The sequence below is a fragment of the Pristis pectinata genome, chromosome 14, assembly GCF_009764475.1.
Source record: "Pristis pectinata isolate sPriPec2 chromosome 14, sPriPec2.1.pri, whole genome shotgun sequence".
Taxonomy (NCBI): Eukaryota; Metazoa; Chordata; class Chondrichthyes; order Rhinopristiformes; family Pristidae; genus Pristis; species Pristis pectinata.
This window is the reverse complement of record NC_067418.1, coordinates 9,274,381-9,399,310: the sequence shown is the minus strand read 5'-3', so window position 1 is coordinate 9,399,310 and position 124,930 is coordinate 9,274,381. Positions and strand designations below refer to the sequence as shown.

The following is a 124,930-nucleotide window of genomic DNA, read 5'->3' as shown; positions in this document are numbered from 1 at the left end:
AGTTCCAGCACAGCCTCTTTCCTCACGTCGATATGCCCTAGTGTATGCCTGCTGTATGCCATCCTCACAAACGTCAAGGTCTCTCTGGTGAATCTCTCTGGTGAATACTGAAGCAAAGTATTCATTAAGGACCTCCCCTACCTCTTCCAACTCCAGGCACATGTTTCCTCTTTTATCCCTGATTGGTCCTACCCTCACTCTAGTCATCCTCCTATTCTTCACATACATGTAGAATGACTTGGGGTTTTCCATTATCCTACTCACCAAGGCCTTCTCATGTCCCCTTCTAGCTCATGTCCCCTAAGTCCATTCTTAAGCTCCCTCCTGGCTGCCTTGTAACTCCCCAGAGCTGTGTCCGATCCATGCTTTCTAAACCTTAGGTAAGCTTCTTTCTTCCTCTTGATAAAATATTCTACATCTCTCACCACAGTTCCTTCACTCTACCATCCACACCCTGCCTCAATGGGACAAACCTATCCAGAACCCCATGCAAATACTCCCTAGACAACCTCCAAATTTCCGCTGTGCACTTCCCCAAGAATATCTGTCCCCAATTTACACTCCCAAGTTCCTGCCTCATAGCATCATAATTCCCCCTCCCCCAATTATCTGCTCCTATCCCTCTCCAAGTCTACGGTAAAGGTCAAGGAGTTATAGTCACTATCTCCAAAATGCCTTCCAATCTGCTCCTCAGTGTCTCTGCTGCTATTGGGGGAACTGTGGAACACTCCCAAGAGTGATTGCTCCCTTCTTGTTTCTGACTTCCACCCACACTGACTCAGTAGATGATCCCTCCAGGACAACCTCCCTTTCTACAGCTGTGATACATTCCCTGATCAGCAAAGCCAGTCCCCCATCTCTTTTACCTCCGTTTCTGTCCCTTTTGAAACATGTAAACCCCAGAATATCCAGCAGCCATTCTTGCCCTTGTGACAGCCAAGTCTCTGTAATGGCCACCACGCTGTAGTTCCATGTACCTTTGTTCCTGATACTTCTCACATTAGACACACTTCAGCCCATCCAACTGACTGCAGTGTTGCCCTTTCAACTGCCTATCCTTCCTCACAGTCTTTCTATAAGCTGCATCTATTTGTACACTAAATGCACTAACCTCTGACCTATCACTCGGGTTCCCATCCCCCTTAAAAACTAGTTTAATCTATGCCCACAAGAATATTGGTCCACCTCCAGTTCAGGTGTAACCTATCCCTTTTTTGCAGGTCGTACCTTCCCCAGAAGAGATCCCAATGATCCACAAATCTGAAACCCTGCCCCCTGCACCAACTCTTCAGTCACACATTCATCTGCCAAGTCAACCTATTCTTACCCTCACTGGCATGTGGCACAAGCAGCAATCCAGAGATTATTACCCTTGAGGTCCTACTTTTCAGCTTCCTACCTAGCTCCCTATATTCCCTCTTCAGGACCTCATTTCTTTTCCTACCTATGTCATTAGTACCAATATATGCCATGACTTCTGGCTGTTCACCCTCTCCCTTCAGAATGCTGTGGACCTGATCTGAGATGTCCCTGACTCTGGCACCAGAGAGGCAACATACAGTGGCATGCAAAGGTTTGGGCACCCCTGGTCAAAATTTCTGTTACTGTACATAGCTAAGCGAGTAAAAGATGACCTGATTTCCAAAAGGCATAAAGTTAAAGATGACATATTTCTTTCATATTTTAAGCAAGATTACTTTTTTATTTCCGTCTCTTATGGTTTCAAAATAACAAAAAAAGGAAAAGGGCCCGAAGCAAAAGTTTGGGCACCCTGCATGGTCAGTACTTAGTAACACCCCCTTTGGCAAGTATCACAGCTTGTAAACACTTTCTGTAGCTAGCTAAGAGTCTTTCAATTCTTGTTTGGGCAATTTTCGCCCATTGTTCCTTGCAAAAGGCTTATAGTTCTGTGAGATTATTGGACCGTCTTGCATGCACTGCTCTTTTGAGGTCTATCCACAGATTTTCGATGATGTTTAGGTCATGGGACTGTGAGGGCCATGGCAAAACCTTCAGCTTGTGCCTCTTGAGGTAGTCCATTGTGGATTTTGAAGTGTGTTTAGGATCGTTATCCTATTGTAGAAGCCATCCCCTTTTCATCTTCAGCTTTTTTTTCAGACGGTGTGATGTCTGCTTCCAGAATTTGCTGGTATTTAATTGAATTCATTCTTCCCTCTACCAGTGAAATGTTCCCCGTGCCACTGGCTGCAACACAGGCCCAAAACATGATCGATCCACCCCTGTGCTTAACAGTTGGAGAAGTGTTCTTTTCATGAAATTCTGCACCCTTTTTTCTCCAAACTTTCCTGCGTCCTCACCACAAAATTCAGCATCAGAAGATTGCAAAGGAACATCTAAACAAGCCTGATGCATTTTGGAATCAAGTCCTGTGGACTGATGAAGTTAAAATAGAACTTTTTGGCCGCAATGAGCAAAGGTATGTCTGTGGAGAGACCTTAAAAGTGCAGTGCATGCAAGACGGCCCAAGAATCTCACAGAACTAGAAGCCTTTTGCAAGGGACAATGGGCGAAGATCCCTCAAACGAGAATTGAAAGACTCTTAGCTGGCTACAGAAAGTGTTTACAAGCTGTGTTACTAAGTACTGACCATGCAGGGTGCCCAAACTTTTGCCTCGGGCCCTTTTCCTTTTTTGTTATTTTGAAACTGTAAAAGATAGAAATAAAAAAGTAATCTTGCTTAAAATATTAAAGAAACATTTCATCTTTAACTTTATGCCTTTTGGAAATCAGGTCATCTTTTACTCGCTTAGCTATTCACAGTAACAGAAATTTTGATCAGGGGTGCCCAAACTTTTGCATGCCACTGTACCATCCGGGAGTCTCTTTCACGTCCACAGAATCTCCTGTCTGCCCCCATTACTATTAAATCCCCTATCACTACCGCTCTCCTCTTCTCCCCCCTTCCCTTCTGTGCCACACAACCAGGCTCAGTGCCAGAGACCTGGTCACTGTGGCTTTCCCCTGGTAGGTCCTTCCCCCCCCACCACCCCCCCCCCCAACAGTATCCAGGGGAATGGCCGCAGGGGTACCCTGCACTAACCTCCTATTCTGCATCCTTCTCCTGACAGTCACGCAGCTACCTGCCTCCTGCAGCTTAGGAGTGACTGCCTCCCTGTAGCTCTTGTCTACGAACTCCTCATTCTCCCGTAGGAGCTGAAGGTCATCCAACTGCAGCTCAAACTGACACAGTCTGTAAGGAGCTGCAGCCTGATGCACCTCGTGCTGATGTAGCTATCAGGGAGACTGGAGGTGTCCCAGAACTCCCACATCTCACAAGATGAATACACCACTGACCCTGGAGCCATTCTAACTACTCTAGCCTGGCACTAAAGGAAAAATCAGAGAGAGAAAGAAAGAAAGAAACACCAGCAACTTACCTTAGCCTCCGTCTCCTCTCGCTGAAGGCTCTTGAGCCAAAGCCTCAAGTACTCCACTCACACAATGGCCGCTCCCACAATGGCCACTCCGCTTATACCTACCTTCCTTTTATTCGCTGCTGTTAATTCACCAATCAACTATTAACAATTTGCAAATGTGCCTTAGACTCTTGCAAGGTGAAACTCACAAGCACACGCACACTCACCTCTTTTCAAAGCTCTTTTTAAATCCTTCACTCCAGGTGTCCATACCAACCAAATGGACCCAGTCACTTTTGGTCAAAGCTATTGAAAATATCCGTTATGTTTTTAAATGGGAGTTGCCTCTTCTAATCTTACTCAATTCACTACACTTTCCTAAAGTTAAAAGTTGCAGCAGTTCCAAAATAAAAACCTCAGCTGTTAGCTCCAACATAAAATTTGACCAGGAAATGGGGTATAATTGGAGGGAAATTTCAATGGAAATAAAGAGGTGGTTTCAGTCTGGATATTGAGCCTGAGAGCATTTTCTTTCAGTAGTGACTTGGTAGTATATTCTTCATGCTCTGTCAAATTTCTTCCCATCTCCATGCAGATTTTTGTGCCCTATCATTGCAAGACACATGCGCAAGATTTAATTATATCAATAGACATTCCTGAGTGCTAATTATATTATTGAGAAAGTAAATTGATCATGACATGTAATGTTGGTTCAGTAAGTATTAAAAACAATTGATTCATTGATTCTGCGTAGACATTGTTGGAGACGTCATAAAATGTCATCAGACAAAATGATCCACTAAAACACAGCATTAAGTAGTAAGTAGAAGGAGCTCAAGGTTCTTACTGACTTTGAAGACATAGAAAAAGGTGGCTTTTGTTGTATTGGAACAGTTAGGACAGATAAAACTAAAGGCTGGTGGCCAAAATGAGGTGGTGCTGTAGGAGGCTGAAGTGGTTAGCCATGGAAAGTTATAGAGATATTAATGAAGATTAGAAAGGACAGCTCCCCAGTTAGACAGAGGAAATATCCTTAAAGACTTTGATAAGAGCAATTGGGTCCTTTGGTTGGGTTGGAAATCAGACCAATCTAATTAAATGGAATGACAAGCACAAACATGTGTGATGGTGGAATGTTCAGAAATGATTGAGGCAGGGGAGGTGAGAGATTGCCCTGAACTCACTGGTGTTTAGAAAAATGAGAGGTGATCTTATTGGAACATTCAAGATTCTCATGGTGTTGAGAGGAATGGTGCTAAGAGGCTATTTCCAGTAGCTACGGATCATTGTCAGTGGATCACAGGATGGTAGGACAGAGATGAAGAGAGATCCCTTTATGCAGAGTGTACCAAATCTTTGGAATTCCCTACCTCAATTTGTTCGCTCCGTGACTGAATTTATTGAAAGCTGTATTTTTGTTCACTCGGAGAATCCAATTTTATGTTTATTGGGCAGGAAAATGGACTTGAAGCACAAGAACAACCATGATCTTACTGAATAGTGGAGCAACTTTGATAAGCAGTGTGGCCTGCTCCTATTTCTTACAGTCTTATGAGATAGGAGCACAAAGAAAGACAGAGACATTAGTAAAACATTATCTCTCACTATAAACATTATCTTGACAGATCTGCTGGTCTATAAAGCATTGAATACTGCTGGATATAACACTTCTGTATACAGAAAAACAGCTATTATAGCTTTGTTCATGACGCTTCGAGTATTTAACCGTCAGTGAAGTACCTTTTGAAGGATTGTATTATGGAAGTAAATCCTGCAGCTAATTCAGTGCATAGCAAATTCTCAGAAGAAAATAAATGAGTTAAACAATATTAAACTGATTTTTACAGCTCTTGGTTCGAGCATATATTTATTGCATGCTGAACAGAACAGTGTTCTTGTCTTTAACCATGTACTTGGTGGTACTGTGAACCGTATCAATGACGTAACCTGTACATGCTGTAACCTGGAAAATAACAGGCTAGCTTTGCTGTCCACTTTGCATTGTCTGATGATAACACTTCATAGCTCACACTTACTCCAAATGCTCTTCTGTTCCTGGTTTCAATCAGCTGACTGGATCTGAAAAAAATTTCCAGGGTAGTTTCTCCCCTCTGGATTTCATGGGCGAGGTAGCAGTTTGATTTGTACATGCCAAACACTGATGTACAACAGCTGCAGGCCGAACTCCACTTCTGAAGTGTGATTTGATTAAAAATTAATGGAACTGAAGTTCAGAAGCAATGTGCGATGTGTGGTCGTATCATAGAGCACAAGTGACTGAGGACGAATATCTAAATAGTCATGATACTCTAGTGCTCATTGTGTGAGGCAGGTTTAATAGGCTAACCTGTTCTGATGAAAGGCCACCGACCGAACCATTAACTCTGCTTCTGTCTCCACAGATGCTACCTCACCTACTATCTCCAGCATTTTCTGTTGTTATTTTTGATAAGCTGTCTGGCTGTTTCTCACCTGTCATTTTTGTATGATCATTTTTGATTGGCCACATCTTTGTTATAAATATATGCCTTTTATATTACAATCAAAGAACACACTGATTAATTGAATGATAATCAGAATATTTACAGTCAGCTAAATTGGATCTAGCAAGAAAATCTCTATGTCTGCAGAAAATGCTTGGTCTGTATGGGATAAACTGCACAGCTATATTATAGATCAGAACATCATCTGACAACTATGACAGGAAAAGTACTACAAGTTGAGGGAACGTCTGGATGACAGAAGTATGTTGATCAGAAAGTCTGATAACATTCTGCACATTGCTGCAGCTCTGTGGTTAGTGCACTCACCTTTGAATTCAGAAGGTTACAGGTTCAAGTACCAATTCAGATACGTGAGCACAACAGCCTTTACTGGCACTCCAATGCAATATCTTCAGTTAAATTCTTATAGATGAACTGTTGAATTGCAGTTTGCCTGGTCTCTCAGGTTTATATAAAAGAAATCTCATGGCACTATTTTGAAGAAGCCAAAACCTACTCCTGACATTTTAAGGCACCTTAAGATTGTTTAAAAAATGCTACCCAATTCTCTGTCACACATTCTCATCTTACCTTGCCCAGACGAGTTGTGCTCCCTTTCTTGAAGGGACTTATCATATTCAACTGAAGGAGTATGAAGACCTGACTTGGTTATCCAAAAGGTAATACCTCCAAAAGTATTGCATTCCAGAATCAACCTGGTCTGCTGCTCAGGTCTATCTGAATTCAGAGGTGAAAGTGTTACCCATAGAGTGCAAGGATGTGCAGAATGACTACCCTATAAAGCTAACATCAGAGTGTTTCCCACCCGAGAAAGGCTCAAACCCACTGCACTCAAACTAAAATTCTCTCCAGTTGTAGAACAAGTGACTACAAGCTAATGCCATGATATTTATTAGATAATGAGACAAAATGAAACCACAACTGTTGGAGTATTGTATATTTGCAAAGCAAATCTGTTGTTTTCCTTTGCAGGTTTTGTATCTTAGCCAAAAGTGACAGTGTAACCAGAGTCTGGAGTGAACGACATCCCCTTCGGAGGTGATATCACACCGTGTCAGAGACAGCAAGAAATATAATTGCATTGCACTGTCATGCCTGGTGAAAATCTGCACCGAGATCTGTTTGACTTCATTGGCTTGTGCAGAATTGATTAAAATGTTTTGAGAAATCTGCAGCTCCTACATGTTATAAAAAAAAATTCCACGCTTACCAGCCAGGAGCAAATTTTCTTAGTCTGCATGTGCCCAGACTCCATCTTGTCAGAACAGCCGGTTTTGCAGCCAAGCAGTACAGTTTCATGCCAACTGCAAATCCATATTGCAGTCAACAGTCTGAGGAGCAGCTACAGCAAACTGCAGCCTATAGATATTAGATTTATTTTTAAACTCACTCTTTTATGGCTGATACTAGAAACCACTAAAGTTCACTGCCAACCTCTGTTTAGCATAAATTATTTTTATTTTCCCATCTAGAATGAATAGTGTCATTAATTCATTGACTAAACCTGGCAATAACGACACTGACAGAACTCAATAAGCAGTTTGCTAAATGAAAGAAAAAAAATCAATGTACCAATCAGGTTATAAATTTCCCAATAACGATAAACTTTAAGTTCCTTTTATCAAGCAACAGATCTGGTCTATGAACAACATGGAAGATAAAATACTTAGTATTTAAAAGCATGCCAAGTGAATTGCCATTTCAAGAGGATATTTGGTCAGTGAGAAGAACTATTGCATTCTCAACTCATAAACCTAAGTATTCTGAAGCACTCAGTAGACTTTCCACCACAAGCATAATATGTTTTCATTACACCTACCGAGCAGGAGATGATCTGTTCCACTTGCTGATCATAGCTGCCTGTTGATTCCTTCCAGCTTATTTTCAATCCTTTTTATTCTAACCTTTTGCTTGTTTTGAAACTGGTGCAATTTAATGCTCATTTGTACTGCACTCTAATTTCAGTCTTAAATTTAACCAATGGCACACTAATCATGATACTTAATGATCCATGGTTTCAATGTCCGTATTATTTCAGTAAATCTGCACTGATTTTCATTGTATTTTATTCACTTCCATGTTACTTCACATATTTTCTCTTTATTATATTTGGAATTGTAAATATAGCCTGCAGAGAAAAGCAGCTTTTTAAAATCACAAATCTTACTGAATTTGGTGATTTATTACTAAGATAAAACACTGCAGATACCGGAAAGCTGAACTATAAGCAGAAAATGCTGGATGTACTCAGTAAGTCTGGCAATAGCCTGTGGGGAAAGAAGTCAACGTTTCAAGTCAATGACTTTTCAATCAGTTCTGAAAGTTCATCGACATGAAATGTCAACTCTGCTTCCCTCTCCTCTGCTGCTACCTGAACTGCTGAGTATTTCTGATATTTTCTACTTTTAGGAAAGATTTATCTTATTTTGGGTTGTGATTGGAATAGCTTCTGTGAATATTTCCTGAAAACAAACATTGCAAAGCAGTAAAGCTCACATGCATATATTCATATCAAAGTATTATAAATACCAGCGTTAACTTTATTTCTGGAACATACCTGTAAGCCTAAACCACTAATAAGGAAAATAGTGCAAATAGTGGAGAGAAAAAGAGAGATAACATTAAGGTCCTTGATCCGTCCAAAAAGCACAAACAAAAGATCAAAATGCTTCCAGGACTATCTGTGTATATTTTATTATTTTCAACAGCTTTAAAAGAAGCTCGAAACAATCTTCTATGTGTCATTGAGAAAAGATTTTGTTATGTGAATTGAATACAAAAAAGGACTTTCCACTTTTCCCTTTCACTTGGCTTCTGATTTAAGGCAAGAACTATTTATTCTTTGAAGTTTAAGTGCATTCCTCCCACAAAGATTATAATCAGTAAGTTTGTGAGAGTGATCCATTTTCCACAGAAAAACAAGGGCGAGACCAATTCAAATCTCATCTTCCTTTCTTTTCCAAAGTCCAGGGAGAACTTCAAAAATTAATTGTCACTTGCTGTACTCATACAGGCCCAGTTCACTATTGATTCAGTAGTTATTATTTATTATGAAATACAAAAGGAGTTCTGCATAGGCATGTTCCAATGAGACAGGGGAGTCACGAGAGGATACAGGAACCGTGGTGTACAAAGGCTATAATAAATCTAGTCAAAAGGAAAAGAAAAGCATACAAAAGGTACAGAGAGCTAGGTAACGTAGAGATCTGGAAGAGTATAAGGCTAATAGGAAGGAGCGTAAGAAGCAGATTAGGAGAGCTAGAAGGGGACATGAGAAGGCCTTGGTGGGCAGGATTAAGGAAAACCCCAATGCATTCTACAAGTATGTGAAGAGCAAGAGGATAATATGAGAAAGAATAGGGCCTATCAAGTGCAGCAGTGGGAAAGTGTGTATGGATCCGGAAGAAATGGCGGAGGTACTTAATGAATACTTTACATCAGTATTCACTACGGAAAAAGATCTGGGGGATTGTAGAGGGGACTTGCAGTGGGCTGAAAAGCTTGAGAATGTAGATATTAGGAAAGAGGAGGTGCTGAAACTTTTGGAAAGCATCAAGTTAGATAAGGCACCGGGACCGGATGAGATCTACCCCAGACTGCTGTGGGAGGCGAGGGAGGAGATTGTGGAGCCTCTGACGATGACCTTTGCATCATCAATGGAGACGGGAGAGGTTCTGGAAGATTGGAGGGTTGCGGATGTTGTTCCCTTATTCAAGAAAGGGAGTAGGGATAGCCCAGGGAATTATAGACCGGTGAGTCTCACCTCAGTGGTTGGTAAGCTAATGGAGAAGATCCTGAGCGGCAGGATTTATGAACATTTGGAAAGGTATAATATGATTAGGAATAGTCAGCATGGCTTTGTCAAGGGCAGGTCCTGCCTTACGAGCCTGATTGAATTTTTTGAGGATGTGACTAAACACATCTATGAAGGGAGAGCAGTAGATGTAGTGTATATGGATTTCAGCAAAGCATTTGATAAAGTACCCCATGCAAGGCTTATTGAGAAAGTAAGGAGGCATGGGATCCAAGGGGGCATTGCAGTGTGGATTCAGAACTGGCTGGCCCACAGAAGGCAAAGAGTGGTTGTTGAAGGGTCATATTCTGCGTGGAGGTCGGTGACCAGTAGTGTATCTCAGGGATCTGTACTGGGACCCTTGCTCTTTGTGATTTTTATAAACGACCTGGATGAGGAAGTGGAAGGGTGGGTTAGTAAGTTTGTGGATGACACAAAGGTTGGGGGTGTTGTGGATAGTTTGGAGGGCTGTCAGAGGTTACAGAGGGACATAGATAGGGTGCAAAGTTGGGCTGAGAAGTGGCAGATGCAGTTCAACCCAGATAAGTGTGAAGTGGTTCATTTTGGTAGGTCAAATATGATGGCAGAATATAGTATTAATGGTAGGACTCTTGGCAGTGTGGAGGATCAGAGGGATCTTGGGGTCCGAGTCCATAGGACGCTCAAAGCGGCTGCACAGGTTGACTCTGTGGTTAAGAAGGCATATGGTGTATTGTACTTCATCAATCGGGGAATTGAATTTAGGAGCCGAGAGGTATTGTTGCAGCTATATAGGTCCCTGGTCAGACCCCACTTGGAGTACTGTGCTCAGTTCTGGTCACCTCACCACAGGAAGGATGTGGAAGCCATAGAAAGGGTGCAGAGGAGATTTACTCGGATGCTTCCTGGAATGCAGAGCATGCCTTATGAAAGTAGGTTGAGGGAACTTGGCGACGGAGGATGAGGGGGGACCTGATAGAGGTATATAAGATGATGAGAGGTATTGATCGGGTATATAGTCAGAGGCTTTTCCCCAGGGCTGAAATGGTGGCCACAAGAGGACATAGGTTTAACGTGCTGGGGAGTAGGTATAGAGGAGATGTCAGGGGTAAGTTTTTTACTCAGAGAGTGGTGAGTGCGTGGAATGGGCTGCCGGCAACGGTGGTGGAGGCGGATACGATAGGGTCTTTTAAGAGAGTGTTCGATAGGTACATGGAGCTGAGAAAAATAGAGGGCTATGGGTAAGCCTAGTAATTTCTAGGGTAGGGACATGTTTGGCACAGCTTTGTGGGCCAAAGGGCCTGAATTGTGCTGTAGGTCTTCTATGTTCTTTCTATGAAGCAGATGCTAGAAATCAGAAATAAAAGCAGAAAATGCTGGGAATACTCAGGAGATCAGGCAGTATCTGTGGAGATTGAAGCAGTTAAAGATTTTGGTCAAGTGATGTCCTGATGCAGGGTCTTGACCCGAAACGTCGACTATCCATCTGGCTCCACAGATGCTGCTTAACCCACTGAGTTCCTCCAACTGTTTGTTTTTTTTTGCTAAAGATTTAGGTCTATGAATTTCCAGCAGGATAGCCACAGGCAAAGGGACTTTTTATATGCATTTTATTAATTTTGAGAGTTTGGTAATCAGTAATTCTAAATCAAGATTTATTTTTGTCTCTTTTTTGGAATATGGAAGGTAATCATTCTTAGATGTCATTCTCTGCACATTGTGAATCGGGATGGCATTGAACTCTGGAGCAGGTAGAGATGAACACAGGGAAGAGAATAAGTGAAGGGGGCAAGAAAGGAATTACAAGACCATCCACAGGAGGTGATGTACGCAGAGTGACTGCAGAAGCACTGGCACTGAAATAAAAGCCCATACCAGCTCCACAGAGGAATGGTTTATGTTTGTTCCGGTTAAGTATATGGATGACTTCCAGAAGGTAAATAGACTGATGAGAAATGTACACTTAAGGAATGTGTAAAATACAGAGTACACAAGACTTTATTGAGGAATTGATGCTCCATTCACAACAACCTGTTTTGCAATCCAAAGCAATATACGTAGGCCAATGGACGTTCAAGATGAGTTTCTCAGCTTTCCTCAGCCGGATAGATTTTAACCCTTTCAGTGCTAAGGAACATCGTCAAACTCCAAAGCATACAGATGATGCAATAAGATTTAAATTATATTTCTGGAGGTGAAGGCTAAGAAACATAGACTAATTTTCTTTACTGCCCTAGTTTCCAAACATCCTTGCTATCAAACTCCAGCTGCTAACACAAGAGACACAAATTATTGAAACTTTCATTAATATAGCACCTGTTGCATCTACACAGTATCACAAAGTACACTGTAGTCAATGAACTACTTCAAAAATGTAGTCATTGTTAATAACATAGGAAACATAGGAAGATCACTGAAGTTGCATGATAATAGTTGAATAATTGAGATAATTGAAGAATAATTATTGGCCAGTGTTGCAGGAAGGACTCCTTTTCCGTTTGAAATATCTTGACAGATCCTCTGTTTAATTTTGCATTGGGAAGACAGCACCTCAGATCATGCAACACTCCCTCAGTGCTGCATTGGATTATCCCCAGATTTTGTGCTCTGCACTCTGGATTGGAATGTGAACACACAACTTTCTGATACAAAGGTGAGAGTACTACATTTTGGAAGTAGAGTACATTCAATTCAAAGCAGATATTCACAAGTTAATTTCTTCAGGCAACTGCTATTAAATAAATATCTAATACTTTACACGCAGGTTTTCAAGCTTAGAAACCACAGGGTATTCTCGGCCATCCAGATATTTCTCCCAGTCATCCATTTTCAGTATAAACATCAGTAGGTGTTCAGTTATTGGCACATTATTTCTGTGGTTATACACCAATTAAAAACACATGCTGTCTCATTCCTTTGTACAGATGACACCATCTTTCAAAGGTTCAGGGTAAGTTCTCCTGGGGTGTGTGGAGAGGTGCAGCAAAGTTTGAATAGTGCTCTGAAAACTTTCAAACTAGAATTAACTGGAACAAATGTCAATTTTGACAAGAGATCACGAAGACTTCTGCTTGCTTTTCAATGGGAGCAGGCTTGTCCAGTGTTGTCAAGTAGAAATTTGTGATGGCCACAAGGACAATACCTATGCTAGCAACAAACAAAATGCTGGAGGAACTCAGCAGGTCAGGCAGCATCTGTGGAGGGAAATGGACAGTCGACGTTTTGGGCCAAGACCCTTCATCTGAACTGGTTCCAACACCTGCAGTCGGTCTTTTGTGTCTCCAGCACATGCACTAATTGTCTTTGGGGTCTAATATACACACACACACACACACACACACACACACACACACACACACACAGACATACACGCACACACATGCATGCACAAAGGTCTATGCATCTCACAGCTATTTATTTGACAAATCCCCAGCATCTGTCACTGATAATGAATGTGAAGCATTCACAATGATCAAGTAACACTTGCATACTTCGATTTTTAACTTACCATTTTACCAACAAGGCACAGAAAAGTTATTAAAATATGCATGCATACCCCATGCAAAGGAACAGTGAGGTCACACACAGTAATGGTGTCAATGACTCATCTGTTATTTACTAATCTGAAACAACATTACCCACATCTGGACAGCCAGCCACATGTGGCAAGTGGTTAACATACTTGACAACACTGGCCAAATCTGAGCTTTTCCCTCTCTTAAGATTATTTCAAATGACTGGCTGGTTCTTCAGCAGAGTCCTCCAGGCACAAACAATTACTTGTTTTGGCACGAATTCTAATACAATATACAAAATTCCCGACCAAAACCTAGAGAGCCTTGCGGGGGGAAAATGGAAAATTGAGAAATTTCCTAGAGTATTAAAAATACTTCAATACAGAAATGTTGGTTTCTTTAAGATCATCTGACATTTTAGAAAGATACAATGCATTTAAAAATATTCAAATATTTCACATTTTTAATAAACACTTTCACCCACATTAAAAAGGGATACTTTGTAAAATTTTTGGAACTTCCACCATGTCCAAGAAACTCTCCGGAGACCTTGTGCGACTCCACAACTTACTTTTTACCAGCAGGAATTATTTGAAAATTTGTGTGTGTGGTAGGGTTGCCAACCTTCCAGATTGATCTGGAGTCAGAGATTAACTCCAGGATATAGCTGCAAGCAAATCCTGGAGAAATCATAGAGAGACTGAAATATTTTTTATCCCCAATTCTTTTCAAACATTGCCGTTTACTTGTTTATTGGTTTACACAATGTCGTTATCACTGACAAGGACATTTAATGCCTGTTCCTAATTAATGGAATGAACACCAGTCCTGCTGTGCTGTTGGGGAGTAAGTTTTCGGATTGAGACGCAGTGACAATGAAGGAACAATGATATATTTCCAAGTCAGGATAATGTGCATCACAGATGGTATCTTGGAGGGAAACTTGCAGCTGGTGGCATCTTCTGCCCTTCTCCTCTGGGACCCTCTAGACTGTGGCTTTGAGAGATGCTGTGGAAATAGGCATGGAGTGATACAGAATAGGAAACAGGCCCTCCAATGGTAACTGCACTTAGTAGGTTGTCCACACTGCACCCATATCCACCAGTGATGGAAGGAGTAACTACTGAGAGTGGAAACTAGTTATTAATAATAAACATATTGCAAATGGGAAAAGAAAGGCTGTGTGATTACAATCAAGAGCTATTGGACTGTGTAGATGAATAATCTGGCAGTGTGATAATACATTCAACAGAAGTTAGAGAGTAATACAGCATGGAAACAGTCCCTCAGGCCCTTTCGCCCAACTCATCCATGCTAAGCACAGAGCTACTCCCATTTGCCCGCATCCCTTTAAACTCTACCTATCCATATATTTATCCAAATAGAGCCATAAAGCATAGAAACAGGTGCTTCACACCAACTGGTCCATGCTGGCCAAGATGCCTGTCTAAGCTAGTCCCATTTGCTTGCATTTGGCCCATATCCCTCTAAACATTTCCTATCCATATATCTGTCCAAGTGCTTCATGTACCTGCCTCAACCACTTCCTCTGGCAGCTCATTCCATATACGGACCACCCTGTGGGTGAAAATGTTGCCCCTCAGGTTCCTATTAAATCTTTCCCCTCTTGCCTTAAACCTTTGCCCTCTAGTTCCTGATTCCCCAACCCTGGGAAGATATCTTTTAAATGCCACTACTGTACCTGCCTCAACTCCCTTCCTCTGGGCAGCTGTTCCATATATGCAGCAACCTGTATACCTGTAGCTGTGACACTTCACTCTGTACTGTTATTGTTTTTACCTGTACTACCTCAATGCACTCTGTACTAACTCAATGTAACTGCGCTGTGTAATGAATTGCCCTGTACGATCGGTATGCAAGACAAGTTTTTCACTGTACCTCGGTACAAGTGACAATAATAAACCAATACCAACCTCTGTGTAGCAACCCTAGTTGGCAACCCCATTTGTGTTGTGTGTGTGTAAGGGAAAACTTACCCAACAACGTAAGAACACTTCATAGATATATATATATATCATAGATATCAAAAATATATCACCAAATGGCACCAACTATTCATGATTACAAAAAAGGTAGAAAGGTCCTGTCTTCAGCCAGACTTACAGACACGTTGCGAAGCTCCTCGGCCGAGCTGACCATCTTGTAGCCCAGCTGCGCCAGGGTCAGGTTGCAGATGTCCTGCACCAGCTCCACCATGTCGAAGGTGAGCTTGAGCCGCCAGCCCTCGGCGGTGGCGGCCGAGTCCCTCACCGTGGCGTACTTGTGGTTGCCCGAGGCCCCGGCGCCCCTCGTGTTGTTGAGGATCCACCTCCTCACGTTGGCGTCGAGCGAGACGCCGAGGAAGCGGTAGATCTCCCGCGTCTTCTTCTCGGGCTCCCGGGCCAGGTCCTCGTAGCGGACCAGCATGTAGCGGCCCTTCAGCCAGCCGGGCCGGGCCAGGCCGGTGGCGGCCGACCGGAGGAAGTCGCCGCAGGTCGCGCTGAGGTGCGAGGCGTCCAGGTTGTAGGGCTTGCGGCCGCTGTTGCGCCAGATCTTCCAGGCGCGGAAGCTGTCGGGGAAGGTGTCGATGCGCGACGCCAGGATGCCGCGGGGGTCGCGCACCAGCTGGATCACCTTCAGGTTGAGGCGCGGGTCCTCCAGCAGCGCGCGCACGTCGCCCACCTCGGGCACGCGCACCGTCTTGATGGCGACGTGGTGGCGGCGGCGGCAGACGCCCGAGGCCAGCGTCAGGTTGAGGGCGCCGCAGCGGCGGACGCACTCGCCCTCCTCCCAGCGCTCGGCCGCCGTTCCCGCCCTTCCCGCCTCGGGTTGGAGCCCGGGCCGCCCGCCCGGCGGCGACCCTCCAGCCCAGGCGGCGCAGGCGGGCGGCGTGCACAGCGCCTGGCTGGCCCCGCGGCGGAACAGTCGCTGGGTGCGGTGCTGCTCGGGCGCCGGGCGGATGTAGGCCTCCAGGTCGTGCAGGCGGCAGCCGAAGAGGCCGCGCAGCAGGTCGCGGTAGGCGCCGAGCAGCAGGCGGCGGCCGTCGGCGGGCGGCCGCACCCGCAGGCTGGTGTTGATCAGGCTCGTCTGGACGTGGTAGAGCGGCTCGAACAGGTAGAAGATGTCCGAGTGCTGGTTCAGCAGCTGCCCGACGAAGGAGGAGCCGCTGCGGGTGGTGGCCAGCACCAGGATGTGGCTGGCCGGTGGCCGGACCCCGCCGCCCTCCCCCGGCCCCGACCTCGGCTGGCAGGAGGCGCCCGGCCCCGCCTCGCAGCCGCCCCGCGGCTTGGCCACCCGGCAGATGGCGAAGGGCTTGGCGATGAAGGTGCGGATGGCCGTGTACTGCACGGCCAGCGAGGCGGCCACCAGCAGCAGCACCGCCTTCCAGGAGCACTGCATGGCCGCGGGGTTGGGTCCGGTCATTCGGTGTCCAGCGCCGCTCCCTGCAACAACACAAAAAAAACCCAGAGCAAGTCAGCACACGGGCCCAGGACTGCTTCCATCCAACAGTTTACCGGGGGGTTAGGGTTAGAGAGGAGACCACTCATCCCCTTGAGCCTGTTCTACCATCTATTGACATCCTGGCTTATAAGGTGTCTTTATTAGTCACACGTATATCGAAACACACAGTGAAATACATCTTTTGCATAGAGTGTTCTGGGGGCAGCCCGCAAGTGTCGCCACACTTCCGGCACCAACATAGCATGCCCACAACTTCCTAACCCTCACGTCTTTGGAATGTGAGAGGAAACCGGAGCACCCGGAGGAAACCCACGCACACACGGGAAGAACGTACAAACTCCTTACAGACAGCAGTCGGAATTGAACCTGGGTCGCTGGTGCTGTAATAGTGCTGCGCTAACTGCTACATTACCGTCTAGATCACTCGATGGCTACCATTCTTTGACACCTTGACTCATCTGATCTTGGCCTCAGCTCCAAACTAACTCTTAAACCCATGAAAAATAGGAGCAAGAGGAGGCCACTTGGCTCCTTCAGCCTGCCCTACCATGATGGTTTCCATTCATTGACACCCAGACGAATGTGAAGACACAAGAGACTCTGCCTGCTGGAAACTGGAGCAACAAACAATCTGCTGGAGGAAGTCAGCGGGTCAAGCAGCAGCTTTGGAGGGAAAGGAAGTGTCGACATTTCAGGTCAAAACCCTGTATCAGTGCAGATGCTGCAAGACCTGCTGACTTTCTCCAGCAGATTGTTTGACTAATCTGATCTAGCTCCACAGTTTCCCATAACCCCTGAACCCATAAGAAATAGGAGCAAGAGGAAGTCAGTCAGCCCCTTAAGCCTGTTCTACCATTCTTTGACATTGTGGTTCCTCTGATCTTAGCCTCAGTTCCACAGTTTCCTGCAACCCTTGAGTCATTGAGTCATACAGCAAGGAAACAGACCCCTTGGCCCAACTCGCCTGTGCTGATCAAGTTGTCTGCTTGAGCTAGTCCCATTTCCATATACCCACCATCCTCTCTGTGAAAAAGTTGCCCCTCAGATCCCTTTTAAATCGTTCTGCTCTCACCTTAAGCATATGCCCTGTAGTTTTAGACTCCCTGCCCTTGACTCCCCCATAGTTCAAAAGTCTGTGCAACCCAGACTTGAAATATATTCATGTCACAGCTAACTGGGACAGAGAATTCCAAACTTTCACAAGCCTCTGGGAGATGAAATTCCTTCTTGGCTTATTCACTAGGAACTGATTCCTTATCTTAAGACCTTTCTCCCTGGTTCTGTACTCTCCCACCAGAGGAAACATTTATCCTCTCAAGAAACCCTCAACTTCACACATTTCAATAAGGTCATCTCTATTCCTGTGGACCCGTGAGTATAGGACAAAGTAAAGGCATTAAATGTCTTCATATTAACTTTCATTTTTTGGCAAACACAGAGATGGCATGGTCAAGTATGCCATCCAATCAGATCACAGCTCCTGTACCTCAACCGTATTCTTTATTCCTCTGATTCCCTTAGTTTAATGTAATTAGCTAACTTGTGAAAATTTTGACTTAAACAGAGTCATAGAGCATTACAGCACGGATACAGGCCCTTTGGCCCAACGAGTCCATGCCCATCATGGTGCCCAATCAGTTAGTCCCAATTTCCTGCAATCAGCCCATATCCCTCTAAGCCCTGCCCCTTTATGTACCAATCCAAATGCTTCTTAAATGATATTGTTGTACCTGCCTCAACCACTTCCTCTGGCAGTTCATTCCATATACTCACTACCCTCTGCGAGAAAAAGTTGCCCCTCAGGTCCCTTTTAAATCTTTCCCCTCTCACCCTAAATCTATGCCCCCTACTTTTGGAATTCATCCACAGAAAAAGTAAAAAACTTTAGTATGTTGGTCAACTGAAGAAGGAGTTTACCCAGGAAAATTTACTCTCACCCTAAATCTATGCCCCCTACTTTTGGAATTCATCCACAGAAAAAGTAAAAAACTTTAGTATGTTGGTCAACTGAAGAAGGAGTTTACCCAGGAAAATTTACTCTACAAAGGCTGGATATGTCCAGCATTTTCTACTTTTATTTTAGAATTCCAGCATATTCAGCTTGGCGGAACAAAACTGGTTTATATTGGACTGATTACAAGGGATCAGTCTGCTTCAGTCAACTGTTCAAAGTTGTTAACCTGGATTTGGCAGCAGTAATGACAGTCAAAACTACAGGTGTTTACTTATTACTTCGTGAAACTGACATCAACTTCAGAATTTTCATGCAAGTGTGGTTTACCACAGAATTCCTTAAGTTGCTGTCAGCAGTTCAATGCACCTCTAATAATGTTGAAATCAACACAGGGATCAACAAGCGAGCGTACAATTGAGCTAATCGCTTACAAAGACTGAAGCCCGCACCAGCTATGAGGAGGCGTAAGCATGTTTTCCCATGGTGAAAGAAGTTTTAGTGGAAGAGAACGACTGTGAGAGACCCATGCAGCAGATTTTAAACAGATTGATAATTTATAAAGACTTCTTAAAATCCTTCCAATGACTTGATGAGTTTTCAAAATGTTTCCAAGACTTGGTTCAAAACATTCTCTCCAATGGCATGTAATTCAGAATTTTATTTCAAGTTTCTAAGATTCTAAAAGTTTCTGAGGATGAGTCATCTCTCAGCTTTTCAGGTTAAATCCATGGGTGTGCCTTGTACTAGCAGTTTACCTGATTTTATGGGCTAATCTATTCTTGACTGTCCCATCTAAAGTCACTTGTCATTGTTGAAGGCTTTGCCATAGAAAACTCTCCCAGTGTTTTGTACAAGTTCTTGCTGGGAGCATCACTGTGGGTAAGTGGACAACCTTTACTGAGGCTAGTGGTAAGCAATGTAGGCTCGCTGCTGACTTCAACATTTGGGCTGTAATTTTCCGCCAAATCTAGCTGGAGAAGTAACTGCGAGTTCAGTGCACGGCATTATTTCTGCACATATTGGCCAATAGTTTTATGGGATTAAACGATGTCCCTGAGTTACAAATCTCCAGACGTGCTGCTCAGTTTATGTACCAGTTATGATGAGTCTTGGGAACACTATTATTTTGCCATACAAAATTGACCCTTTAACTTCACATGGGTGGCCACAAGTGGCTAATTTTGCAAATCTGGGAAATTTCCTTGACCTCAGAGGATGCAGTAAAAAGTTGAAGCAACTGACCCTGCCCAGTTCTGGCTCATTGTACAGCTGAGTGTCTAAAGAATGATTTGGTCTTTAACCCAGCTGTTCTCAGTAGATATACAGGTTGCCCTCCTTCACGTTTTCCGATTGAATGATAAAAAGTAATTCTTAGGATATTTTCATTGAGGGATGGGCCAGTGCTTATTGGCCACTCCTGGTTCCCCTTGAGAAAGTGTTTTTTAAGTGGCAACAGTGCAGTTGAGTTATTTCTGCAGCGCCACTGGGTAAGAAACTGCCGGATTTAGGCCTGGTGACAAAGAAAGACCATCGATGTGCATCCAGATTGTGGTTGTGTCTGGTTGGATGAGCTGGGACTCAGTTGCTGGCACTCTTCCCTTTAAAAACTTAGGGGTTCAAATCACGTTCTAGGGACTTCTGCACAGAAGTTCAGTCTAATAATGAGGGAGTGCTGCACCTACTTATCCTTAAGAGTTTTTGCTTTAAACAATGAACAGCTCTCAAATTGACTAAAAAACTCGTTTGTAGATTCTAAAAAGAGATATGAAATTAGTACCTTCTTTCTTCTGCAGGTGAACTTGTGATGGCATTCTTACGCACGTACTTCCCTTGCCCTGACAGGTGTTGGATTTCGAACATTTACGATTGTTAGACGTGTTTGTGTAAACTGTGTGTGCTAATCACATCTTGCCCGTTAAACTCACCATGGAATTATGCTTTTAACAAGCTACAAGAAGCTCACAATACAACAGTGGCCTTGAATGAAGACAGGTGGGAGGAGCTCATCAATTAGATCAAATGGGCTGTCTCTGTACTGTGGATTGTCTGTAATTCTACATAATAAGAGTCTCTGTGGATGATTTTATGGACTTGCCTGTACAATCGCGCTTCAACTCGAGCCAGCAGGGGAGGTCACTGCGCCGTTGTGGGCTGTATAAAAATACTGGCAAACAAACTGCCTTGATTGCAGATAGAAAGAAACAGGCAGAGACACAGCAGTTGGGGTGTGTAAAATCCTCTTGCAGTAAAGCCTGCTGCCTGTCAGGGTTTCAGCAACTTAGAGGAGTTTGCACAAATCATAATATATCTCAGGAGAGTTTGTCATCAGTTAGAGAGATTATAGGTGGGAGGCAATTTATTTGACTTGTTTGTCAGGGAGTAACTCACAATCATAATGTCATAATGGAAAAATAGTAAATTGATCAATTTGGGAACAGTTCAAAGAGAGGAGACTGAAATATCGAGGCAAAGAAGGGCTGTTTCATACATTGGGGTAGTAATTGGGATTACACATCACATACTAAATGTATATATCACGTACTGGGACCGTACATAGCAAACTTGGACAGTAGTGAAATTGTATGTTTAAGACAGGAACAATAACTGGAATTATGCACCACATGCTCGGACAGTAACTAGGGTCATACATCATGCATTAGAACATTACCTGGTATTATACATAACACACCTGGGCCATACCTAAAAATGTCCTTCACACACCAGGACAGTAATTGGGATTATGTGTCATGCACTGGTTAGAAAGTGAGATTACACATCACACATTGGGTTAGAAATTGAAATGATGCACTCAAACATTTGATGGAATCATACATCACCCACTGAGACATTGACTGGGATTGTAAATCACACAGTAGGAGAATGACTGGAACTATACACCAGGACGGAGAGTAATTGAGATTTCACATCACAGGTTGGGATATTAACTAGGATTATATATCATACATTGGTAGAGGAACTGGATTAACTTGGATTATATGTCAATGACAAGGCTTGTAACAGAGGTTATACATCATGCTCTGGATGAGCAGCAGATATTGTACATCTCACCTCAGGGAAATTAATTGGGATTGTACATTTTATGGAGGAACATTAACTGGGATTTAATATCATGTATTGAGCAATAAGAAGAACTATATGTCATCATTGAAAAAGTATCTGTGGCTGTTTCTTCTGCTGCCTGAGTCAACAACTAGACTATTATGCACAACTGGCAGTATGCATCATATGCTGAAACAATAACTGGGATTTAACACACACTGTGGGGCAGCAATTGATCTACACTGACATCATCACAATAATGTATGTCGAGACTAATGGTACAATGGTTTATCACACAAACAGGTTTGTATATTACACACTCTATCCCACACTCAGGAAGAGTAATTTAGATTGTAGGTTACATTATTTGGGATTGAGTAACCTTGCCTAACTCCAACAGCACCTCCCAAACCTATATGGCCTCTAAAATTAAGAAGAACAAAGGTTTCAAGCACTTGGGACCTCCACCATCTACAGGTTTCCCTCCAACTTGCATATCCTCCTGACTTGGAAATATATCACCGTTCCTTCTTGTCACTGGCTCTAAATCCCAGAACTCTCTCCCCACCAGAGCTGGCTTTCAGGTAAGACTTTAAACAGAGATGCTGGCTTTCAAGAGGCGTATAAGATCTCATATCTCATGGCATTCTTTCTTCCCGGAGGTCTGATCAATATTTATCCCTCACTTGATACCTATCCAACAGATTATCTGGTTGGTATAACGCTGCTCATTGAGGGCATTTAGTCTAACCGAACTGACTGTAACATTAACTTTACCAGCAGCAAATATTTGCCTGTGTAACTTGGTTAGATGCCTCGTGGTTGCAAACGACGCCACATACAGAAACGTTTTTCTTTCTAAGCTGATTCTCATTAGCACAGAGGGCAAGTTGTAATTATTATTGAACCCTTAGAGAGCTGGGAGTACTGAAACGGCAGCCAATTTTGACTGTGAACCTTTGCAAACACACATGACAAATACGACAAGTCCAGCGTCTAGTTGCTTGGACCATAATGGTCCAGATGATGGAACTGAGACTGAAAAGCATGGCTTGCCCCGGGTCAAGTGAACTATGTTGTTTGGGTGACTACTGCTCGAATCACTAGCGGAATAACTTGTCACAAGGGAAGCTAAACTATGAAATTTTACTTGACAAGAAATTCTGACCTCTGGCTGCACCACACGGTTTTGCTAACTGCGGAGCTGGAAGCAAATTGGAAGCGTGGCTTTGGTCAACCACACTACGGAACTTCAACACATGGTCACCCAACAATCGACTGTGACTCACATGAATAACAATGCTCATGAATAGTAAAATGCAGCTGACAAAACTGTGCCGAGGCTATGCACAACGAAGCTCTATCAAAACTCGTGCTTAAGGAACTGGCAACTGAGAAGAAGCTTCTTCAGTGATGAGAATGTGGAACTCACTCCCATACGGCGTGGTTAAAAGGAACAGGATAGCTGCATTTAGGAGGAAAGCGGACAAGCATGTGCAGGATAGGGGGTTACACAACAGGATAAAAAGAACTTTAAATCTCCTTTGGTCAGCAAGATGACTGCACGTCACTCATTTTGGAGTGTGTATCACACAAGCAGGAAAAATAACAAGTATCGAGGGATGTGCAGCAAACATAAAAACATTTATCCAGGAATGTGTCACATGGAACAAGTGATTCTACAGCTCACATAGGTGTTACAGTGAGACTACCTTGCACAAGTGGATGATGAGACTGTATCTTAGACTGGTAGGGCAGTAAAGCCACACCTAATATGGTGGGACGGTGAAACTACCTCACTCTGGAGGGACTAGCTATACAGCCTATGTGTGTGGAACAGTGAGACTGTAGCACGTATTGTATGGGTCAATAAGGCTGTACCTCACAGTTGGTAGAATGAGACTGTACTCTATGGGCTGAGACATTGAGATCATACCAGACGCTATGATATTGTACCACACACGAGTGGGTCAATGAGACTGTTCCCCACAATGCTGGGACAGTAAGACTGTACCTCACACGTGGATGGGACAGTGAGACTGTTCCCCACAACAGTGGGACAGTAAGGCTGTACCTCACACGTGGATGGGACAGTGAGACTGTACCTCACACGTGGATGGGACAGTGAGACTGTTGCTCAGAACAGTGGGACAGTAAGGCTGTACCTCACACGTGGATGGGTCAGTGAGACTGTACCTCACAACAGGGGGACAGTAAGGCTGTACCTCACATGTGGATGGGTCAGTCAGACTGTTCCCCACAACAGTGGGACAGTAAGGCTGTACCTCACACGTGGATGGGTCAGTGAGACTGTACCTCACAACAGGGGGACAGTAAGGCTGTACCTCACACGTGGATGGGTCAGTCAGACTGTTCCCCACAACAGTGGGACAGTAAGGCTGTACCTCACACGTGGATGGGTCAGTGAGACTGTACCTCACAACAGGGGGACAATAAGGCTGTACCTCACACGTGGATGGGTCAGTGAGACTGTACCTCACAACAGGGGGACAGTAAGGCTGTACCTCACACGTGGATGGGTCAGTGAGACTGTACCTCACAACAGGGGGACAGTAAGGCTGTACCTCACACGTGGATGGGTCAGTGAGACTGTACCTCACAACAGGGGGACAGTAAGGCTGTACCTCACACGTGGATGGGTCAGTGAGACTGTACCTCACAACAGGGGGACAGTAAGGCTGTACCTCACACGTGGATGGGTCAGTGAGACTGTTCCCCACAACAGTGGGACAGTATGGCTGTATCCCACACATGGATGGGATAGTGAGACTGTACCTCACTCTGGTAGAACAATGAGGCCGTACCTCACATGGGGCAATGCGACTGTACCTCACACGGGAGGTACGGCGTGACTGTACCCCACACGCCTGAGGCTGAGGTTGTAGACAGACGGTGCACCTTAAGGGCTACAGGTTGAAAGCGCCGGGGTCTGAGAGGTGTCTTTCTTTGCAGCGATGAAGCCAAGCCTTTCCTATCGCGCTGCGGAGGGACTCCGGGCATTGCTGAGTACTGGATCTTTCTCGTAAAGCCGGGTTTGTGTACAGCGTTGTACAATTCCAAATACAGATTCCTTGCCATAAAGAATATTCGCCATTCCGCATTGAAATGACAGCTCATTACAGCAATTCAACAATTTGTATCAATGCCGCAAAGTGGAACTGGTGATATCTCGCAATCACTAAAGGCCAGTTTCTCGCGAGTGGGAACCTCGATCGGCGCAGCGGCTGCGAGAGGCACAGAGGACCCGGGCGCTGGGCGGGGAGTGACCACCTGTTCCTGGGGCTCCAGAGAAAGCCCTCTGCCCGCCGACCGAGGGCCGTCTTCTGTTGACCGAATAAATGCACGTTAATGTCTTGCATTGCAAGCGGGGCCGGGCTCCAGACACCGTTCGTTGCAATTGCTTAAATAACCACTCAGGTAAAACCATTTACCGTAATACAACTCTCTTAGAAGAGAAGTTCGGAGGTTTCAATGCAGTTCAAGCCGTGGGTCTCTGACTTCTTATACTTTTTAAATGAAAACAAAAATGCTCCCATAAAAAGCCACGCTTGCTTGCCTGGTCTATTCGGTGAAATATTCCGCCCGGTGACCCGGAGCCCCGACGGGTAGCTGAATATTATGGGTGTGATGAACCGTCCGGATTTGGTGAGGGAACAGGGGGCTTCAGTCAATGAAACCTACAGCAGGCGTTTCACCGCGGCGTCAGACGGTGCGGCGGCTGCTGAGGGTTCGCTCCCGGTTTGAAGGAATTTTTAGGATTGGATGTGGCTGGGATATGAACCAGCCTCGGGCGAGCTGGGCGCTCACACCCCGAGTGACAAGTGCAACACACGCCGACCGTGTTTACCCCTGAGCGCCTCAACACGGCCACACACACACACACACACACACACACACACACACACACACACACACACACACACACACACACACAGAGCACAATAACGTAAACCCTACCTTAATGCAACAATTAACCTGGCACGGCTCCGTTTGCAACTCCCTCTCTGCGTCTGGACAGTTTAACGATGTTTACAAAATGTGGGGTTACTCATTTTCATTCGGGTTCTAGCGATGCTCATTCGGCTCTCTGGTCGCAGAATCACTGGGACTGAGCCTTCATCCAGAGGAATCCTAATATGGAATAGACCACCTCCAACAACCCCATCCCTGATCCCTGCCTGCGCTGGTGATCTGTCTGTCTGCCGGTGTCTCCCTTATCCAGATCTCCCCATCACACATGGTCACAAGCATCCCACTAAGTTACACACCATCTTTAAATCTATTTCTCCATCTCCAGAGTCTATTTACCTCCCTCCATCTATCTCATCCTCTATCTCTGTCACCTCTAAATCCTCTAATAACTTTCAGCAATATTTTTATCTCTCTCTGTTGCTCTTTCTCTCTCTCTGTTTTCTCTCTTTCTCTCTCTATTGCTCTCTCTCTGCTGCTTTCTCTCTTTCTCCATTACTGCCTCGCTCCATCGCTCTTTCTCTTTTGCTGTCCACTTCTCTCTTTCCCTTGCTCTCTTTATTGTTTGCTCTCGCTCTGTTTCTCTCTCTCTCGCTCTCTTTTCTCTCTATTATTTCTCTCTCACTCTCTGTTGCTCTCTGTTGTTGCCCTCTCTCTATTTCTTTCTCTCCCACCTGCCCTCTCTCTCTTGCTCTCCCTCTATTGCCCCATTTCCCTCTCTCCTGCCCCCTCTCTATTTCTCTCTCCCCCCCTCTCTCCCCTCTATTTCTCTCCCTTCCCTCTCTATTTCTCTCTCTCCTGCCACCCTCTCTATCTCTCTTTCTCCCCTCTATTTCTCTCTCTCCTGCCCCCTCTATTTCTCTCCCCCCCTCTATTCCTCTCTCTCCCGCCCCCTATTTCTCTCCCCTATCTCTCTCTTCCCTCTCTCTATTTCATTCTCTCCTGCCCCCTCCCTCTATTTCTCTCTCTCTCCTGCCCCTCTCTATTTTTCTCTCTCTTCCCTCTCTCTATTTCTCTCTCCCTTTCCTGCCCTCCCCCCCCCCCCCCCCCCCCCACCTTCTCTCTCCCTCTCTCTCTCTGACTCCAACTGTTCTCTCCCACTCTTTCCGTCAGCCGCCGAGGGACGGACGAACTTTCTGAGCTCCCGCTGATCGGTGCCGCCGCTGACTTTCGCAGGCTCTGAATTCACTGTGAGCCGCCTCGGCCCCGGATCCACTCCGGCCCGCGTCCCGCCCCCCCCCCCCCCCCGCCCACCTCCACCCCCCCCCCCCCCCCCCCCGCCGAGCCCGGCTCCCCGTGGCCCTCACCTGGCCGCTCCCCGCGCATACAGCGGGGTCCACTCGGCCGCCTCCCTCCCGCCGCATCGCTCGCAGCCCCGGGAGCTGCTCGTCCGTCTGCCCGGCGAGATCCCTCAGCCGCAGCCGGAGCCGCAGCTCCGCTCCCTCTGCGTTTGACAGAGGCAGTGGAAGCGCTGACAGCGTGGGCTTTACAAACATCACCCCCGCCCCCAACACACAGCCCGCTCAAATAAACACAGCCCACTCACATACAGTACTCACACACAGACCTGCCGCCACACACACTCATACGCGCACACAGACCGACCACACACTTACATATTTAGACCCTCATATAGAAGCAGACACACACAGACCTCCCCCACATACAAACACATGTCTATGTATGCACACACACTTTTTATACACACACAGACCACACTTTTTTATATATACACATCCTTCATATACATGCAAACACACACACTTATCTTTGAATGCAGACACACTTTTTATACAGACACACAGATCACAGACTTGTATGTATGCAGACACACACAGACCACATACATCTATGTATACACAGGCACACAATTTTTATACATGTATGCACAGATCACACACATACACTTATCTATGTATGTACAGGCACACAATTTTTATACACATACACAGCCCACACAAATGCTCTCTCTCTCTATATATATATACAGTCACATTTCCATACCCACACTCTCCTCTACCATCTACATATAAACACACACATGTACACACAAAATGCACTCATTGATGTACATAGACACATCTCTGCGTCTGCATTTGTCTGTGCATATATGTGGAAATATATTGTGTGTTTGTATATATAAATACGAATGTCTGAGAAAATATAAATGTGTATGTGTATCTGTGCATATATAAGCAGATATATTATACCACACATATTCTGTGAGATATGCACATATGTACATACACTCACGTATATTTACACAGACATTCATATTGTATATATACAAATACACATGATATATTTCCACATATATATGCACAGGTATACACACACTGATGTAAATTTTACATACATGCACACACAGACACACACACACACACACACACACACACACAAAGGCAAACAGATATTGAGATGCTATCAGACACTGACACATTGTGAACAAAGACCAGTCGCTCACAGAACCAGAGAAGCACTTGGGTACACACACACTCATTTACAAAATCTCATTCTCACAATAGTTGCTGCTGCTCTGTGGAAAACACAACAGGCAATTTGGGCCCACAAACTCCTACAAACCCCAGTGTGACAATAATGAGATAATCTGTTTGCAGAGTAATTATGGGTCAGCATACACTGTTCTCTAGAATAGCACTAGGTGATACTTTCCACCTGAAACTGCTGACACACCCTAAATGCTTCATCTGAAGAATGGCACCCACAGTAATGGGGCACCCCTACTGGGAGATTCTGCCTACATTTGTATATTCAGGTCCCCATGTGCTAATGTCACTGGAGTAAGGTTTGAACCCACCAAGCCTCAGCTGATAGTCATGAGACCTGTTGGCATTCAGAGTAAGGCAGCTCTATGGAACAGTCCTTTATGTGAACCCATCTATCTTCCTACAACATACAATGGCTCTTTGTAATAGTTTGAGGCAAAGTTATTATCTTTATTTTATTTTTCCCCCACATAAGCACGTTTATTTTACTTAACTCTACCTGTCCTGGCCAACTGCATCAGTAACTTCTTTGCCAGTTGTAATTCTGTCAGTTTGGCCTCTTGATTCCAAACGATATTCCCCTCGCCTACCACCAGTCTGGGCACCTTGCTGTCACCTACTTTACTCATATGTCTGTTCAGTATTGACAGTTATTAACATTATTAAATCTAAACATCCCCCACCTCCCCATCCAAGATTCCTCGGGAGTGTCCATTTCTGAGAACAGGGATACAACGCCTGGATCAGCAGTCTAATCAAGCTCTTGATACAAAGTCACTTAGACGTCCCCATACATAGATCATTAAAACAGTCCACAAAAAGTAATGGAATGCTGGGGTTTATAATTAGACTTCTAAAACACAAACTTAGTTTAAGGTCAAATTTCTGGGTTTCCCAACCTTGAGAGGAGGAGGAAAAAGATGTTATTTATTTTTGCTACTTATTTTACTTCATTTTTTTATTTTAATTATTAACTGGTGTTTTTATGTGGTTGTAGTACTTTTAAAAAAATTATTTAAGCCAAGGTTAACTGTTGTTAAACAATCATTACAGTGGAATCTTTGACTGAAGCCAAGACTCCACCCAAAGCTTAGCCTCCTGTCAAAGGCTGTCAGGGTGCTCTGGAACTGAGCCCTTGTAAGTCAGATGAGGCCCCGTCTCTTGTGAGACCTAGACAGCACTGAGGTAGGGAGGCCCAGCCTGACTGGATGCAGGCTTTGATGGTGGGGAAGCTGTGGATAAGTCCAGGCAGTAGGTGAATGATGTCAAGGCCGTAAGAAATAAGAACAGGAGCTGGTTATTTGACCCCTTTCAATAAGATCATGGCTGATTCAACTTTCCTCTCCCATAACCTTTGATTCCCTTGTTGATTACAAATCAACCTATCTCAACTAACTCAAGGATTTAGCCAGTACAACTTTCTGGGACGAGGATTTCCAAAAACTCACAACCCTTCAAAAGAAGAAATTCTTTCTTATCTCAGTCTTAAATGAACACCTCGTTATTTTAAGACTATACCCTCTGATCTGAAATTCTCACACAGGGGCAAACGTATTCCCAGCATTTACCCTGTCAGACGCTGTTAAGAACATTCTACATTTCAATAAGATTGCCTTATTCTTCTAAACTTGAGTGAGTATAGACCCAACCTATTCAACTTTTCCTTACAACACAACCCCTCCATACCCAGGATCATTTGAACAAGTCTCTGAATTGTCTCCAATGATAATATTCCATTCTTTAAATAAGGGGACTAAAACAGTTCACACTACGCTAGATGTGGCTGACTGATCTGGCCCATTGAACCTGGTGTTTTGAGAATGGAATATGGAAGCACTTTTACAAGCAGAGGTTGGAATTCTCTTCTGCAAATGCTAAAAGTTCATTTTAAACCTGAAAGTGATAGTTTTTTGTTAACCATTTGTGTTAAGGGGCATTGACCAAAGGGGGATGTGCCATAATTCATTGAATAGTGGAGAAGGCCTAAACTCTTTCTATGCTCCACAGTGAGGTGAAATCTGCCACCACATTATAAATCCAGCCCAATTTTCCTTCTGTTGCAACCACTACAGTGTTGTAACAATGTAATGGCTATGGTCTCTGCCTAATACCTCAGAGACCTAGACTAATGATCAAATCTCACCAATGGTAGTTAGTAAATTTAAATTGTTAACTAAGTGAATCCAGAATAAAAATCTCGTATCAGTAATGGTGACCTTGAAGGTACAGGATTGTCATAAAAGCCCAGTTGGTTCACTGATGCCCTTGAGGGAAGGAAATCCAATTTGATCCATTTTGGACTACAGTAGAGCAGTACATTATGTTACTGGATGGCTCAATCATTAGGGAAGGAAATCTGCTCTCGGTCAGATCAATGTGGCTTTCTCTGAATCCCCCCCAAGAACACCGATAGCACAGAAAGATAATCAGTCTGAGGCTCATCAGGGATAGTGAACAACTGTTGGTTTTGTCAACAACACCCGAACACCACTGCAAACCAAGCAATGTGATTGATTGCCCCTTAAAATGGTCTAGCAAACCCTCATATCCTCCTCAAAGGAAATTTAGCAAGAATGATAGCTTTATCTAGAAAATGACTGATTAAAAGATTGGGAGGCTTTGGTCTATCATGGTAATTTAAAATTACTTCATTTTGCCACATACTTCCTGTCATATTTCCTTGTCAAACTTATCCCACATTTTATCTAATGGTACCTGGATCAATGGGAATTATTTCTACTTTTAATATTTAATTGATTCCTCTCTCCCATTCACTTGATGACCAAATACCAGAAGATGTCTAGACAAGATCCCTACCATTCTTTGTGTTTTTGCTACAGTGTTCTCAGTATCCTTCATCTAAGAGGCTTAAATTTAGTTCCTTCAAATTGCCTGAATCTTTTTAAATTATTTACTTCTCATCGTACTCTCAGATTCTCCTGTTACTGATAACTCTCGCTGCTCTGATCTCAAGTACGGTTTTAATTATTCATTCCAAATCACTACTTCCTCACACTGATCCAACCCTTCTCTCCCATTTTGGGACAATCATCCAGATTTTTCTGAAATTCAACATCCCACCCTCACCCTCACTTCTGTCCCACATTATGCCCCAATTACCATCTGCTATAAGAATGAAGAAAGAGGAGTCAGCAGAACAAATCACCTCAAACTTCTCCTCCAAGTCCCACCACTTCCTGACCATATCACCATTGGTACTGGGTTGGAATCCCAAAACTGTGACTCCACTTCAAAAAGTTATTCAATGGTTGTAAAGTGCTTCAGGATGTGAAAGGTGCTATAAAAATGTTGGCGAAATACAGTAAGCAGTTCCTAGCTTGTTGGTCAACGGTTCACAGTGAGCTCAAAGGGTATCTGACCACCTTTATAAGATTTCTTTATTAGTCACATGTACATCAAAACACACAGTGAAATGCATCTTTTGCGTAGAGTGTTCTGGGGGCAGCCCGCAAGTGTCGCAACGCTTCTGGCACCAACGTAGCATGCCCACAACTTCCTAACCTGTACGTCTTTGGAATGTGGGAGGAAACTAGAGCACCTGGAAGAAACCCACGCAAACACGGGGAGAATGTACAAACTCCTTACAGACAGCTGCCAGAATTGAACCCGTGTCGCTGGCGCTGTAATAGCGTTACACTAACCGCTACACTACCATGCCTGCCTGAAAACTCACAGAAGGTGGGAATACAGACAAGTGTTGGGTGAGTTGGGTAGAAATGAGATATCTATGGGTGGGGGAGAGTCAGGAAGTTGAATTGGGGATCTGCTTGGGTGTAAAATTAAAACCCACCACAAAGGGGCCAGAACTATGGCAAGAAGTAACAGGAGCAGATGTTCTATGACTCTACGATCATTGTATTACTTGCCTGTTGGAAATGGAATCACACAAAAGCTCCAGGAGCAATTGAGCATTAAACCTCTGGATTCATGGACAGTTCGGCACAACAGTGTAAAGAGAGCTTTGCAAAGCACAGTTAAGATCCAATGGAAGGATGGGAAGTTGAATCAAGGCCATTGTGGAAATTGCAAAATAAAACCTTCATTTATATAGAGACTTTCTCTTTCCTGGGCATATGCCAAATTGCTTCAGAGCCAATGAGTTTGGTTCCTATAGTAACAAAGACAGATGCAACTGGCACTGCACAGAACAGGAACTCACAAGGAGATAACAGATACATGACTGGTTTAACATACAAAAAGCTGGAGGAACTCAGCAGATCAGGCAGCATCTATGGAGGGAAATAGACAGTCGACATTTCAGGTCGAGACCCTTCATCTGGACTGAAAGATAGAGGGGAGTTAGGCCGTATAAAGAGGTGGAGGGAAGAGGTGAAGCAAGAGCTGGCAGGCAATAGGTGGATGCAGGTGAGAGCGGTGATAGGCAGCTGGGGGAGGGGGGAGAGTGGGAACGGCATCAGAAGCTGGGAGGTGACGGATGGAAGTGACACCAGTGTGTGGATCATGGGCAGATGGACAGGGTGGGGGAGGGGAAGCGGTATGGTGATGGGGACCGCGTGGATCAGGAGGAGACAGAAAAGCGAAGGGTATTTGCTGACTTGGCCATCTGGACAAGTCTCCTTTTCTTTAATGAGTTCCATGAGATCTTCTGCATCCACTTTCTCAGGTTGTTTTAATATGCCCTTCCCGGCAGGACAAGCAGGTAGTTCTGATTCCTCACTCCCGCTGAAGTAGTGATTTTCAGAGGAGAGTTAAAACTTCTGAGGAAGGGTTGCTGACCCGGAACATTAACAGATGCTGCTTGACTGGCTGAGCTGTTCCAGCATTAATGTTTTTGTTAGAAGTCTACCTGATTACTGAGGTAGGCCAGACCATGGAAGGGTGGCAGATTTTCTTCTCTGACCCAGAAGAATTTTTATTACAATCCAATGCTATGAGGTCATCATTACTAATACTCACAGGTTTTAATTTCAGGTTAATTTAATTAACTGCTTATAAACACCCCACCTGATGTGATGGAAATGAACTGGTAAATTGGCTTATTATTGTCACATGTACCGAGGTACAGTGAAAAACTTTGTTTTGCATGCCATCCATACAGATCATTTCATCACATCAGTACATTGAGGTGGTACAAGGGAAAAGCAATAACAGAATGCAGAATATAGTGTTACAGTTACAGAGAAAGTGCAATGCAGGCAGACAATAAGGTGCAAGGCCATAGCGAGGTAGATTGCGAGGTCAAGAATCCATCTTATCGTTCTAGAGGACCATTCAATAGCAGGATAGAAGCTGTCCTTGATCCTGGTGGTATGTGTTTTCAGACTTCTGTATCTTCTGCCCAATGGGAGGGGGGAGAAGAGAGATTGTCCAGGGTGGGTGGGGTCTTTGATTATGTTGGCTGCTTTACCGAGGCAGTGAGAAGTGTAGACAGAGTCCATGGAGGGGAGGCTGGTTTTTGTGATGTGTCTCCAGACCATCATACGAGGCCAGCAATATAACTAAGACAAAAGAGTTTGTGTGTGTTGCAGCAGTATAACTGCTTCCACAGACACAGATTAACCTCTTTTTCAAGAGGGAGAGCTACCTAGGATCATCAGCCTGTGTTATATGTTCATGACCCAGGACAAGACTCAAACTCCCATTGTCTGACGCAGCGGTGTGAATGTGACACTTGGTACCAGGAATAGATTCTTCATTGATTCTTCAGGGCTTCCTCTGATCCCTTTTTTAAGGCAGGAATCAATCCCCCCACAGAATTAGCAAACAAAGGAACATTATACGAGCACCCTAGCTTCAGTCATTAATATTGCCAAGAAAGTGTGTAGCTTGTAGTTGTTAAAGAAAGAAAAACCTTTAATTTTTGTCTTGTTTTATTATTTAGACAAAAGACCGATTAATATTTAACATCTTCCTGAATAATGTAATGATCAATAAGTATTGCGGGCTAAATCCTCAGACCAGTTTTTTAATTCATTCTCAATTTATTCACGAAATATTCACCCAATGACCAGTGCTCTGATGCTGCCAATTACAGAGATTCAGACTTCAAGCCTGTCTCCAATCCTCTCAGTCTAATTGCTTTAAACCACAAGGAAAAAAATCTGGTTGTGACAGATAGTGACAACTATGCAAAAAATTGCAAGCCGTGAAAGATTTAAATTGGAGATCTGGTTTATACCACTCTCACATCTCTCTCTGAAGCATCCGCTCCACCTCAACCAAGTCCTACCACATAGAAATTCATCCCCTCATAACCTCCTTCACTCTCCGATAAGATCATGCCGATCTGATACCTCAGCACCATTTTTCTGCAATAACCCCCATCTCTTGATTCCCTAAATATCTTTAATATCCGAAAATCTATTGATCCCTGTCTTATACTCAGCCTCCACAGCTTGCTTTGGTGGAGAATACCAAAGACTCACTAGCCTCTGGCTGAACAGATTTCTTTTCATCTCTGTCCTGTACAGCTGCTTCCTTATTTTGAGACCATTAACTTTGGTTCTAAACAACCCAACTTGGGAAAATATTAGAGACACAAGAGACTGCCGATGCTGCAAAATGGAGCAACAGGCAAACTGCTGGAGGAACTCAGCAGGTCGAGCAGCATCTGTGGGAGGAAAGGAATTATCAACATTTTGGATCAAACCTAGCATCAGGACTGAAACATCGACAACTTCTCCCCCCCCCGCAATAGATGCTGTTTGATCCGTTGAGTTCCCCCAGCAGATTGCTTGTTGCTGGGAAAATATTATCCATGTATTAAGCCCCAAAAGAATTTTACATGTTTCGATGAGATTATCTCTCCTTCTCCTAATGCCCCAGGCTCCTTAATCTCTTCTTATGGGACAAATCTGGTGAACCCCCACTGCACCCCCTCCATCACAAATATATTCTTTCCTTGGGTAGGGAGACCAGACTACACACAATATTCTCGGTTTGGTGTTACTAAGGTCCTGCGTAATTGCAGTAAGATATCTGTCCTCAAATCCTTCAGAAATAAAGGCCAACATCCCATTATCCTCCCCCGATTTCTTGCTGAACCTGTGTGTGTACAGGGACACCCAGGTCATACAGAGCACCAATATGATTCATCCTTCTACTAATTAACAAATACTCCCCCTTTCTATTCTCTCTACTGCGTGGATGACCTCACATTTTCCACTTTACATTTCATCTGCCCATTCCCTTAACTCACCCGTATCCCCTCGAGACCTCTCTGCGTCCTCCTCACCACCCACACAAGCACTTGCACCCTTCCATTCTCCTCCCCAGAGGAGTGTGCAGAATTGGCAGTGATTGTTCAGATCAAATTTGTTAGATCTTGCAAGTGTCTATTTCCTACGGGAAGTGCCTTTGGTTGCCTTAATCGCAACCAAAGGCACTTTGGTCAGTGGTGAAGCAGGGAAGTGACTGGGTGTGCAGAGTGACTTCTTTATAATCAAGTTACATTCAAAGCAGCCAATTAAGTAAATGGATTTTCGTCATAATAATGGGTTACACAGACAATGAAGGCAGATGTGAAGCAGAGGGCTGCGTGATGAGGATGACTGGTGGAAGTATTTGCCTCTTGCTTTGGGCTCTTTGACATGTATTGGAAAAATATCCCTGAAGATTCTCCTGCATTTGACTGAGCAGCTGTTCTCGGAACCAGGCATGGAAAAGTAAAGAGATGAGACCACCAGCACTGCCTCTGACTAATCATACTTAACCTTTGTTGAATTTATGGGTGTCCTTTAGGAAATGTGTAATTGCAATGAAGGGGGGTTGATCCGTCTGCTGTTTTCTCCATGTGAGGGTGGGTCTGCTCTTCACTAAAGACATTCACCACACTGGAGATGAGGCAAGCTTCAGCCACAGTGTGCTGCTCTGACAGGAAGCTGTTAAAGGAGTTTCCTCAGAAGGCAAAGGAAATCAGATCAGATCAAATATCTTTAGATCAGATACGGTGGCATGCAAAGGTTTGGGCACCCCTGGTCAAAATTTCTGTTACTGTGAATAGCTAAGCGAGTAAAAGATGACCTGATTTCCAAAAGGTATAAAGTTAAAGATGAAACATTTCTTTAATATTTTAAACAAGATTACTTTTTTATTTCCATCTTTTACAGCTTCAAAATAACAAAAAAGGAAAAGGGCCCGATGCAAAAGTTTGGGCACCCTGCATGGTCAGTACTTAGTAACACCCCCTTTGGCAAGTATTACAGCATGTAAACGCTTTCTGTAGCCAGCTAAGAGTCTTTCAGTTCTTGTTTGGAGGATTTCCGCCCATTCTTCCTTGCAAAAGGCTTCTAGTTCTGTGAGATTCTTGGGCCTTCTTGCATGCACTGCTCTTTTGAGGTCTATCCACAGATTTTTGATGATGTTTAGGTCGGGGGGCTGTGAGGGCCACGGCAAAACCTTCAGCTTGTGCCTCTTGAGGTAGTCAATTATGGATTTTGAGGTGTGTTTAGGATTGTTATCCTATTGTAGAAGCCATCCTCTTTTCATCTTCAGCTTTTTTACAGACGGTGTGATGTTTGCTTCCAGATTTTGCTGGTATTTAATTGAATTCATTCTTCCCTCTACCAGTGAAATGTTCCCCGTGCCACTGGCTGCAACACAAGCTCAAAGCATGATCGATCCACCCCCATGCTTAACAGTTGGAGAAGTGTTCTTTTCATGAAATTCTGCACCCTTTTTTCTCCAAACATATCTTTGCTCATTGTGGCCAGAAGGTTCTATTTTAACTTCATCAGTCCACAGGACTTGTTTCCAAAATGCATCATGCTTGTTTAAATGTTCCTTTGCAAGCTTCTGTCGCTGAATTTTGTGGTGAGGACGCAGGAAAGTTTGGAGAAAAAAGGGTGCAGAATTTCATGATTTCATGACCACTTCAAGGCACAAGCTAAAGGTTTTGCCATGGCCCTCACAGTCCCCTGACCTAAACATCATCGAAAATCTGTGGATAGACCTCAAAAAAGCAGTGCATGCAAGACGGCCTAACAATCTCACAGAACTAAAAGCCTTTTGCAAGGACGAATGGGTGAAAATCCCCCAAACAAGAATTGAAAGACTCATAGCTGGCTACAGAAAGCGTTTACAAGCTGTGATACTTGCCAAAGGGGGTGTTACTAAGTACTGACCATGCAGAGTACCCAAACTTTTGTATCGGGCCTTTTTCCTTTTTTCGTTATTTTGAAACTGTAAAAGATGGAAATAAAAAAGTAATCTTGCTTAAAATATTAAAGAAAAGTGTCATCTTTAACTTTATGCCTTTTGGAAATCAGGTCATCTTTTACTCGCTTAGCTATTCACAGTAACAGAAATTTTGACTGGGGTGCCCAAACTTTTGCATGCCACTGTATCTTTATTAGTCACATGTACATCGAAACACACAGTGAAATGCATCTTTTGCGTAGAGTGTTCTGGGGGCAACCCACAAGTGTCGCCACGTTTCTGACGCCAACATAGCACGCCCACAACTTCCTAACCCAAATGTCTTTGGAATGTGGGAGGAAACCGGAGCACCCGGAGGAAACCCACACAGACACGGGGAGAATGTACAAACTCCTTACAGACGGTGGCCGGAATTGAACCCAGGTCACTGGCACTGGAATAGCGTTATGCTAACTGTTACACTACCATGCCTGCCCTCAAATTTGGTATGCCCTGATGACCCTCACCAATCTTTATAGATGCACCATAGAAGGCATCCTATCCAGATGCATCAGAGCTTGGTATGGCAACTGCTCTGCCCAAGACTGCAAGAAATTGCAGAGAGTTCTGAACGTAGCCCGGTCTATCACGTAAACCAGCCTCCCCTCCATCGACTCTGTCTATACGTCCCACTGCCTCAGGAAAGCAGCCAACATAATCAAGGGCCCCTCCCACCCCGGTCATTCTCTCTTCTCCCCCCTCCCATTGGGTAGAAGATACAAAAGCTTGAGAACACGTACCACCAGGCTCAAGGACGGCTTCTTCCTTGCTGTTATAAGACTCTTGAACAGACTTCTTGTACGATAAAGATGCACTCCTGATCTCTCAATCTACCTCAGCATGGCTCTTGCATTTTATTTGCCTACCTGCACTGCACTTTCCCCGTAACAGTAACATTATATTCTGCATTGTATTTTTTTTTCCTTTTTGTAACACCTCCATGTACTTATGCGTGGAATGACCTAGCTGGGTGGCATGTAAACAAAAGCTTTTGACTGTACCTTGATACATGTGGCATTAATAAACCAAGTACCAATTACATGTAGTGCATCACAATGTTTGGAGCTGAACTTCCCAACCATAACTACCCATCCCCACTCAGTAGCATCTCCCGTCTCCAATCCCATTCAGCTCCTCAGTTGCCAAAATCCTCATGGAGTCATGGAGTCCACAGAACCTTCAGCCCAATTGGTTTGTGCTGACCAAGATGCTCATCTAAGCTAGTCTCATTTGCCAGTGTTTGGCTCATAACCTTTCCTATCCATGTACCTATCCAACTGATTCAAGCTCATTCACACTCTTTTCACATTGAGATCCAGCTTAGCTTATTCACTCCTGGTCTTTCTCCCTCACTGCACGCTTCGTAAACTTGAGCTCACTCAAAACTATCCAGCATAACCTCAGTTACACCGACTGCCCTCCCATCACCCCAGTGCCCACTGACCGAACTTGGCTCCCAGTCCAACAAAGTTCTGACTCTGTAACCTTGTCACATCTCTCTCTCTCTGCCCTCACCTTTCCCTGTGATTTTGAATAGCCCCGCAACCCTTGGAGAGCTCTGCACTCCTCCTTTCTCGAGCAATTCTCATTTTAGTGTGACCCTCAGGGTACAGGGCAACGCTTCTCAAAACTGGTCACTTACGGTTCTACCTTCTGTCAGAAACCAGGAGCAATGATGATCCATTTTCTAGCCTTGGAAGTCTTTAGGTTGAATGAGTCTTTGTTGGAAAGAAAAGAAACTCAAAGCCCTTTCCTCAACCTCTCTGCTTCTTGCCGGCTTTCCTTTCTTTTGTGGCTCTCCTTCAAAACTACCTCATCGACTTCTCGTATATCTTTGTTAGTGGCTTGGTGTCAAATTTTATTTGTAATCAAATGTCTGTATAAATCTAACTTGTTAGTTACATAAGCCAAAGCCATGTGTGGAAGAAAATTTAATCATATAAAATACACATAAGTAAGATAGGTCCCTGTATGAAGAGCAACTGGCTTTAAACGAGCATGTCAGATTCAAAGAACAAGCCTGTGTTGGTGAGCAGTGTGTCAGAGAGATATCACATAGCTTGTTATTGAGATAAGGAGCTCTCTTGGCTGCAGCTTGGAGAATTGGTCCCAACAATATATGCTTCATGCTTCCAGTTGACTGGACAAAGCAGCACGGATCAAAAAGGTAAGAGTGATAGCAGTGATAAACAAGGAAACTTTATCCTAGCGGATGAGAACTAGCAGCGCCATATTTGTGACTCTTGTTCCCAGGGCAAACTATCATGCTGCCCTCCCCCCCCTTTCCATACCACCATAACTATTCCTCTGTTTCTGCTGATAAAGTATATGTGGGCAGCACTAAAATACAGATTAGATTCTCACTTATTAATCAGGCAGAAGTTCAGTAATTCCCTAAGCCTCTGAAAAGCCCTGGGCCTCCTTTGAAGTATTAATTAGTTCCTGTATCATCTTCAGAGGGGAACTGCCAAAACTAACAATGCAATGGTTTGTACAGGAGATCAGTGGGATGGACTTTCAAAGAACCCACAGACATTTCAGTACAAAAGCAAAATACTGCATGTACTGGAAACCTGAAATAAAACCAGAATACCTGGAACCTCTGTGGAGGGAGAAACAGGCTTAATTTTTCTAGTCACTGAACTTTCTTCAGAACGGGGAAAAGTTAGAGATAAAACAAGTCTTAAGATGCAGGAAAACTGGGGGAGGGGAGGAGAGAACAAAAGGGAAGGCAGGAATGATTAAATGGAAGAAGATTCGAGTACACTGAAACAAATCTTCTAAAAATATATTGTTGAAAAGCCAGAACTCCAGGTGCAGCCTAGATTTAATTATTAATAATTCTAACTGTTGGTTTCTCTAACTCTGTAAAGTGCTTTGGGATGTCCAGATGTTCTGAAAGGCTTTTTATGGATTCAACCTTTCTTTCTAATGGAGGCTCATTCAGCTCAAGGGCACCATTAAAGACTTCCAGGGATAAAAAATGGGTCATCATTGCTCCCAAATTCTCTTAGAAGGTTGAACCATAAGGGATTCATTTTACAAGGTGCCCTCTGCCTTGGGTAGCCTGAGTGTCACATAAGCCTTAAAGACCTTCTGGAGGGTGACCTAAAACAGACAAGATGAAAACCTCATTAAAGAGGGACTTAGAATAGACCCCACAGGGAATGTGGGCAGCCTTTGGCAAAGCATCCTGATCTTGGGTCTTCCAGCCACGGATGAGGCCAAGCAAGAGATGGTAAATTGGGTACTGACATCTCGTGTACAGGAGTTGGGGTTAAATTTCTATTGAAGTTGGTGGAGACAAGACTAGTGGGACCATCCAGTCCTGCTCCACCATTGCTGACACCTCGGTGCACACCTCACTCCCACCCCACTCCTCACCTAGTGCTGACTTTACGGATTTATGGAGTAGGATCCTAGGTCTCCCACAAAGGCTGGAAAATTGGTCCTTGTGGCCCCCAGGTTTTCCTCCGTCATCCATGTAACAGGTCTCCATGGGTTTGATCCCCACCTCTGCTGCTGTCTGCGCAGAGTTCATACGCTCTCCCTATGACCGTGTGTTTTTCCCCTGGGTGTTCCAGTTTCCTCCCACATCTCAAAGAAGTGCTGTCTGGTAGGTTAATTGTCTACTGAGTGACAAGGAGTGAGAGGGGAATCAGGGGGAAATTGATGGGCATGAGAAAATAGGCTACAGGGAAAGAAGAGGTAAAATGGGATTGGAGACACAAGGCAGGCAGATGCCAGAATCTGGAGCAACACACAAAGTGCTGGAGGAACTCAGCGGGTCAGGCAGCGTCTATGGAGGGAAATGGACAGTCAATGTTTCGGGCTGAGACCCTTCATCTGGACTCCTGGACTCTGGATCTGAAAGAGGGGAAATGGGATTGATGGGATTACTCCGAGTGTTAGCATCGACTTGATGGGCCAAATGGCCTCCTTTGTTGTAAGAAATAATGAGAGTATGAGATAATTGAGGTATAACAAATATAGCCTCAAACCTTTTGTACATAACTAGCAGGTGCCACCCCCATCTCCTACCCTCCCTGTACCCTTCTGTACCTCACACACACAGTTCTGCTGCCAGTGTGTTGGTTCCATTAAAGCAGAAACTGGCCACACTTGTGGTTCTTGTGATCTCCTGGACTGAGTTAAATCAATGGCGGGATTTGGAGAGAAATTTTCACAATATTCTTGGTCTGTTTTTTGTGTGTGTCCCTGGAGGTTGCATAACAGTGCGGGTGAGTGTTGAGCTGAGAGAGGTGGGGTATGGTTAGTATTTATTTTTAATGCTCCAATTTTTGTGTTATGAGGAGCAAACTCAATGAACCCGCTGTACTGTCCCTGCCTGTCCGTTATGTAAGTTTGTATGGGGTTTTGTTACTTTAAAGTGGATCGGTCTATGATTAATGCTGACTCACTGTAGTCTCCTGTTCTGAATGTAACAAACTTAAAACCAATAACTTTAATGGATAGCTGATCTTGTTTTTCTCTCGTGGTTTAGATTTTCAGACCATGATGAGTTCCAACAACATATTCATAAGCTGCTCCCAACAATATACTGATTCATAAGGTGCTGCTCGAAAAAGCACAACATGAATCATCAAGGGTGTATCCTCTCCATTAAGTTAAAGTATGTGGGTTAATAGTTTTCCTTTACATCTGTAATTAAACAAGGACATTGTTTAGTAAGACTTAATGCTGGAATGATTTAACTCCCGATTTCCTTCCATGTCACTGTTCCTTGGTCCTTCGCAAATGCCTGTGATTCCGTGTGTTTTATACAAGATTGGACCGTGAGGTGGGGACAGAGAACTGAACAGCCCTGGGAGTATTGGCCTTTGATTGTGTCCACCTCCCTACATTTGGTTCTGTCGACCTCGCTGTTACTGACAAGGCTGGTGACACAATGTTAATTCAGAGTTAGACAGTGGAGAAATGAGCAACTGATATCGCTCACTGATTGCGACAGAGCTGCTTCAGAATTTACTTGGGACAAAAATGACGCCCCTGTAGTGTGGGACATGCCACATGTCTCCATTACCCAATCCACCCAAACAAAGTGAATCTGCAATGCCTGTCTCAAGGAATTGAGTGAGAGCAAAGCCTCAGACAACTACTGGAGGAGTAGCAGCAGACTGGCCATAAAATTACTCTGGAAACTTTTATGCAAAATCTTGTTCCTAAATTTCCTTTCTTTCAGAAGCACTTAACTAAAATTAGCAGTGAAATAAGCAACAATAATAAGATTATTACTGGAGACACAAGATACTGCAGATGCTGGAATCTTATGCAACAAACAATCTGCTGGAGGAGCTCAGCCAGCTGAGCAGCATCTGTGGGGGGGAAAGGAGCTGGAAAAGTGTGAAGTGATACACTTCGGGAGATCGAATTCGAAGGCAGAATACAGGGTTAATGGCAGGACTCTTAGCAGTGTGGAGGAACAGAGGGATCTTGGGGTCAACGTCCATAGATCCCTCAAGGTTGCCCCGCAGATCGATAGGGTTGTTAAGAAGGCATATGGAGTGTTGGCCTTCATTAGTCGGGGTATTGAGTTCAAGAGCTGCGAGGTGATGTTGCAGCTCCATAGAACTCTGGTCAGACCACACTTGGGAGTATTGTGTTCAGTTCTGGTCACCTCATTATAGGAAGGATGTGGAAGCTTTAGAACCATAGAACTATACAGCAGAAGACAGGCCCTTTGGCCCACCATGTTGCGCCGTCCATCAGACCACCCTCACACTACCTAACCCCTTCCTCCCGCATATCCCTCTATCTCACATTCCTCCATATGCCTATCCAACAAGCTCTTGAACCTGTTCAATGTATCTGCCTCCACCACCACCCCAGGCAGTGCATTCCATGCACCAACCACTCTCTGGATGAAAAACCTCCCTCTGACATCTCCCCTGAACCTCCCACCCATAACCTTAAAGCCATGACCTCTCGTCTTGAGCATTGGTGCCCTGGGAAGGAGGCGCTGACTGTCTACTCTATCTATTCCTCTCAATATTTTATATACCTCTATCATGTCTCCTCTCATCCTCCTCCTTTCCAGTGAATAAAGCCCTAGCACCTTAAGCCTCTCCTCATATTCAATACTCTCCAATCCAGGCAGCATCCTGGTAAATCTTCTCTGCACCCTCTCCAACGCCTCCATATCCTTCCTATAATGAGGCGACCAGAACTGAACACAGTACTCTAAGTGTGGCCTAACTAGAGCTTTGTAAAGCTGCATCATCACCTCGTGGCTCTTAAATTCAATCCCGCGACTTATGAAAGCCAACATCCCATTGGCTTTCTTAACTGATCTTTCCACCTGTGAGGCAACTTTCAATGAACTGTGAATATGAACCCCCAGATCCCTCTGCTCCTCCACACTGCCAAGTACCTTGCCATTCACCCAGTACTCTGCCCTGGAGTTTGTCCTTCCAAAGTGTACCACCTCACACTTCTCCGGATTGAACTCCATCTGCCACTTGTCAGCCCAGCTCTGCATCCTATCAATATCCCTCTGTAAACTCCGACAGCCCTCCACACTATCCACAACACCGCCTATCTTAGTGTCGTCTGCAAACTTACTAACCCAGCCCTCCACCCCCTCATCTAAGTCATCTATAAATATCACAAAAAGTAGAGGTCCCAGACCGATCCCTGCGGGACACCACTAGTCACTGCCTTCCAATCCCAGGGCACTCCTTCCACCACAACCCTCTGCTTTCTACATGCAAGCCAATTCCTAATCCACACGGCCAAGCTTCCTTGGATCCCTTGGCCTCTGACCTTCTGAAGAAGCCTACCATGAGGAACCTTATCAAATGCCTTACTAAAATCCATGTAAACCACATCCACCGCACTGCCCTCATCAATCTTCCTGGTCACTTCCTCAAAGAACTCTACCAGGCTTGTGAGGCAAGATCTTCCCTTCACAAAGCCATGCTGGCTGTCCCTAATCAGTCCATGATTCTCAAGGTGTTCATAAATCCTATCCCTTAGAATCCTTTCTAACAGCTTACCCACCACAGACGTGAGACTCACCGGTCTATAATTCCCTGGCCTATCCCTATTACCTTTTTTGAACAAGGGGACAACATTCGCAACCCTCCAATCCTCCAGCACCACCCCCGTAGACAACGAGGACTCAAAGATCCTTACCAGCGGTTCAGCAATCTCCTCCCTAGCCTCTTGAAGCAGCCTGCGGAAAATCCCGTCAGGCCCCGGAGATTTATCTGTCTTAATATTATTTAACAACTTCAACACATCCTCCCTCTTGATACCAACAACCTCGAGAACATTACCCCTACCAGCACTCCCTTCTGCATCATCAAGACCCCTCTCCCTGGTGAATACCGAAGAGAAGTACTCATTCAGAACTTCTCCCACTTCCGCCGCCTCCAGGCAAATTCTCCCACCTTTGTCCTTAATCGGACCTACCTTCACCCTAGCCATCCTCCTACCCTTCACGTACTTGAAAAAGGCCTTGGGATTTTCCTTAACCCTACTAGCCAAAGCCTTTTCATGTCCCCTTCTAGCTCTCCTCAGCCCTTTCTTAAGTTCCTTCCTTGCTACCCTATATTCCTCACGGGCCCTGTCTGAACCTTGCTGCTTATACCTCACGTATGCCACCTTCTTCTCCCTAACAAGTCGTTCCACCTCTCTCGTCACCCACGGTTCCTTCACCCTGCCATTCCTTCTCTGCCTCACCGGGACATATTTATCCCTAACATCCTGCATAAGATCCCTGAACATCGACCACATCCCCATGGTACATTTTCCTTCAAAAAGGACATCCCAATTTACACTCCCAAGTTCTCTCCTTATAGCCTCGTAGTTAGCCCTTCCCCAATTGAAAATCTCTTGTCCTCTCTGCACCTGTCCCTGTCCATGACAATTTTAAAGGTTATGGAGCAATGGTCACTGTCCCCCAAATGCTCACCCACCAATAGATCCTTCACCTGTCCCGGTTCATTTCCTAAAACTAGATCTAACATGGCATTCCCTCTAGTCGGCCTGTCAACATACTGCGTCAGGAATCCCTCCTGGACACACTTAACAAACTCCGTCCCATCTAAACCTTTGGCACTAAGCAGGTTCCAGTCTATATTTGGGAAGTTGAAGTCTCCCATTATAACAACCCTGTTATTTTAGAGGGGGTGCAGAGGAGATTTACCAGGATGTTGCCTGGATTGGAGAGCATGTCTTATGAGGATAGGTTGAGCGAGCTAGGGCTTTTCTCTTTGGAGAGAAGGAGGATGAGAGGTGACTTGATAGAGGTGTACAAGATGATAAGAGGAATAGATCGAGTGGACAGTCAGAGACTTTTTTCCAGGGCGACAATGGCTAACAGGAAGGAACATAATTTTAAGGTGATTGGAGGAAGGTATGAGGGGGATGTCAGGGGTAAGTTCTTTTACACAGAGAGCGGTGGGTGTGTGGAACGCAAGCCTGCAGAGGTTGTGGGGGCAGCCACATTAGGGATATTTAAGAGACCCTTAGATAGACACATGAATGATAGAAAAATAGGGGGCTATGTGGGAGGGAAGGGTTAGATAGATCTCAGAGCAGGATAAAATGTTGACACGACATTGTGGGCTGAAGGGCCTGTACTGTGTTGTATTGTTCTCTGTTCTATGTTCTGTGAAAGGGAAAGCACATCCCCATGGAGAGCTTCGACCAAAATGTCGACAGTTCCTTTCCCCCCACAGATGCTGCATGACCTGCTGAGCTCCTCCAGCAGATTGTTTGTTGCATAAGATTATTACTTTTTTTTAATAAGTGACAAAACAAAATCAAGGCACAAATAATTTAAGAAGTATGGCTTATCTTACTTGTCCCGTCCTTCCCAGGAGTTCTGCATTCTGGACCTAAATAAATACTAGAGTTGGCACAGGATTGGTGACTGGATTCCCCAGTGTAAGTCCAACAGCAGAGCGTAGCTGGGAAACAGCCAGTGTAAATTGGCCAGTGAGTTTGGCACTTATGAAACCTCCTAACACAGATGCTGAGAGATGCCAGTCATTCACAGGGAAGTGCTGGAAAGAAACATTAAAATCCAGGCTGCTGTCTCTATTAATGCTTGATCATTAAATTCATCTAATAACATTGCTTAATGTGGAAAGACATTTATTATAATATTTAGAATTGGAGTATACAGGTTTGAAAGTCTTGTTGTAGTTGTACTAGGGGCTTGGTGGGACTTCACCAGATGTGTCACGGCTTGGTATGGCATGGCCAAGACCACAAGAAGTTGCAGGGAGTTGTGAACACAGCTCAGTCGATCATGCAAACTAGGCTCCCCTCCGCTGACTCCGTCTACCCTTCCCACTGCCTCGGGAAAGCAGCCGACATAATCGAGGAGACACAAGGGATTCTGCAGATGCTGAAGGAAAAGTGCTGGAGGAACTCAGCAGGTCAGGCAGCACCCATGGAGGGAAGTAAACTGTCGACATTTGGGGCTGAGACCCTTCATCAGGACTGGAAAGGAAGAGGGCAGAAGCCAGAATAAGAAGGTGGGGGGAAGGGGAGGGGGAGGAGCACAGGCTGGCAGGTGACAGGTGAGTCCGGGTGGGGGGGGGAAGGTAGGTCTGTGGGGGAGGGGGGGATGAAAGGGATTGATGTAAGAAGCTGAGAGGTGACAGGCAGGAGAGGCAAAAGGCTGAAGAAGGAGGAATCCGGTGGGAGAGGACAGTAGACCATGGAATAAAGGGAAGGAGGTGGGGAATAGACGGGCAGGTCATGAGGGTGGGGAGGGGAAAGAGAAAGGGTGAGGGGGCCACAGGAATGAGGGAAAACAAAAGAGGGGGAATCAAGGACCCCTCCCGCCCTAGTTATTCTCTCCTCCTCTCTCTTGTGTCAGGCAGAAGATAAAAAAGCTTGAGAACACTTCCCATCAAGCTCAAGGACAGCTTCTATCTCACCGTTACAAGACTCTTGAATGGACCTCTTATATGATAAAGATGAACTCTTGATGTCTCAATCTACCTTATTATGGCCTTTGCACTTTACTTGTCCACCTGCACTGCACTTTCTCTGTAACGGCAACACGATATGCTGCATTCTGTTTTTTAACCTTTTGTACTACCTCAATCTACTTATGTATAGAATGATCTGTCTGGATGGCATGCAAACAAAAGCTTTTCACTCTTTCTCTACACATGTGATAATAATAAACTAATTCACTTCTAATTCCATTGTGTCTTGTGCACAGTTTTGATTTTTATACCCAAGGAGGACTTCCCTCAGAATAGATTCATTGCACTGATTCCCACAATGGGAGGTTTATTTGGGAATCAGGATTGAGTAGGTTTGACTTACAAGTTAGAAGAAAGGAAAGTAATCTCATTGAGGACGTAATTGTGACTCTGAGAGGGTTGTGAGTGAGAAAGGCAATGGCAAGGCCATTTAGAACTGAGATGTGGATAACAGATGAGACAAGATATCTTTATTAGTCACATGTACATTGAAACACACAGTGAAATGCATCTTTTGCATAGAGTGTTCTGGGGCAGCCCACAAGTGTCGCCACACTTCCGGTGCCAACATAGCAGGCCCACAACTTCCTAACCTGTACGTCTTTGGAATGTGGGAGGAAACCGGAGCACCCAGAGGAAACCCACGCAGACACGGGGAGAACGTACAAACTCCTTACAGGCAGTGACTGGTGTCTTATTATGTAGTTATAATAAAGAACTACAGTTCCCAGCAGGCAATGCAAGGGGTCACATGGGGGAACAGGAAGTGGCTGGTAAGAGCAGGAAAAAGCAGCCAGCCTGTCTGTTGCAAGTCTGTTGCAGCCTGTTGTTGTTTTGCTGTTTTAATAAATGTTCAGATGTTAAACCCACGCCAAGTTAGTCTCGTGATGAAGAGCAAACATACATGGTGTCAGAAGTTGGTGTGAGGTCTGAACAAGGAAAGTAAATGAATACTGTGTGCAATTGAGAAAGAGACTCAGTCAGTATGAAAAAAAAGCTGTAAAAAGACGGAGAAAAAGCTGCCCAGCGTGGCGAGGGAGCACATTGTTCCTGAAGTTCAGAAGTCACCGGATTTGCCAAGAGAGATTCAGGTGAGAGGACGAGAGTTCCTGTTATGGATAAGCTAAGTCCTGCCAAGCCTATGCAGTTTACTGGCAATCTAGCTGATAATTGGAAACGCTTCAAACAGCGATTCAACATATATTTAGATGCTAGTGGATTGGGAAGGAATGATGAAAAACTGAAAGCATCTATTTTTCTGCACGTGATTGGTGAAGACGCTTTGGACATCTATAACAGCTTTCAAATTGATGAGACAGCTTTTGAGTTGGGCACCTTGATGGAAAAATTTGAGGAGTATTTTATCCCAAGTAAAAACATCACATTTGAGAGATATAAATTCTTTTCCTGTGACCAGAAACATGGTGTTAGCTTTGACCAATACTTAGCTGAGCTTCACACACTGAGCAAGTCTTGTGAATTTGGAGATTTGAGAAACTCACTAGTTAAAGACAGAATAGTTTGTGGAATTCCAGATAATGGACTCAGAGAAAGAATGTTGCGTGAAAAAGATTTGACGCTGGAAAAGGCAGTGAATATGTGTAGGTCAGCAGAAACCACACGAGCACAAGCTAAGGAGCTGTACAGAGCAGACACAACAGTACATGCTGTGAAAACAGAGAAGTAGCTCCCAAGGCATTTCCGAAAGCAACAGCAAATCAAAGAGGAAGGTTCAAACAGCAAATGCAGCAGATGTGGAGGTAAACATATTCCAAATATGTGCCCTGCTTATGGGAAGTCCTGCAATAGCTGTGGGAAGAAGAATCACTTTACAAGGTGCTGCAAAGCTGGGGCTAACAAGAGAAAGGTGCACACAGTTGATGAGAAAATTGAGGAATTCTTTGTGAATTCTGTACAGACTGTGGCTGATGGTAAAACAGAATGGATTGTTCCAGTAACTGTGAATGAGACAGTAATTCCATTCAAACTTGACACCGGAGCTCAGGTGAATCTGTTATCCATGGATGATTATAAGACTCTCACAGTAAAGAGTAAGATTTACCCTGTGAAGTTAAAAGTGACAGGCTACACTGGAGAGAAAGTTCCAGTAAAATGGGGCTGTACGGTGACCTTTAAGCACAAGGGCTAGCACTTAAAATCACAGCTACTGATTGTAGAAAAGAGAGTACAGCCAATATTAGGTCTGAGTGCATGTGAAAAGCTCAACCTAGTGAAAAGAGTTTTCATAGTAGCTTTACATACCAAAGATGACCACACAACACTCATGGAAGAGTATGCAGATGTCTTTGAGGGGCACGGATGCTTACCTGGTGTACACAAAATTCACATAGATGAGGCAGTGTCTCCTGTTGTCCATGCATGCAGGAAAGTTCCTTTTCAACTTAGAGATAAGCTTAAACAAGAACTAGCATGCATGGAATGGATGAATGTCATACAGAAAATTGAAGAACCAACAGATTGGGTGAGGTCGCTGGTCATTGTGTAAAAGAAAAATGTAGCATTGCGGGTATGACTAGACCCAAGAGATCTCAATAAAGCCATCAAGAGAGAGCATTTTAAATTGCCTACACGGGAGGAGATCATGTCCTGGTTTTCAGGTGCCTAATGGTTTAGCAAGCTCGATGCATCATCTGGATTTTGGCAGATGAAGCTTGATGAGGCAAGTTCGAGACTGTGCACTTGTAACACACCACATGGAAGATATCGCTATCTTCAGCTGCCATATGGGATCCTGTCTGCACCAGAAGTCTACCATAAAACCATCCACATGATTTTTGAGGGCATACCTGGTGTTGAGAGCATGATGGATGACATCATTTTCTGGGGGTCCACCAAGGAGGAACACGATACTTGACTGAGACAAATGCTTGACATGACAAGGAATGTCAATTTGAAATTAAATAAAGAGAAATGTGAGTTTGGTGTGAAGACACTGACCTTCATAAGAGATGTCATATCTGAAGAGGGAGTGAAGCCTGACCCAAGAAAGACGGCAGCCATTAAAAACATGGAGAGGCCTCAAAACAAAGAGGAGGTGAGACGATTCTTAGGGATGGTGACTTACCTGGCTAAGTTCATTCCTCGACTGTCAACAGTGTCAGCACCACTTAGGTCACTCCTTGAGCAACAAAATGAATGGATTTGGTCTTATGAGCAAGAAGAGTGTTTCCAGACGTTGAAAAGGGTCCTAACTGAAGAGCACATGCTGAAGTTTTATGATCCGGAAAGATGTATCAGGATATCAGCTGAAGCGTCCCAGCATGGCCTTGGATCAGTACTACTGCAGCAGCATGATGGCAAATGGCAACCTGTGGCCTATGCATCAAGGGCTTTAACAAGTGCAGAAGCCAACTATGCACAAATAGAGAAAGAGCTTCTCACCACTACATATGCATGTGAAAGGTTCCATCAGTACATCTATGGGCAAACTATTGAAGTGGAGACATACCATAAACCATTGGTCTCAATTATGTCCAAACCACTGAATGACTGTCCCATGAGGATACAGCACATGTTGATAAGGCTGCAGAAATATGATGTGAAGATTATCTATACACTGGGAAAATATAAGTTTGCTGCTGATACTCTGTCTCGAGCAGTCGACAAGACAGAAAAAGGTGACCAACAGGTTAATGCAGATATACAGGCCTATGTTGACATGATAGTCACCTCTCTTCCAGTATCTCCGGATAGAACAGAACAGATTAGGAAAGCAGCAGAGGCAGATGAAACAATGAAAGTACTCAATGATACAATATGGAAAGGATGGTCAGCAGCAAAGGATGACTGTCCAATGTGTATTCAGGATTATTGGGCATACAGAGCTGAACTGTCAGTAGTGAAAGATATGGTTTTCAAAGGGAACAGGTTTGTAATTCCAGTGTCACTATGCAAGGAGATGCTCCAGAAGATACACAAAGGGCATCTTGGGGAGGAAGAATGTAAACGTAGAGCACAGGAAGTGATGTACTGGCCAAGAATGAACTAAGACATCAGCTGGACTACTGCTTCATGTGAAATATGCCTTACCTACAGACCAAAGCAGCAAGCAGAATCACTTACACCACACACTGTACCAGACAGGCCGTATTTCAAAATTCAGAGTGGATTTGTTTGACTGTAATGGGAAGAGCCATATTGTTGCAACAGACTACTTTTCCAATTACCCAGAGGTTGCGACACTGCAATCAACATCCAGCAAATCAGTTATCACGTACCTGAAAGCTATGTTTGCGAGGAATGGAGTTCCATGTGAAGTAGTATCAGACAATGGTCCACAATTTTCGAGCAGTGAATTTGAATCCTTTGCCAATGTTTGGGGGTTTCGACATATAACCTCAAGACCACATCACCCAAAATCTAATGGCCTAGCAGAGAGTTCAGTTAAGGTGGTGAAGGGTCTCATGAAGAAAGCGCAAGATGGATGAGAGGATCTCCATAGAAGTCTAATGATTTACAGAAGTGCGCCACTGCAGAACGGCCTTTCACCAGCCCAAATGCTGATGGGTCGACGTATACACACTAACTTTCCAATACATGAAAACCTGTTGACACCTGAAGGAGCACACAAGGTCAAACAGGCTAAAGAGGAAGGGAAAGAAAAACAGAAACGGAATCACGACAAGACAGCAAAAAGCCTACCAGTCCTGAAGCCTGAGGATCAAGTGCGAGTCCGAGATCATGATTCTGGCACGTGGTCCATGCAAGGAATTGTGCAAGAGGAAGTAAATCCACATTCATACCAGATCCAGATGGAGCGAGGGACACCTCTGAGGAGGAACTGCGTGGATCTACGACCACAAGCTCCAACCTATGGCTGTGACCCATCTCCTGTCAGTACACCAAAGGGGCCAGCATATGGAGAAAATGAACATGTGGTCCAGAGTTCCCAGGAGAACACCAATGCAGCAAATGAAAGCAACACCCCTGCGGAAACAAGTACCAGACCAAAAAGGACCATAAAACCACCTCAGAGACTGATTGAAAGCTGCTGAGTGGACAAGGGTTCTTGGCAGGTTTATAAGGACAAAGTATTGTGTTTGTTTTTTCTTTAAAGGGGGAAGACGTGTTATTATGTAGTTATAATAAAGAACTACAGTTCCCAGCAGGCAATGCAAGGGGGTCACATGGGGGAACAGGAAGTGGCTGGAAAGAGCAGGAAAAAGCAGCCAGCCTGTCTGTTGCAAGTCTGTTGCAGCCTGTTGTTGTTTTGTTGTTTTAATAAATGTTCAGATGTTGAAACCACGCCAAATTTGTCTCGTGATGAAGAACAAACATAACAGCTGGAATTGAACCCGGGTTGCTGGCGCTGTAAAGCATTACGCTGACTGCTACACTACCGTGCTTGTGTGTTGCCCCATAGTCTAGCATCTGCAATCTCTTGTGTCAGTACATCTTTAGGATGTGGGAGGATGTGGGGAAACCCACATGGTCACAGAGAGATGCATCAGATTATAAATTTGACTTAGTTTATTAATTGGTGTCCCATATCAAGCTAACCGTTTCAATAAACAGCCCTCGAATGTTGTCAAACCCTTTCTGCCCTTTGATAAGATAAGTACACTACGCAAAAGATGCATTTCACTGTGTGTTTTGATGTACATGTGACTAATAAAGGTCTGATCTGATCTGATCTGATCTTATCTTATCTTATCTTATCTTACCCGAGGTCAGGATTGAAGCCAAGACACAGTAGCACTAACTGCTCCTCTGCCATGCTGTACCATTTACTTGTGAAATGCCCAACAAAGGTGAGTTGCAAAAGCAAAGATGGATTTTGAACCAGAAATGGATAAACGTTGATGAGGAAAATGGGCAAATGTTGACGGTCCTTTCACTGAAACCTCTTGCAAGTTCCACATGTTGTTGATTGCATTTGAAAGTATGCTAAATTTGATTGTGCATTTAATATCAAATATTAAATTCCAAGCTCCTCTTATTCAGACCAAGCGTTTATTACTCCCCCACTGATGGTGATGCCTTCAGCTGTCTAGTCCCCAAGCTCTGGAATTCATTGCCTAATCCCCTCTCTCTATCCCCCTTTACCCCAGCCTCTGCTCATCTATCTTAATATCCGCCTACAAGGCTCAGCACTGAATTTTGTTTGGTTTTGCTCTTGTGAAGTGCCTCGGGATGTTTGATAACATATTGTAAAACTTTGCAAAAGCAAAATTACATCTTGATAATTTCCAAAAATAACTTGAAATTATCCAATTTGTGGTTGGAACTGTGCAGAGGCTTAAGCTTGCAACCATCGGAGAAGATAAATTTTCTGTTTGACTTGTTAGGAGCCTGAACTGTCCATCTGGAAGTAAAACACATCAGTTGTGTTCACTGAGGTGGAAAATAGGTAAGGTATCATCTATATGGGCTACTGGGTTACAGTGAAGACTTAATTTAAAAATTAAAAATGACAGAAAGGCATTGAGAATATGAGGCAAAGAACAACCACATGTTTGAGACCTGATTCTCTGTGCCTTCCTATACATTGGAAATTGTGATGTCTTTTTCTCAGGCATCAGCCTTGGTCCCATCCACTGTGGTTAGGTCTGAACTTGCTACTTCTCAGTGACTACCGGCTCTGTTTTTAAATAACTTAATCAATCCTCACAAATTTTTCTCCCAGGAATGATAACATTGCTGAAACGAGGAATAATGGCTACCGTATAGGATTGAAACCTTCCCACCCCACTCCCTCCCTCTCCACGGCCACCTTCCCTCATCTGCATTTTGCCTCAGCACAAAGAGTATAATGGTGAAACCTAACCAGTGCCTTTCTGTTTGGCCTCCATCAATACGTAAAGACCTGTATTATGTTTCTCCAATCATGCTTCCCACCAAGGATGAAATTCCTTCATTTTAACCTCATTACATGCAGCGTCTCAAGGCTTCTCTGTATTCCTTGTGACGGACTCAATGTCATTTTAAGAGGATTCAGTAACTAGAACTGGCTGCATGTTCAATATTGTGCATTGTCCAATAGTTCCTGGAAGCAATGAATATCACCACAGCAATTTTATCCCCTGCACCTGATTATAAATTTGACTTAGTCTGTTAATTGGCACGCTATATCAAGCCAACCGTTTTAATAAACAGCCCTCGAAGGCTGTCAAACCCTTCCTGCCCTTTGATTGCTGCAGTGTTACATGGTTAGAGTTAATATTTTGGGGGATTTATATCAAACACTGTTTGTCCATCAGCTGTCCAAGTGCTAAGCCTCTCTAAATCCCTTTGGATAACCTTCACCTTTCCCATGTGGAAAATCATTCCAAAGATTTTTGTATTGTCAGTGAAGCTGCTCGTAATCCTTCCATCAAGGTCACTGCTGAAATTTATATGAACTGTAATGTGTTTCTGAGAACACACCTTGAACCAAAAGAAATGCTCATTTGCAACTCTTTATTACTTTGCTTTTTTTGTTTGCCTGACCAATTTAATGTAAGAAATCAACAAATATCTTAACCTTATCTCATACATCAGAGCCATTCCACTCATTGGCTCTTTGCCAGCTCCCTGGGGAGTAATCCCATTTGTCCCATCCCTCTCTCCTATATTTCCCCGGACCCCTGCAACTCATTCTCTCTCCCCTCAATTCCCCCTCGATTTCTTTTGTCATTAAGCTACACCTAAGTGTTTACAGCCAATTAACTTACCAGCAGGTTTCTGGGATGTGGGAGGAAACCAGAGCACCCAGTGGAAATCCATGCAGTCACACAGAGAGCATTGAGATCAGGATCAAACCCAAATCCCTGGAACTGTAATGCATAGGTATAAAATAATTGGCAAAAATATAAGAAAGGCTGAAGAGAAATTATTTTATGTCAGCAACAAATATTCTTGCATTTATTTAGCAACGTCAGTGTAATGAAACATCACAAAAGTGTCTTAATAGAAACATTACTTTGACAATATTCCAGAGAAAGTGAGAGAGAGAGAGAGAGAGAGAGAGAGAGAGAGAGAGAGAAACCAGATAACCTTGTTCACTGCTCATCCCCATGGTTACCCCGGTTTAACCCTATCAGAGACATCCACCCTCTCTCCCACTCTCCCTGCAGGTTCTTTTGTCTCTTTCTGATGACAGGTCTTCAACCTGAAACATTGGCTCTATTTCTCTTCCCAGATGCAACCTGACCTGCTGAGTATTTCCAGCATTTTCTGTTTTTATTTTAGATTTCCAGCATCTGCAGTATTTTAGAGTTTTGCAGCGAAGGATCATACCAGCGCATCACCTCAAGTAGTCTTGAAGTTACCTGTCAGAAAACATTGGCTCAAGTCTCTACAAGCTGGTTGTGAGAAACTTCACAGTTTCTTGGATGGAATAAGCTAACACAACTGCTCCTTGTATTAGGATAACTGCATCACCCAGCATGGGAGGAGGCCATTTGTCCCATCATATCTGTGCTGACTCACAGGAAGACCAAGGTACTTAGCCCCATTCCCCTTATTTCCCCCCTAATGTTCTGTGATTTCCTCCCTTTTCAAGTATTTGGAAACCTCTGTTGAATCTGCTTCCACTGATCTTTCAGGCTGAGTATTCTGGATTACAACTTGGTGATGTTTGGGAATTCTGGAATGCTCTCTAACACTTCACCTCCTCTTTTAGAAGCTGGTTTGATCATTTGTGTTGATCTCATACTCTCTCACTATTTCCATGAATAGGAGCTGATCGGGAGTGAGAACATCTCACTATAGGAAGGACGTCAAGGCTTTAGAGAGGGTGCAGAGGAGGTTTACCAGGATGCTGCCAGGATTAGAGGGCATGTGCTATCAGGAGAGGCTGGACAATCTTGGTTTCTTCTCTCTGGAGCGGCAGAGGCTGAGGGGTGATCTGTTGGATGTGTATAAAATTATGAGGGGCATAGATGAGGTGGACAAGCAATATCTTTTTCCCGTTATTGACCGATCCAGTACCAGAGGGCATGCATTTAAAGTGAGAGGGGGTAGGTTCAGAACAGATGTGAGGGGTACGTTTTTTACTGAGGATGCCTGGAATGTGTTGCCTGATAGGGTGGTGGAGGCAAATTCATTGGGAGCTTTTAAGAGGGGCTTGGATGTGAACATGAATGAGAGGAAAATAAAGGGATATGCGCATTCTGTAGGTAGGAGGGAACAGATATGTCGGCACAACATTGTGGGCCGAAGGGCCTGTTCTGTGCTGTACTGTTCCATGTTCTATGTTCTAACATGGACAAAAGAATGCAAGAGTTGCAAAATGCAGAGCAGGAAGATGTTCCCGGCAGGTCAGGCTGGGCTTATTCCCCACTCCCAGAAAGAGAAAAAGAGAAAGAGGGGGTAAAAATCAAACAAGCTGAGCTGATATCACAGATGGATGACTGAGACAGACTGAGAAATCAAGTGAAGAGAAACAAAGGACTGCGGATGCTGGAATCTAGATAAAAAACACTGTGATGCCGGAGGAACTCAGCAGGCCAGGCAGTATCAGCCTGCTGAGTTCCTCCAGCATCATCATGAGAAATCAAGTGACCTGAAGTTGTAGAATTCAGCGTTAAGTGCAGTAGACTGTGAGGTGCCCAGACAAAAAGTGAGGTGCTGTCCCTCAAGCTTGCATTGGGTCCCATTGTAACTGTATAGGAGGTCACAGACTAATAGATCAGAGTGGGATGGACAATTAAAGTGGCAGGAAACTGGAAGCTGAGGGTCACCCCTACGGACTGAACCCTATGCTCCACAAAGCAGTCACCCAATCTGAGTTTTGTTTCTCCAGTGTAGAGGAGACCACATTGTGAACTCCAGATGCAGGATACCAGATTGGAGGAAATGCAAGTGAATCGCTACTTCATCTGGAAAACCTTAGCTGCTGGTCACATCCATAGCCCTGCAGACACTGGCAAGAGGTGGCCACTCGATGCTCTCACCATGTCGCCACTCTAGGTGTCCAGCACTACAGGAGTGTCCTGGATCTTCATGGAATTTATCTCGGGATGCTGATGCGAGCTGACAAAGAGGAAAAGATACTGTAGAGCCATCAAAAGAAATCTCCTCCTTAATTTCCTTTTGACAGCTTTGCTTCTGAGTTCTAAAGAAATATTGCAAATGTTGGTGGGGGAGAAGTTTGCTGTTTGCCTGGAAGAGGTGCCTTTAGGTTGATGTAAGGAATTCTCCGGGAATACATCCAAATACTGTTGACAATCCTACCCTATCCTCCCCTCTAGAGCAGGCGTGGGAGAGGGATTCCCACTATAGGAATGTCATGGGTGCAGGAGACCATTCAGCTCATTGAGTTTGTGCACTCTTGGGGCACAGTAGTGCAATGGTTAGTGTAATGCTATTACAGCACCAGCGACCTGGGTTCAATTCCGGACACTGTAAGGATTTTGTACGTTCTCCCCGTGTGTCTGCGTGGGTTTCCTCCAGGTGCTCCGGTTTCCTCCCACATTCCAAAGATGTACAGGTTAGGAAGTTGTGGGCATGCTATGTTGGCGTCGGGAGCGTGGCGACACTTGCAGGCTGCCCCCAGAACACTCTAAGCAAAAAGATGCATTTCACTGTGTGTTTTGATGTACATTAATGAAGATATCTTATCTTATCAATTTCCTGTAGTCCAGAGACCATGGTTTAGCTATCAGATGATTCACTCACAGCGGTGAAATCGTGGGTTTATGTGACAGACCTGTAGTCCTGTTGTCATATTTACTGACAATAACTTTTCTTTTAAAAGTTCTGGATGATTTAAGTGATCAATCCTAAATCCCACAGGTGCAGTGACTGGGTTTGAATTTATATCTGCAGTTGTTTAATCTTGGCTTCCTGATAACTGAACCAATAACATTGCCTCCGTGCTACCATTTCCCCCACGTTCTCACCAGTGAAGTGGCTGACAGCAGCGAACGACTAGTCTGAACGTTACCTGTCCAGCTGCTCATCTGATTGAATTTCCAGCCTGGCCTTTACGCGACTGTTTGAGGAGGGAGGTTTTGCATTACTGCACTCGATGTGGGGCCCTGATAAGCAACTTCCAAAGCTTGGATGTCACATCTGGCTTCTCCTGATGCTGGGATTCCTACTTGCCCTTTATTAAATGTAGATGGAAAGAATACCCACCCCCACAGTCCCTTTGGTGGCTTTGGGTTGTCCCAACCTGCTTTACAGTTAATCACACTCTCCTTGAGGTCCTGTCAGCAGATGCCAACCTCTCCTCTGGACCCTCTCTTCAGTACGTCAGGGCTCTGTTGTTGGCCTCAATGGTGAGTGCACTGGTGGAGTGGACTGTCAGATGTGCCAGCATTTGACCACCAACTCATCTCAGTCCTTCAGCTGACGCCTAACATACGTTGTGGTCTGAGATGTACCCTGAGCCATGTGACTGATAGCTGGCAGTTCCCTTCGGACTCCATAATCTATCCAGCTTCACATTTGGGCCAATATGTCAGTGAAGCACAAACTGAAAGGGATATCCTGACAATCACTTCACCGATCGATGAGAGCACTGGGGCTGCATCATCAGCATGGCGCCCAAGTATTGGTATTGGTTTATTATTGTCACTTGTACCGAGGTACAGTGAAAAATTTGTCTTGCATACCAATCGTACAGGTCAATTCATTACACAGTGCAGTTACATTGAGTTAAAGGTGCTCAAAGCCTAGTGTCCCTACCAACAGTCTCGACCAAACGCCAGTGGATTCTCCAGCATAGCCCATCACCCTTCTAGCATTCATACCAACATCAGTTCATTTTATCAAGAGTCTAGTTCTGGTGTAAAGATTTGAGAAGTATGTTATCAAAGTAAATTAAAAAGGTAAGTGTTTGTAACTGTGCAAAATAAAACAAATAGTCAAACCAAACAAATTTTAGTGTAGCGGTTGGCATAATGCTATTACAGCACCAGTGACCTGGGTTCAATTCCCACCGCTGTCTGTAAGGAGTTTGTACGTTCTCCCCATGTCTGTGTGGGTTTCCTCCGGGTGCTCCAGTTTCCTCCTTTGAATAAACTCAATGACAGTCTCTAGAGTAGGGAGTTCCAAAGATTCACCGTCCTCTGAGTGAAGACATTTCTCCTCATCTCCAGATGACCTGCCCCTGACACTGAGACTGACCACTTGTTCCAGGATCCAGGGAAAACTCCCTTCCCACATCTACCTTGTTGAGCCCTGTAAGTATTTGAGGTAACTAAGTGTAGCAGTTCGCGTAACACTATTACAGTGACAGCGACCCAGTTTCAATTCCAGCCACTGTCTGTAAGGAGTTTGTACGTTCTCCCCGTGTCTGCGTGGGTTTCCTCTGGGTGCTCCGGTTTCCTCCCACATTTGAAATACGTACGGGTTAGGAAGTTGTGGGCATGCTATGTTGGTGCCGGAAGCGTGACGACACTTGCGGGCTGCCCCCAGAACACTCTATGCAAAAAATGCATTTCACTGTGTGTTTCGATGTACATGTGACTAACAAAGGTATTTTATCTTATACATTGAGTATAGGAGTTGGGACATTATGTTGCAGTTCTTTGAATCGTTGGTGAGGCTGCACTTGTACAGTTTTGGTCACCCTGTTATGAGAAAGAAATGGTTAAACTGGACAGAGTGCAGAAAAGATTTACAAGGATGTTGCCAGGACTAGAGGGCCTGAGTTTTTGGGAGAGGTTGGCCAGGCTAGGTCTTTATTCCTTAGAACGTAGGAGAATGAGGGGTGACGTTATAGAAGTGTTTAAAATTATGAGAGGCAGAGATAAGGTGGATAGTAACAGTCTTTTCCCCAGGGTAGGGGAGTCCAAAACTAGGAGGCATAGGTTTAGGGTGAGAGGGGAAAGATTTAAAAGGGATCTGAGGGGCAACTTTTTCACGCAGGGGGTAACTGAGCATATGGAATGAGCTGCCAGAGGAAGTGGTTGAGGCAATTGTACAATAGTATCATTTAAGAAGCACTTGGATAGGTGCATGGAGGGGCAGGGCTTAGAGGGATATGGGCCGAATGCAGGAAATTGGGACTAGGTGGGTGGGCGCCGTGGTCAGCATGGACCGGTTGAGGCGAAGGACCTGTATCCATGCCGTATTGCTCTACATAAGTTTTTGGTTTTGTAATAATACACGTGGTCACTGGACTATCCTATAAGTGCCTAATACTGACCCTTTGTCCACAGTTGAGTAAGAGATGAGCCTTTTCTCACCTCACCAACTTCACGCTTTAATTTACAATTTCCAACAAATAGATTTCTTGAGAAGAGTCAGCAGCGGTGCTTAACTTGTCTTCACTTGCTCCCTTTAATCACTTCAGATACATGCAATCAGGATTCGATGCTCTCTCCAACTTCATTCTTTTAATAACCCCCTACGTGCTGATCTCTATTTTCATTATATACTCTGTTGACGCCTTCACAATAGTGGATGCTGGTCCGATTGTTTTGCCGGAGATTTCTCCAGGGACGTAGTAGTTGGTGGAAATCATTCTCCAGCTTCATCATTCCCTGTTCTTTTTGACCCACAGTACCCTATTTCTCTATTAGTGCATTTCTTTTATACCTTTCTGTCACAAATATGACAGTGTACAAAGGGTAACTCTAATGCTATTGACAGTACGATGGCTTTAGCCACATATTGTAGGCTGTGACTTTAGTACTGTGATGAGGGAGTGGGATATTGACAGAGGCCGCCCTCCTGATGAAATACAAAGCTGTCTTTTTTTGCTTCTTCATTTGTGAGATGTGGGCATCAATGGAAGTCCATCCATTGCTGCTTTTGAATGTCTGCTGTACCCAAGGTGAATGTATTGGTATTGGTATTCGTTTATTATTGTCACTTGTACCGAGGTACAGTGAAAAACTTGTCTTGCATACCGTTCGTACAGGTCAATTCATTACACAGTGCAGTTACATTGAGTTAGTACAGAGTGCATTGATGTAGTACAGGTAAAATCAATAACAGAATACAGAGTAAAGTGTCACAGCTACTGGGAAAGTGCAATGCAATAAGGTGCAAGATCACAACAAGGTAGATTGTGGGTTCAAGAGCCCATCTCATCATATAAGGGAACTGTTCAATAGTCTTATCACAGTGGGATAGAAGCTGTCCTTAAGTCTGGTAGTGCTCCTGTATCTTCTGCCTGATGGGAGAAGAGAGAAGAGCCACTGTGTTGCCTCCCAGGAAGTTTCAGAATTTTGGACCAGCAAATATAAAGGAACGCTGATATGTTTCCATCTTGGGATTGTGCGTGGCCAGGAAGGGAACTTGTAGGTGGTGTTGTTCTAGGTGGCTAGGGGACCCGGGTTAGAGGGGTGCTGTCAAAGAGAAAGTGGTGGGGCTAGGAAAGCCGCTGTCTCACAGTGCCAGGGACCTGGGTTCTAACCTGACCTCCAGTGCTGTCTGTGTGGAGTTTGCACATTCTCCCTGTGACTGAGTGGATTTCCTCTGGGTGCTCTGGTTTCCTCCCACATCCCAAAGACATGCACGTTGGTTGGTTAACAGGCCACTGTAGATTGCCCCTGGTGTGTAGGTGGGTGGTAGAATCTGGGGAAGAGTTGATGTGAATGGGATCAATGTAGGGTCTGTGCAAATGGGTGGTTGATGGTCAGTGTGGACTCGATGGGCCAAAGGGCCTAGCTGTATCTCTCTGTAACTCTATGAAACCTTGACAAGTTGCTCAAGTGACCAGCTATGGCAGAGAGGGTGGATCTTGTAGCTATGTTGTGTCGGTGTTTGAGTAAGTTTAAGGTGATAGATGGGTTTATTTAAGTGGATCTGATGAAACCTGCAAGAAAGATTGGAAGGACTTGTATCCCACTTGTATCTAAAACAAGTGGGCATGGGTCTAAGGTAAGTGGTAGAAGGTTCAGAGGAAGAGCATTTTCACCCAGAGTATGGTTGGAAGATCATACTACCTGAGGGAATTGCAGAGACAAAGACTCTAACAACATTTAAGAAGTATCTGGACAAGCATATATATATATATATATATATATATATATATATATATGTGTGTGTGTGTGTGTGTGTGTGTGTATATATATATATAATTTTGGCCTGTCAAGTCTATGCCAGCTCACAGAGTAATCAGCTTCACTTACTAATTTCCCAGTAACCTGTTCTCCTCATATTCCCAACCACACACTCCAGATCCTAACACCCGCTGACACACCAGGGGCAATTTTCAGCAATCAATCTACCTACCAATGTCTCTGGGTTGATGGGGGAAACTGGAGCACCTGGAGGAAACCCACGTGGTCATAGGGAGAGCATGCAAACTCTGCACAGACTGTCCCGATGTCAGGATTGAACCGGGGTCACTGGAGCTGTGAGGCAGCGGCTCCACCAGCTATGTCACTATGCTGCTCCTGAAGGCTATAGAGCAAGTGCAGGAAGATGGGACTCATACAAGAGGGATGGGTACAAGATGGTTGGAAAGGACATGGTGAGCCATTTCCTCTGCTCTTTGACGCTGTGTCTCCAGTGAGACCAAGTACCAAGATTCCGGGCTTCAAAAATTACCTTGATCTTTCTGCTCCCCATGTAATCCTTCTCCCAGCACAAATTTGGAATGAAGCTGTACCGAAGTAATGTTTCTCTCCAAGCAGTGTTGTTTTTTGTTGGCTTCATCTGTCTCATATTTGGACTCAATGCAACGTATGCAGCAGGTTGCACAATATAAAAGATAGAGTGGTTTCGCAGCCCCAGGGCAGTATGGATAAAATTTATGACATTACTACTAAATGACCTGAAGAATAAGGAGCTGACTCCAATGGTTTGGGCAGAAAGCCTGAGCCAACTGTTCTCTTTAAGTTATATAGTTGTAAAAATATGTATGGTATTTAGTTTGGCTGCTGTCCAGTTGCCAATGGTGCTAATTCTGACAGTGGCAGTCTGGCTGATGGTGCAGTAGTGGGTATAGTGAGCTTGCCTGGGGTCTCATGAGGGTAAATTAGTGGATGGTTGTGGGAGAGACATTTCATTGGTTGGCTGCTGTCTCTTGTCCTGCTGTCAGTTATTGTGGCTCCCCTTTACTATCTCCTGTGCCATCTCATTCTTCAGAAGCAAGTTCACATTTGTCATTCAAAGGCTGTTCTCCAAACTTGCAGTTTCTAAAACTTGAAAATTGCTACTATTTCAGCTTTTTAATAAGTCGTAAATATACAGTGAATGTCTGGGAACGTGTTAAGATTGCATTCCCTGGCTGCATAGTGGCAGGGCAAGTAGAATTGCTGCCTCACAGCACTGGTGTTCCACTTCAATCCTGACCTCCAGGTCTGTGTGTGTGTGTGTGTGTGTGTGTGTGTGTGTGTGTGTGTGTGTGTGTGTGTGTGTGTGTGTGTGTGTGTGTGTGTGTGTGTGTGTGTGTGTGTGTGTGTGTGTGTGTGTGTGTGTGTGTTCGGTTTGCATGTTCTTCCTGTGACCGTGTGGGTTTCCTCCGGGTGCTCCAGTTTCCTCCAATGTCACAAAGACGTGCGGGTTGGTAGATCAATTGTCCACTGTAAGTTGCCCAACTGTAGGTGAGTGTTAGAACCTGGGACCAGTTGTTAGGAATGTGGAGAGGATAGGTTCCAGGGGAAATAGTGGGGGAATAGGATTGGTCCGTGAGATGGAAATATATGGAAAAAGGTTTTAGATCCCATAGGTTTCTAAGGCCCCTGAATATAATCAATTCCTTATTATTCCCTTGTTGGACACAGAAATTGCCTCTCTCAATGTTGCATATTTCCTAACTTACCATAGCCAAAGTGGATTTGAACAGTGTATGAAAAAGGGAGGAACTTGGGAAGGTCGGGGGGTGGGGGGGGGTGGAATTACACAGTCCAGGTTTCGATGCAGTCATCAGTTGGGGAGAAAGTCATAGAATGATGTAACATTGAAGGAGCTTTCCAACCAAAGGAAGCAAGGGATGCCACCATGGCTATCGATTTATTTCTTTGTTTCACACCCCCTTTCTGGTGGTGCTCTCATGTTCTCAGACTTTTAATTCTACCTCAGTTATTCGGTATTGTCACTTTAGCATTTCCTTTTGCACTGCCTCAGGTTTGCACTGCCATACTTTACACCATTCTGTAGTTTTGCACTTGGCACTGTATTTATTGTATTATTATCAAGTATGCTGTTTACTCTGTGAGCTTCATGCGAGCAAGGAATTTCATCGCGTTCTGGTGTATATGACAATAAGCTAATTTGAATCTGAATCTATAGGGTCACTGGCAAGTTTGCTATGTGTAGCCCATCTCTAATTGCCCTTGAGAAGGTGGTGCTGAGCTGTCTTATTAAACTGCTGCTGACCACATTGTGAAGATGCTTCTACAGTGCTGATGGGGAGGGAGCGTTGAGATTTAGACCCAGTGACAATAAGGAAAGGTAACACATTTCCAAATCAGCATGGTGTTTGACTTAGAGGGGAACTGCAGGGGGAGGTATTCCCATGCACCCACTGCTTGTGGTTTGGAATAACCTACATGTCCCTTTGGTTTGATTTTCATAGCAAAGAGAGAAAGGAAGTGTTAGGATGCACATCAAATTAGCAAAGAAAGTTTTCTCAACAGTTCATTGAATTACTGAGTAAAGTTTTCATTTGACTGACTGCAAATGAAGTAGCCCATAGATATTTAGTATAGGAGCACTAATACACTTACGTTATTGTATTTATCAGATCATAAAATATTTCTTAGTAGTTGAGGTCTGTGTGGAAAGTCAATATATTTGTTGATCTCCAGTGTCCTTCAAATGTTTGAATTGGCAGGAACAGTCGGCTATTGGGCTGATTTGATTGTAATCTTAACTCCACAATCCTCCCATCCCCATTAATCTTTAACCCCCTTTTTCTTATCTACAGAATATACACCGGCCTTAAAGAAATTCAAAGACTCTATTCAACCTCCCTTGGAAGAAGAAAGTTCCAAAGATTCACCACCATTTGAGGGAAAAAAATTTCGCCTCATCTCTGTCTTAAGTGAGCAAATCTTGGTTGTAAATTCCTCCACGTGAGGACTCATCCTCTCTACAATCTACCCTATGAAGATCCACCAAGATTGTAAGTGCTCGAATTAAGTCTCCTCTCAATCTTCTACACTAATCGACTTGAGTAGGTCTTTGCTAACCAACCCCTCACTTGTACTTTTGCCAGTTTGCTAGACTTCTATGAAGCCTGGTTTAGTGTCTGTGAGGATCTTAATGCAGACAGAGGGGGATTGATGTTCAACACATTACTGACCTAAAATTACTGAATAAAGTTTTCATTTGACTGACTGAAGATGAAGTAGCCCATAGATATTTAGTATAGGAGCACCAATACACTTACATTATTGTATCTATTAGATCATAAAATATTTCTTAGTAGTTGAGGTCTGTGTGGAAAGTCAAGTATTAAATTATTTATACAATTTCATATTAAACCCTCACTTTGCAACAGAAATAAGTATATTCTGTGGCCAGTAGGAGATCTGAATCCAATATCTCAGTCTCAGACATGATGAGACATGATTTTTATTGGTTTGGCTTATAAAGCAGTGGGGAGATGTCCAAGTTTCTAGATATGCCATCTGCTGGAAATTGATGGTCTTTATCTCTTTCTGCCATGTATTTGCTCCAGTGATTTTATTTAATGTGTGAATATGCCAGGCTGGTTTAATAATAAAACAAAACAGTTTTATTTAACTCATGTGCTGGCACGACCTTCAATTATGGTCCATCCGCAATTGCTCTTAAGGAGGTGGTGGTTGAGACAGCTGCTGGAACCACTTCAGGCCCTCTGGTGAAGATACTCCCATGTTGCTTTAGAGTGGAGAGTTTCAGGATTTGGACCAAGTGATAATGAAGGAACAGTGATACATTTCCAAGTCAGGATGGTGTGTAAGATGGAGAGAAACCTGCAGGGGGTGATCCCGTGCTCCTAATGCTCTGGTATGTCTTGGCGGTAGAGCTCTTGAGTTTGGAAAAGGCATGGAGCGATACAGCACGGAAACAGGCCCTTCAGCCCAACTGGTCCATGCCGACAAAAGTGCCCATCTGAGCTCGTCCCATCTGCCTGTGTTTGGCCCAACCTTTGCTATCCATGTACCTGTCCAAGTGTCCTTTAAATGTTGTTATTGTAGCTGCCTCAACCACTTCCTCTGGCAGCTTGTTCCATATACACACCACCCTCTGCGTGCAGAAGTTGCCCCTCAGGGCCCTTTTAAATCTTTCCCCTCTCATTTTAAATCTATGCCCCCTAGCTTTTGATTCCCTTTCCCTGGGAAAAAGACTGCGCATTGGCATGCCCCTCATGATTTTATACACCTCTTTAATGTCAAGTTCCAAGGAATGAAGTCTTAGCCTGCTCAACCCCTCCCTGTAACTTGGGCCCTGGCAACACTCTCGTAAATCTTCTTTGCGCTCCTTCCAGCTGAATGATGTTTTCCTATAACAGAGTGACCAAAACTCTACACAATACTCCAGGTGTGGCCTCACCTACTTCTTGTATAACTGCAGCATAACCTCCCAACGTCTATACTCAATGCCCTGACTGATAAAGGCCAGAGTGCTAAACACCTTCTTCACCGCCCTGTCTACCTGTGATGCCACTTTCAGGGAACAAAGTACCTGCCCTCCTAGCATCCCTATGTTCTACAACATTCCCCTAGGCCCTACCGTTCACTGTGGAAGTCCTACTCTGGTTTGAATTCTCAAAATGCAACACCTTGAACTTATCTGGATTGAATGCCATTTGCCATTCTTTTTCCCAGTTACCCGACTGATCAAGATCCCCTTGCAATTGTGCTACCAGAGTGCTGTAGGTAAGTGACCTCAGTATAACTTGTTGATGGCACACACAGCTAGTGTTGGTGAAAAGCTAAATGCAATGTGTTTGCCAGGGTGCCGATGAAGGGAACTGCTCTGCCTTGATGGTGTCAAGGTCTGAGTGTTGTAGGAGCTGCACTCATCCAGGCAAATTAGTGGGCATTTGGTCATAGTCCTGAAATGCTCCTTGGAATAATGGAAAGGGTTTGGGATGTTGGGAGGTGAGGTGGGACACCCAGCTTCTAACCTGCTCCTGTGGCCACACCCTTATGTTTTGTTTGGAGCACAAGTGAGTAGAAAAGTTATAGAACCATGGAGTGGAGTGTACGGTACAGAAGTGGGCCCTTTGGCCCACCATATCCATACTGGTCACTTTTTACCCATCTACACTATTCCCATTTTCATCCATTGGATCCATATCCTTCTTTGCCTTGCCTATTTAAATACCTGTCCAAGTGTCTCTCAAGGATCGTAATTGTACCTTGTCTCTATCAGCTACTCTGACAGAGTGTTCCAGATATCAATCACTGTCTGTGTAAAAAAAACCTTCACCTAAAATCCCCTTTAAACCTCCTTCCTCACACCTTGAACCTATGCCCTGAGATTAAAACCATGATGATGCCGGAGGAACTCAGCAGGCCAGGCAGCATCCGTGGAGAAAAGCAGGCAGTCAATGTTTCGGGTCAGGACCCTTCTTCAGGACTGAAGATAGAAAAAGGGGAAGCCCGATATATAGGAGGGAAAAGCAGGGCAGTGATAGGTGGACAAAAGAGGGGAGGCGGGGTGGGCACAGGGTGGTGATAGGTAGATGCAGGTAAGAGATAGTGATGGGCAGGTGAGGGGGAGGAGGGGAGAGCAGATCCACGGGGGATGGGTCAAAGGGAAGGAGAGAAAAGGGAAAAAGGCGGGTAGAAAATAAGAGGCTAGGAAAGGGAAGAAGAAGCATGGTTGGGGGTGGTGGTGTGGGGAAGGGATGTGGGGCACAGTGTGCACAGTGTTCCACCCATAATGTTAAACATTTGGAAACTTGGGCAAAAGGTGCCTATGAACTTCCACTGTTAACTAATATCACGGCAAAGGTAAGGAGAGAAAGGAAAAAAAAGGGGTTGAAGAAAGAGAGATAAGCTGGGAAAGGGAAGCAAAGAGGAGGCATGGTTGGGGTGTGTGTGTGGGGGGTGGGGGGGGGATTACCTAAAGTGGGAGAATTCAAAGTTCATGCCGTTGGGCTGCAAGGTTCCAAGATGGAAAACGAGGAGCTGTTCCTCCAGTTTGCGCTTGGAATTCTCCTGGCGGTGGAGGAGGCCGAGGACTGACGTATCAGTGATGGAGTGGGAGGGGGAGTTGAAGTGACTGGCAACGGGGAGATGCAGATCGCGATTATGGACGGAGCGCAGGTGTTCTGCCAAACAGTCACCTAGTCTGCGTTTGGTCTCACCGATGTAGAGGAGGCCACACGGAGCACTCTCACCGACGTAGAGGAGGAACCTATGCCCTCTTGTTTTTGATGCCTCTACAATGGGAAAAAGATTTTAGTTATCTACTCTAGCTATGGCTCTTATTATTTTATATACCTCTATCAGGTCACATCTGAGCCTCCTTTACTTCAGGGAAAACAAACCCTAGCCTATCCAATCTCTGTCCAGAACTAAAGTCCTCCAATCCAGGCAACACCTTGCTGAATCTCTTCTGCATTCTCTCCAGTGCAAGTACATCCTTTCTATAGTGCAGTGACCAGAAATGCACAGGATACACCAAATGCAGTCTAACCAGTGTTTTGTAAAGCTGAAACATAACATCCCAACTTTAAGATTCTCTCGCCCGATATGTGAAGGCATGTGTGCCCTAGACCTCCCGATCTACCTGCTACTTTCAGGGAACCAGGTTCCTTTGCTCATCAACATTGCTTCACACCCTACCATTTAGTGCACGTATCTGTCCTACCCTTACTACTATTGAGTTCTCAAAATGCATCACCTCGCACTTGTGTGTTATTCCTGCAATTCTGGTTTCCCTGTTGATATACCTCTGTCGGGAAGTGTCTGTCTCCAACTTCATACTTTCATATTTTCTTCTGACATAGAAGGAGGCTATTTTGCCCACTGAGTCAATGATAGCTCTCAGAGCTATCCTGTCCCCCCCACTTATTTTCCCTGTAACTTGTTCTCTCTCACATGCCCACCATCTACCCCACCTTATTCTTCTCCCTCCCACCTACACTAGGGGTGGTTGGCATCTTTGTTAGGTGGGAGGAAACCGGAATACCTGGTGGGGGGTTGGAACCCACGCTGTCACAGGAGGAACAGGCAAATCCCAGACGGACAGCATTGGAGGTCAGGATCGAACCTGGGCCGCTGGAGATGTGAGGCAGCAGCACCACCTGCTGCGTCATTGTGCTGCCCTGGAAGAATAGCTAGGAAGGTAAGCTCAAGTGAACACTACCGACTCTATGATCCCCTTCAGCTCTCACACCATGCAGTTTGGAAACATATGGTTGTTCCTTTATCATTGTAGGATGAAAATTCTCAAACCTGCCTTACGACAGCGCAGCAGGACAGCAGAAATTCAAGAAGGCAGCTCACCACCATCTTATCAAGGGCATCTGCGGATTGGTAATAAGTGCTGGCCTTGCAAGACACAGCCTCACCTCTGGACCGAATTTAAAAAAATCTTCATTTGATTGAAAAACTCTCAATATACAAAGCATGAATTGACAGATCTGTATATGAATGTAGGTCTACACACCATAACATTCAGAACTTGCCCAGGGTCAAATTAAGAGTTGGCAACAAACTTAATTACTATGTTTATTTACCATCATACCTTATTTAAACACTTATTGATCCTGCCAAAACATATTTATGGACACATGCAATGAAAAATCTATAGTGGAAATGAAGAACTGGAAGTATTAGCTGTTTAATTCAGGACATTTTAATCATAATGCATAACATGGCTTGGATAAATACCTGCCTGGTTTATAGCTGGTTTTCTCATGAATTGTTACTGCTCCATCGCCAACTGGGAGTCACACTTCCTCGCAGACGAGTGATGCACTGACCAAGATCTGGTTTTCTTCTGCCATCGCTAACACCTGGTTGACTAACACTGTTACAGCTTTGACCTATGGTGGAGCAGATCTTCCACTGACACCAAGATCAGTGGCTGCCTGTATTCAAACTGCTCTCTTCCATCTTCTGGGCTCTTTGGGCACGTTGCAGCTGTATAAAACTTCAGTTAGGCCTCATTTGAAGTACTGTGTGCAGTGCTAGTTACTGCATTACAGGAAGAATATGGAGGCTTTGGAGAGGGTGCAGAAAGGTTCACCAGGATGCTGCCTGTATCAGAGTGTATGAGCTTTAAGGAGAGGTTGGACAAACTTGGATTGTTTTCTCTGGAGTGTCGGAGGTCGAGGGGTGACCTGATAGAAATATATAAAATTATCAGAGGTATAGATAGGGTATATAGGGTAGGGTAGGGCAACTTGAATGCGCAGGAATGTAAGAAGCTGTAGAGAGTAGTGGACTCAGCCCAATGCATCACAGGTACATCCCTCCCCACCATCGAAAATATCGACAGGAGGTGCTGCCTCAAGAAGGCAACACCTAACATCAAAGATCCCCACCATCCCGGGTCATGCCATCTTCTCGCAGCTACCATCAGGCAGGAGGTACAGAAGCCTGAGGTCCCACACCACCAGGTTCAATAACAGTATCCTTCCTTCAACCATTCGGTTCTTGAACCAACCTGCACAACCCTAGTCACTACCTCAGTATAGCAACACTATGATCACTTTACCTACTTTGCACTACAATGTTACTTTTTTTTAGAAAAGTTAAGACATTGAAGTAAGCTCCAAGAAACTTAAAACGTAGAACATAGAACATTACAGCACGGTACAGGCCCTTCGGCCCACATTGTTGTGCCGACATTTTATCCTGCTCTCAGATCTATCTAACCCTTCCCTCCCACATAGCCCCCTATTCTTCTATCATTCATGTAAACAATTAAATGTATTTAGACTCACTGATGAGCCCTCCTTCCAGCCCTCAATTTCTTCTCTTCACTTCAATGGAGCTGCTTTACTTGCAGCCGATTGATTTGGTGTAGCAAAAACAGAAAGTGCTGAAAATACTTAGCAGGCCAGGCGGCATCTGAGGAAAGAGCTTAAGGAAGCAGGAGCAGCATTGGTGGAGAGGGACAGCACGTGCTCGGAACTCCGTAGAGGTAGGGTTAAGATGACGACCCCTGCTTCACCTTCAGCTGAGTTTTGTTTCATTCATCCAGCAGTTGCCAGGATGTCTGGGTCACTTCCAAGGCAGGCATTTATCACCCAGCCTTAGTTGTCCTCCAGAAGCTGGTGGTAAGTCAGCTTCCCTGAACTTTCCCAGTTCTGACGAAGGGCCTTTGACCTGAAGCATTAACTATTCCACAGATGAGTGCAACTGGCAATTCTGGTGCAAACTGACGCAAAAAATGGGTCCACTTCCGCAAGTGTATTTTCACCTCAGTTTTTGCTTAAGCTCAAATGCATCTTCCTGAACACAAACTGGTGCAATTGTGCAAGGTTATCCAACAACATTTAAATAGTGACTGATAATGTTTGAAAGGAGTAACTTGGAAAAGTTTGGTTATTAAAGTTGAAAATGGGTTTATTATAAGGGTACATATGCACTTTAAATCACCATGCCAATTCACCACCTGTGAGCAGGCTGATTTTAAGTGATTGAAGATGACTTTTAAAACATAAACAAAGTTCAGCTCTCAGTTCTTTAGTAACCGCTAAAAAATTCCTTCGAAACAACCTTTTGATGTCTTTGCACTGAGAGTTCTAGACTAATATTTGGATCGTTCTTAAAGGCACACAATCAGGGTAATTAGCAGAAACTTCCAATGCAGATTGGTTCTCTCTGTACTGAGACCTGGGGCTTGTGCCTTGAGTAACTTGTGCTGAGTGTGGTGTCTACTGCAGGTTCTGCCATAGTGTAGTGGTTAGCGTGACGCTATTACAGTGCCAGCGGCTTGGGTTGAATTCCCGCCACTGTCTGTAAGGAGTTTGTACGTTCTCCTTGAGTCTGCGTAGGTTTCCTCTGGGTGCTCTGGTTTCCTCCCACATTCGAAAGATGTACGGGTTAGGAGTTGTGGGCATGCTATGTTGGCGCCGGAAGCGTGGCAACACTTGCAGGCTGCCCCCAGAACATTCTCAAATAACGCAAAAAGACGTATTTCACTGTGTGTTGCGATGTACATGTGACTAATAAATAAATATCTTATCTTATCATCTCATTTTATCTTATCTTATCTTATCTTATCTTGTCTAGTGGTTTGCTTATGCCAATATCGAGGGAACCATGTCAGAAAAAAACTGGTACAGTTGAGTAGAAACTTCAGTCCAACGATCCCAGTGAAGCAGACTCTAGCTGTGATTGATGTGAATATTAGCCAATCAGCTCCAATGTGAATGTGGTGTCACTGAATGCATAGCAACTTCCATTTAACAAATTGTGAACTTCTTGAGCAGATTTGAATCTAACGTCCATTGTGTAGAAAAAAAATACTGGGCAATAAATTAGCCCACATCCTCAGAGGTAAAGGGAAGCGTCTGTGTCAATGTTTGTCAAGAGGGAATGACAATTTATGTTCTCATTGCACTCAGGATGATTTGGTTAAATGTGTATGTATTAAATACGATTATTAAAGAGTTAAAATGAATCTTTAGTGTGCATGAAATATTGACAGTATTAGTTTTTGACAATGACCCATTACTCACTTTGCATTTATCTGAGCATTTTATACTCAGTAATGGCATCAAACACCTATTGATTCTTCCAGATTTTTCTGCTTCCCAGTGGAGCAGCAGAGAGATATGCGTGGGTGTTAAAAGAAGTCTTGAAGAAGAAAATGTTCCAGGATTGCTCAAGCTTCATGTTAAACCGTCCACTGGCTAACTACTTGTTTAAATATTGAGCAAGTCCACATGTTACTACTGGCTTTATGAAGGCTGAACTATCAGTGCATCGTCATAGAACAGTACAGCACAGGAACAGGCCCTTCAGCCCACAATGATGTGCTGAAGTGAATTAAACTAATAATTAAATGCCTAACTAAACTAATCTCTTCTGCCTACACAATGTCCACCTCCTTCCATTCTCCGCACATTCATGTGCCTATCAAAGAGCCTCTTAAATGCCTCTATCGTGTATGTCTCCACCACCACCCCTGGCAGCGCATTCCAGACATCCATCACTCTCTGTGTAAAAAACCTGCCCGACACATCTCCTTTGAACTTACCCCCTCTCACCTTAGATGGATGTATTAGATATTATGACCCTGAGGAAAAGATACCAGTGGTCTACTCTACCTATGCCTCTCATAATCTTGTAAACCTCTATCACATCTCCCCTCAGCCTCCGACATTCCAGAGAAAACAACCCAAGTATGTCTAACCTCTCCTTGAGGCACATGCCCTCTAATCCAGGCAGCATCCTGGTAAACCTCTTCTGCACCCTGTCCAAAGCCTCCACATCCTTCCTATAATGGGGCGACCAGAATTGAATGCAATACTCCAGATGGGGCCCAACTGGAGTTTTATAAAGCTGCCACATCACATCATCTGCACTTGTTTGGTGGAGTCCAACTTAGAGCTGAGAGTGGAGAGGCAGCAAATGAAGCAGAAGGCAAACAAAAGCAGATTTGACCAGGTCAGAGAGTGAGAGTCACCAGTCAGCAAGTATGAGATTCAGCAATGGTTACCAGGTAAAGTCATCAAAGGCTGTGCTCCGAAGGGGAATTTAGCACGCATTGGAAATAAAGCTCCAAGTGTCCATTTCAATCATACGATCACAGCGACAGACATGCCTGAAGCACCTGAAATGATACAGGATGGTGAATCTATTCCTGATGTCAACGTGGCATAGAGGCAGGTGGTTCTGTCCATTGAGTTTATGCTGCCTCTCAGGGCACTCTCATGAATCCCATTCCCCTCTTTATTTCCAAGCATCTTGTTCTCCAAGTAACTCCCCTGATTCTCTTGCTCTCCACACACACAAGGGGCAGTTTACAATTCCCAATTAACCTACCAACCCAGACATCTTTGGGATGTGCGGGCAAAACCGGAGCACCCGGAGGAAGACATGTGGTCATAGGAAGAACGTACAAGCTCCATGTCGTCAGTACCTGAGGTCAGGATTGAACTGGGAATGCTGAATCTGTGAAGCAGCAGCGCTAACTGCTGGGCCACTGTTCTGCCCCAAGGTAGAGTCAACTACTGTTGAACAGTCACAGAACAACAATGATTTGAGGCAATTGGTGGACACATCAAGGAACTGATACAAGAATTCAAGACAAGTTCATGTCTGAGGAGGTCAAACTAACTGAAGTAGCTATTCGACAGAATGAATCAGTAATGACTGTGTATACACGTGCAGTGTGCTCACATACAGGCCCCGGATAATGAACAGGTTACGTTTTTACAGACGTCCATAAGTTGAGTTTGTCCACAATTCAGAAAATACACGAAAATAACTTGATACAATAACCACAGATTGTCATGGGTGGCATTAAAAGCACATAAGACTGACAAGAAAGAACAATCACTAAGAGTGGAGAGAGAGGGAACTAGTTCTGCCATTTGTAGGAACAATGGTATGTATGTACGTTGGACTTTTGAATTTAATAATATTATGGGAGCTCAATCGTTCATCAGAGTGTCCATAATTTGGGTCTTTGTAACCTGAGGACTGCCTGTACTTGTCTTTAAAGAGGCAATGCAGTATGGTGTATTTATGTATAATATTTAAGTAAGTCATGTGATGTAGAACATAATGACAGAAACACTACGTACAGGTGTACCTTGCTGTTGGACTAGAGTAAGGGCACACACCCTCGTTTTGAAGTGCCCATGTCCTGGTTGAATCTTACCAACACTCCAGCATGGGACGGGGTATATCCCATACACATTGTACACCAAGGTTCTGGGAGTTGCGGGGACAGAGGAGATGGCAGCAGTGGGGAAGGGGTAAGTCATGGGAAGGAATTTGAAAAGAAGGATAAAAATGTTGTTTTCAAATCAATAAACTCCCTTATGAATCTCCGCACCTCTGGGATAAATTCTAGTTGAGGGTCTGGTATTAACCTTGGATGAACTATGACCTCGTTATTGTAGTTTATATGAAAATGAATGAACTACTGAAAGCAAATTGAAGCAAAATAACTTCAACTGCAGCAAGTTACTGGAGTTACTAAATATTCATAATTCAGAAATTATAGTTAATGTATGTTTCAACCCTGTGCAATTTGATATTTAATACAGAACTTAGACTTCAAACCCAATAACATCCCATAGATTTTCTGTTTGATAGAAGTTGGGAGAAGTGACAGGATGAGTTGACTTCTGCAAAGGGCGGAGAGGGGATTGTGTTATTTCATTCCATCACTAATTAAAAACTTTGAGAGTGTACAGGGGATGGAGAGTAGGATTATAATGAGTATCTAGTTTGCATATCAAAAGATGCAGATGTTAACAATATAATCCCACGAGAAACTCTACATGCCTGAAGTTGAAATGTTCCCAGCTACTGCATCCACCAACATGAAAAAAGGAAATTTAAAATAGTGTCTGTACAACAACGTGAGGTCCCATGTGTAGGTATAGTGTTTCCTGTTATAGATGACTACCTGAAACCCCTGAGAAAGAGGTATCAAGTAATTTGAAATTAAAATAAATTTAATATCTCAAGTTCTCAGTTAAACTTTATTTAGTTTAAAATTCAGCAGGCTAAATTTTGACTGGAATAAAATATTCCTAACATGTTTCTGCTAATTTGGCCTTCTGCAGTAACTGAATAATTCTGTTCCAGAAAACAGAACTTGGGCTCAAACAGGAGTGGCTCTTTTCCAAAGTAAAGCATTAAGGAATCAGAGCCTGATTTTCAGGGATCTGCACCTTTGTACAGATCAACTAGATTTAGAGGAGAGGGAATGCAGAATTATTCCAAAACTAAAAGGAGTGAGAACTGTTTGCATAGACAAGGTTTGTTTTCCTTTGAGTCTGGTTAAAGGATGATCTAAATTGAAGTGTTTAGGAAGATTAAGGGGTAGATGGAGAGAGATTTGCTCCTGTGCTGGTCTAGAAAAATATTGTTTAAGATTCGAACTGAGCTCTTCAGGGGTGATGTGAGGAATTATTTCTTTAACAAAGGTCAGTGGAAAGCTGAACCTCTCTTTATGAGAAGTTCATGATCATTCAAGTTCACTTCAGAACAGGGGTAGTTTGATCTTTTATGACATTCTGGTATTAAGCATCATGGAAATAAGAGGAAGAATTCAGATCAGTCTGGACCTAATTGATTGCTAGCATAGGTCCAAGGCTAAATGGCCTTCTCCTTTTCCTAAACATTACGTGGCGGATGCAGAAGATGAGTGCCTCACTGTGTTCCGATCTTGTCATATCTGATGGTTGAACAGTGAGAATCTGCTCAAGATAAAGGATTAATAATTCGAATAAAAGAACAACATGAATACTTTCTACAATTGCTTGTTATCGCTGCCTACAATAACTTGTTTATTGTTAAGAATATATAACATTACAGGACATGACAGGCCCTTCGGCCCACGATGTTGTGTTGACCTTTTAACCTGCTATAAGATCAAACTAACCCTTCCCTCCCGCATACCCCTCCATTTTTCTATCATCCATGTGCCTATCCAAGAGTCTCTTAAATGTCCCTAATGTATCTGCCTCTACTAGCACCCCTGGCAGCGCGTTCCAGGCATCCACCACTATCTGTGTAAAATACCCCCAGTACCCCTCTGATAGCCCCCAGTACTTTCCTCCAATCACCTTAAAATTATGCCTCCTCGTGTTAGCTGTTTCCCCCCTTGGAAAAAGTCTCTGGCTGTCTACTCGATCGATGCCTCTTATCATCTTGTACACCTCTATCAGGTGACCTCTCATCCTCCTTCTCTCCAAAGAGAAAAGCCCCAGTTTGCTCAACTCATCCTCATAAGACATGCTCTCCAATCAAGGCAGCATCTTGGTAAATCTCCTCTGCACCCTCTCTAAAGCTTCCACATCTTTCCTATAGTGAGGCGACCAGAACTGAATACAATATTCAAAGTGTGGTCTAACCAGGGTTTTATAGAGCTGCAACATTACCTTGAGGTTCTTGGACTCAACCTCCCAACTAATGAAGGCCTTCTTATCCACCCTTTCAACTTGTGCGACAACTTTTGAGGGATCTATGGACTTGGACCCCAAGATCCCTCTGTTCCTCTACACTGCTAAGAATCCTACTATTAACCCTGTATTCTGCCTTCAAATTCGATCTGCCAAAGCGTATCACTTTATACTTTTCCAGGTTGAGCTCCATCTGCCACTTCTCAGCCCAGCTTTGCATCCTATCAATGTCCCGTTATAACCCTTGACAACCCTCTACGCTATCCACAACACCACCAACCTGCACCTGCAAACTTACTAATCCACCCTTCCACTTCCTCAGCTGTCACTTATAGAAATCACAAAGAGCAGGGGTCCCAGAACAGATCCCTGCAGAACACAACTGGTCACCGACCTCCAGGCAGAATATGTTCCACCTACAATCACCCTCTGCCTTCTATGGGTGAGCCAATTCCAAATTCACACAGCCAGGTTTCCCTGGATCCCATGCCTCCCAATCTTCTGAATGACCCTATCATGGGGAACCTTATCAAACGCCTTACTAAAGTCCATATACACCATATCCACTGCTCTACCCTCATCAATGTGTTTTGTCAGATCCTTAAAGAATTCAGTCAGGCTCGTGAAACATGATCTGCCCTTCACAAAGCCATGCTGACTGTCCCTAATCAGCCTATGCTTCTCCAAATGCCCATAAATCCTGTCTCTAAAAATCTTTTCCAATAATTTGCCCACCACTGAAGAAAGACTCACTGGTCTATAATTCTCAGGGTTATCCGTAATCCCTTTCTTGAACAAAGGAATAACATTTGCCACCCTCCAATCATCTGGTACTACTCCTGTGGCCAGTGAGGATGCAAAGATCATCACCAAGGGCTCAGAAATCTCTTCCCTCGCTTCCCATAGTATCCTGGAATATATCCCGTTCGGCCCCAGGGACTTATCTATCCTCATGTTTTTCAAAAGTTCCAGCACATCCTCCTTCTGAAACATAATATAATTCCATTTGGTCTTTAATAAATGTTTCAGAATTATTAACCTCTGCTAATTTTCCAAGCTTCAGGCCTTTCATCCTCACTCTCCTTCCTCTAAAATGTGCGGTTAAGAGAGGGGATTTGCACAATTGGTGCCAAGGTTCAGTCTATTAAAGTGTTGAATGAGATTCTTGGTGGGGTTTTAGTACTTTAGGAAGGGACATACCTGAAAAATTCTCACCCACAGCCTCCTTCCCTTGCTAACTGGCTTGCTAATGGTGAATACTCATAGAAGGCATAGATAGGATGAATGCACACAGTCTTTTCCCCAGGGTTGGGGAATCAAGGACTGCACAGCATAGGATTAAGGTGAGAGGGGAAAAAACCTGATGGGCACTTCTTCACCGTCTGTAGTCTCCATACGGAACAAGCCGCCAGAGCAAGTGGTTGAGGGCAGGTACATTAACAACACTTAAAAGACACTTGGAAAGGTACATGGACAGGAAAGGTTAAGAGGAAAATGGGCCAAATGTTGGCAAATGGGACTAGCTGACATGGGCATCTTGGTCGGCATGAACAAGTTGGGCCAAAGGGCCTATTTCCATGCTGCATGACTCTATATGTCATGCCAGCTATCACCCGATCTGTCTTAACCTATCTCCATATCGTCTTTTTGTCTTACACTTCACTCTTCCTCCCGGCTTTGTCTTCAACACTGTAACCTCTCCACTCTTCCCCCAGTTCTAAAGAAGGGTCTCTGACCTGAAGCATTGACTGGTTTCTCTTTCCACAAATGCAGGTTGACTGGCTGAGTTCGTCCAGCACTTCTGCTTCCGTTTCAGATACTAACGTCTGCAGTTCTGTTTGTTTTCCTTTCAACTTTCAACTCTCAGTGTTTCAATGCTGTGAATTCTATCTAATTCCATCAGGCCCACAAATCCACCAGCCACCTATGGGCAAGTTGACCAACCTCTTAGATTGCTTGAAGGGATGTAGGGTGAGAGGTGAAGCTATAACACCATGGAGTTATACTGCTTACTCAACTTCCCTTGAGTATGAACTCCTGCATCACCAAAGGTTACTGAATTAACCCCACAACCTAGGAAAGTGCAATTGAAACAGGTCCTTGAAAGCCATGGTCTGCCTGAGTCTTTGGGGAATACATGAGGTGTCTGAGAGTGAACCTGTTATTTAGGTAGCCTTGTTCTGTATGTGAGACTTTCAACACAATCCCACCAGTTCCTCATTAATTGGCAAATATAGGGATTACAAACAAACCTCTCAGAAAATACCACACAACTGAAGTCGATAAAACAAGACAGCTCTTTGATCGAGTTGATTCCAAAGTTTGCAGTGATTGTGTGGGATGCGCAAACTATATACACATCAAAGACTTTCCCTGCTTTTGAAACCCTGAAACAAACTTTCATTAAGTTCCAGGAAGGGGAGGATCCAAGATATGTACAGTGCAGAAACATCTCATCACGGCCATACCAACCACCAACTACCTATCGATATTAATCACATTTACTAAAACTTAGTCTGAAGCTTTCTATGCCTTGGTGACTTAAGTGGTCATCTGGATATTTATCTGGAGTCATAGAATCAAAGAGTCATACAGCGCGGAAACAGGCCCTTTGGCCCAACTGGTCCATGCTGACCAAGATTCCCCCATCTAAGCTGGTCCCATTTGCCTGCATTTGGCCCATATCCCTCTAAACCTCTCCTATCCATGTACCTGTCCAAGTGCCCTTTAAATGTTGTTAATGTACGTGCCTCAACCACCTTCTTTGGCAGCTTGTTCCATATATGGACCACCCTCTGGGTGAAAAAGTTGCCCCTCAGTTTCCTATTCAATCTCTCCCCTCTCACCTTAAACCTATGCCCTCGAGTTCTTGATTCCCCAACCCCGGGGAAAAGACTGTGCTCATTCACCCTATCTCTGCCCCTCATAATTTTATGCACCTCTATAAGATCACCCCTCATTCTTAAATGTGGTTAGACTCTCTGCCACCACCACCCACTCAGGCACACTGCGTTCCAGATTCCAACCACCTTCCCAAAGAGGAAATTCGATTTCTCTTATGTCATGTGTGCTGCATGCACGATGCACTAACTCACAAGCACTGAGCACCATTTTTGAGCTCTGTTACCATTGAAAGTAAGAGAACCGAGGCAGAGTCCAGCGGATGTAGGTTACTACACCGCAGGGCTGGGCACACAACAGGAGACAAATCTCCATCAGTGGGCAATATATGGCTCCAGTTACTATGTTATTCACTGACACACACAATATTTACTAAGTGAAACCTAAAGCCTCCAATTACAGAATTAATTGGGCAGAGTTAGTCACAGAACCAAGGCAATGGTGGCTGGATTCCAAGTTCCACAGAACCTGCCAGGGGATCAAGCTCTGTATCATTCCACTGACTGGTTGGGGATTTGCTCCACAGTTAGAATGGCATGGAACATTTACCAAGCAATATAGTTACTCAGAGAGAAACAAATACTGCTGGAAAACCCACAGAAGATCAGGCAGCAAGCATTGCCTCCAGAAGCAGTCCAGATGGAGTGTCCCCAGCAGAAACATCAACTGTCCATTTCCCTCCACAGATGCTGCCTGACCCGCTGAGTTCCTCCAGTAGTTTGTTTTTTGCTCAACATTGCCTGACCACTGCTCACCTCTTCCTCAGCTCCTTCTTGCCTTTCCTGTCTGGAGAGCTGATAACTCCAATACATTCCTGGCCAACCTGCCTTGTTCCATCCTCTGCAGACAAGAGGTCATCCAGAGCTCAGCTGCCTGCATCCTGTCTCACACACATCTATTACCACAGAAATTTTTATTTACTCTCTTTTCAGAATCTAGGCTTCACTGACAAGGCCAACATTTATTACCCATCCTTGATTGCAACCATCTGTATCAATGGTGCTGAGGTGGAGATGGTTGAGAGCTTCAAGTTCCTAGGTGTAAATTTCACCAACAATTTGTCCTGGTCCAACCACGTGGATGCCGCGGCCAAGAAAGCTCACCAGCGCCTCTACTTCCTCAGAAGACTAAGGGAATTCAGAATGTCCCTGATGACTCTCACCAACTTTTACAGATGCATTATAGAAAGCATCTTATTGGGATGCATCGCGGCTTGGTATGGCAACTGGTCTGCCCATGACCACAAGAAATTGCGGAGAGTTGTGCATTCTGATTGGAGAGTTGTGAATCGGAGAGTTATCCATCACGCAAACCAGCCTCCCCTCCAATGCTTCCATCTGTACTTCCCACTGCCTTAGGAAAGTAGGTCATAGAATCAGGGACCCCTCCCACCCTGGTTACTCTCTCTCCTCCCCTCACCTGTCGGGTAGAAGATACAAAAGCTTGAGAGCACGTACCACCAGGCTCAAGGACAGCTTGTACCCTGCTGTTATCAGACAGACCTCACATACGCTAAATGATGGAGTCTTGAACTCTTAATCTCCCAATCTATCTCGTCATGGCACTTGCACTTTATTTGTCTACCTGCACTGCACTTTCTCTAACTGTAACACCACATTCTGCAACCTGTTTTCTTTTTACTACCTTGATGTAATTATGTATGGCATGATCTGTCTGGATGGTATACAAACAAAAGCTTTTCACTGTATCTTGGTAAATGTGACAATAATAAACCAACCCAATAGTAGTTGAGAAGGTGACGGTTAGCCACATTCTTAAACTGCTGTGACCTATGTGGTGAAGATACTCCCCAGAGTGTTGTGGGTGGGCTGTTCCAGGATTTAGAGTCAGTGATGATGAAGGAGTTGCAATATACTTCCGAGAACAGGATGGTGTGCAATTCAGAGGGGAAGTTGGGGAGTTGATCAGCTGATGATGGGTCACAAGTCCTAAATCTTAAAATTCTCCTCGTTGCTTTCAAAATGATCTCCCTGTGCAATCGCCTCCTGTTCTTTAATGGTAGTTTTTATAGGGTTTTGATACAGCCACTCCATTGTCGGTTGTTGGTCTGACCGAGGAAGAATTTACAGGGACTATACACTGAAACACCAGGCACAGTGATTATTGTAACTGGGGTATGCTCTCCTGCAGAAATTTCTACAACTTCCCTTCCAAGCACTGACAAGGAGGAAAATGGGGGTGGTTTCTTTACCAATGGGTTCGCTTACCTTTCTGATATTTCTGCCAAACAGTGCAAGGAATCCCCAGGAAATCACCCCCTTCAGAGGGATGAGGGCGATCTCATTGGAACCCATTGGATACTGAAAGGCCTGGATAGAATGGATGTAGAAAGGATGTTTCCAGTAGTGGGAGAGTCTAGGATCTGAGGGCACGGCCTCAGAATAAAGGGACGCCTTTAGAACTGAGATGAGGAGGAACTTCTTCAGCCAGACGGTGGTGAATCTTTTCTTTTTCAATCTTTTTATTAGTTTCCAAATTAATACAGATTAATATATAACATTGATGATTGTACATGTAATACAAAGAGATCAGGAGAACAATCATGGCATAGATAATCATAAAGAATAATAAAATATAAAAAAAGATCTTAGTAGCTGAATATAATATAAAAGAGAGGAAAGAAAAAGATTTATTGTGTATATAAAAGAAAAGAAAAAAATCCCCAAATCAATAAAAAATTGTAGATAATATAACAAACCAACCTAAAAAAAATTTTTAAAAATACAAGAAAAAAACTGGACTGAAATTTCTCAATAGAAACAGAGCAATATTATGTCGTCAACTCCGTTCCTCTAAATTGAAAAGTTATTGAAAAGGGATCTATATCATATGAAAGTATTGAATAAATGGACTCCAAATATCTTCAAATTTAAGTGAAGGATCAACAGTACCACTCCTAATTTTTTCCAAGTTTAAACATGATATAGTTTGAGAGAGGGTGGTGAATCTGTGGAATTTGTTGCCACAGAGGGCTGCGGAAGCCAAGTCATTCAGTGTATTTAAGGTAGAGATTGATAGGTACTTGATTGGTGAGGGGGGTTAAGGTTTACAGGGAGAAGGTGGGAGAATGGGGTTAAAGAAAAAAATCAGCCATGATTGAATGGCGGAGCAGACTTGATGGGCTGAATGGCCTGATTCTGCTCCTACATCATATGGTCTTATATTACTTGCACCACCCCTCCCCAATGGTTCCAAAACATATTCCATGTGGTAGGACAGAAAGAGAGAAAAAGAAAAGGGTCCAAGCCAATCCTGAAGGAAAAACCCAAACCCTGACACAATAGGCTTTAGGTCTAGACACTCATGTCAGTGGAATGGCATCTCAGCCTTGAGTCCTTCTGTGTACTTACACCCAACACGGGGTTCAAGGAATACATTAAAGCACTTAACGGGATCCATCTGACCATGACCTGAGGCAAAGCCGACAGGGAAACACAATGAGGCATGATTGCCAATTCATTACAAACTCAACTCATAGAGTCATAGAGTTACAGAGCAATACAGCACGGTTACAGGCCCTTCGGCCCAACAAATCTATGCTGATCATGGTGCCCACCCACCCAGTCCCAATTTCCTGCATCCGGCCCATATTCCTCGAAGCCCCACCCATCCATGTACCTATCCAAGTGCTTCTTAAATGATACTATTGTACCTGCCTCAACCACTTCTTCTGGCAGGTCGTTCCATATACTCACCACCCTCTGCATGAAAATGTTGCTTCTCAGGTTCCTTTTAAATCTTTCCCCTCACACCCTAAATCTATGCCCCCTCGTTTTGGACTCCCCTACCCTGGAGAATAGACCGTCCACCTTATCCATACCTCCCATAATTTTAAGCATTTCTATAAGGTTGCATTTCATGTTCTTACATTCCAAGGAATAAAGACCTAGCCTGGCCAACCTCCTCCTATAACTCAGGCCCTCTAGCCCTGGCAACACCCTCGTAAATGTCCTCTGCACTCTCCAATTTAACCAAGTCTTTCCTATAACGGGGTGACCAAAACTGTACGCAGTACTCCAAGTGCGGCCTCACCAGTGACTTATACAACTGCAACATAATATCCCAACTCCTATACTCACTGCCCTGACTGATGAAGGCCAGTGTGCTAAATGCCTTTTTCACCACCCTGTCTACCTGTGTTGCCACTTTCAATGAGCCAGTCAAGTCAAGTCGAGTTTATTGTCAAGTGCACAAATACAGTGAGGTACAGGTATGATTAAAAACTTGCTTGCAGCAGCATCACAGGCATGTAGGTACTTACAACACACAGAATATAAATTATACATACAGTAAGTTTTACAAGATAGTGAAGAGAGAGCAAATAGACCATGCAACACAAGACATTAGTTCAAAAAAACTAAGGCACAATCGGATCCATGGTAGTGCATGAGGTGGTCTGTAAGTGTTCCATTGCTGAGATAAGATTAGAATTGTGCAGGCTGGTTCATGAACCTGATGGTTGTAGGAAAGTAGCTGTTCTTTATGTCAGTGTCAGGAAGGAAACGACATATTCACCTCAGCAGTCTACAGGAATGTTCCCTGGGGCTGCACTACCCTCCAAACTGCAATATTCTCACTGCTCTAATGGGTACATTCCACACAGCAGCTGAGCGAAAGATCAGTTTAATATTATAGAACACGATGAGGTCTGCCATCTGTATGTCAGGTCAACCTTATAGTTTCTTATAGATAGGGGAATCAAGGGATATGGGGACAAGGCAGGAACAGGATATTGATTGTTGAGGATCAGCCATGATCTCAAAATGGCGGTGCAGACTCGAAGGGCCGAATGGTCTACTTCTGCTCCTATTGTCTATTGTCTATTGTCTATAAGTGACGGCTAATCTGCAGTTTAATTTCATCTACCTGCTGTGGTTCAATAATCCTTAAATTCCCTTATCCTAATAACAATTTACCTTTCTCAGTTTTGAAATTTACATTTGACCCTCAAACTGGGAGAGACCCAGTTATCTATGACCCACTGAGTGAAAGATAGCTTCTTGCACGGCCTGGTCCTAATTTTAAGGTTATGTCTCTCCAACTCAATCAATAACATGCAGATGTCATGGGCTGGGACTACAGAGACTGAGTCAGAGCAGAAGCATTCTCTGGGCTTTTGTCTTATGATGTCAGTGTGAGTAAGCTCAGAGTCCAATACATAAGGAGGCAATTATTGATCCATTGTGAATAAATTTATTCTTTTCTGTTCTGAGCACTTTGAAGGGCTGTGCTGATTGTTTAACCATGTGATCTGATGCAAATGTTTGTGAAGAGTTCATGGTTTCAGCTCTGACCAGGATTCCTTGTTGCAGTGTTTGGATTCTTGCACCATTTCTCCTACCTCATTTTTGAAGCCAAAGTAGGGAATTAAGAATGCAAAGATTTGGCGAACACCTAATCCTCTAAAAGTTCATTCCCAATGCAACGAGCTTCCCCTACAAAGAAAAATGCCTCACACAGCCCTTATATTTCCTCTTGACTTGGCCTGATCCCCAAAGAAGTCTCCAATTGATCCCTTTGTGGGCTCGTCAGCTGTTTATACCGTGGGAATGTCATCCTGGATTATATAGCAGAATGTACAGGATGTAAAGTCACATTAATTGCTGCTGTTGGATACTGGAAGTATCTCTCTGGAGCCGAACAGCGTTCTGCAGCCAATATTTTATTCAATAAAACAAAACAAAATCAGTTCTGAAAGTCAAAGTAACTACAGATGCTGGAAATCTAAAATAAAAACAGAAAATGCTGGAAAATGTCAGGTTGAGTGAACTCGGCCTTTTCTCCTTGGAGCGACGGAGGATGAGCGGTGACCTGATAGAAGTGTATAAGATAATGAGAGGCATTGATCGTGTGGATAGTCAGAGGCTTTTCCCCAGGGCTGAAATGGTGGCCACAAGAGGACACAGGTTTAAGGTGCTGGGGAGTAGGTACAGAGGAGATGTCAGGGGTAAGTTTTTTACTCAGAGAGTAGTGAGTGTGTGGAATGTGCTGCTGGCTACGGTGGTGGAGGCAGATACGATAGGGTCTTTTAAGAGACTTTTGGATAGGTACATGGAGCTTAGAAAAATAGAGGGCTATGGGTAAGCCTAGTAATTTCTAAGGTAGGGACATGTTCGGCACAACCTTGTGGGCCGAAGGGCCTGTATGTGCTGTAGGTTTTCTATGTCTCTATGTAAATACTCAGCAGGTCAGGCTGCATCTGCAGAAAGAGAAACACTTAATGTTTCAGGTCAAAGACCCTATGTCAGTACTGGGAAGGAGACAAAAGATCTGAGGTCTAAGGAGGGTAGGGGGAGGGAGGATGTCTTTGATAGGGTAAAACTGTAGCGACCATGGGGATATGACATAAGTAAGGTTATCTGGTCAATGAGTGAATGGGGAAACAGAGGAATCTAGATGAAAAACACGATGATGCTGGAGGAACTCAGCAGGCCAGGCAGCATCCGTGGAGAAAAACAGGCAGTCAACGTCTCGGGTCAGGATCCTTCTTCAGGACTGAAGATAGGAAAAGGGGAAGCCCAATATATAGGAGGGAAAAGCAGAGCAGTGATAGGTGGACTAAAGAGGGGAGGCGGGGTGGGCACAGGGTGGTGATAGGTAGATGCAGGTAAGAGATAGTGATAGGCAGGTGTGGGGGAGGAGGGGAGAGCAGATCCATCAGGGGTGGGTCAAAGGTAAAGAGAGAAAGGAAAAATGGGAGGAGTTAGAGAGTGAGAACATAGACAAAACATTGACAGAAGAATGTCAGTTTTGACACTACCATTTAGCCAATGAGACAGCCTATTTGAGCACTTTCTATGATCTGAATCGTGATTGAAACTAGAGCAAAGTCTCCCAATAATAGCAGGATTATTTCTCTATAAAAATTAAAGGAACTTGACCTTTTTTGTCAGCAGATAGTTACATACTATAGGTCAAGCACATAAAACGAAACCTAATTACATTTAGCAATGTTGTCACCAGATATGATTGACCTGAAAATTTACTCAGTTGTCTCGATCTTAATGTCACTCTTGACAACCATAAAAGAAAACTGAGTCAAGTTCACAGTGAGGATATCCTCTCAGGTGTGGGAATTATCACAGTGAAACGGGAAGCCATGGGATAAAAAACGGAAGCTGGGGCAAATTCCTTCAGATAGCCCCACCTATGCTTTCATTGGATAAAGAATAAAATGGACATGTCCCATTGATTACAAAACAAAAGACTTTTATAGCCTCAGGAAATTCTTGTGTCTTTGACAACAAAGGAAATCGTTTCTGAAGTGTTGTTACTCTTGTAAGGTTGGAAGTGCCAATTTTCCACATCAGAGCCCGATAAAGAGGAATGAAATAAATGCCTAGACCGTCAGTTATATCGGCTGAGGACACAGTTCGACCAGGACACTTGTACAGCACTGGAGAGTGAGCCAAAGTGACGAGCTCATGTCCCTGCAGAGTTGGGCATGCAACTCACTGGACCTCATTTGATGCCCATGAAGTATCAAATGGTCAACACAGATCCAAATTGAAGGAGTTCTGCACATGTGTGTTCATTGTCACAAATACTTGCAGCATATTAGTTAGCCAATTGGTCCATTGTATCATATTTTGCCTCAAGAAGAGTTAGTTAGGCAATTCCCACATCCCTGCTCTCAGTCCATAGTCTGGTAAACAAAGGCTCTTCAAGTGCTCATCCAAAAATTCTCTGCCATCCTCACCCCGAGAGTTCTAGACCCCCACCGCATTTGGGTCGAATTGTCTTACTCACCTCCTCTTCAAATCTTTGAGTCATAGAGTCATACAGTAAGGAAACAGGCCATTCAGCCCAACTTGTGTCGGCCAAGATGCCCATCTAAGCTAGTCTAATTTTCCCGCGTTTGGCCCATATCCCTCTAAACTTTCCTGTTTGCCCTGTCTAACCTACCTATAATTTTATACACCAAGTAGATCTCCCCTCAGCACTCCCTTGTCTAAAGCAAACAAGCTCAGTTTAATCCAGAATAATTCTAATTCTCCAACCTTGGCAACACCCTCATAAACCTCCTCTGCACCTCTTTGGTGGCAGTGACCACAACTGTGCACAATACTGTAGTTGTACCCCATTTAATACCTTATACAGTTCAAGCATGACCTCTCTATGCTTTGACTAATGATGGCAATGTATCTCATATACCTTCTTAAGGGATTTGACCTGCTACCTTAAGAGAATTGGTAAAGTGTAACTGGAAATTGGTTTATTATTGTCACATGTACCAAGATGCAGTGAAAAGCTTTGTTTACATGCCATCTAGACAGATCATTCTGTACATGAGTACATCGAGGTAGTCAAGAGGAAAACAAATGCAGGATATGGTGTTACAGTTACAGAGAAAGTGAAGTGCCGGTGGACAAAAAGGTGCAAGCATTCATTTTTGTCATACGTGATCTGTAAATAGCTGTGGTACAAAAGGATCTGGGGATCCCAGTGCATTGAAACACATGGATTTGGCATACAGGTACAGCAGGTAGTTCGGAAGGCTATTGGAATATTGACCTTTATTGCAAGGAAAATTAAGTATGAAAATAAGGAAGTTTTGATGCAACTTTACAGGGTGCTGGTGAGAATGCATCTTGAGTGTACAAATTTAATCTGTACTTTTAAGGAAGGATGTACTTGTAGTACATCAAGGTAGTACAAAATTACACAAAAATTGGTTTTATTTATTGGTTCAGAGGACGTGGACACTGTTGGCAATGCTAGCATTTATTGCCCATTCCTGATTGCCCCTGTCTGTAAGGAGTTTGTACGTTCTCCCCTTGTCTGCGTGGGTTTCCTCCGGGTGCTCCGGTTTCCTCCCACGTTCCAAAGACGTACAGGTTAGGAAGTTATGGGCATGCTATGTTGGAGCCGGAAGTGTGGCGACACTTGTGGGCTGCCTCCAGAACACTCTACACAAAAGGTGTATTTCACTGTGTGTTTCGATGTACATGTGACTAATAAAGAAATCTTATCTTATTTTGTCAAACTGAAGGGCAGTTAAGAGACTAAAAGCACTGGATCTGGAATTATATAATAACTAGATCTGGCAATGTCCATGGAAGGAGAAACAGCTAACTCCTCATGTCCAAAACAGTAATTGTTTCTCTCTCCACAGATGCCGCCTGATTTGCTGAGTGTTTTCTGTTTTTATTTTGGATTTGCAACATCTGCAGTTTTTGATTTTCATATATTGACCAGACCAGGTAAGGAGAGAAGGTTTCCTTTTCTGAAGAACCTGAATGAACCAGAGAGGTTTTTACACCAGTCTGGTAGTTTCATGGTCGTCATTACAGAGGCCAGCATTTAGTTCCAGATTTATTTAAGATATGATATCTTTATTAGTCACATGTACATCGAAACACACAGTGAAATGCACCTTTTGCGTAGAGTGTTCCGGGGGCAGCCCACAAGTGTCGCCACTCTTCTGGCGCCAACATAGCATGCCCACAACTTCCTAAGCCGAACAGCTTTGGAATGTGGGAGGAAACCGGAGCACCCGGAGGAAACCCACGCAGACAAGGGGAGAATGTACAAACTCCTTACAGACAGTGGCTGGAATTGAACCTGGGTTGCTGGCTCTGTAGTAGCGTTACACTAACCACTACACTACCGTGCCTGCCCTTAAGTTTAAACTACTCAGTAACTACTAAATTACTTAAGTTTAAACTACTCTGTTGCCATGGCGGGATTTGAAATCACGACTCTCGAGCTTTGTCGAGCACCGTGCCAAAACCCTTGCAAATATTAGCCTCATTGAACTTTCTTGTTACCTTCAAAGATTTTTAGCAAACTTTCCATAATCTTATACATCTCAATAAATCTTCCCTTACCACTCTCTTATCCAAAGGAAACAAACCCAGTTTAACGCAGAATAAGACTATGCTGAAATGACCTCGACTAGGGCGGCAGAGTGGCGCAGCTAGTAAAGCCACTGCCTCACGGCTCCAGCGACCTGGGTTCGATCCTGACCTCTGGTGCTGTCTGCGTGGAGTCTACACATTTTCTCTGTAACCACCCGGGCTTCCTCTGGGTGCTCTGGTTCCCTCCCACATCCCAAAGGCGTGCCAGTTGTTTGCTAATTGCCACTGATGTGTCGATGAACAGCAGAACCTCGGGTAAGTGAGGGGAATGTGGGGAGAATAAAATGGGGTGAACTTGGATGAGTGGAAAATAGATGTTTGATGGTCAGTGTGGGCTCGGTGGGCTGAAGGGCTTGTTTCTCTGCTGTATCTCTTTACTCTCTATCCCGCTGTTATAGGACTATTGAACGGTCCCCAGTACGAAAAGGTGGGCTCTTGACCTCACAATCTACCTCATTAAGGGACTTATTCGGGCTGGAGGCCTGTGAGTAGTGGTGTTCCACAGGGATCTGTGCTGGGACCTCTGCTGTCTGTGATGTACATAAATGACCTGGATGAGTATGTTGATGGATGGGTTAGTAAGTTTGCAGATGACACCAAGATTGGTGGGGTTGTGAATAGTGCAGAAGACTGGCAATGGATACAGCGTGATAAAGATCAGCTGCAAACATGGGCAGAGAAATGGCAGATGGAGTTTAAACCTGATAAGTGTGAGGTGTTGCACCTTGGTAGGACTAATGTCAAGAGGCCGTACACTCTAAAGGGCAAGACCTTAAACAGTGTTGAAGAGCAGAGAGACCTTGGGGTGCAAGCCCATGGCTCATTGAAAGTGGCTACACAGGTAGACAGGGTGGTTAAGAAGGCTTATGGAATGCTTGCTTTAATTAATCGAGGTATTGAGTACAGGAGTCAAGAAGTTATGATGCATCTCTATAGAACCCTGGTTAGACTGCATTTAGAGGCTTTAGAGAGGGTGCAGAGGAGGTTTAGAGGGCATGTGCTATCAGGAGAGGCTGGACAAACTTGGGCTCTTCTCTCTGGAGCGGTGGAGGTTGAGGGGTGATCTGTTGGAAGTGAATAAAATTATGAGGGGCATAGATAGGGTGGACAAGCAATATCTTTTTCCCATTATTGAACGATCCAATACCAGAGGGCATGCATTTAAGGTGAGAGGGGGTAGATTCAGAACAGACGTCAGGGGTGCGTTTTTCACTCAGAGAGTGGTGGATGCCTGGAATGCGTTGCCTGATAGGGCGGTGGAGGCAAATTCATTGAGGGCTTTTAAGAAGGGCTTGGATGGGCACATGAATGAGAGGAAAATAGAGGGATATGGGCATTCTGTAGGTAGGAGGGATTAGCTATGTCAGCACAACATTGTGGGCCGAAGGGACTGTTCTGTGCTGTACTGTTCTATGTTCTATATTTTTTGTTCTATGTTGTGGCCTCACACCCTATTATCTGTCTGCATTGCACTTTCTCTATAATTGTAACACTTTATTCTGCATTCTGTTATTGTTTTACGCTGTACTACCTCAATGCACTGTTGTAGTGAAATGATCTGTATGGGTGGCATGCAAAACTAAGTTTTTCACTGTGACAATAATAAACCAATTTACCAATTTACTGCTCTATAACCTATCCTTCTCTAAATGCTATCTCTCAGAGTCCTTTTCCAACAGTTTGGCCACCACTGATGCCATGTTTAGCATTGCTCGGGCAGACTTTGCAAGGTATCCCTGACTGAAATGACCTCACATCTTGTTACAATCTATCAGTCCCCTTCCCCCTGCCTCCAGCCCAGGAAGATTCCAAACATCCAGACCCTAAGGATGAAAGCTGACTCCAATAGATCTAAAGTAATTAGTAGAAAGATCAGGGCACGGATAAAAAATGTTTTCACCCAGAGGATGGTAGAATTCACTGCCAGATGGAAGCTACAGGCCAGGAGCCACTGCATTAAAATATTGTGTAGTTGAAGAGCTGTGACTTGCAGAGCTACAGACTAAGTGTGAGATAAGATTGGACAACTCCCTTTTGACCAGCACAGATACAATTGGCTGAATGATCTGCTATGTTTTTTTATATTATTCAATAAAAGCAGCAGTATACATAGATACTTGAAAAGTAAGGACACAATGGGCTGATGGTCCATGAATCTAACACACTAGAAATTTCAAGTTCCCTGAGAGTGGCGTTACGGGTCAATAGGGTGGTGAAGAAGGCACTTGGCATCTTGGCTTTCATCAGTCAGGACATTGAGTACTGAGGACGGTGTTGGTAAGGGTAATGTTCTAGAGCATGTAGATATCAAGAGAGAGGATGTGTTGGAGCTGTTAGAAAATATTGGGACAGATAAGTCCCTGGGACTTGACGGAATATTCTCCAGGCTGGTTAGCGAGACGAGGGAGGAGATTGCTAAACTGTTGGTTAGGATCTTTGAGTCCTCGTTGTCCACGGTAATGGTACCGGAGGATTGAAGGGTGGTGAATGTTGTCCCCTTATTCAAAAAATGTAGTAGGGATAGTCCAGGGTATTACAGACCAGTGAGCCTTACGTCTGTGGTGGGCAAGCTGTTAGAAAGGATTCTAAAGGATAGGATCTATGAGCATTCAGAGAATCATGGACTAATTAGGGACAGCCAGCATGGCTTTGTGAAGGGAAGATGTTGCCTCACAAGCCTAATAGGGTTCTTTGAGGAGGTTACCAGGAAGATTGATGAGGGTAGTGCAGTAGATGTGGTCTACATGGATTTTAGTAAGGTGTTTGACAAGGTTCTTCATGGTAGGCTTCTTCAGAAGGTCAGAGGCCAAGGGATCCAGGGAGGCTTGGCCGTGTGGATTCAGAGTTGACTTGCCTGTAGAAAGCAGAGGGTTGTGGTGGAGGGAGTGCATTCAGACTGGAGGGCTGTGACTAGTGGTGTCCCACAGGAATCAATTCTGGGACCTCTGCTTTTCGTGATATTTATTAATGACTTAGATGAGGGGGTGGAAGGGTGGGTTAGCAAGTTTGAAGACGACACAAAGATTGGTGGTGTTGTGGATAGTGTGGAGGGCTGTCGAAGCTTACAGAAGGATATTGATAGGATGCTGAGCTGGGCTGACAAGTGGCAGATGGAGTTCAATCTGGAGAAGTGTGAGGTGGTACACTTTGGAAGGACAAACTCCAAGGCGGAGTACAAAGTTAAAGGCAGGATTCTGGGCAGTGTGGAGGAGCAAAGGGATCTGGGGGTTCACATCCACAGATCACTGAAAGTTGCCTCGCAGGTGGATAGGGTAGTTAAGAAAGCTTATGGGATGTTAGCTTTCATAAGTCGTGGGATCGAGTTTAAGAGCCACGAGGTAATGATGCAGCTCTACAAAACTCTGGTTAGACCACACTTAGAGTACTGTGTCCAGTTCTGGTCGCCTCATTATAGGAAGGATGTGGAGGCATTGGAAAGGGTGCAGAGGAGATTTACCAGGATGCTGCCTGGATTAGAGAGTATGGATTATGAGGAGAGACTAAAGGAGCTAGGGCTTTACTCATTGAAGAGAAGGAAAATGAGAGGAGACATGATTGAGGTGTACAAAATATTAAGAGGAATAGTTAGAGTGGACAGCCAGCGCCTCTTTCCCAGGGCACCAATGCTCAATACAAGAGGGCACGTCTTTAAGGTAATGGGTGGGAAGTTCAAGGGAGATGTCAGAGGGAGGTTTTTCACTCAGAGAGTGGTTGGTGCATGGAATGCGTTGCCTGGGGTGGTGGTGGAGGCTGATATGTTGGTCAAGTTCAAGAGATTGTTAGATAAGCATATGGAGGAATTTAAAATAGAGGGATATGTGGGAAGAAGGGGTTAGATAGTCTTAGGTGTGGTTTGAAGGTCAGCACAACATGGTGGGCCGAAGGGCCTGTATTGTGCTGTATTGTTCTATGTTCTATGGTTCTATGGTTATGTTCCAGTTTCACAAGATGTTGGTGAGACTGCAGACCTGGAATACTGTGTCACCCTGTTATTGGAAAGAGGTCATTGAGCAGGAAAGAGTGCAACGAAGATTTACGAGAACGTTGCCAGGACTCAAGAGCCTGAGTTATAGGGAGGAGTTGGGCAGGCTTCATTCCTTGGAGCGTAGGAGACTGAGGGGTGACCTTATAGAGGTGTTTTGGGCCGGCACGGTAGTGTAGCAGTTAGCATAACGCTATCACAGCACCAGCGACCCGGGTTCAATTCCTGCTGCTGTCTGTAAGGAGTTTGTACGTTCTCCCTGTGTGTCTGCGTGGGTTTCCTCCGCATGCTCCGGTTTCCTCCCACATTCCAAAGACGTACAGGTTAGGAAGTTGTGGGCGTGCTATGTTGGCGCCGGAAGCGTGGCGACACTTGCGGGCTGTCCCCAGAACACTCTACGCAAAAGATGCATTTCACTGTGTGTTTCGATGTACATGTGACTAATAAAGAAATCTTCTTATCTTATCTTATCTTATCTTATCTTATCTTATCTTATCTTATCTTATCTTATCAAATCATGAGGGGCAAAGATAGGGTGAATGCAATCAATCTTTTTCTCAAAGAAAGAGAATCAAAAACTAGAGGGCATAGGTTTAAGGTGAGAGGGGAAAGCTGAGGGGCAACTTCTTCATACAGAGGGTGGTGCGTACATGAAACGAGTTGCCAGAGAAAGTGGTTGAGGCGGGTACAATAATAACATTTAAAAGAAAGTTGGACATGTACATGGATAGGAAAGGTTTAGAGGGATATGGACCAAATGCAGGAAAATGAGACTAGCTTAGATGGTCGTCATGGTTGGCATGGACCAGTTGGGCTGAAGGGCCTGTTTCTGTGCTGTGTTACTTGATGACTCTAAATGCTGTCACGGGTAGGCAGGGAGATCAGAACCTTACATCAGAGTGGAATTGTCCAGCATTTACTGATTTTACTTCGGATTAATCACAGCCGCAGTATTTTGATGTTATTTTGAAAACTGACTGAATTTTTGACCATTTTGGTATTTAAAATTATTCTTTGCAAATGAGAAAGATACTCACAATAGCAGATCATTACAAAGCCCTGTAGTCTCCATGACAGCAGTAATGGTATTGTGACTGAAATTTAATTTCCCCTACTTTCTGAAAAAGCTTTCAATGTATTTTAATTACAATCTGTTGTTCTTGGTTCCCCAGACAGATTCCTTTCCTCTCACCCTTGCTGTGTGTTTCTTTATTAAAGTCATGGAGTTTTGGTTGTTGATTTGGGTTATTAAATTTAAGGAGAGAATATCACTTTAAAATACATCTGACTTTTTAGCAACATGCACCACATTTTTAGCAACATGCACCACAGAATTTAAAAGAAAAAAATGATCAAGTTCATTGTCTAATAAAAATATAGTTAATTTATAACCACATCCTAAGTTATTGGAGTGGACAGTTTTCAAATACCCATTAAACTTTGGTAACCTCTAGTGTCATTACATTGGGAAGTCATTTATTGTATTGACTCCCTGTTACCTGTTCCCTGATTATGTAACAAGAGCTCAATCTGTACTGCCTGTGTTGGAGTAACATTCCCATTTGAACCTCAAAAGCCATGACAATGTTAGAAGCCCATCTGCTGTAGGAACCCTCAGCCCTGCCTCTGTAACAACAAACAATCTGCTGGAGGAACTCAGCGGGTTGATCGGTGACGGAAAGGAATTGTTGACATTTCGACTCAACCTCCATTCTCCCCTCCTCTCCCCGACCTGGTACCATCTGCTAGTCAAACTTCATCCATCCTCAGTTCACCAATCACCTACTGGCCCCTGTCTCGCTCTTCCCCCTCTCCTCTTTATACTGGCTACCTTCCCTCTCTGCTCTCAGTCCTGATGCAGGGTCTCGACTTGAAACATCGACAAATCCTATCCCTCCCTTGTTGTTCCTGCCTCTGTAATCTCAGCTCTCCCCATGTGCTGTAGGAAGACCCCACTCATTCCACTCTTCTTAAACTTGAGGTCATCTGAAGTTCAACTGGGTCCTGCTCACACACATTGGCTCCCTGTTAACCAATGCCTTGATATTAAAATTCTTGCCCTTGCCCTTGGGTGCAGAAGAGGCTTACCAGGACGCTACCTGGATTAGAGGGTCGGAGCTAAGAGGAGACATTGGACAAACTTGGGTTGTTCTCCCTAGAGTGTCGGAGGCTGAGGGGAGATCGGATCAGACTTTTTAAATTATAAAAGGCATAGATAGGGTAAACAATCAGAAACTTTTTCCCAGAGTAGAAACATCAAACACTAGAGGATATGCTTTTAAAGTTAGAGGGGGGAAGTATAAAGGTGACGTGAGGGGCAAGTCTTTTATGCAGAGACTGGTAGGTGCCTGGGATAGATTACCGGGGGTAGTAGTGGAAGCAGGTAGTTTGGTGGAGTTAAGAGTCTTTTAATTAGACACATGAATATGAAGGGAATGGAGGGAGATGGATGATACACAGGAGGAGGACATTTAGTATAAATTGGCATCAAGATTGGCGCAACATCACAGGCCGAGTGGCCTGTCCAGTGCTGTACTGTTCTATGTAGGCAGATCCCTCCATGACCTCCCCTCCTCCCTATCTCTGTGAAGTCTCCCAGTCGTGAGTCACTCCAAAATATCTGCAGTTCTAAGCACATGGTAATCGTGAGTGTAATTGCTCCAAAGTTCACAGCGGTTCTGTTCAGTGCACTCCCTTCTGTGCACCTCTACAGGGCAAAGAAATTAACCACACCCTTCAAGTATTTGAATGCCAATCTCTTGGCAAGGAGCTGGTGAAGCAAAGGCCAGCACAACACTGGGAGGCACAGACCCATACAAGTGCGATTCCAGACATGGGCTGAGTCCAGTACAATCTGTCCCTGCAATTCCTGGGTCCCACCATTTGACCTGTCTGTCTTGGGGATGCCCGTGTTTGAATAACAACCCTGTCAGTATAACTCTGTGCTGGGAAGCATCCTCAATGAGTTATGTCACCAGCTTGGAAGGATGACTGGTAATGAGGTGGGCAAGTCGTTTGGGAACATGATCCACTACATCCCCATTCCCAAACTTTCGTTCCCAGCATTGTTTCTAAACCAAACCTCATGGCCTCAAAGTGTTGAGATTGGAATTGGATGTGGCTGCATCATTACCTTAAGATTCTGTTGATGAAACCATGTCACCTGTCTTGGATTATTGGGTTTCATTTCACAATGACTTCCTCTGCATCTTGCCAAACCACTGCTGTCAGTAATCTCCTTCACTTAACTCACTGAGTGACAGGAAGCACTCCTGCACTGTGAAGCTGCCATTCACAATCAGACTCTGCAGAATCTGACTGCCCATTATTTGTGAGTCTTTGTACAGGAGCCTCTATGAAGCTGCTTTTAACCAGTTTAACTCAATCTGCAGTGGAACAGTTGGGAAACAAATAGAAAACTACAAATACTTTCATTTTAAACAGTGTTGAAGGCGCTATGAATCTGACAAGTCCTAAACCTCTTCCTCTGGATGGTAATTATTTAGACTGCATGTTGTGACAATGCTTTAACCAGGCAGAATGGAGGAAACTGAATATTTCAAAGGCAAAGTTAAGTTTATTTTCATATGCACAAGTACATGTCTGCACACGTGCAGTGAAAAACTTACTTGCAGCAGCATCACAGGCACATAGCATCACATAAGCAGCATTCGCAAGAAAAACATAAATTAAACATAAATTATACACAATTTTTACAAGAAAACACACCTAGAACAAAAAAAAAGTCCATTTTAGTGCAAAATGGTCATAGTGTTGCTAAACTGTAGTGATTAGGGTTGTGCAGTTTGGTTCAAGAACTGAATGGTTGAAGGGAAGTAGCTGTTATTGAACCTGGTGGTGTGGGACTTCAGGCTTCTGTACCTCCTGCCTGATGGTAGCTGCGAGAAGATGGCATGGCCCGGATGGTGGGGCTCTTTGATGATAGATGTTGCCTTCTTGGGGCAGCGCCTCCTGTAGATACTACTGATGGTGGGGAGGGATGTGCCTGTGATGTATTGGGCAGAGTCCACTCCTCTCTGTAGCTTCTTACATTCCTGCACATTCGAAATTGATGTACCAGACCATGATGCAACCGGTCAGGATACTTTCAACAGTACATCTGTAGCAGTATCTGTATTTCATTGCTACCTGATGACTTACCAACACCAAGGAGCAAGCAGGATTAGGCAATAGATTGTGACCATACAAACCAAAATGACTATAAAAATGACTAGACTGATTTTATGTATATGGATGTTGTGTAACTACGTTCCATTCATAGAACACAGAACAGTACAGCATAGGAACAGGCCCTTCAGCCCACAATGTCTGTGCTGACAATGGTGCCAAGTGAAACTCATCCCATCTGCCTGCACATGGTCTATATCCCTTCATTCCCTGCCTGTTCATGAACGTATCTAAAAGCCTCTTAAACCCTGCTATCGTGTCTGCTTCCACCACTAGCCCTACCACTCCCTGTGTAAAAAACTTGCCCCGCACATCTCCTTTAAACTTTCCTCCTCTCACCTTAAAGCTATGCCCTCTAGTATTTGACATTTTTACTCTGGGAAAGAGGCTCTGGCTGTCTACCCTATCTCTGCCTCTCTTAATTTTATAAATTTCTATCAGGTCTCCCCTCAGCCTCCGACGCTCCAGAGAAAACAATCCAAGTCTGTCCAACATCTCCTTATAGTTAATACTCTATAATCCAGGCAGCATCCTTGCGAACCTCCTCTGCACCCTCTCCAAAACCTCCACATCCTTCCTGTAACGGGAAACCAGAGCTGTACAACATACTCCAAATGCAGCCTAAACAAAGCTGCAACATGACATCCTGACTCCTGTACTCAATGCCCTGGCTGATAAAAGCCAGCATGTCCTACACTTTCTTTATCACCCTTCATTAATTTTATTTTTTCTGGAGAAAAGACCCTGTTCTGGAGTAATTGCTGTAATTTTGCTGCTAAGTTTTGTTTCTTTCTCTGTAAATTGACTTTGTTTTCTGTACATTTGGCCGTCTGCTTTAAACTCAACCATGTACCCTCCCGGACCCCAACCCAGTGAGAGACGATGTTGTCAGTTGATATCCTCACACTAAATCCGTTCCTTATTCGGCCTACTTATGTTATGTTAGTCAGTGTCAGTTAAGGAGATGTTCTGGCTTAATTTCCTACTGCACCATTTTCCCTTCAGCTCCATGGGTTTTGTGTGAAGTGAGCAAATATCTCTTTTGAAATAAGTCTTACTTTAATTAAGAACAAGAGAAATAGAAGAAGGAGTCAACCATTTGACCCTTACATCTGCTCTCTCATTCAATACGATCGTGGATGACCTTATACCTCTTTTTGAACCACTTGTCTCCATGTAGTGAAAATCCAAAAATGAAGCACAGGTATAGATTAGTTTATTGTCATATACACCAGTATGCAATGAAATGCCTTGTTTGTATGAAGCTCACAGATTAAACAGTACACACAGTAATAATAAATACAACAGTAAATACAGGGATGAGCGTAAAACTACAGACTGGTGCAGAGGGTGTAGTGCAATCCGAAGTAGTGCAAAAACAACACTAAAGTGACAACAGAGAAACAACCAAGGAAGAGTTCAGGGTTGGAGAACGTGGCAGCACCACCGGGAAGGGGATGTGAAAGAGAAGACTGGTTCAGAAGTCTGACAGCAGTGGGGAAGAAGCTGTTGTTGGGTCTGGACATCCGGACTTTCAAGCTCCTGTATCTTCTCCCAGAAGGTAGAAGAGAGAAAAGGAAATGGCCAGGGTGATGGGCATCCTTGACGATATGGTCAGCCTTCCTGAAGCAACGCACCGTGAAGATGGACTGGGTGGAAGGAAGTGACGAGCCTGTGATGGACTGGGCTGGGGATCTGGGGAGCCAGATGCCAAACCACTGGGATTTCCAAACAGTTGGATGGCGGACTGCTGGAGGTTTACTGTATCCACATTCTATTCTGAGCACTTCCTTCACCAATTATTCATCGTCTGTTGTCAGCTTTCAACTTAGTGAAAAAGACTTGGAATTCATAAACATGGGAGGTAAGTGAACACTGTGTGTAATCAAGGGTGTGACAGTAGCGGTGTGATATTAATCCTGCACCTTTGAGGATATTACCCACAACGTGTGATGCTTGTGATATAACCGTGCACGACCACCTGTACAGAAACATTAATAACACGGACAACTCTCTGTGACGAAATGAGTGACATGTTGATTGTAACCATGGTAACACACAGACTTTTACCTTAAGCTGCAACCAGCTGAAAATCCACTTTGTATGCACAGCCAAAACTGCCCCAAAAATGACTTCATCCTCGTTTCTTTGAAGGTGATTGGACACGTTGATAAGGCTGCAATAAAATTGCAATCCTTAGTTTTTAAGCGCAGGAAGAGAACAGACAGGCAAAGAAGTTACACAAAACCTCCATTAATCAATGGTTAGATCTCAGCTCGTGTATCATGTCCATTTCTAGGCATCAAACTGAGATAGGCTAGATAGTCAGAGTCTTTTTTCCAGGGTAGAAGTGTTAAATACTTGAGCACACAGCTTTAAGGTGAGAAGGGGAAAATTCAAAGGAGATGTGCAGGGTAAGTGTTTTATACAGACAGAGTTGTGGGTGCCTGGGACAGGCTGCCAGGGGTGGTGGCGGTAGCAGACACGATAGAGGTGTTCAAGTGGCATTGAGTCAAGCACATGAACATGCAGAGGATGAAGGGATATGGATCACGTGCAGGTAAGTAGGTTTAGTTTTGTTCCTCTGCTGTACTGTTCTATGTTCTAAGCCTTAAGAAGTACATCAAAGCTTAGGACAGGGTGCAGAAGAAATGTTCCAGAATAGTAGAAGAAACAAGAGACTTTTCTAATGTGCAGAGACTGGAGGAATTAGTCACTTGCTCATGTGATGCAGACATTTTGAGCACAGTTGGGATTTACGGTCCATTGCTAATTTCTCTAAAACTGGGTGACGCGAGACCGTTTCAGAGGGCAGCTGAGAGTCATCACCTCACTGGATCTGGACTCACTTATAAGGCAAAGCAGGAAAGGGTATTAGTGTTCACGATGGGTTTTGAATATAATCATGGCCTCTGAGATTTATGTTTTCATTCCCTTTTATTTAATTATTCTTCATCTGCTGTGGCCCTCATAGAGTCATACAGCAGGGAAACAGGCCCTTCAGCCCACTGAGTCCATGCTAACTATCAGGCACCCATTTATACTGATCCCATTTTATTTTCCCCATATTCCCATCAACTCACCCCAGTTTCTACCCCTCCAGTTTCTAGTGGACAATCCGCTGACCAACCTGCACATCTATAGGATGTGTGGAGGAGCAGAGGGATCTTGGGGTCTACGTCCATAGATCCCTCAAGGTTGCCGCGCAGGTCGATAGGGTTGTTAAGAAGGGGTATGGAGTGTTGGCCTTTATTAGTCGGGGTATTAAGTTCAAGAGCCGCAAGGTGATGTTGCAGCTCTATAGAACTCTGGTCAGACCACACTTGGAGTATTATGTTCAGTTCTGGTCACCTCATTATAGGAAGGATGTGGAAGCTTTAGAGGGGGTGCAGAGGAGATTTACCAGGATGCTGCCTGGATTGGAGAGCATGTCTTATGAGGATAGATGGAGCGAGCTTGGGTTTTTCTCTTTGGAAAGAAGGAGGATGAGAGGTGACTTGATAGAGGTGTACAAGATGATAAGAGGCATCGATCGAGTGGACAGTCAGAGACTTTTCCCAGGGTGACAATGGCTAACACGAGGGGACATATTTTAAGGTGATTGGAGGAAGGTATGAGGGGGATGTCAGGGGTAAGTTTTTTTACACAGAGAGTGGTGGGTGCGTGGAATGCACTGCCGGCAGAGGTTGTGGGGGCAGATACATTAGGGACATTTAAGAGACTCTTAGATAGACACGTGAATGATAGAAAAATAGGGGGCTATGTGGGAGGGAAGGGTTAGATAGATCTTAGAGCAGACTAAAATGTCAGCACAACATCGTGGGCTGAAGGGCCTGTACTTGGCTGTAGTGTTCTATGTTCTATGAAACTGGAGCACCCAGAGGAAACACACACAGTCACAGAGAGAACGTACGAACTCCACATGGAGAACACTGGAAGTCATGATTGAAACCAGGTCTCTGGAGCTGTGAGGTAGCAACTCTACCACTTACACCACTGTGCCATCCATGGTGGCATCTGACCTTCCTGGATCAAAGAAGCCAAGGTGACTAGTCCAGCAGCATGGCACTATACTTCCGACCACAACTGCACTGACTAGAGGAGAAAGGCTTAAACAGAGGCTTGTTAGAAACCGTCAAAATGGCATGAGGTTTGGAGAGCATAAATAAAAAGGAACTGTTTCTGCTGGCAAGTGGGTTGGTAATTAGAGGATACCAATTTAAAATAATTGGCAGAAAGACAGAGAAATGAAGAGAAATTGTTATGCAGTGTACTTTTAGGATAAGGAACGGACTGTCTGATGGGTTATGGAAGTAAATTCAGTCACAACTTTCAAAAGATATACCTCAGATCTATGAGGAAGGAGCAGCAGGAATAATTGGTGTGTTCTTTTCAAGCGCCTGAACAGGTGCAATTAGCTGACGGCCTTCTACCCTGCTGGATTTTGTGGTTCCACGAAATTGGTAACAGTTCAGATAATTACCAATTATAACTCACAATATTCTTCATATAAAATGAATAAGATCACTTTCAAAGCTGCAGATGGAGATTTGTGTCTGAAAAAAATTTCATTAAGCATAGGCCTGCTACACAATGCAGGAGTGATAATGGAACAATTTTGTATGGTCTTAGACTACATTATATGTTCCAATTTGCCTATTACTTTATATCAGGGAATCTTAGATCATAATCAAACTTAAATAGTGTGAATAGACAACAGATTTTTTGAAGTAGAATGTGGGATACATCTACTTTGCATTGTGTCCTCGAAGGACTTGTTCCTGTCTAAATGCAAAATGTGTATGGAAGCACAGTCACCTTCTGGGCCAGAACACAGTGCTTAAGCACATCATCACTTCATCTGAGCTGCCTGGGATGACTAATGAAGAACAGTTGCAAGTTTGGGTAGAGATTTGTCTCATGTTGCATGTGCTCACCCAAGATGTGACAACGTGAGTATTGAATTCCGTGTCTGGAATTCAGTTCCATTGAGTTGAAAGGAACAGAATCTCAGAAGAGGCCTTCGAAGTTCACATGTTACCACATCAACAAATAATCTTGCTGGAGGAACTCAACGGATCAGGCAGCATCTGTAAGAGGAAAGGAAATGTCCTTTCCTCTCACAGATGCTGCTCGACCCACTGAGTTCCTCCAGCAGATCGTTTGTTGCTCCAGATTCCAGCATCTGCAGTCTCTTGTGTCTCCTCTGTTACCACGTCATTTGTTTGTTTACCCAAGGGTCTGCAACATCAAAATTATTGATTAAGCACACAACCTGCCAAGTAAACGTGCCCTAAGACTGCAGACATGGCGAGGCTGGTGAAGTGATATGTACGTCAGCTGAACACATTGCGAATCGTGCACTGGCAATAGTGGAGGCGGCAGCGAGGAGGTATAAAGACTATTGACAAGGGGCGATGAAAATACCTGCACTGAAGTGGGAAGATCTTTGTAAACCACTGGCATGGAAATTTGCCCCCAGATTGCACAGTATAATAGTGGGGGCATGTTACAAACCGAGTTTGCCATTCCAGTCATTGAAGACAATGGAACCAAATTTGAGAAGGAAGTCAGTTTGGAATTAGGAACAAATTGTGTGTTTGGTAGTCCTGACAGAGGAGGAAATGTTAATTTTATAGGATATTCTGCCACATGAGGACATTTTGGCCATTTTGCCTGTACTGGTTCCTTGAATTTGCAAACCACACTTTTTCCCTGAAGTTATTTTTCTTGCATTTTTTTTTACTGAATCTATTTCCACTGCCATTTCAGTCAGTGCCTTCTAGATCAAGGTAGCCCAAGCATTAAAATAAACAAAAAAGTTTGTTTCTTGTTCTTTCATCCATTATCCTCAATCCATTTCCTGTGAAAACTGATCTTCCTGCCAACAGAAACAGTTTCTCCTAATTTATTCTATCAAAACCCTTCAGAATTTTGAATACCTGAATTAAATCTCTCCCTCAACCTTCTCTGGTCTGTGAAGAACGATCACAGCTTCTCCAGTCCTTTCCAGCACATGCTCAAAACAAAAGATCTTGACACCAAACAATCTTTGAAGACATCTCCCATCGTGAGACTCTTCGCACTCTGAGGCAGAATGCAAATACCAACTCTGACCAAAAGGCAAGACTTCCACTCCAACATATTTGGAAGTGGCTGTTCGTTCTGGATTAATCCATTCAAAGGCATTTGTGAGTCTTTGAAGAACTGGCTTCAACAAAAGATATTGTCTTAAGTGCTCTGGCTGCCTTCCTTGATATCGAAGGACAAACTGCTCACAGGGTGTAATTGTATTCTTTTAACAGGTTTGTTCTTCACTAGTGGCAGAGAGCACAGTGTGACAAACACAAGCACGTCCTGAGGCACAGACTTGGTAGCATCACAAGCGTGTGCCATGAAATTTCAGCGAAATGGCAGCAATAGGAGGTTTCACACAGTGGGAGATAATGCTTTCTGTGAATTGGATAAACCAAGTGGCTCCGGATAATTACAATTCTGGGAAAATTCCCTTTGTACACTGAGCAAGTGTCCAAACTTCCTTTACGGTTTCCATGAAATGACAACACCTCTTCAAGTGCTCTGAGATTGCTGTTCTAGCAGAAAGACTGCTTAAAACAATGTCTTGCCAGCCAGCTGACAGGTTGCTGTCCATGTGTCAGGAATAACTATCTGACTCAAAATAAACTCATTGTCTCTCTGTGAATTTATTTGTTCAGTGCCCATTTTTTTTCTAACTTAAAAAGCCAAGTCTTGTATAAAAAGGAATCGACATCAACAGACATTGCTCTGGTGGTGAAAGGCTCCCCAGAATGTATGGTGCATTCTGAAGAGGGTCTGTGATTACTGAGTGTGCTTGAATGGAATGAAATATCAGGTGAGCACTGGAAGGGGCAGCTGATCTATACTGTTTAGTCCCTCATTAGTTTGTAATTTATAAACCTCTCCAAGTACCTGTCCAAATACTTTTCAAACGTTGTAATTGTACCCGCCTCTACCGCCTCCTCTGGCAGCTCGTTCCAGATACCCACCACCCTCTGTGTGAAAAACATACACCTCAGATCCCCTTTAAATCTCACCTTAAACCTATGCCCTCTAGTTTTAGATTCCCGTTCACTGGGGAAAAGATTCTATTTACTCTACCTATGCCCATCATAATCTTATAAACATCCTCAGCCTTCGACATTCCAGGGAGAATAACTCCAGCTGATCCAATCTCTCCTTGTAACTACAGCCCTCCATTCCAGGCAACATCCTGGTGAATCTCTTCTACATTCTCTCTAATGCCACCACATCATTCCTGCAGTGTGGTGACTAGAACTGTATACAATATTCCAAGTGCAGCTTGACCAATGTTTTGTACAGCTGCAACATGATGTCTCCACGCTTATACTCAATGCCTTGGCCTACGAAGGCAAGCATGCCAGGTGCCTCCATCACTACCCCATCCACCTGTGTTGTCATTTTCAGGGAACTATGAATTTGCACCCCAAGGTCCCTCTGTACATCAACACTCCTGCCATTTACTGCATACGTCCTGCCAGCATTTGACTTTCCAAATTCATTACTTCACACTTGTCTGGATTAAATTGCATCTGTCACCACTCTGCCCAATTTTCCAGCTGATCTATGACCCTCTGGATCCTTAGACAACCTTCTTTACTCTCTTGGCTCATCAGTCCTTCAGTAGCCTGTTCTTTCCTTCTCCCCATTTCCCTTGGTCTCTTTGGTAGTTAGACATTTATCAGCTTCCTTCTTGAATATGTTTAATGACTTGGCCTCCACTGGGTCCTGTGGTAGAGAAATCCACAAGTTTACCACCCTCTGGATAAAGAAATATCTTCATATCTGGTTCTAAGTGGCATACCCTATATCTGAAGCTGTAACTCCTTGTTCTGGATTTTCTAACTATTGGGAATATCCTCACCGTCTGCTTGGTTTTATAATTCTAGAGGTTGCTATGGGATCCCATCTCATTCTTCTATACCAGTGAATCTAGGTCTAACCCCAAAACCTCAGTCCTGCCATCGTAGGAATTAATTAAGGGAACATTTGGTGCACTGCCCCATGGCAAGGATCACCTTCCCCAGATAAAGTGACCAAAACTGTACGTAAAACTCAAGATGGGGTCTCACCAAGACCGTGTACATTGCAGCTTCTGTATTCAAACCCTGTTGCAATGAAGGCCAGTGTACCATTTTCCTTCCTATTGTTTGCTGCACCTGGACACTTGTTTCAGTGTACAAGGACACCCAGGTCTCACTGGCCTCCCCTTTTCTCAATCCATCACCATTCCGGTAAATGTTGCTTTCTGTTTTTAGAACCAATGTGGGAAACCTGACAATATCCACATTAAACTGCAACTGCCCTGCATTTGCCCACTCATTCAACTTGTCTAAATCACACAGAGCCTCTTTATATACTCCTCATGGCTGTCTTGCCTTGGATGATCTGCAGACTTGGAGATGCTACATTTAGTTCTCTCATCCCAAAACACAGATATATATTGTGACTATCTGGGGCATAAACACTGCCACCTGGAAAAAGACCTGTTTAATTCCTGTGCTCTGTTTCCTATCTATCAAGCAATTTTTAATCCAAGCCAGTACATTACCCCCAATCCCATATGTTTTAACTTTTCATGTGAACCTCTGATGTGGGAACAAGAAAATTATCTGTCTTTGTAATGCTGATTGAGAGATAAACTTTGGCCAAGACACCAGAAATATCTCACCATCTCTCTTTTGAAATAGCGCCAGGAAATCTTATCCATCCACCTGAGAACGCAGATGTTTAACATCTTATCCAGAAGACAGTTACACTGAATGCCTGCTGGCAGCTCAATGAAGGTGCAGTTGGTGGACGCAATGATCTTGATTTTGTACAAGTCATGTAAAATGGGGTGCTCGTGGTTGGAATCTTAATTTGCCCAGAGTCTTCTTCTTCAAGGTGAGTGGCTATACGCAAAGGTTTTCCGATTCATTATCAACTGTTCCAGTGCCAACTGTAGATCTGTATCACTATATCTTCACTCCACAACATGGCTTTGAGGTCACTGTGGACTGACAAAATGGTTGAAAGGGGTTTGAAATCTCCACTTGATATCAAGCTTCCATATATTGATAACCTGAAGCAGAGAGGTCCAATGATATATGGATACTATTTTTGTTCCAATTGTGTTCTTTCTTGTAAAAATTTGAGTATAATTTATGTTTAATTTATGTTTTCCTTGGGAACATTGTGTATCTGACACTATGTGCCTGTGATGCTGCTGTAAGGAAGTTTTTCAATGCACCTGTGTGTAAACTCTACAGTCTTTTTCCCAGAGTGAAAATGTCACATACTAGAGGCCGTAGCTTTGTGAGAGGGGAAAAGTTTAAAGCAGGTTTATGAGGCAAGTTTTTTACCCAGAGAGTGGTAGGTGTCTGGAAAGTATTGCCAGGGAAGTGATGGAGACAGATATAATAGCAATGTTTAAGAGGTGTTTAGACAGACACATGAACAGGCAGGGAATGGAGAAATAAGTTGTGTCTCTGATGCTATGTGACTGTGATGCTGCTGCAAGTAAGTTTCTAATTGCACCTGTGTGCACGTTATTGTGCATATGACAATAAACTTGACTTTGACTTTGACAAGAGATGATTCTGCAGTGTAGATGTCCCAGCAGTAGAGTGAAGCTTCCTTGAGAAAATGACATGAAGTAGCCTCTGATTTTCCATCCCTCATTGAGAGCGTTGTGAGACCATTCCCCATGCAGCTGATTAATGCGGGAAATGGGGAATAAAGTTGCTCTTAGTCTGAGAAAGATCATGAACTTGAACGTTAGCTCTGCTTCTGTCCTGCCTTCTGGGAACTTGCGACGTTGCCTGTTTCTACTCTCTCACTCTGAGATTTGAGTGGTGGTGAGACAGTGAGCTCCTGGTAGATTCTGGCCATGGCTTTAGTCCCAGCCTTTGGCTCCAACTTCACAATCCTGGAATTGGGGTGGGTATCACAGGCCAGCACAGTGGCCCAGCTAGAAGTACCACTGCCTCACAGTTCCAGCGACCCAGGTTCAATCCTGACCTCCGCTGCTGTCTGTGTGGAGTTTACGACCACGTGGATTTCCCTTGGGTGCCCCGGTTTCCACCCACACTCCAAAGACTTGTGGATTGGTAGGTTAATGGACCTCTGTAAATGGCTCCTAGTGTAGAATCTGGGGGAAGTTGATAGGAATATGGGGAGAAAGTTGTTACAGGAAAGAGTTGTGGAGGAATGGGATTGCTCTGTGGGCCAAATGGCTTCCTATGTCATAAGGAAATATAGAAATTAGGTTCACATTTGTCTCTAGCCTTCCCTCGTTGCTTTATAAATCAAACATTCTCACTGGTGGGCAAACGTGATTAGATAATTCTACTGCAAATGCAAGATTCTGGCTGCATTTTGCATTCTGCTTCATTACATTACCACTGTGCCCTGAAAATTTTCAGCAATATTTAAGTACATTTCTGGCACTGTTCATCCTCTCACAGGTACACCACACAGGGTACTTTAACCCTTCACTGCCCCTCCCCACTACATCCTTGCCTCCCCCTCCCTCACCCCCACTCTTCCCCGTGACATTCTTCAAGGTACAGTGAGGCGGAACAGTGGTACACAGAGGTCATGTGTGGGTAGAAGACATTTAGTTTAATTTGGCATTGTGTTCAGCACGGACATTGTGGGCCAAAGGGCCTGTTCCTGTGCTGTACTGTTCTAAGTTCTACGTTCTATGATCTATTCACCCCCAAAAAATCAACATAAACTGGAACCCTGCGGAGCACTGAGCACTAGTAGAAATCTCCTGTTAAGACTCAAAACATTTGAACAGTTTCAGACAATTCTAGGGTGTTATGTGGGAAGGCTTTCACTGTGACAGATTTTTTTATTTTCTGTTTCCCCTAATACGAGAAACCAGGTGATCTGAAGGCACAGATGCTCATTCTTATTGAGGTGGATAATGGGAGTCTGGAGCTATGGGATCGGGATCTGTTCCAAGCAAATTCAAATAAGTTGGAGGAGAGAGAGAAAAACCTTAACATCCCAGGTGCCTTTCCGTGGCAGAGCCAAAGAATGCAATTAAAATGTGTTGATTGAGCACATTATGTGCAGTCATTTTGCAGGAGCTGAGACTATGCTCTGTTGAGAGGGTAGAAGGTCCAACAATGTGTGTGTCCTTTTGAGGCTCCCCTCAGTGAAGCTGACAAAGCTGCTCGTGTGAACTCCCAGTGGATCCATGCCTTCTGACTGCTTGTCATCAGCCCCAGGGGTACACCAGTTTCCCTCAGCCAGTGTGACAGTGCACCTGTTTTAGGAACGCACGGGTCTCTGGCAAACGTGTGAATTCCTGCAGGAACCACTCGCAGTAACAGAGGGACCGGGGCCTCTTGCTGTGGACAGGAATAACAAGTTGTGGCCGGAACGCTGCTGTAGTCTGTGGCAACACGGAACACCGGCGGAGGCAGGAAACCCTCATCAATGTCTGCCCTCCTGCCCTCGTCGCGGAGACTGCAGCTTTCACAATGTCAGCCTCCGCCCCCGTGGGATGGGTTGTCTGACCCACTCCCAGCCTCCCTGTCCTCCCTCTCAGACATTCCTGGGATTTCCAGCCACCTTCTCGGACACGAACAAATAATCTGCCGGAGACACTCAGTAGGTCATAGAGCATAGAACAGTACATCACAGGAACAGGCCCTTCGGCCCACGATGCTGTGGTGAACTAGTTAAGCTAATGACACCTAGTTAAGCTAATCCCTTCTTCCTGCACATGGTCCATATTCCTCCATTCTCTGTATATTCACGTGCCTGTCTAAGAGCCGTTCAAGCAGCACTGATTCCTCCAGCAGATTGTTTGTTGTTCCGGACTCCAGCATCTGCAGTCTCTTGTGTCTCCTTCTCAGACATTCCCGGGATCTGCAGCCTCCTTCTCATCCACTCCCGGGATTTCTGACCTCCTTCTCAGGCCAGGGGATTCCCTGGCCTTCCCCTCGGACATTCCCAGGTCTGTCCTTCTGCCCATGCAGCCCCGTACCCCAGATTCTCCAGTTTCTGCAACAAGAGCCCACAAACCGAGGCAGTCATTGGATCCGTGAACCGTCGTGCACCAAGGTGTGGGCTGAAGTCACAATACACCGAGGTAAAATACACAGCTGAATGACATGATTTAAAGAAGTATAGTGTTGACGCAATTTAAGCTGCTTTCCCCCAGAAACAAATATGCCTCTTGACTTTTGTGTATTACTGCAAATAAAAAAGCAAGTACAACTTTCCATAATATTCTCTGTCTTGTTCACAAGCCAGACAGAGTTTATTGAAGTTGGTATTGGAATTGGTTTATTATTGTCACATGTACCGAGATACAGTGAAAAACTTTTGTTTTGCATGACATCCCGACAAATCGTGCATACGTAAGTACATTGAGGTCGTAAAAAGAAAACAGAAAGCAGAATGTAGTGTTGCAGTTACAGAGAAAATGCAGTGTAGGTAGACAAATAAACACAACGAGGTAGATTGGGAGATCAAGAGTACAAGAGTTCAGCTTTTAGCATATGAGAGGTCCGTTCAAAAGTTTGATAACAGTGGGATAGAAGTTGTCCTTGAGTCTGGTGATACGTGCTTTCAAGCTTTTGCATCTTCTGCCCCACTGGAGAGGGGAGAAGAGGGAATGATCAGGGTGGGAGGGGTCCTTGATTAGGTTGGTTGGTTTCATGAGGCAACAACGAGGAGAGGCTGGTTTGCGTGATGGACTGGGCTGTGTTCACAACTCTCTGCAATTTTTTGCGGTCATGGGCAGAGCAGTTGCCATACCAAGCTGTGATATATCTGGATAGGATGCTCCATAAAAATTGGTGGGAGTCATCAGGAACATGCTGTATTTCCTTAGCCTTCTGAGGAAGTAAAGGCGCGGTGTGCTTTCTTGGCTGTAGCATCCATGTGGTTGGACCAGGACAAATTGTCAGTGATGATTACACCTAGGAACTTGAAGCTCTCAACCATCTCCACCTCAGCATCATTGATACAGATGGAAGCATGTATTCTGCCTTGGTTCTTGAAGTCAATGACCAGCTCCTTCATTTTGCTGACATTGAGGGAAAGGTTCTTGCCTTGACACCATGCCACTAGACTCTCTCTCTCTCCTTCCTGTACTCCCTTTCCTCATTGTTTGAGATTCGGCCCATTACGGTGGTGTCACCTGCGAACTTATAAATGGAGTTAGAGCAGAACCTGGCCACACAGTCATGAGTTCACTCTGCAATTTAGATCACGCCTTGCTCATCGCATTTCAAAAGCACCTAGATATTTACTTGAAGAGCTGGAACCTGCAGGGTCACTTACCAGGGCTGGAAGCTGGGATTCAAGTGGCCAGCTTATTTCCCACCAGTGATGGGCCAGATGGTGTCCTGTGTGGCATAATGTCTAGGATTCCATACAACAAGCCTTACTGAATGCTGGGTCCATGGCTCAGGTCCTTTCAGGGCACAGAGGTGCCGCCTGTATGAAGTTCTCCCTTTGTCCGTGTGAGTTTCCTCCGGGTGCTCCAGTTTCCTCCCACATCCCAAAGACATGCTGTTAGGTTAATTGTATATTGTATATTAGGCCACTGTATATTACCCCTGGTGTAGGCAGGTGGTAGGAGGATCAGGGGAGAGTTAATGGGGCAAACTGAGAGAGAATAGATTACAGGGAAATAAGTGGGGAATGGGATCGATGAGAATTCTCTGAGAATGTTCATACTCTGGATAGGCTGAGTAGCCTTCAATGTCACAAGGAAATAAAAAATAGCATAGTAAGTATGCAGTGGGAGCAGCAAGGTACAATACCAGATCATATGTGGCACCCCAGGCATTCTCTCTTCTCCCCTCTCCCATTGGGCAGAAGTTACAAAAACCTGAAAGCACGTACCACCAGTTTCAAGGACAGCTTCTATCCTGCTGTTATAAATACGATAAGATAGTCTCTTGACCTCACAATCTATCTCGTTTATGGCCTTGCACCTTATGGTCTACCTGCACTGCACTTTCTCTGTAGCTGTCACGCTTTATTTTGTTGTTGTTTTACCTTGTACTACCTCAATGCACTGTGTAATGAATTGATGTACGAACGGTATGCAAGGCAAGTTTTTCACTGGACCTCAGTACATGTGATAATAATAAACCAATTCCATGAACATCCCATCAGCCTGAAATATTCACTCTTATTCTCCTCTACAGATGGTGCCTGACTTGCTGAACACTTCCAGCATTTTCCGCCTTACTTTCGATTCTCAGCCTCCACAGTCAGAGCAAATCAGAATAGATTAGTTTATTGTCATATTCACCAGGGTGCAATGATATCCCTTGCTCGTGCGAAGCTCTCAGAGTAAATAGCGTACATGGTAATAATAAATGTGACAATAAATGTCGTGACGAGCGTAAAAACAACAGAATGGTGTCAATATGTGTAATGGAAAAGGTAGAATTAAGTGCTCGAGACCGTGACAGCACCACTGGGAAGGGGATGTGAAAGACGTGATTGGTTCAGAAGTTTGATAGCAGTGGGGAAGAAGCTGTTTACTTTCATTAAGTGCTTTAAAACTGGTTTGACTTATCAACCATCATTTGGCTTCAGATAAATGTTGCAGCAGAAGTGATCACAAGTTTGAACATTACTATTAGCTGGCGGGAACCCAGTTACTGTATATTGTGCATGGATCAGAACAGAAAGAAATTTTTAAAAACACAATAAACCAATTACCAATTACTCTCTCGTGCAATCACATCCTTCCTAGTGTGTGGCAAGCAGAAATCTACTTTATCTCACAGCTTGGCCTAACCAGAAATTTGTAAAGTTGGACCAGAAGCTCCCTGGTTTTATATTGTATGCTGCCTTCCTGCTTTTATGTTCTTGTGCACTCATGTCAAACGTAGTATTGAGGGGGTATTAAGTACAGGAGTCAAGAAGTTGTTTTGCATCTCTATAGAACTCTGGTTAGGCCACATTTAGAGTATTGCATGCAATTCTGGTCGCCTCACTATAGGAAGGATGTCGAGGCTTTAGAGAGGGTGCAGAGGAGGTTTACTAGGATGCTGCCCGGATTAGAGGGCATGTGCTATCAGGAGAGGCTGGACAAACTTGGGCTCTTTTCTCTGGAGTGGCGGAGGCTGAGGGGTGATCTGTTGGAAGTGTATAAAATTATGAGGGGCATAGATAGGGTGGACAAGCATTATCTTTTTCCCATTGTTGAGCGATCCAATACCAGAAGGCATGCACTTAAGGTGAGAGGGGGTAGGTTCAGAACAGACGTAAGGTTTTTTCCTGAGAGAGTGGTGGATGCCTGGAATGCGTTGCCTGATAGGGTGGTGGAGGCAAATTCATTGGGGGCTTTTAAGAGGATGGGCACATGAATGAGAGGAAAATACAGGAATATGGGCATTCTGTAGGTAGGAGGGAATAGCTATGTCGGCACAACATTGTGGGCTGAAGGGCCTGTTCTGTGCTGTACTGTTCTATGTTCTATGTTCTATGTTCTATAGAGGACGAGGTGCCAGAGATCTCACTGCACATTGTGATTCAACCATCAAATTGCAGAACCCCAGGGGTTCCCATCATTACAAACCTGGGATAGAATCTGAGACCCCACTCTTTTCAATGGAGATTCAAGCCCTGCACATTCAGAGCTACCAGACTGCCTGGTGGCCAAGTCATCACTTGGACTTGAGGGTCGGTAAGGTTGGTCTTCTGCGTCGGGCCCAGGAGAATGTGGGTGGGTGGGCAAGACCATGTCCTGTCCAGCAAGATCCATCCACTGAATCTCCACCTTGTTAGTCATCTAACCTTCGACCAAATCATCTAGAGCTTGGTAATTGGTTTATTATTGTCACATGTACAGAGATACAGTGCAAAGCTTTGTTTTGCATGCCAACCAGTCAGATCATTCCCTGCATAACTACATCGAGGTTGGACACTAGGAAAAAAAACAGAATGCAGAACATAGTATCTTATAAAGTAACACATTTCACAAAGACACACATGATCAATATGCTCATAGAAAAATTGACTGATTTTTTTGTGGTGGGTACTGAATTATTAGGAATTATGTGTCCCAGCAGAGCTGGACAAAATCATATGCTTGTACTGCCTGTCACGAGATGGTTCAGTGAGGTATAAGGCTATTCTATCCATTACTAGATCTTTGAAAGAGAGGCCAGTTAGACCCACTCTGTAACATCTTTTTTCCTCAAGTATCATTTTCAAAAACTTCTTTTTTGTTTGGCTTTACACTTGGTGATTTCAGTGATTGTGTTAACATTTAATTATATCCATTAAGGTCTGCTATTATTTGATGTTTAGGTCTTGTTCATCTGCTGCTCTGACACTGTGAGATCAGTTAACATGGTATAGAATTGAGAAAACAATTACTTAACAATATTCTCATTCTAACTCTTTATTGTTCTTTATCATTGTCGTTTCGCTGTTACATCAAGTGATCCAAATTCTTGAGCAGAATTTAAATCAGTCATGAGATTATTATATCCAAAAGCTGCAAAATGACTGCCTCTGTGTTTTTTTTTCCCACATATAGGGCTTGACATGCTATGACTGACAGTTTCAAAGGTTAATCATTTACCAAAACTGGCAGACTACTGGGATTTTCTGTGGATGATGGACACATTGCATACTAAATTACTCTCCACCAAGAAACTTCAGCAACTTTACAATTTCAGTCTGTTAAGTCCAGTGACATATAAAACAGACGAATGGCTGAGAGCAGAAAAGATTGCATTATATTGGAAAACAGGGACACGTGTGGAATTGTTACTGATGGACAGACGCAGTTACATGAACCTGCTATAATTCAGATGCTGTAAAGCTTCTCTAAGCAAAATGATTTTTCCAATATTCACGTGGTGCTAAAGAGGCAACTGGTCCCCAGAGAAGAAACCAGTCCTGTTGTAAGAATAGATGACCTTCCACCAGAACTGGGAAAAGTTAGAGATTGAACAAGTGGCTGGGGTTTATAGAACAAGAGGAAAGGTGTGTGATGGTGTGGGGGGTTAGGGAGATTGGTGACTGGCTGAGAAAGGGTGGTGAAAGCTGGTCAACAATAGAAAGTATAGGCGTAGGTGTTTTGGGCAGCACCAGTAGAAATCTGCAAGATCAGAAGAGGAAAGGGAGAAAAAAAATGCTGGAAATGTAAGATACAAACGGATGTTAATCTGAAATTGTTAAATTCATTGTTGAACCCCGAAGGCTGTAATGTGGCCAGTCAGGAGATGATTTGATGTTCCTTGAACTTACTTTGATCTACATGGGAAGAGTGCAGGAGGTCAATGATAATGACATCAGAGAAAGAGTGGGTTGGAAGATTAAAGCAAAAATTAAAATGAAGAGCACTGGGTTACTGTTGTGGACAGAACGTAGGTTGTTTGCAAAGTAGCTTCTCAATCTGTGTTCAATCTCCACACTGTAGTGGAGACTAAGTCACAAGCCCCAAATACACTGCACTAAACTGGAAGAGGAACAAGTTGCTGTTTCTTCTGGAAGGAGTTGTTGGGTCTCTGGATGGTGAGAAGAGGTAAGAGGACAGATGTTCTGTCTCCTGTGCGATATGATGTATGGAAGGAATTTAGGATAAAAGTCAATGTTCTCACCTTTATTACATTGCTAATTTTTTTTTAGAACTGAGGTCAAATGCTTCCTTTCTGAGTATCTATTTATTTATTTCCCAAGATGTGGTAATGAGGAAATCCCACAATCTGGAATGTTTTCCCAGTTTCCAGTTCATTGATATTGATATACACTGGTGCTAGCCAAATGTATTCTGAGCCTTTTCCTCTCGTCTTATGTGAACTATTTATTTATTTCCCAAGATGTGGTAATGAGGAAATCCCAATCTGGAATGTTTTCCCAGTTTCCAGTTCATTGATATTGATATACACTGGTGCTAGCCAAATGTATTCTGAGCCTTTTCCTCTCGTCTTATGTGAACTGTGAAAGGTACAGAGTGTGCTTGCTAATGCAGGGGCATCGGACAGTGCTGGGAGACTGTAAAATTGGCTTTTGCTTGAGATTTTCAATCAGGATTCTATTTTCCCCTTCAGCTAGAAAAAGCCTCAATATTCAAAGAGGAGAAAGGAAGTGATCTCACTGTCGCAGTGACCCACATTATCGATCAGATAGAACTCATCCTGTTTTCATTTCTGTTGCTCCCACAGGCAAAATGGCGGTGTGTTGGTGAATCATTCAGTGAGCCTTGAAGGGGGCTGCAACACGGCACCAGAACAGGTTATTCATCTGTTACCTTTCTCAGTGCAAACCATTCCATTCCTATCCGGATGCATCACAGCTTGGTACGGCAACGGCGCTGCCCGGGACTGCAAGAAACTGCAGAGAGTTGTGGACACAGCCCGGCACATCACGGAAACCAGCCTCCCCTCCACGGACTCTGTCTACGCTTCCCGCTGCCTTAGTAAGGCAGCCGACATAATCAAAGACCCCACCCACCTCGGACATTCTCTCTTCTCCCCCCTCCCATTGGCTAGAAGATACAAAAGCCTTAAGGACAGCTTCTATCCCGCCATTATAAGACTATTGGACAATCCCCTAGTACGATAAGATGGACTCTACCTCATTATGGCCATGAACCTTATTGCCTGCCTGCACTACACTTTCTCTGTAACACTATATTCTGCATTCTGTTATTGTTTTTCCCTTGTTCTACCTCAATGTGCACTGATGGGATGAAATGATCTGTATGGATGGCATGCAGAATAAAGTTTTTCACTGTACTTCTGTACATATTACAATAATAAACCAATTAACCAAGTTTACTATTTGCATTAGCCTGATGACAGCATTACCTCAATTTTACGTTTCGTATGTTCTGAGAGGCCACAGTTCAGAGCCCTCCTGACGCTGAGGGCCTGAGGGTTTCATTCCACAGGTTCCAGCCCCTCAGCATGAGGAAGGCTGTGAACTGTGGCCTTTCCCTACCGAGCTGTTGCAGCAACTGCGGGGAGTTTTTGTGCATCCCTCAACACCGGGACCTGGACCTCAGGATGCACCAGTAGGTCGCATACAGCTCCTTGCACTGTATGACCAGGAGGTTTCGGGCAGAACTGAGGGGTACATTTCGCTGGGTTGAAAGTCTTCCAACAGTGGTTGACAGTGGTCTCGGTGTGTGTCCCTGGGAACAGTCCACAGAGCACAACATCCTGTATGGTGCAGCCAGGACTAAGACCATTGTGTCTCTTTCCAGATCGTTGTGGGCATACATATATTAGATTAAGATTCTTTATTGGTCACATGTACATCGAAACACACAGTGAAATGCATCTTTTGCGTGGAGTGTTCTGGAGGGCAGCCTGCAAGTGTCGCCACACTTCCGGCACCAACATAGCATGCCCACAACTTCCTAACCTGTACATCTTTGGAAAGTGGGAGGAAACCAGAGCACCCGGAGGAAACCCACGCAGTCACGGGGAGAACATACAAACTCCTTACAGACAGCGGCCGGAATTGAACCCGGGTTGCTGGCGCTGTAAAACGTTACACTAACCGCTACACTACCGTGCATCTGCCCCCAAAGCAGCATCCCAGAGGGTAGAACACAGTGATGATCAGACTCCAACTGTGCAAAGAGGGCCCTTCTAACACCAGCCGAACTAGACCTTGCTACATGTTTGGAAGTTCTGGTGAAGTTGAAGCTGAAGCTGATGATGTCAAGGAACTTAAGAGGGGTTACTCAGGTTGGAGAACCCTGCAACTGTTCTTTGTTCCCTGACACCCTGGGAGGAAGCAAACAAGGTGAACATCAATACATTCCTTATCCATAAAGGTCTTCAAGACATGAGAGAGAGCAGGAGAGAAATGTGCCAACTCCAGAGAAGTGTGGACTCCCTGCCGCTGCTCGGATTGATGGGGATGATGTCACGAGGTCCAAGGAGTGAAGAGCCAGCAACCCTTGCTCTTTGCCTCAGAGTCCTTCAAGGTCAACTTCTGATCCAGAGATCACTCCATGGAGCAGGTTGAGATGTGCTGGGTGGTCAGTGGTCTTTAGATAGAGGATGCCTCGGTAACACCCTCAGAGCCTAACGTATCTGCCATTGATTCTGTGCTGGGCTGTACCATTTGAAGGTCACAGGAACCACAGCCTCCCTGAACTCCCTGTCCTCGACCACGGACGTTGCGGATAACAGCAAACAGTCTGGACTCTGAATGGTCTACCTGGAAGTGACGGCTTGCCGTGTGAGTTTTCCATGGCTCTGTGGGATTGGGTTCATAAGGAAAGACATCATCCTCATCTACATTCAGATGATGATTTAGAGTTTGTACATTCTCCCCGTGTCTGCATGGGTTTACCTCGGGTGCTCTGGTTTCCTCCCACATTCCAAAGATGTACGGGTTAGGAAGTTGTGGACGTGCTATGCTGGCACCGGAAGCGTGGCGATACTTACCGGCTGCCCCCCAGCACATTCTTAGCAACGCAAAAAGACGCATTTCATGTTGTGTTTCGATGTCCATGTGACTAATAAATAAATATCTTATCTTAAAGGAAGAGGGAAGAGACCAGAATTCAGTGACCCATCTCACTGTTTGAAGTGGATGGCAAAGCTCTGTCCAAAGTCACTGTCGCATGAGTCAAGTCTGCTCTGGGTCTGGTGAGTGACCCGGACCAGACTTGGACCACATCTGATGGGAAGTTCTCTGCCAGCCTTCCTCTCCTCAGGGATCTGATCACACTTGTGAGGAGCAGTTACTGTAACAGCCTGGACCAGGAGAAGGCCTTGGACAGAATATTACACACAAACATACCTACTTGCTAACTTGCTTATTACTACACAGAAGGAAGCCCTTTGGCCCATCGAGTACATGCCTGCTCCCAGCAGTCTACTTTTATCTCCCCCCTCCTTATTCCCCGGTTGCTGTTGTAACACACTATCTCTCACATGTCCGGCAACTCCACTTTAATTCTTTTCCTATAAACTCACACCCTGTGATAACTTAAAACAGCCAATTAACCCTTTTAGGGTGTTAGAGGGAACTGGAGCACTCAAGGGAACCAACAAGTTGACAGGGAGAACGTGCGGACTCCACACAGACAGTACCGGAAGTCAGGATCGAACCCTGGAGCTGTGAGGCAGCTGCACTAACTGCTGCAGCACCGTGTCGCCGAATGGGTGTGATGGCTGAGCTCTCCGAATCAAGGTGCGGAGAGGGAATCAGCGATTGGATTCGACGGTTCGACATAGACATCAGTAGCGTGGTCTTAATCAATGGTCAGAAAGGGAAAGGCTTCAGCAAATATATGTCGGCCCCTCCTGCACTTACTTCAGTGCACACTGTCCATTAAAATAAGATAAGATCTTTATTAGTCACAGGTCCATCGAAACACACAGTGAAACGCATCTTTGTGTAGAGTGATCTGGGGGCAGCCCGCAAGTGTTGACACGCATCCGGCGCCAGCATAGCATGCCCACAACTTTCTATCCCGTACGTCTTTGGAATGTGGGAGGAAACCAGAGCACCCGGAGGAAACCCACGCAGACATGGGAAGAACGTACAAACTCCTTACAGACGGCGGTGGGAATTGAACCCGGGTGGTGGCACTGTAATAGTGTTATGCTAACCGCTACACTACTGTGCTTGCCTACACAGCCCTTGGTTCCCCACAGGATGCTGAGATATTAAATTTGGTCTACTTTTGTGATGGTGGGCCAAGTAGATGTAGCTGACTTGCCCATGCAATGTTTATCACTGACTTTGCGGGTAAACAGCCCTTGTTACAAGTCAATCAGCCAGTGGTCAGATGACTGACACGGGATGTCCACCAGGACCTGGCTGACAGAAGCTGATGGATAATGTCAGATGGTTCCCTGAGTAGATCATCAGGATCATTCGTGATCAGCGAATGACTCAGTGCTCTGTGTGTGAAGATCTCTCTCTGAGTTCCCAATTTGATTGTGCAGAGAGTGATGGGTCTTTGAGTTCTTTACCTCAGATGTTTGTGGAGACTAGATCACTGAAACGTAGAACACAGAACAGTACAGCACAGGAACAGGCCCTTCGGCCCACAATGTCTGCACTGACCATGATGCCAATTTAAACTGCACATCTGCCAGCACGTGGTCTATATCCGTCCATTCCCTGCTTGTTCATGGGCCTGTCTAAATGCCCCTTAAACGTTGCTTTTCTATCTGCCTCCACCACTTCCCTGGCAACACATTCCAGGCACCGACCATTCTCTGTGTAAAAAATTTTCTTCATAAATCTCTTTCAACCTTCCCCCTTTCACCTTAAAGTTACACCCTCTGGTATTTGACAGTTCTACCCTCGGAAAAAGACTCTGGCTATCTACCCTATCTATGCATCTCACAATTTTATATACTTCTGTCAGATCTCCCTTCAGTCTCTGACAGTCCAGAGAAAACAATCCAAGTCTGTCCAACCTCTCCTTATAGCTAATACTCTCTAATCCAGGCAACGTCCTGGTGAACCTCTTCTGCACCCTTTCCAAAGCCTCCACATCCTTCCTGTAAAGTAACAACCAGAACAGCACACCAGAACAGATTGAAAGTGGCTACACAGGTAGACAGGGTGGTTAAGAAGGCTTATGGAATGCTTGCTTTCATTAATCGAGGTATTGAGTACAGGAGTCAAGAAGTTATGATGCATCTCTATAGAACCCTGGTTAGGCCGCATTTAGAGTATTGTGTATATTTCTGGTCACCTCACTGTAGGAAGGATGTCGAGCCTTTAGAGAGGGTGCAGAGGAGGTTTACCAGGATGCTGCCTGGATTAGAGGGCATGTGCTATCAGGAGAGGCTGGACAAACTTGGTCTCTTCTCTCTGGAGCGGTGGAGGCTGAGGGGTGATCTGTTGGAAGTGTATAAAATTATGAGGGGCATAGATAGGGTGGACAAGCAACATCTTTTTCCCATTATTGAATGATCCAGTACCAGAGGGCATGCATTTAAGGTGAGAGGGGGTAGGTTCAGAACAGACGTGAGGGGTACGTTTTTTACTGAGAGAGTACTGGAATGCGTTGCCTGATAGGGTGGTGGAGACAAATTTACTGGGGGCTTTTAAGAGGGGCTTGGTTGGGCACATGGATGAGAGGAAAATGGAGAGATATGGGCATTCAGTAGGTAGGAGGGATTAGCTATATCGGCACAACATTGTGGGCCGAAGGGCCTGTTATGTGCTGTACTGTTCTATGTTTTATGTTCAAGTAAAGTTTTATATTGATGCAACTTGATTTCCTAACTTTTATACTCAATCCCCCGACCGATGAAGGCAAGCATGCTGAAATAAAATCCGAAAATGCTGATTTTATAAAAGAGTTATCAGTGGGAAGGGAAAATAGAGTTAATGTTGCCACTGTCAGGGAGCTATGGACTTGCACCTCAAGATCCCTCTGTACATCAATGCTCTTAAGGATCCTTGAAGGTATTTAAAAAGGAAGCAGATACTGTTTTTGGAAGATCAGGGGATTGAGTGCCATGGGGAACAAGTACAGAGAGGGAGTTGAGACCTGGGACATATCAGCCATGATCATATTGAATGTTGGGACAGGCTAGAGAGGACAGGTGACCTACTCCTGCTCTTGTTTTCTGGTGTTCTTGATTAGGTCAATAATTAGCTGTGATAAGGAATATTTAACTCCTGAATTAGCAAATAAGCTCCAGATGTTGATAATGAATCTGCATTGGATGGTGGCTTGGGAGCTCTGTGTGCAAGTGCATTTGCTGCAATACATTAAGAATCTCTGGGCATTAAAGGCAGTGTGGAAAGGACTGGCCAAACAGATCTAAGCTTTGGACTTCTTAGCTATGAGAATGAACGTAAAGCACTGCAGTTGCTGGAAGCCTGAAATAAAAATAGAAAACGCTGATTTTATTCAAGAGTTATCAGTGGGAAGGGAAAATGGAGTTAATCAAGGACTTGTCATCATTGAAGAGATCTGAGAGGTGGAAAAGGCTGGTATTTTTTACTCTGGAGAAGGGAAATGCTAGAGGAGGTATTACTGAAGAGTTTAATATCATTTAGGGAAAACAGTTAATAAGCTTGAGATTGCTGCAAATTCTAGGATCGGGGGGGGGGGGCTATAGAAATACCACAGAGAGAGTTGTTAATTAATTCCTTTCAACAGAGGTGAGTGCATGGAGTGGAAGCCGCAGTTAACAGCTGGAAACAAATATTGAAGGAAGAATTGGGCAGCGCGTGACTGATAGGCGTTGAGGTTTTGGGTAAGTCCAATAGATTGCACAGTGTCTCTCGGACACGGACTTCTTCCCTAACCTTGACAGATCAGCTCAATCAGTATAACAGTTTGGCATTTTAATTCACCATCTCACTCCCACTCCCACTCCAAGCTCTCTGTGCCCAGCCTCTTACAGTATTCCTACTAACCTCAATGAAAGCTCAAAGTCAAAGTCTAAAAGTCGAGTTTATCGTCATACGCACAAGTACATGTACGTACAAGTGCAATGAAAATCTTGCAGCAGCATCACAGGCACATAGCATCAGAGACACAACATTCACAAGGAAAACATAAATTAAGATTAAATTATACACAAGTTTTACAGGAGAAACACAATTCGAACAGAAATAAACAAAGTTCATTGTAGTGCAAGGTGGTCAAAGTGTTTGTAGTGGTTAGTGTAACGCTTTACAGCACCAGAGACCCGGGCTCAATTCCCGCCGCTGTCTGTAAAGAGTTTGTACGTTCTCCCAGTGTCTGCGTGGGTTTCCTCTGGGTGCTCCGGTTTCCTCCCACATTCCAAAAGACGTACAGGTTAGGAAGTTGTGGGCACGCTATATTGGCGCTGGAAGCGTGGCGACACTTGCAGGCTGCCCTCCAGAACACTCTACTCAAAAGATGCATTTCACGGTGTGTTTTGATGTATATGTGACTAATAAAGATATCTTAGTGTTGCTCTACTGAGGTAGTGATTAGGGTTGTGCAGGTTGTTTCACGAGCTGAAGGATTGAAGGGAAGTAACTGTCCTTGAACCTGGTGGTGTGGGACTTCAGGCTCCTGAGTGAGAAGGTGGCATGGCCTGGATGTTGGGGATCTTTGATGATAGATGTTACCTTCTTAAGGCTGCACCTCACATAGATCCTACAAAATCACTTATGCAGTAACTTTAACTTAGGAAGATGTCCCAAGGCATTTCTTTGGAGTGAGAGCAAACTTGGATACCAGGCCACCTAAGGAGATCTTAGAGCAGGTGGAATGATCTTTGGTTAAGGAAGTGGGCTTTAAGGAACATCCTGAAGATGAGAGCAAAGTAGAAAGGAGAGGTTTGGGGATGGATTCTTGGTGAATCCCTGGCCTTAGCAGATGAACTCTTCACTCTTACCTCAGCCTTTTCCATCTCTCAGGGTTCTTACATGATGACCCTTCCTTATATATATAGGTATATAAAGTCATGAGGGGCATTGATAAGGTGGAGTGTCCCAGGGTAGGAGAGTCTAAAACTAGAGGACATAGGCTTAAGGTGAGAGGGCTAAGAGTTGAAGGTGACCTAGTGGGTAACTTTTTCACACGGAGGGTTGTGAGTATATGAAACGAGCTGCCAGATGAAGTGGTAGAGGTGGGTACAATTACAAAGTTTAAAAGACATTTCGACAGGTACATGGATCGAAAAGGTTTAGAGGGATATGGGCCAAACCCAGGCAAGTGCGACCAGCTGACATCTTGGTCGATATGGATGAGTTGAGCTGAAGAGCCTGTTTTGGTGCCTTCTGTCACATGATTCTATCACATGTTCCATTTAGCCCTAAATTTAATCACCCCACCACTGGCTTTCTAACTATTCCAGCGTATGAGATGATTTGAAAAGGCAGTAATTGTTCCCTCAATCCCTCTTCCCTACAGCACCACCCTCACCACCTCACCCCTAATTCCTTTACCAGTCTTACTGTCTTTTTAAAACATCCAAAACCCTGGATCATTTGGTTCTGAAACTTCATCCCCTTGCAATCTCATCTTCAGGACGGCTGTTAATCCTGACTTAAAAAAATTCCTAGCTCTATCATCATATCAATCCCATCCCTTGAGCCCTCGTAAATCTCCTCCGCACTCTTTCCAGCTTAATGGCATCAAGTGATTGAAGAGTGCAGTCCCACCACCATTTTCCCACGAGCAGTTTAAAATGGGCCTCAAATTATTGGTCTTGTCAACGATGCTCACGTCCTGTGAATGAATAAAATTAAAGCGTGGCCAAGGCTCCTTCTTTGGCCCCAGTTCTTCTTATCATCTTCCACCCATCTCTGAGCTCATCTTCTCCACATCCACAGCGATGATACCAAGCACTGTGTCGAGGTCACCAAACTTGAGGGCATGAATGCTGCTGCACTGTCCACCTGCTAAATCAGCGGCTCCCCCAACAAGAAGGCCTGTCTAAGTGGCATTGGAAACTGTGCCTTAGTCCCCAATACCATTCCCTCTCCTTCCCTGCTTATAACAAGAAAATAATGAGCAACCTCTCTTCACCCAGATCTGACATTCAAATTCACTGTCTAGTTCATCATAACAAACAGCATTGCATCAATATTCCAACCATCACCAAGACCCTAACCCACATTTAGGAACATAAGAATGTAAGAAATAGGACTAGCTCACAATCCTCACTCCCACCCCCTTTCTGCACCACCCGCCAAGACCCTGAGAGATCTGCTACCTCAACTTATCCCCATATCCCTTAATTCTTCTGAATTCCAAAGATGTATAAATCAGAGCCTTGGATCTAGTCAGTGACTAACCATCTTCAGCTCTCTGAGGCAGACAGTGCCAAA

At 44.3% G+C, this 124,930-nt stretch overlaps 1 protein-coding gene and 1 long non-coding RNA gene across 4 annotated transcripts; one reads left to right on the top strand and one right to left on the bottom strand.

Annotated features, from left to right (window-relative positions):
* Positions 1-11,628: 11,628 nt before the first annotated feature.
* Positions 11,629-27,068, bottom strand: chst1 (carbohydrate (keratan sulfate Gal-6) sulfotransferase 1). 3 transcript variants are annotated; one of them, XM_052029254.1, is made up of 3 exons: positions 26,942-27,068; positions 15,293-16,611; positions 11,629-14,176 (listed from the first exon to the last, which is right to left on the bottom strand). In XM_052029254.1, the coding sequence occupies exons 1-3, from the start codon at positions 26,958-26,960 to the stop codon at positions 13,976-13,978; spliced, it is 1,539 nt and encodes a 512-aa protein (XP_051885214.1). In that variant the 5' UTR covers positions 26,961-27,068; the 3' UTR covers positions 11,629-13,975. The 3 variants fall into 3 exon arrangements, with proteins under 3 accessions (XP_051885214.1, XP_051885215.1, XP_051885216.1); XM_052029255.1 differs by lacking the exon at positions 26,942-27,068 and adding an exon at positions 25,623-26,387; XM_052029256.1 differs by having other exon boundaries at positions 14,044-16,611.
* On the top strand, positions 23,551-72,691 carry LOC127577742 (uncharacterized). Its single transcript, XR_007957433.1, has 4 exons — positions 23,551-25,082; positions 65,066-65,263; positions 66,954-67,004; positions 72,327-72,691. It is a non-coding gene; the product is annotated as an uncharacterized LOC127577742 (long non-coding RNA).
* Positions 72,692-124,930: the final 52,239 nt, after the last annotated feature.

What these genes read in the sequence shown, in the direction of transcription:
- chst1 (XM_052029254.1), bottom strand. An exon ending in AGGAGCTTCGCAACGTGTCT is followed by an intron (nt 14,177 to 15,292) that starts GTAAGTCTGGCT and finishes CTATTTCCACAG; the next exon opens with CATCTCTCAAAGCCACAGTC.